At 38.4% G+C, this 124681-nt stretch overlaps 3 protein-coding genes across 9 annotated transcripts; 1 reads left to right on the top strand and 2 right to left on the bottom strand.

Moving 5' to 3' along the window:
* Positions 1-6162: 6162 nt before the first annotated feature.
* Positions 6163-35509, bottom strand: SECISBP2L (SECIS binding protein 2 like). Of its 2 annotated transcripts, none has more exons than XM_074599967.1 (18): positions 35302-35509; positions 24510-24688; positions 22771-23095; positions 22107-22242; positions 21599-21828; positions 21483-21507; positions 20573-20688; positions 18569-18700; positions 18003-18086; positions 16867-17034; positions 16570-16711; positions 14741-14910; positions 13386-13518; positions 12268-12430; positions 11386-11606; positions 10592-10746; positions 9870-10089; positions 6163-8870 (listed from the first exon to the last, which is right to left on the bottom strand). In XM_074599967.1, exons 1-18 carry the CDS (start codon positions 35317-35319, stop codon positions 8197-8199), a joined length of 3291 nt encoding a protein of 1096 aa, XP_074456068.1. In that variant the 5' UTR covers positions 35320-35509; the 3' UTR covers positions 6163-8196. The 2 variants fall into 2 exon arrangements, with proteins under 2 accessions (XP_074456068.1, XP_074456067.1); XM_074599966.1 differs by having other exon boundaries at positions 35223-35339.
* A 7051-nt stretch (positions 35510-42560) lies between these two features.
* Positions 42561-65977, bottom strand: COPS2 (COP9 signalosome subunit 2). 3 transcript variants are annotated; one of them, XM_074601336.1, is made up of 13 exons: positions 65636-65977; positions 55023-55136; positions 53866-53943; positions 53137-53262; positions 51625-51714; positions 51443-51520; positions 50389-50563; positions 49625-49803; positions 49445-49497; positions 47111-47208; positions 45226-45308; positions 44107-44165; positions 42561-43317 (listed from the first exon to the last, which is right to left on the bottom strand). In XM_074601336.1, exons 1-13 carry the CDS (start codon positions 65687-65689, stop codon positions 43173-43175), a joined length of 1332 nt encoding a protein of 443 aa, XP_074457437.1. In that variant the 5' UTR covers positions 65690-65977; the 3' UTR covers positions 42561-43172. The 3 variants fall into 3 exon arrangements, with proteins under 3 accessions (XP_074457437.1, XP_074457440.1, XP_074457438.1); XM_074601339.1 differs by having other exon boundaries at positions 51625-51735; positions 65636-65815; XM_074601337.1 differs by lacking the exon at positions 65636-65977 and adding an exon at positions 60678-60943 and having other exon boundaries at positions 51625-51735.
* On the top strand, positions 65967-115372 carry GALK2 (galactokinase 2). 4 transcript variants are annotated; one of them, XM_074601333.1, is made up of 10 exons: positions 65967-66242; positions 69558-69646; positions 71019-71142; positions 75945-76035; positions 78952-79098; positions 91511-91609; positions 94335-94487; positions 99495-99705; positions 108416-108617; positions 114891-115372. In XM_074601333.1, the coding sequence occupies exons 2-10, from the start codon at positions 69577-69579 to the stop codon at positions 115096-115098; spliced, it is 1305 nt and encodes a 434-aa protein (XP_074457434.1). In that variant the 5' UTR covers positions 65967-66242; positions 69558-69576; the 3' UTR covers positions 115099-115372. The 4 variants fall into 4 exon arrangements, with proteins under 4 accessions (XP_074457434.1, XP_074457436.1, XP_074457433.1 ...); XM_074601332.1 differs by lacking the exon at positions 65967-66242 and adding an exon at positions 67182-67379; XM_074601334.1 differs by lacking the exon at positions 65967-66242 and adding an exon at positions 67810-68176.
* Positions 115373-124681: the final 9309 nt, after the last annotated feature.

The following is a 124681-nucleotide window of genomic DNA, read 5'->3' as shown; positions in this document are numbered from 1 at the left end:
CCCCTGTATAAATAGCAACAGCAGAGTTAATTCATGCTAAGGTGCACCGAGCTGATCCGCTTTCCTTCCTCATTGACACGCCTGGCTGATGCTGGCAGAAATCAGCAAAGTGTTACAGAACGGCAGGAAAACCCCATAACCAGCAACGTGGCGGCAGGTACTTCTGGGAAGCCCTGGAGCATGCTTATTTGCACTAGCAAAAGTCCCGCACAGCCGCTGTATCATTTCAATCGAGAAAAAAATTGTTTTCCCACATATCGAATCCCTCTCACTGTTTTATCTCCTATGGCTACCTTTCCCATGTTCTGAATGAGTTAAAACCAGACATGTTTGGCCACTGCAGCCCACCTCCTGCTTATCAGGAGAGTCAGGGGGGGTTTGCAGGGGCTGAAGACGTGGAGCTGAGAGCTGATGGGTTTAAGGAGGACAGAGGCACAGCTGCTACCACGTCCCTGGATACAAAAGTCAGAGCTGAGCCTGTCACTGCCTTTCTCCTCTTCTAGCTCTGAAGGATCCAACAGCACTAATCCCAGAAAATGCATCCTAGGGTGATTTACAGACAAGTTGCAATTTCACTTCTCGAGCACCACGCTGTGTTTTGCTCAGCCCAGTTTAACCATTCACAGCAACGTTGCTTTGTCCAAAACCGCAGCTAGAAGATGGCAGAACCGCGCTGGGATGAGGCAGCAGAAGGCAGGGCTGCTCCGCCCGGGCGAAGGGCGCATCCTTGCAGCTGAGCATGTGAGTGGAAGGACCCAGCACAGCGCACAACAGGGCTTGGCTGGATGTGCTTTATTCCCTTCCTTTTCACCTCCTCTTTGCCTGGCAACACACCACCACCTCCCCCTTCAAACGCTGCTGGGCTTTGCCTTTTCTGCCAGGGCAGCCTCATAGCACGGGGGAAGAGCAAGGAGCTGGAGACTCCTGTGCAAGGAGCCAAAATTCAGAGCCTGAAGGTTGCTCAGCAGCCTGCACAAAGCCAGTCCTTGCAGCTCAGAGTGAAAGCAGTCAAAGATAAACCCCTTGAGCCCCAGGCTATTGACAGGGCTTGTGAGGTGAAGGCCGAACACTGGAGGAGAGCAGAGCGCAGGGGACCTGTGCCACAGCTGTCCCTTCTGCCGGGGGGATGATGCCAGCCTCTGCAGGCTTGACAAGGACACACCGAACATATCAGAGCTACAGGCAGAGCCACTACAAGCCATCAGAAACCAACATACTGTGCTAACCACTGCTTTCTGAAAGCTCCGTGTCCCAAGAGCCCAAAGATACATTCAGTAGCGCTTGCTGGCCTGCCTCAGCACCGCTTGCAAGGAGCAGCGGCCGTGAGCAAAAACCAGCACCCTCTGATGTCTGTTGTCCCACAAAGCCCTGAAAGCAGGAGTGGATTAAGCATCTAGTGCCTGGGTCTGGCTGCCAGCACAGCCCCACAGCAGGAGGGGTTCAAAGACAAATTTCAGCCTAAAGTAGCCTAAAGCTTCGTCTCTGCAGAATTACCCACCGCATGAAACAAGTTTCAGCAACGGCACCGCAAAACTACAGTCAGTTTGAGAGGAAGGTGGAAGGAGTCACACTTGGGTGGCAGCACAGGGCTTGGTCTCCACGCGGTAGCAGGCAGGGAATATCCTCTCCTGTAATTTAGCTTAAAGCTGTATTTTTGTAGGACAAACCACTAGCACATATTTGAAAAGAATAAACCCTGCAATACGGTTGAACTTCTCCCAGTGGCTCCTCAGCGGTGCAGAGGAGGTCAGAGGAAACACCGAGGGAACGTACCCTCACTCAGCAGCTCCCGCTTCCATCCTTGGATTGTTGCCTTTAACTTGGCTGTAGCAAATCAGAAAAACTGTGACATTAACAAAAATAAAGCCATCAGAGATGTCTTAATTTGCTCTCTTCCTCTACAATCAACATTCCTCCCTAAGGAAGGTTTTGCAAGAGCTTCTTCCAGCAGTTCTTGCTGCCCACAGCTTTTGTTGCCACCCGTCCTCACCTCTGCAGTGCTCACCTACTCCTGAAGGCAGTCGATGGCAGAAGGGGCACTCACCTTCTCAACTCTAGCTGGAAAATCACCAAGAGTTTGAAATCCACCTGCAAATCTGGCCTTCCCTTGCTGGAAATGCATTATGAAGAGTTTAATGCTCTAAGTAACTGATGTTTAGATTTTTTTTTCCTGAAAGATGCCACCCAACAGGAAGACTTGTGCTGCAATTTTTTTGGAAAGCGTACAACACACCCTCCCCCCCCCCAAGTTTTTAGAGTGATGATATTTACTGTTGCTTTTATAGCTCTGCAAGAAATGAGGAACCTACTATATAGGGACAAAGCCTTACAGAAGCACTAAGTTGTTTTAAAGTTTAACGTGGACGCACATTAGCTTTTCCTATGGAGACCGAAGAGCAGCCTCCAGGGGAAGCCGAGCACAACCAGAGCTGCCACACAGATAACTGCAGGAAACGCGGTTTACTCCGTGCCCCCTCTCCCATTTCCCCTTATATATAAGGCGCAAGTCTGTTATCAGTGTTACATGATTACTGAATTCCTCTTTACTCATTAAAGTACTATCCTTGGAAAACAACACTGTGAGAGAGAGCTGGGCGGTTTAGATAGCGTCCAGATGGACACCCACACACATCCGCCCGGCCCCAGCGCGCTCGCCAAGCGGCAGTGGAAAACTGCAATTTAACAGCTAGGAGCGAGCGGACCAGGGGCCTGGGGCTGCTGCCAAAAAGTACGTTCCAGCCTCGGTTTCCCTGCATTTCGTGCCGTTTGCTAACATAAAAGACCCCAAGAGGTAAACAGGTTTTGGCCGCATCATCTCCTTTAGGGTGTGTTGGGGTTTTTTTTTTTGTTTGGTTGTTTTTTTACGCAACATTGAACAAAATTTTTTTGTTTTAATCTACTTAAATAAAAGCCTTGACTTTTACACACAGTGACCCTAAAAGTCTGAAAGCAAATCCAAAGGGTTTTGTTTTTTTTTGTCACCTAAATAGTGCCGTTTGACTGACTGGGATCTTTCCACGCATTAGGGACACGTAGATTCATGAACTCCCAACCCCGTCCGTACAAACCCGGTACCCAAGAGCTGCGGTTGCTCTGGAGGCGCAGGAGGTGCCCGCGCTGCTCGGGGGAACTTCACTGCAGCAACGGCAGCAGCAATTTTTTTTTTTTTTCTTGTGGTGGTTCTTTTGTGTGGGCAGCAATGCAAACCACCAAGTGCTACCTATGGTGTTATTTAAAAAAATCCTCAATAGAGGCAAGAGACTTTCCTCAAGGGAAGTACAAAAGGGTTAGCATCTGTTAAATAGTGAAAAAATGGAGAAGAAAATTCAGTTTTTAAGGGTTTGGGATAATTAATTTTCTTGTCACTTCCATAGCACAAGTCACGCCGTGCCACCTACTTGTTTTGTACTTTCCAAAATTCGTATCAGGTTGAGAAGACACAGGCAAACCCAGATGCGAGGAGTAATTTTGACAGCAAGTCATAGCACCTACAAAGTAAGGTTTATAACAGAAGCGCTTTCAACAGAAGACAACTGCAATAGCGGAACTGAAACATGAAGTTAAGGCACATAAATAGAAGATTCAAAATTACAGGATGAAGCTGTATCCTTTTTGAATTGCTACAAATATTCTCATACGTGGGAGTTGCAAAACCGGCTAATGACACTGTTACTAGAGCCACGGAAGCGTGAGCAGTTACCAGTGAGTCACTGGAGAACAGGGGACAACATGCTGAGAACTTCGTGTTATTTTCCAAAGCTGACTTCATGCGCCAGTATAACAATAAAGGCAGGTGAACTGGAATTCTCATACACTGGAAGCATGCAAGAAATCCTAGTTTTTGGAGGTAGGTGTGGTTATTCTGACTCGCTTGCTCTTAAGTAAATGCTATTTCCAACTCAGTATTCTGGACCTAGTTCAGTCCCATGGTCTCTGAAGAATGGCAGCTTCTTCTATATAATATTTTTCTGGTCATCACTGAGATGATGCATGACAACAGGGACCTGGACTCCATAACGTGAAAAATCCTCAGCTAATTCTGGTTTTCCTCTTCAGCCTCTCTGCCAGTGACCACTCAGCCCAGGTGACCGGAGGGGCTCAGCCCCCTGCCCATCACCCTGGAGCTGAGGCCAGGGTACCACCAGCCAGAACCAGGAGCCACCCCATGGCTTCTCCCCGCCGTGGCCAAGTGCGCTGTGGCACAGACCTTTTCCATCTCCTGTAGTGCCAGGGCGGCATTTGCAAACAAACTCAGGATAAAGTACTTGTGAACAAACGTATCACTGTAATAGAGCCGTAAGTTTCTACAATCATTTTTATTAGTTATGGAAGAACCCCCACTAGTATTTACATAGTGCAAAAAAGCTGTTATTACTCCAAAAAGTACGGTAGACAGAACAATTATCCTTCATACAGCAAAAAACAAATGGAACAAAACCCTTCATGTCGTATTTCATAATGATTTTTCTACTGCTTTAACCTAAATATTACAAGAGTTTTTAAGACATTAAAGATTAAACAGCTTTCCTTATTAGAATCTATTTAAAAGTAAAATATATGAACTATTTATGAACATCTAGAAGGTGGGCTGTGCCAACTGGGTTTCTACTTTCAGTGTGACCATTCATTGGTGTGGAAGTTTCGGGTCAGACATTCCCACGTTTCCTCGCGCGTGGCAGGGTGGGTACAACCCCCACGGTACTTGTTTCTATGGCTTGCTTCTGCTGGTTTTTGTTTCGTTAACAAATCGCCGTGTGGAATTTTTAAATGGCTAACATTGAAATCAACTCAATAGCTTCATTAGTTGGCACAACTTCACAGGAAATACTTAATGACAGTTCCAGCAAACAGCAGCTTTTCAAACAATAATACTTTTTTTTTTTACATATGTATTTAAAGTAACATTATTAAAATTGAAGCTTGTGTTAAAGAACTGGACAGAACCACGTTGTGTAAGCTCCCACCCACCCAAATGAGCATAAAGACACCTCTTATCTTTACCAGAAGAACATTAACAAGTGCATTACTGAACATTTTCTAGAATGAGTTTTAAAAACACAGGTCAATACCCTCTGTCACTGTTTAGCTCCAATCCTACAACTACCTGCACACAGCTTAAGCTGATAAACAGGCCACCAGTTTAAGCCAGTGGAACTAACGCTCTTAAGCGTGTGTTAGCGGGATCAGGTCCTTTACCTTATTCAGACATTTTCACTTGGTCCAACTAAGGACAAAAGTTCTTCAACATTTTTACCTTTTACATATTTGTAATCCATGTTTATTATTATTTTGACAGAGATACTTAAAGTATTTATATAAATAGGTTGTATACATAGCCACCTCTATCAGTTTTAAAGATCCCTACCCCTACCACAGATACATTATTTTTGATTTTACCAGATAAATTAAGTGGTGAAATCATTTCTATAAAGAACGTCTTAAGAAAAGTAGAGTTGTTTTCCGAATAATTATTTTCACAACAAAAATATCTATACACCTATAACTACAGAAACATCTTTTCCTGGGGACAATAACAACCTGTATAACAAACTGCAAACTTTTATACCGAAATAGAAATTCAGCTACTTTTTAAAAAAATCATGGTATTGTAAAACACGTGTATGCTTTCCTTTTAAATTCTGGTGATAATAGAACCAAAGTTACCACAGTGAGATACTATCCTCAAGTGCTCCAAGTGGCAAGGAACTTTCCTAATCGTAGAGGCAAACGGATCACTCCCAAAGGAATTGCAGTTTCATTCTCACAGTTATTGCTCATTCCCAGCTGATCAAAAAGGAAGCACTAAAACCAGTTTCCTTTACTCAGTTTCAGTTCGCTCCTCTAAGGGTGATCTGCCACATTTCAAAAAGAGACTAGTTCCTTATATGCTGGCAAACAGAGATATTAGAAGTGCTATATCACCTTCAAGAGCTCTATTAAACCTGTAGCAAAACTGCAGTTAAATAGTGGGCTGAATATTACAAGACTTCTTTGATATAAATGTCAGAAAGTTTTAAAATGACAGTCCAAGTTCAGAAAAGACATATAAAAAGATGCGCCTTTGATGTTAATACTTCAAGATCAAAAGTCATTTGAATCACTGGCACTGAAAAAGCAAAAGGAAAAGTTACAAACGCCTTTTTTTCTTTTGTTGTTGCTCTGGCGAAGTTTTGCCCTCAGTGTATACACTGGTCTCATCTGGCGTTGAGACATGTGCTTACACATCCAAGGGCAAGTTTTGCTTGTCAGCAGTTCAAACACCTATCATTTCCTAAAGCAAAAACTCTTTCAAAACATACAGACAGTAGAAATCTGCCATACGTACAGTAAAAGGTTTAACATTCAGGAGGCATCATTCCTTAGTCTTTGTTTTCCTATAAAATGCCTGTTCTAACATCTAGGAAGATTACATTAAGGAACTAAGAACGTGACAGAACAGCCAGTTGTCCCAGCAGCTCTCTATACTGCTTATCTACATAGCATTTGCTATGCCTATACCTACATTATTTACATTATACACAGTTCCTATTATTCTCATTAGCATCCAAAAAACCCAGGGGTAGATGATTTCTAAACCCGGAGTCTTATTTTCCCAGTGCAACTTAAAACGCCAGCATCACTAGTACTATAAGCGTTGGTCCCATATTAGTAAGTGTGGACTAAATACCGAACTAAGCTATCCGTTTCTTGTGGTTTTCAGCCTAACCAGAGGACTTTTTTTTTAATGCATTTTGATACAAGTGATCAAGAAAAATGAAGTGGAATTAAAAGAAACATACATTTGCTATAAAAGCGTTGTTTATGTGAGTTACTCTTTAGCTACTCCTGTAGTGAAGCTCCCGCTGCTGGCAGTTTCAGTACATCCCTTGCCAATACAAGACAAAGATGGAAAACAGACTCCTTAGATGCAAGGTTTAGACACATACTCTATCCTCAATCTCAAATGAATTCATCATCAGTTAATAGATTTTGTTTCAATATTCAGAATGGAACAGTTCTCTAGCAACATGCGTGTTTCAGGGAGGGCATATTTTTGTTTCTTTTACCTCTGAACCACTGAAGTACCTCCCCACACTACAGGGCACTTCCCCCTTTCCTGGAATAACTACTTCCTTTTCTGCTCTAGAGGTCAACTCCTAAAGCTGCTACAACTGTGAGAACAGACAAAAAGAGGTCACATTTTGAGTAAGAATTGTTAAGATACATCCTAAACTCAACAGGTGGCTAGGATCAAAGCATGCAAATGAATGTGGAGATATGTTAAGCCACCATATCATTCACACTTGCTGTTAAAGGATTATTCTGGCTTTTTTGCCATGTTTTGTAGATTACAATACACAAACCAGCATTCCTGAGGTAAGTGACAGGAGAAAGAGGAAGTCATCAGTTTACTAAAAGCCCTGGATAGGGATTATGGTTAATGATTCACTTAGTGTGGTTTGGCAGACAGCAACTGTCAAGAGCATGGGGAATTTTTGTTTTCTTTCCTTTTTTTTTAATGCAATATTTTCACCTTGTAAAAAAACCCCAAAACATTAATTATATCCCTCTGGTTTAAAGTTTTTCTGGAATCAAAGTTGTTACAGCTTATTGTAACCATCTCCACTATCAGCAGCTTTTTAACGATGCATTCACCGAGACCAACTAAAAAGCTGCATCTATCTTAGCACAGATTTCTCTACTATTTGCTTTCCATTGGGACAGCAAATGGGGTTTTTCTAGCTTTTCTTTAAAGAGAACCAAAATTTTACTTTTATTTCTAGACAGAACTAGAAAATCACAGCCAAATATAGTGACATGCCTGGCATAACACCAATGTAAAGTGTTGGTAATTTGTCAGTCTTAAAGTAGGTTATCTGTTTGAAAATGACCTAAGTAGTCACATCTTAAAAGAATTTTGCTTAAAACTGGTCAGTTACAAGATGTTTCCTGTTACAAAAGGTCTAATGAATACTTACTGACAAATTCTCCACACAGCTTCTATTCTGGGAAACAGATACTGAGTAAAAGCTAAGCTAGTTTTTAAATCAAAGAAAGTAACAGACAGCTACAAAAATATTGTTGTGAATTAAATACACATATTAAATGTTTAACAGTGCAAAACGTTGAGATGAAGCATATGAAATAATGGCTGCAACCTTTACAACAGTTAGTTTTAATGTAATTTCTAAAAAGTTCCTGAGTTCCTGCTTATTTTTACGGCATATAGATGGAATCTGTGTGTTCTTTATTCAAAGAACTGCAGATGGTGGGTTTATGTTGAGTGTTACTTGCGTGCTTATCATTTGTCCATTCCTCGCCATCAGTGACTGGATCTGCCTGCTCAGAAGTCTCTATTTCCTCCTCTTCGCTTTGTTCCGCATTGTCTTCTTCAGCTCCACTAAGGGTCTTCCCAAGCTGAAGAGTCTCCATAGTTCTCTGGGTTTCTGAAACCCACGATTCAATTCTGCTATTAAGTTGAACCTCTACAGAAATTGGTTCATGGGCATAATCCTCATCATCATCTTCCTCCTCCTCCTCCTCCTCTTCTAGCATTCCTGGTACAAGAGTACTGGTGGTACTGGTCATGGAAGAATTCAAAAGATCTCGGCAGCTGCCATCCAGTGATCCCGTTTCTGTACTCTGCTGTGAGGCCCATTCCAGATTGTCATCTGGTTTCACCTCATCTTTGTCACCTGGTGTGGATTTTCCATGATTTGTTGCTGAGGTAGCGCCAGTTGTAGCCAGAAGGGGTTGTTTATTAAGAGTGGCTTTTTCAATTTGACCATTACCAGCTTTTTCTGGTACTGCAGTCTTACATGAGGATTCTCTCTCATTTTCAGAGGTTTCTAGCCCATCAGATGTTTCCACCATATTTCTCCAGTTTGTTTCTACAAGTTTTAAAAGAAGTTTAAATAGGAAACATTAATCCCTTCCATATAAAAATATGTCTCCTTAACATCCCACAATTACTTAAATAGCAATAGAAGCTAATAATTTGACTATTATTCTATGCTTGCTAGAAAAATTTCAATTAGAAAAAGGAGGAAGAAGGGAAAGGGAGAGACAACAGAAAGAGCTGTGAATGACTTTGTGTTTTTACAGTATCCTAAACCAGCCATTACGAAGTTGAAAGTTTATGCACTTAGTTTCCCATGTAAACTGTGGGAGCACCAAATTTAACAATGAGCGTAGTCAAAGAGGTTACAAAGAGGTTAAAAGCAGAAAACTGGCACAGTATTAAGTCATCAGTTTAAGGATTTTTCAAAACAAAACCAAACACATTTAACAAGTAAATTTGAGATACCACAAGAGAATTAACTAAAAACAAGATGGTATTCTTTTTAATTCACTGTGAGACTCAAAAAGAGAAGTCTGTTGACTTCAAACAAGCACTCTCCCACACTCTCCCTTTTATCCTCCCTGCCATCTGGGCTTAAGCAACGGGATAAATAAATTTGCCTTTTGGTGACACTATAATCATTCATTGCCATCTCAAGTTTCAAAGTTTAGGCTACATGTCCAATCTTCAGAGACCTCAATAATTTAGTTCCTACTATCTATCATTAGTTCTTCCTCAGTCATGTAATCAATTCTGTGTTTGGTACCAGTTTTATACCAGTTCAGTAAAACTGTAGAAGCTATCTCCACTGACATGGTAACTGTAATGCTTTGAGGATTAGGAATTAAATGTATTATTTTCTATATAGTTCAGAGGAAAAAGTGACTTATAAAACTACCTGAAGACCAGCCATTTTTCTCTTACTTCTAAAAATTGTAGAATACCATATAAATGATGAAGAGATACTGTATTTTTAGCTACATTTTGCAATAAGCAGCATTTGGGAAATCCCAGCTTTAGTTACAACAGTAAGTTTTAACACACTTACCATATTCTTTCTCATTCACTTCAGATATGGGTTCAGAAATAACACTACAGAACGAGATAGCACTTGCCGCAGAGGGGTTACGGGAATGACCCATATGATGCGGTGCCTTCTTGACATTCTTCAAGGCTTCTTCTGCCTGTTCCTGTTCCATTGCAGCAACCATATCTCTGTAGGCTTTTCTGGCCTCTTCAGTCAGCGATACCAGCTTATTAAATAGGTCCTAAGTACGAAGGCAGTTTTTATAATCAGTAGTTCCAACTAGTAGCTTTCACTTTAAATTACTCCTTTCAGTCAAACATATAGCACATAGCAAGCCTTAAGCTTATTAACACCAAATACCTTTACTTCAACCAAAAATTAGTTGCTCTGTTAAATAAAAATAAAAACACCGCTCCACGTTTACACAACTTTGAGATGTACTTACTTTAAGATACCATTTTCCTTACAATCTTAATCCTTCCAGAGAATTTCAGATGGCATTTAAGTCTATTTGAAAACTACAGAGATGTTGCAACCAAAGTGTTTCAACAGTCTCTCAGTTCTGTAAATACTGAGTTTCAGGGAAAAACATGGCCCAATATAGATCAAGTTAGGGCCACTATCAAATGCACATCAGTGTGCTCTCCATGCCAAATCAATTCTTAACTGCAAGGATTAACTACAATCAATTCTTAACTACAAGGCTGTTTACTCCAGCCATTTATGTGAATGGAATTACTCACCTCAGCACCCGAGTAGTTGAAGATACCCACTACACTAACAGGAACCAGCTTGTTCACACAACGTCCAAGAGCTTTCCGTCCAAGAGCAAAGACAAAAGGAATTTCTTGTTCCCGTGCCATGGCTATTACATTATACAGAGCCTCATCCAGTCCACCTTGAAGAAAGTGATTTTAAATAGATTATCTAGTCAGTTAAAGTCATAGCATGGCCAGATACAACTCTACCTCATTTTAACTGTAGTCAAACTTCAACACACACAATCATGAGCTACTGTGTTCTACAGGATAACCAGCTACACATTTCAAGTATAGTAAGTGAATACTGATGAAGGCAATATTTTGTATTCTCTATTCTCTGCACACACATTAAACCAAATTTTTCATGACTCTCTTCTTGAGCAGAGCTTTGTTCTTCTCATATCTCACGAAGCCTTTGTTTACATTTCTGGTTGTGGCAAAATGCGTCGGTTGGTTAAGTAAGCCATTCATACTCCTCTTAAGGAATCCTCTTTAAGAACATCCAGAGCTCAGGACTCTAGGCCTATCACAGACCAAATGAAATGACGTCCATTTTATGTATTATAATATCTATTTTTTTTTTTTAAGCTATTCACCCCTCATGAACAAGTTTCTTCCAGAATGGAGCAGAAGAGAATGAATGTGAAGTGGCAATTGCACAATTGATTCTGGAAGTGTTATATCATGCATAATAACTAAAAAATGCTTCTACCCTTGCAAATCAGCACAAGAAAAGGATAAACAGTTAAGTACATCACTTGTTTGATCATTTATACCTTTTGACTGGATTTTTTCGCAGTTGGGAGATATGATTACACACTTGATCTTGTTTAGTTTCATATGCTTAGTAACCTCACGCAACCCCATAACAAGTCTTCTCCTTGCTTTAGCTCTCATGGGATCCTTTTGATAAATCCGTTCCTGGAAGCTGACAAGCTCTTGCAGTAAGAGTGTCACACACTCATCTATTTCTTTGCTTAGAACTTGGTTACAGTACCTGTCAATTCAAAAAACATCAAGTATTAACATAGCACATAATCAATACTATTTCACTGAGTCTTTTCTTTTACCAAATAAAAATAATTTTATGTCCTCAGAACAGTTAAAGTTATTAAAAGGATATAGAAATTAGAACTGTATAAGTTAAAAACACATCCTGAAGACATTTATATTTCCAGTAACATCCCTTACCTCAAAAAGAATATTTAAAAATACAAAGAAATACTCCAATAGGTGCCACAAGCAACTATTGTCTTCCTTAACTTGGTACTCTATAAAGATACATTTAAAAAGTATTAATGTATTAAGAGTGACTATTACAGTATTTTCAGCATTCATAAGTGTTCCTCCTTTCCCAAAGTGTATGTAGCATTCCTAAAAAAAAATAATTTGGAGACTACTCCCACTTAGCTTATTTGTTGCAGCAACCAAAGAAAATCCGAAGTGCACAGGTGTACATGCACAATATATACACACTGTATACACACACAGAGCAATCCATCTATGGCAAAAAAAATACTTGCCGAAACTTCTGTTGATAAAAGGGTAGCTTATGTTCGTTAAGCTCCTCCTAAGTCTACTAAACCTATCCACACTTAAAAGATGAGGCTGACTGAAGTGCAAGCCTTTAATTTATATTAGTAATGCAAAACTCTTACTCTCTGAATCTCTTGCTGTGAATTTTGGTTATTGCAGAAGATGCCATCGGACTGCCTATTCCAGAACTAGCAGGTGAACCTTGTGACACTGGGGTCATGCAGTACGGAGAATTCTGACTTGCTGGCGAAAGTGAAGTATCACTAGGCATGCTTAGTCCAGTTTCTGAAAGACAATTTTTAAACATCATAAAATGCAAAGACGTTTTCACATAAAAGAAACAGCATCACACTTATGTATCTCTCCCTTGCTTTTTCCAAGTTTCATCTGAACAGACTAAACAGTATTCTTCCCTGCAGGGGTAGGAACAAAATAAGCACATACACAGCACTCAGCATGGGTTGGGTAAATAAGCAATATTTGAATATTCATTAAAAAACATTCAAAGCCTAGTTTGGGAAGTAGACAGAACAGAAGAGGAAGCCTGCCTAAACGCTACAACTTCTTCCTGTAATTCTTTACTATTTTTATATATAATACATAACTAACTTAAGATATTTAAGATTTTCACACTTATCTTCAGCCTGGTGGAGTTAGGCAGGTTATCCAGAAGAAAAATTCTGAAGCAGTACATCTGGAATCTTGAGGCACCTCCCCCGCTCCCGTCCCCCCCCAAAACACATCACAGACATTACAAATTCTTTGGAGTTTCCCAGTTGCTCAGAGCTGCCGCTGCAAATTAACAGTGCAGTTTATTGACAAGAGTGTTCGACAAACTGGAAAATTGTTTGCAACTTCTGTATCTGGAAAACTTGTGGTATGCTCTCAAAAGCATTGGAAACAGCACAGCATGGCCGACAACAGGTCACATTTTGTTTGCTTACCAAAAATGTTACCAACTCTGACATACATTGGTAACAACCCCTCAAGAGAAATGAATTAAAACGCTGTATGGAGATTACGTACTTAGAACCCATACTGCACTGAGCCTTCCACAACTGAGGGACAGACAAGACATTTTACAAAGAGAGGGTTCTAATTCCTAGCATTTCGTAATGTTAAAAAAAGTTAAAAGACAATGTCAATAAGTTGTGTTGCATAAAAAGAGAAAGATGAGATATTAAAATAAGCAGATTAGCACAAGGGTGGGGGGGCAAGGGATGACAAGAGAGAGACCAACCTTCTTGAGAGGCCAGCTCCTGAGACTGATCAGCAGTCAAGGTCATATGAACATCTTTCTGTTCTTCAGATCCCAAAAGGCTAAGGTCAGCTGATAAACGGCCTTTCTTCTCTTCTCTCTCTTTCAAAATAATCTAGGAACAAAACCAACAGCTATCAGCATCTGAAAATTATAGGGATACCTGTAAAGAAAAATGTCCATTTGACTGAACACAACACAAAATAAAAGTTAACCAAGTTGTTTTGAACCTTCCTACTCGTGCCAGATAACAAAACCCTGAAGTCATTTCAGTTTCCTCTTTGATTTTAAACAGTATTTCATTCCAGGTTGTTTTTTTTTTTTGTTTGGTTTTTTTTTTTTTTATTTACAGATGGCATACTCAAGACCCTCATACTTCTACATAAATAGTGCTTTCAACAGTTTGTTTTAAGTATGAAGTACTTTCACAGCTTCTTTCTGATACATAACATTCATTAACAATTCCTCATCCCCTACCATGGATAAATAGCCATGGATATGTTGGTATTTTTATGATAAATGATAATAACATAAAAGCCTTAACAGAATTTAGAAAACTATTCTGAACACATAACTGTGAATTTCTCTAACTCAAGTAGATTAGGGATCAGTCTGGGGATAGGAAAAAAAAAAGGTTGCCAGGGAGGAAGAAAAAAAAAAACCAAGGGCAACTTAGCCAGAGACAACTTTTGTACAAACACAGCTTTATCAGATTTAACTGCTTATATCAAAGTGATCTTGACAAGAACTGTGGTGCATGAGTATAGGTGACTTTCACATGACTTTTTTTAAAGGCTTTCGCACTTTCTTTTTTAGGGCTGGGTATTTTGTATTTACCTTCTGATTTCCATACATACTGTACTTTGTGTACATACCTACTTTATGTGTGTATGCATATAGATATATACAACCTAATATTTCTAAATTTACTCAATTAAAATCTGTGTTTTTATTGCAAGTTCTATATCCATCTCTGAAAAAAGAGTAGGAAAATTTAAGGTCAGCATACTACATTGGACTACAAACTAGGATTCAACAACATGGAAAAAACTATGCAAGTCTTACCATAATGTCCTAGTAGTTACAGTTAAAAAAAAAATCCCTGCAATCTGTATTGACATAGCTTTGTATCACCCTGAACTCATTATGGGAGTAGAAAAGCTAATGTTACATGCCTAGATCCATAGGACAGGGCGTCAGTATACTAGGAACTAGAGGCGGAAGCTCCCAAGTCCCTTACCTATGCTCACGGTCACTAGTTCTTGAATAAGAAAACATAAATTTTTATTTTTGAAATATGAGTGTGGATCCAGACCCTCCAGGGTTGACATGTTTACCTTTTTAAGCGCTGTAGGGCGTTTCAGTTTTGCAATCTCTCTTTCTTTTCCTCTTTTCACTTTTGGGGCAGTTGAATCCAAAGGATTAAGGCAACCCATAGATGGCTGTCCCTTTGTTAAGGACTTTCTGCTGGCAGATTCTTTGGTATGAAAGGGAGCAGCGCTGCCAACTAAATACAAGAAAGATATTAGTTTCACCAAAAGACATGTCAGCTTTATTTCAACACTGCTTTCAGAATTTCCACTGATGAATTCTCAAAGTACGTTTTCCTTCCTTGGAAAAAAGCAGTTCATAATGACAGGAAAATTACGTCATCAGATATTGTTGCTTCCAGATGGTTTGAAGCTTTCTTCAACTTAGCCTCATATTTTAGGAAGCCATGGATTCCAGGCAAGGAATTACTTTAATACTGGTAAGGGATCTCTCTCAAGTGACTACATGTAGCTTTATTAGTAAGATGATAATAGTAAGGTAAGTTCCAAGTATTTATCCAAACACTGATTTTTACTTGTTAAAGACTTGATTAGTTGACAGGACAAAACAAATGAGAAAGTGCCACAAGTAGTTAAGTGTATCTTCTGCAAGAAAGAATAAAACAAACGCAGTCTCCAATGGAAATGCCAACTGTTCTTTGCTGAGCTTTATTTGATATAACCTTGCCAACTTGAATTAATGTTTGAACACAGCTGAAACTCAAAGCAGGTAAACAAAGCAACACACAAAAAGGAAAATGGTAACTATGTGCATAACGATGGACCCTAGGCTACATACTACTGCTCAGGAATGAGATTCATGGGTTATAACAGATAACTACAAAAATGTCAATTCTGCATTCAGCAGAAAGCATTAAAAAAGCTAATTTAATGTTAATTGTTGATAAAGAAAGAGAGATCAAAAAAGTGTAATTAAGCCATTGCATACATTCACGATGGAGCTATAACTTAATATTCTGTACATGTCTGATTTTCCTTAATTTCAAAAAGACACAGTAGAACTACAAGAATATACAGAGAAAGCAATATGGATTATCGCAAAAGACATGCTTCCACAACGGAATAACTAAATAGATTAGGACTCTTCAAAAAAGAGATGACAGACCTCTAAGAATCATAGAGGAAGAGAGCTGGGAATGACTGCTTGGTGTTCTTGCACTACAAAGCCTAGGAAAGCTAATGAAGTTATGAGTGGGGCACAAAACCCCCTGACTCCCACCCCAGAAAAACACAGCAGAAGGAAGAGCTTCTCCACATAGCATGTAGTAAGGTTAGAATTCACTGCCATTGGACCTTATGGACAGTAAAAGCATATGATAGAAGTGATGGACACTTTAAGAAACAAATTTGATTTGAGAAAGCCTCAGGTCAGGAGACCCTGAAGTATAATCAGTAGAGGCAGGAAGAATAACCTGGAGAGGTATAACCGCCTATATATCACAGTCACAGGTATCCTCTCTAAGCTGCTCTCAAAGGGAATTCTGTTATATCTGTAGCAGATGTTTGGTTTGACCTAATACATTTCTTTTCACGTATTCATTTCAGCACTGAATTACTCAAGACGTGAACCTTAAGTTTTGAATAGTAGGTATTTTAAGAGAAGTTTGTCCTCAGTTCAACATGGACTTTCACTATTGCATACCGCAGCTCAGAGGAAGATAGCACAGGTGAATTTTTTGAGAAACGCACTAAGACACTCTTTCCACGTTTTTATTTTGTTTATATTGAAAAAACAAAACTTGACAGAAATAAAAGACATATTTAAGATGCACAGAGCAATCACATGTATATTGTCACAAAAAGCATTTAGCAACAGTCAAGCAGATTAGAAATACCTGTGTATGAGAGGGGCCTGGTATTGGTGATCTGACGAGCTTTCATCGCTTGCTGCTGCTTTTCAAGAGCTGCTAACATGTCACCCAAATCTAACTGAACAGGGGTCTTACTCTTCTTTCCAGCTGCTTTTGATAAAGCCTCCTACAACATGAACAACATATGCTGATAAGCACAAAGAAACAGTGACTGCAAAACATTCTTTACAAAGAGATTCTTGCTATTATAGAATAAAGAGGAGCAACAGCTAACTGATACTCCTCTTTACCACCTACTATGGGGGGCAGGAGGCTACACACCTGGAGTTTTTTCTGTTCCATGCTTATCTCTGAATACTCTTGAGCTGTTGCAAGTGCTGCTGCCAAGGCCTTCTTCTTCTGACTTTTTGCACGCTTTGGTACAGAAGTTGTAATGGGAATTGGAGTTTGGACTATATTGATTGGAGAATTCTCTGGTAAGTCATCCAACTGTCATTTTAAACAAAATGCAAAAACACACAATTAAAGACTTATCAAGACCACAGGAAATGCAGCACTCCAAAAAACCAAATGAGCCATTGCTTGGGTCAGCAGTATGACATCCCAACTATTAAGTACAGCTAGATGACGTAGTAAGTTAATAGAACTAGAAACTTATGTATATTTCATTGTTGTATGGAAAAACTATTATATTTTCTCCAATTATGCCTTCAGAAGGTTTTCTAAACTGATTGCTTTCTGAAGCATTTACAGTCCCTATGGTTCTGCAACAATATATTTAAGCATTAAAAGAGCAATTTTCCAACATCTGTTTCCACAGCCTTAAAGCAGATAAAGTTGTAGTTTATTCTGAAATTAAAATAAACTAACTGTAGTTATTTTGAAAAAATCAACACTATTACTACATCTGTAGATTTAACAATTTTAAGAAAAGCTTCATCAAAACATCTGTCTGAATGCAAGCCCTTTGAGTCAGAAAGAATAACAGGGATGTAATTTAGGTATTAACACAGAGAAAGCTCGACAATCCTCAAAACCCCTTTTGCACCTACTGTTCACCCAAAATTTAGCATGTGACTTCAAAAAGCACGAAACTCATAAGAAACCATCAGTGAGATGGAGAAGTTGGGAGTTGGACTCGATGATCCTTATGGGTCTCTTCCAACTCAGGACAGATGCTCAGAATCATAGCATAGCTCACGTATCTTACGGTTTCACTCATTAACAGTCTCATTAGCAGACAAAAATCCAGCAGTCTTTTAAATATGCATTCTCTGCACCACTTATTTTAATTGGCATTTCTTTAGCATCCAAAACTGGTAACACGCATCCCTAAGAACATCACAATTACTGCATTATAAGTATTGTAGCAAAGATTCATTAAAAATTACACAAATTAAATACTCTCAAAACAATTAAAACTTAAAAATGCTTTGCAAAACAAAATAATTACTTACTACTTTGGGTGAAATCTTTTGCTGGATGTTACTACTTTTGCTGCTGCCATTGTCACTATTTAGCTCTGGAAATTCATCTTCATCCTAAACAATACACAAATTAAGAATGAAGAGAATGGAACCAAGTCACATGAAAAGCATGAACTGAAGCGGCTGAAGCTAGATGAACTGAATCATGAAGCCCCACATGAACTGGAAGGGCTTAAAGTGACACAAATAGAAAGCGATGAAAAAATAAACACAGCATTTCTGTATCTGAGTAACCTTTTCAAAAAAAGAATCTATTAGTGTTTTACACTAAAGAAATCCAGTTACAATTAAGGGGGATAAAAACCAGAGAACACAGTAATTTGTCACTCAGGCACATTCTAAATCTTTCCACAACACCCAAATACAAGTCTTTGTACATACACAATGAAAGCATCATGTAAATAATTAAATTAGTGCCCTATATTATGCACCTCTTGGAGTCAAATATTTTGCAACTTCTCCCTGTTGAGAGCATCACTTATTCCACACACAACTTGCATCACTATAATGCAGAAACAGTTTTCATACAACACTACCTCAAAATACAGAGCTTCAGGACTCTGTTCTGTTCTACTTGACTGGCTTGTAGTTATAGGTTTTTCATGTCGTTTCTGCAAATTCTGCCTTCTTTCTGAAGACGTGCTGTGGTCTCTGCATCTGAAACCGGACTGAAAAATGATGAACGTGATTGGCATTTTGCAATTTGGATTTTTCAAGATATGTGTGCGTGCATGTAAGGCATTCTCATCTGCTAATTAGCAGCTAAGAAGATACAGTTTTTACACAATTAGATTTAATAAACTGTGCTTTGGTGGGTTTTTTTGGGTGTGTGTTTTGGGTTTTTTGTTGTTGGGTTTTTTTTCCCCCCAGGGTGGAGGGGTTGTGTTTTTGTTTTTTTACACCTGCACAAACATATTCTACGGACAGTATCAGATTATTCCTCCTCCCTTAAGACAAATACAGTATCTCTATATATTCACCTCCGCATTTCTGATTTAAAAAATAGGGTCCTTTGCCAAAGACAATGAAAACCTGAAGAGTTGCTGGTGACTCTGCAGAACTCAGACATCAATCCTGCAGAACTATCTGCAACCATGATCAAAAGAACTTTCTCCCACTAATTATTCTGTGTGCAATTATTGCCTTTTCGACATGTGTTTTATAACAATGCATAGGCACAGAGTTCTCTAAGGACTGGAGCCCTCGAGTGTAGTGGTATAAACATTCGTCTGTTTATTACATTGGTGGAAACCCATGCACAAGAATGGCTGGCTGAAAGCAGAGCATGATTTCCATCTGAAATACTGGATCTCATACCAGTGTGTTTCTCAAGAAAGTTTCCTACAGACCTGGTACAAATTTAGCTTCAAAGGAAAATAATTTCTAGGACAATTCTGCCTTGAGGTACAGTAAATTTGGCTGGGGAAACCTCATTTAGAACTCTTTGTGCCAGCTTTGTTTTTAAATACGTAAAATAACTGCCAGATTTAGAGTCTATACTGACTGCATGAAAAGAAATCTGGTCCTTCCTACTCTCCCAATGCCATAAACCACAAGTAGTGGCTTCTAAAAGCCTCCGATTTGACTACAGATTATAAAAAGATTCAGAACTGCTATGCTTCCAGATACAAGCATCAAGGAACTTATTTATATAATAAACCCACAGATACCAAATGGGAAAATTCTAGACAAATTAACAATTCCATCTAAAAAAACCCCCAACTCTAAACAGCACAAGCTAGCTCACATATATCTGCACATACAGTTACATCTATGACAAAGCTCCCACTTCAAGCAAAACTTATATTTAAGCAAAGGCAGATGTTTCAGCCCTCTCTCTGTCCCCCTCTGAACCACCCCCCTCAATAAAATTAGACTACCAAAATTAGGAAGAACACTTTCTGCTCACGTATTAATTACAGAAATCCTGTCCCACTTCAAGGAAGTTTCACAGAAACATATTCTTCAGATTTTAGCATAAAACAATTTTAATTCATTTATTAATAAAAATGCTAAATAATATGGTATGTAATTTAAAAAAGAAAGTTTCAAAGACAACAGGAGTGAGAACACATGGTTCTAGTTCACTATCACATCATAATCCTCCTTTAGAAAGTTTGAGACTTTTTTTCCTAAACTGTGAATACATCAACAACTGAACTAAACTTTTCTACACCCACACTGTCTTAATTTCACAAGTTACTTTATAAATGTAACTTTCTTCTTAAGTAGATACATATAAAGAACAGGCTATAGGCAGAAGATTTCCAAGTACGTGAAATTTGTTTTTTTTATATATATATATAAAAATATATATGAATGATATATTGAGAGATATATATGAATGATATAGCGCTAGCTCAAGAAACATACAAGGTAGAAATTTGCAACTGGACTTTTAAGTTGAGTTTCTACACTTTTCATTCACTGTTTTCATTAACTATTCTTCATATGTTAAAATTTATAATCTATTTCAAATTCCTTATTTTCATATATTACAAGAAACAGAATACTTAAATTTAGAACCGTTAACAATATACCTGTGAACTATTTCTTTGCTCAGCTTGTCTTCCACCTCTAGAAAACGTCTGAGTTTTTTCAATCCAAGGTTTTTTTTGAGTTGCCTGGGAATTTACATTAGTCCAACTCATACCAGCTGAAAGAGAAGCGCCATCTATGAAAAAATGAACTGGTATGACAGAATACATCATAGTGATACACATGCCACCAGAGCCAGGAACACAATTTTGATACAAATAAAGTTCTCTGAGAAATTCTAAAGCTCCTCTGACAACATTAACTTCTGTACCTATTTTTGTAAGTTCACAGAATTGCCTTTATGGAAGAGTCAGATGACAGACATTCAAATTGCCAACACCTGATCATCAAGAAGCAGTCAGACAAAGGATATCTCAGGCTCACATCCATAACAATTTTGGTCCAGTCATAAGTAATAGCCACTAGCATTACCCACTACTATCAGACTAACCAAAACATTTGTTTGTGTTTACAGTACTTCATTAAAGCTTCTGAAAAAAGTATGAGTAATTCTCAAAATTGAGAGTGAGACTTCTTTGGCTTTATTACTCCCCAGGTATGAACTGGAGTCCAACAGGGTAAGGAAGCTTGAGGATAAAACACAACAGAAGCACAGCTTTGCCTGAATGCTGTCACTGGAGTCTCTGGCTTTTTTAATCCTTTAAAGAAAGGCAGCTATTAATAAACCATTAGTGATAGCTACTTATACACATGTTCATTCAACAAGTGATGGGGCGGTCTTGGGGGAGGTGGTGGAAATCACAGCAAAGACATATCTTCAGAAGTATCTGATCAGTTAGAGTAGCACGCTGAAAGAATGACGAGAGATGGTTCCTAGCAAAATGTAAAGCAAAAGTACAAACGTGACCCAGCCAAATTTTAAACAGCTCACCAGCTGAAGACAATGCTTACTTGTATTCATTGATGGTTCTACAACCTGAAAAGGAAAAAAAATATTTTTTTAGTAGTTTTTATTATTAGCCTGTAGGATACAAGTATAGGTAAGTTATTCAGTTATGTTTACATACATTCATTGCACAAGAATCCGTATTTCTTGAAGTCATGGCTGCAGCCTGGTTATTGCCATGCTTAGGACTACAATAGCCACTGTCACTGTCAATGTCTGCTTCACTTGCACCCTGTTCACTAGAGGACTCTGCAGCAGGGTGAGAAGCTCTTCTGCGCCTCCCTTTTGATTTCCAAAGCATTGTAGAGGCGCTCTCAGAAAGTGACTTATTAGCTATATCTGAAGGAAAGTCTGCAAGACACAATAAAAATATAATGACTTGTGCAGGAATTGTTAAGAGGCATGAAAAACCTACACGTCATAAAAACAAATGGAAAAAGCCAAAGCCTTTGCACGTGACAACAATTTCCTTTTAATAAAATTAAAACCAGCATTGAATTTCTTTAAAAAATATGTCTAGGTCCAACTATTAATAATAATCAACTCCTTCAAGAAGAGTCTGAAGGACTCTTTTAGGAAAGATGGTAACTAACATGTTTTGTACACCTAGAAGACAAGAAAGAAATTACCTGTTTGCTGTGATGCATCGACCAACAAAACAATCTTTGATCTGTTCTCAGGACCTGATGAACTAGTCTCCTTTTGAGTGGCGACATTTTTCACTGGAGGACGCTTACTTTTTATGTGCGTCTGTAACTGCTGTTGCTGTTTTAAAAGATTAGCCACACATAAACATAAATCATATGATTTGACTTCATAGCTGTGATCAAGTAAAGCAATTAAAAGTTCTAATGCTCTCTACAGAAGCCACATGTTTAAAGACAAAGAGATTAAGGGAAACATTCATGAAAATGTTTGATTTATTAACCTCTTCGCAGTATTTTCTGCATGAACTGTTCGTTATGATGTGGAAGTATCAAAAAAAGGTAAAGAATGTATGGGATATACTTCCTTTGTTCCCCAATGAAGTAATTCTAAGCTGAGACCAAACCAGCAGAGTGGCAGTAGAAGGGAGTTCCCCATGTTCTACTTCCAGACTTTACAAACTCACCAAGTACTTTACCACAGAATGTCTGTGTAAACAGAGTTTTCTTAATATCTGATTTAACACCTTTTCTGCCCACCTTTCCTTCTATTGATACTACCTGTTCTTGCTCAAATGAGATGCATGCTTCCTGTGCAAAGATATTTTCTTTATACAGTTCTACTTATCCTATTAAAAACCAGACTTACTTTTTGTATGACTGGTCCCCTGTTACTGCTTCTGCTCCGCTGACTGGATAATGGAAAGACCTGGCCTGACGGGTTGGGACGCTCAGTGCATTCTGTAGTAACTGTATTTACAGCATTTGCTGTTTGAAAGGGCGCAGAATAGGGAGTAGGGAAAGGATGATAGAAACCCATGACCTGAGCACATGGTGCTGGCATCAGCTGGTAATACGTATATTCTGTAGAAACAGGTGGTTGCGCAGATATTATAGGATAAGCAAGGTATGGTCCTGCAGGATTTGGGTTGGGTTGCTGCCATCTGATGTCATTGTTGTATAATGGAAACTGTCTGTAAAAATCAAAAGGAAACACAACTGCTCAGTAAGATTTTTCCTCTCAGAGAAATTCAGATCTCTACCACCCCCTTAAAAAAAAACCACCCACCAACCAACCAAATAACCACAACTCATTTGTTTCATGAGCTCCTAGCTTTTAATAACTGAACTTAAATTTATTAGGACTTCTTAGAGATGCCAATTAAATGATTCATAAGCTCAAATTACATTCACGCACAAAATCATTATCTCTGTTGATCTTGGCATTTGTATAAATTTATAAAATTTCTATTATTAAACTTAGAAATAAAATGTAGGCATTTCCTTTGACAAGTACTTCAGATCCATTACAATTTCATTGTTTCAGAAAACACGTATAACCTAAGAAGATACCTAAGCTTATACAAGGTAAGCTAGCAGACATGTCAAACACTAGCATTCATTAGCTAATTGGGGACCAAGTGCTTCAGAATGTTAAGTTGCCAACTCACCCTTGTTCAAAATACCTATGTAAATGCAGGCCTGAAGAAGCACACATGAAAACAGGCATTTACAAACTTACTACTGAAACCAAGCATGGAGACTTCTTCCTGTGTTTATTTGTGATACAGCATACTACAAAAAGACTCCCTTGGAAACTATGAACCCAATTCTCTTTCTCTTCAAACCCCCAAGAGACCAGGAGACCGTGTACATGGAAAATGTAGAGGCTCGAATATTAGAGAAAGAGAACAGGAAAAGTAAAGATTCAGGATAATCTTACAGATCTGCAGCAGGCAGTTGCTAAAGGATTATTTTTGTTCTTACCTATTCGAGTGCAGCAGCACTAAAGTGCTGTCCAAATAAACACTGGGTACATTTAAAAAAAAAATCAAACAGCAACAATTATTTATGCCTTCAATACAAAATAATCAACATTGAAGATGTGCATTCACAGTGAATACCACATCTGGGCTAGAATAACGAGTTCCTAAACTCAATGTATTATAACTAGTGATGCAAAGAGAACAGGATACAGCTACACTCAATACAAGTGTCAGCTGCATACTGTTTTGCCATGGCAGGATCCAAGTTGGACACCTGGAGCCTTGCTTCAGCATCAGAGATTCAGACACAGACCTCTTTACTGCCCTGGAAGATGCAAAAGCATAGCAGGTGACTTTGTGAGGGATTTGTACCAGACCTCTGTATCCAAGGAAAGAAAAGCAGCACAGAATATGAATAGAGAAAAGTAGAGAGAAGGAAGTAAAAGAAAAAAAAGATTGGCAACAGAGAAACTTCATCCTCACCCATGAAGGGTCAGAAGATTAAATACGGTAAACAAAATGAATACACAGTCAACAGTCATCAACTCCTCTCAAGTCTGCCAAAAGTTTAAACTAATTCAAAAATATATTATCTTCCATGAAGATCACAACCACTTATTACCTATTGGATTGGTTTTCCTGTACAAATGGATAGCAAGTGATCAGGTAGCTAGGGATGGGAGTTGGTTCCATGCCATTAATTCCTCCACTGTCGTTAGGAAGTGCCATTGGGATCATTAGTGTTTCTGGACCCTTCTTCTGAGGAATAAATGGTTCTACTTCAGCTGACAGCTTGACATTCTTAAAGAGAAAAGAAATGATGTCTTCATTAATACAATCATTAATTGTTTGGGAAAATACAGATTCATAAAGCTGTATGGTAATTACCACAAATAGCAGGAAAATGGATGATAAGACTACAGTATTTCTGCAGTAATCTGAAAGAGGTGGAAAACAGTCAGCAAGTGCTTGTTATATCCTTCCAAACAGCATGGGGTGTAATACAGATCACCAACGTTTAACATTTGTATTAACCTTTACATTTTCAAAGTGCAATAGAAACACTAACGAATTTAAAAGGAACTGAAGTTCAGATCCTGCAGAGGATATACTAGTCTGAGCACAGAAAGAAATCAAATTAGCACTGTAGGTGGAGCACAGTTGTGTAGGCTTTCAGAAGTGAAACCAACATATGGAAGATGTAGTAATGCCTGGCCTACTATACAAAATTGACCACGTTCCTAGGCAATTATAAGAGAGATTTCTCAGCAGTAAACCATAGGTTTACTGCTAAAATAGATGGTGTATCACAGAAGAACCCCCCACACACATTCCATCTGCACAATTTTAACATTTTAAAGCATTAAGAATATGATTAAGTTCTGCCATGAAAAAGGCATTAGAGACTGCTTAGAAATAAGTTTTAAACTATGCTTTCATAGAAAAGTATCTCCTCCAATCCTTAAGGTACCCTCAGCAGTTTGAAAGGTGTTTTTACCCACACTTTTGGTCTTGTATGGAACAGCTGGATCTTATACTTAAACAATGAAAAATGTTCTATTCAATAAGACAATTGCAGATCCAAAAGTACCCTTAAATTCTACATTTCATTGTAAGTTACATTTGGACAAAAAGCATTTTTTTTTTGTACAAAGATATCAGCTTAATGACACTTGTGTCACATTAGTATCTCATAGAATACCAGTTTCTAAGAAGATTCTCTCTAAAGCAGGCGGGGACTCCAGAAAATCTTCCTTGCATTAGTCTAAGAAAGAATTCCAAAGGCAACACATAACCTGTATGAGGACATGCACTTATTTTACAAAAAGGAGAGCCTGAAGGTTTGATGTGCTGTGGGCAGTCTTATATCCTTGCCACTACCTGTACAACATCCACAGGAACAGAAACAGTTAAATAATGGAAACTCTGAAAACATAATGGCAGGTAGTCCCATGTCTACCACACACTTCTCAGTCCATGCCCTTGCTCTGTGTCAAACCCACAATCCAACTAGAGGCTGCTTTACTGTCCAATACCTGAATGTACAAACTTATTACAAAACACCCCCCAAATTTATTTTTTTTAAATAAGATGCCATATTTGTTTAGCAGCATGAGGTGGAGGAGGTGGGAGGGGCAAGCACAAAAATGTTTTGAAAATACAACTGTCCCAGTCAGTGAGAAAGGCTACTTTTACTTGATAAGTAGATACTTCAATGTATCAGACTGAAATAGAAAAAGTAAGGTCAAGACCCACTCACACAGAGTACTGGATCGTTATTTAGTTAGTCTGACACATTTACATACAAGAAAATATAATTACTGAGCAAAAGGTAGAATCATCATCAAGTAAATTACTAAGATGAGGAGTTACGCTGTAATTCACTAAATGAGGTGAAAACCAACTGGTATTTAAGTACTTTGCTGTCATGCACTCCAAGAAAGAGGAGAGGAAAAGAAAACATAGTTGAGACTTTAAAAACTCCCTAACTTTCACATAAGTATTACATTCACTATTATATCATCATAACTACCAGTGGCTGATGCATTATATTTTTACAATATAGAAGTCTTTTCAATACATATTACTTATTGTAATATTAGAATTCCCTGCCAATTTCAAAAATTAAACCAAAATTTTTGCTCAATGCATTCTTTTCAACTCCAAATATGACATTCAAACTAGGTAATTGTGAAGGCAGTCATTCTAAAACAGCTATACGGATGACTTGTACAAGTGGAATCCAACTTTTCTTACAAAAAGTGTTGTTATATATGAAGTGTCTTCCTCTCTTTTTATTTTTACCCGTCCATCATCAAATTTGCTAATTCATACTTCTTTCATGAGATTTTACGCAGTATTAGCTCAAATTTTGCCATCAGCCATTTCCTGTAAATATCAGTTCACCAAATAATTTCTATTTAAACATCACTCACTTTTTCCAAAATACTCTACACCTCACCAAAAGTGAACTTTATAAATACAGGAGGAAGCTTTCTAAGTGAAACATTACTTAGGGTAAAAGACCATTGTCTGCAGGATGTCTGCAAGTATTAACTTGAGATCAAAGTTACATCCTTAACAACTTTGATGGTAAGACATTCCACAAGCCACAGTGACCAAGGCCAAAGCTTGTTTATAAATGAACTGAGGATTCAAAAAAAAAAAAGGTACAAAATGGGTGGGGGAAGCAAAAATTGTGAAGTATAGAGTCCATGATTATTTTTAACCATTTCTCGAGAAGCTTCTCCGTCTTTGGACTTGTCAAAGCGTGCTGGGAAAGCAGAAAATGTCCCTTCCAACAAAATGAGCCTCTGCTTTGATATCTTATTGAGTAAGAACATGAGTCATTTACAGATAAAATTGTAGCATAAGAGACCTGAAGTTTTAGCAGCAATCCAAAAAGGAAAACAAAATATCTGAAAAAAATAAATAAAAGGATAAAAGCGGAATTAAGAGTGGCAGGAGGAAAAAATATGTCTTACCAAGTGACAAGATACACCATCCCTGTCAAAAAAAGTGGTTATAAATGACTGTTCTGAAAATGCTTACGACTATAAGCGCCAATACAGAAGCATCACTACCTGCTGTGCAACAAGGTCTGCATTACAGTGGTATTAATAATATTAATTAAATGCATTTTTTGATTGTTAGGTAGTAAGTGAACATTTCTTCCTTCTACGTTAACTCTTTTTCAACTCCTTCAGTTACATGCAGAGGAAAAACAGCAGTGCAGCAGGAGCAGGGAGCTGGTGCCACAGCCATGGAAGCCCTGCTGGCCCCAGAGCACCCTCCCTGAGGCCAGGCTCAGCCCGCAGCCACCAGGTCACTTGCCCATCCCCTGCAAAACCCCAGGGCATCCTCCTCAACACACAGCACCATGGGCAGAAACACCTTTCCTTAACAAAAAAAAAAAAGTCAAGTGCTTGTGTACTGTGATCACGTAATAAGTGACAGAAATACTGACACTCAAACCCCTCCCTGAAAACTAAGAGGTTTTTTTTTTTCCATGCTATTTCAAGATTGCCAGGCAAAAATATTTGCGTAAGAATAGATTCAGTTGTGGGCTGGCCTACAAAACTAGATGGCATAAACATTAAAGGAACACACCAAGACTGCCTCATCCTTAGAAAATTCAACAGTAAAACTAAGGGTGAGTGCTTTACAGATATGGTATTCTTAATGAAGCACCGAAAGCTTTCAGACAACTATTCCTAATCTGCTGGTCACTATCTCCCAGCAATACGTCAAGAGAACTTTAGCCAAGATACTAATTATAAACCGCTCCAGTACTGGCTCGGAAAATAGTCAAAACGTTTTATTTATGATACAGGTTGGGACAAGATTCCCTATATAAAGGCCCAAGGTCTTTCCTGTCTGGTTGTTTGCTCTTTCCCTACATTATTTTGGGATATTAATGTGGAAATATGAAAGTCATTCCTTAATGGCAAGACAGTTGCAGAACAGTCCCATTACAATGATTTTTGTGATTTGTATTATATCATCATTCATTATTAGTATTATAAGATAACACTCTTTCACATCAAGTACTAAAAAAAAAAAAAAAAGAGATATAACTGATCAAAACAGGAGCCAAGTGGCTCCCATAGCAAAGTATTTCTTGTCATTTGCAAAGATAATCCCTACCTTACTTTTCCATCCAAGTATTTTGTATAGTATTCAATTTATTTAAATCTTTCCAATAAAAATAGGACTATACATCTTTAAGATTTTGGTGTGGGGTTTTTTTTTTTTTGGTAGTATTTTTGCTTTGTAGTTTGTTTTTGGTTTTTTTTTTTTTTTTAATTTATTTTAAAAAAATAACGCACAACACACTGGTATCATGTAATTTCACAAGTTTTGGAAAATTTCATTTGAATTATTCTGCTTGATTTTGCTGGGTTCAGCAACTCAGAGATGCCCAAACTAGAAGGACAACTTTAATGTTTCTTTTCCTGTTGCCCAGTCTCTTACACAGGTAATGATTAACTATTGCTATGACAGAGTAATTGGCTGATACATTTAATTACCGTTTTCTGTACAGCTCATAACATATTTAGCTTGTCTATAATGGTAAAATAAAGATACAGAATATCCTGTAATCATAAACACATATGGGTGTATTTCAAAGTTAATTTCTTTTTTGCCTACAGAACTTTGATAGTGTCTTTTATTTAAAGGAATCAAAATGGCATTTCAGAAATCTTTTACATGCATTACACCTTAAACACTTTTCTCTTATGCAATTTAATCTGTACCTACAGGTTTGTTTGGTTTGTGGAGGTTTTTTTTAATGCTTCTAAGAAGCTTATTTCACCAAAAAGAAAAATTTATAGAGTAAACCTGGTTTTAAATTTTGCATTTTGTTCTGTAGCCACTATATGTATCTATCTATCTCTCTCTTATATATATATATATATATATATATATATATATATATATATATATCAGAATAGGAACTGAAAACTTGAAAACCTTAATATGGGTATTTCAAAATCATTCTGCAAGCATGATACGAGCAACCTCTAGCACAACTGATACATTTCATTAGACAAGGACCCATTTCCCCTTCAAGCTAGAAAACAGAAAGACAGCTCAAGTGTATTGACAACTAAACAAAATTAACTTCAACATATTGCTTCCTTGTAGTATTTTAGCAGTCCCTCTAAAATACTTAAAAGTTCCTTTTTACATAGGATGTGTCTTCAGATAAGAACACAAAACTTTATTAAACTTAAAGCAAAAAGGGGAAGCAAGTGGCCCAAGTCAGGTCAGACTGCTAACCAAACCAGAATATAAACAGAAGTAACTCTCCAATGTGATTATCCAGACATTTCAGTACATTTCACAGATGGCTAGTGGTTTCTACCTGACACATGAGGGAAACAAAATAGCAAGCCTCAGGAATTTGCCCAAAGTTATCTAAGCAGATATTTTAGGACCCCGGTTTTCTCAGCTAGGAGGGAGGGATGGTAAAGACAGACAACGAGGTAACTCCTCTTTTTAATAAATGGCATTTTAAGTCTCCTGGGTCCTAATACATCATCAGAACAACAAAAATATTATTCTCTTAATAGTGTAGGAAGAGAAAGTAAAACAAGCAAGAGAAAAGAATAACCAATTTAGTAATAGCAAAAGTGCTGCTAATTTCTCATTATCTCAAATATCTCAATATCTCAAAATGCCTCCAACTGAGGCTTCTTATTTCTTTTAACAGGTTGTCTCTGTGCTTCTTTGGCCAGATATAGAAATAATGCCAAACAAAACAGTTTGTTACTTTTATTAAATACCGTGTTGACATGCTTGAGACTCAGTGGAAATAGCAACCAATGACCACTGAAATAAAACTCCAGAATAAAAAAGGAGATCCTTTTTTAAATCGCATTTTGTTTCAGACACAAATACTAAGTGCATAAATCAAAGCACGCGCAAATATGTACAAATGTGATTCCTCAAAGTCTTCATCCACCCAGTACAAGTGGAGTGACAAGTGCAGATGAACAGAACTAACAGGACTGATCATGCCACTGGTTTGTAACCACAAGCAAACAAAAAGAATTAGACAAGAAAGATGTGTCAAATGCTAAAGAATTTGGGGAAGGTTCCTACACTTTTGCTAATCCTTACAACAGACAACTTCTGATATTAATTTATGCTGTAATTGCTCTCACAGTATTGAGGTTTATTCTAGTCTGCAACCACCAAAAAATTAGCACTTTGCCACTTACAGCAGTAAATGCAGAGTCAACCCCTAAACAGTTAATATAAAGTAATATATGTTTTTGATCAGGCAATCTAAAGGCAAATATTGCAAATACTGCAAGACCAAACTTAATTTTATTTTGAGTGCATCTTTTTCATGTTTATTCAACCTTCCACATCAAAAAGCTGAACAAAGCTTTATTGAAATTGACCTCTGATAACAAAACTCGATTTTAAATATAAGTTTAAGTCCAGCTGAAACATCAGATTTTCCATCAGTTGCCTATTAGTGTAAGCACACTCCTTCAAAAGAAACCAAGATTTATACAGAAGTCTCTTTTGTAGATATCCCTACTCTCAATTTACAAAATGTTTTGCAGTAGGTCATTACATATTTCAGTGCAACAATTACAACTCTTTCTAGACAGCATATATACTGAAGAGACCCTTTGTTTCCTATATAAAAGCTACTGTAGTCATCAACAGCTGCAAAGACCGAAGATGACACAAGCAGGAACAGACTGGTAAACTTTGTCCTATAGTTATAGCACTGTATGTTTAATCTTAGAAAAGTTGTTGTTCATTGTAGCTTAATGTCATTCAGCATTTTCCATTAAATAGGATCTCTGTCAGCTTGCTCTCTTAGAAGAGAACACTTGGATATCAATCTTACCATTCACAGGGTGAGAAAACAGACACATGGCACATTTCAGAGGGCTATAATAAAATCAGCTGGTTTGCTGTCTCCAAGTCTGGAAACAAGAAGTCTCATCACAAGTGTAAGATAAAAACATAGCTCAAATTAAAAAAAAAAAGTAAGAAAAAACAATCCTGCTTTTGAATTTTGGATTTCATAATTTAAAAGTCATTTCAGTAGTAAGACAGGTCACATTTCATCTATTTTAAGAGAAACTTTACAAATATGGAAGTCATTGTTTCTATAATTAGTTCCTTCTAAGTGGCAGATACTTCAGGAATGGTAAATATGCAGTCCAACTGGAAACACCAGCAGCAGGCCATTTAACAAAGCACAAAATTTAATCCTCCCTATTTAGATTAAACATAGTAATTTCAATGCAACACTTAAAGCAAATACACTATGAAGTCAGTCTTTCCCTTTTCCCTCAGCTCATAATAAGGGAACCATGCATAATCCCCTTCCCTTTCACAGAAGAAAGTACCATGCTCAGAATAAAACAAAGCTCAGTATTAAGGGTTTTTTTTTTTTTCACACATGTAAAAAATAAGCAAGTGGGACAACGCGACAAGTTGGCATGTTTAAACTCAAAACCAGAATATTCTAGAAAAAAGGGGGAAAAATAAAATTTAACAGCTACAAAGCTTGTCCAAAGATGAAAAAAACAAAACCCTACCAACAGGATCCTCTTCACTTATCTAGTTTACAGCATTTAACAGTACATACAAACTTTTAAACTCACACTATCAATGCGAAGTAGAAATATTTGAGTGCTTTGTGGTCTATGTACTGAAAGTATTAATACAAACCATTCATGCAAATCAGCTTCCTCATCTCCACAAACAAGTCAATGATAAATAAATTTGTGATCAAAAAGTCAAGATGTTCGTGTATCATATTAATAACATATAAATTCACCGGAGAACATATTCTCTATAACAAAAAAAAAAAAATCTCTCACAAAACCCATATTCTTCTGCACTTTCAAGGTTGAAGATGAAGTAACATGCACAGTGATCTTTCCCAGTTTGCCTCAGTTTAAAATTCTGCCATCGGTAAGGAACATTGAAGGAAGTCGGATAGGATAAAGAGTACAAAACATTGGTCTAGATCTACTTCTATTGCAAGCATGTTATCAAACCAACTGTTGAACACTCAAGAATAGTAAGGGCAAGCAGAACAGGCTGCCTTTAAGCAATACTAATACAAAACACAGGTCACTGATTTTGCAACTTCACCTGATTTCTCAACTGTGCTAATGGAACCAAATGTCTTAATCACAGGGCAAGACAAGGGTACGACACTGAGAAAAATCAAAGCACAGCAGTACCTTTAAGAGAGGAAGTTGTTTCTCTTTAGTTTTCTACCACAATCAGCTTCAATAGAAAGAGTGGCAGAGGTCACATGCTAAGTTTTATCTCTCATAGGAAAATAACCTACACTTCACTGCTGAAACCCATACACTTTTTAACACAAGCAGTTTTGGTTCTGGCATAGATTGAAGCTTCCACACTCACTACAAAAATCATAACACATCCTATCATAAAACAATTGTTTTTAAGCAGCTTCATTACGATTTCTTCTATGTCAGCTGCCAAAACATCACTGAGCATATTACAACAAGCAAAGTCATACCAGAGTTAAGGTCACAGAAACCTGAAGGGCAATCTAAAAGTGACATCTTTTTGTCATTTAGGTGTCCAAATGTTCTTGGTGCATGACATCTCAATCCCGATTTACTGACCCAACACCACAAAACTCTGTTCAAATACATTCCCCATTAAAAGCATTTGCAATCTCCCTTTGCTCTTGAAATACTATACTTTAACATAGCACAATAGTTCTGCTCCTTCATATTCTAATTCCACAGTAGTTATTCCTGTCAGCATGTACAGTTACCATTACTGTGGCTGAGAGAGCATTCTGAGGGGAAAGGGAGAAGAGGTTAAGCAGTGTTAAAACACATCTACATTCTTTAATATTCATTTATCAGATGCCATGCAATACAGGTGCAGAAAGGAGCCCAAATCAAGGAAATGAGCGAACAGCACCCAAAACTGATGCAACCTTACCGAACACTTACACTAGTAAAAGATTACATTAAATTCTTACAGCACAAAAGGTTCAAACCCAAAGCATTAAGGGATCTCCTAATCAAGATGCTACTGTATGATGAGAAGACAAAAGCAACCAGATAGTTGAATCATTTTAGAAACTCATCAGGTATTAATTATTTGTCTGCCCAGAAGCCTTACTAGTGGATAACAAACCAACAGGACTAGATATACTGCAAACAGTATAAACAAGGAGATGGTTTCTGCTTCAAAGAGCTTATCTGCACCTCCAAGGTGAAATACTGCACTGAATTAAGACAATCACAGAGTTGGAGTCAACACTTTTGTTGTGTTGTTCACAGTGCACAGTGTATTTTCAGCTTTCACAAGCTATTTCCAACAAATAAAAAGAGAATGTTTTGATAGGGGCACGTGTGTGTGAACCTCAGGTAATGAAGAGCTCAAGCAACAAGGAATAAATATTTCACAAGCGTACTGCAGTACTAATTACAGATGAACCAAAGGGGGGGGGACGCACCAACACAACAAACCCCAAGATTTTAAAGCAAAGAGTACAACAGATTAGACTAACACAAGTTTTAGAGTAAGATCAGTTTTTCTACATGAAGGCAAATAAGAAAACATAAAAAAAGTTAATTTAAAATCATTATCACACCAGAAAGCCTAGTAAGAAAGAAACAGTGGGAGCCATACTGTAATAACACAATGTTCACTAACTTCCTTAGACACATGTACAAAATGAAAAGTAACATATCTTTACAGAGTACATTATTACTCAGTATCTACTTTGCTACAGGAGCTAGTGCTATTTTATTGATTAATCCTACTGTTAAAACCCCTGGAGATGCCAAAGCTGAAAGCTACAAAAAAAAAAAAAGGAATAATTTACAAATTTGCAACATATTCTGCTGCAATAGAAGCTTAAAAGTAAGGTCAGGTTGTTATGGATAGTAACATTCATGTCAGATATATGGTTTAGATCTACCTCCTGACGATGAAACATTTCATTGCATATATGTAACAAATCATATGAACTCTTAAATCCCAGTTTAAGCTTCTCCATACCCACAGTTTGAAGGCTCTTAAGAGTAATGCAAACTGATTACCCTGACAAAGCCAAGTTAAATATTGGGGGGGGGGGGAAGCAACTTGTAGAATTAGTGAGCTTTACCCAGCCCTTTCCCACTCAGCTAACCAGCTGAGACCATCGGCTATGTCCTAACACTGAAGACTTCAACCTGAACCTGGTATTTACAGTATTTCAATAAGAGTGACATGCCTCTCACACTGCAAAGTTATCAAGAAGCCCGTAAAAGCCTCATCTAGCGACCAGGCAGGTTTAAATTAAATGTCACTGACTGCAATTATTCCCTAAGCTGGAAACAAAGCCTGAAGGAACAGGAGGGAGAAGGCCAAACCGGAGCTTCCCGTCCCTTTGCCAACACCGAGGGGAGACGCTCAGGGCTTCACCCCAACAGACGGAGCCCGGGCTATGCCGGGGCCGGGCCGGGCCCGACGCCTCCCGGAGGAGGCCAGCGCCCGGCCCCCCGCCCCGGGCGGCACCGACCCGGCACACACACGCCGTGCTCCCGCTTCCAGCCTTGAAAACGCCCCGTCTGAATCCCACTAGGGTCCCTTCTCCAGCGGGGAGGTACGGCAGTCCCTCTTCCCCCACCACCGGTCCCCGTCCCTCCCTCACAGCCACCACCGGCCTCCGCAGGCCGCGGGCCGCACCCTGCCCCTCCGCTCGGCCGCTGCCTGACGGGACGGGCCTGACAGAGCCCGGCCGCCGCCCCGGCGCTTTCCCCCTCCCCTGCTCCCCTCTTCCCGCCCGGCCCGGCCGCTCGCCCCCCTCCCTCACCACGGCGCCGGGGCGTCGCTATCACCCTCCCGCCGCAGCTGTTTACGATCTCCTCCGCGCCGAGCCCGCCCCCCCGCACCTTGTCGGCTTTGTCCATGGCTCCAGCTGGGCTGGGCGGCGGCTCTAATAAGGACGGCGGAGAGTCCGAGCCGCCTCCCCCATGGCGCTCGCTTCCCCCCTCCTCGGGCTCCCGCACACACCCGGAGCGGCGCTGGCCCCGCTCGCAGCTATCACGGAAAGCGAGCCCGGCTACGCCACGGCCGGGGGCGGGGAGCGGAGGGAGGGCGGACGACGGGGCGAGGGCGGCGGGGCGGGATCATCTGGGACGGCAGCCGGGCGGGCCCAAGCCGCGGCGAACGCCTTCGCAACTCCCCCCCCCCCACCGCCGGCCGTGTTCTGTGCACACGAAAACCACGGAGGTTGTGACTTAAACGTTAAAGAAATGGTCAAAAAGGAATGGGGCGCGCGGCCGAGTTATTGTCCCTGCCCGGGGCCGTCGCTTCCATGCGAGGGCGGCAGGTGCGCTGCGGGGCCCGGTCTCCGCCGAGGCAGTGTCGGGGGAAGCTCAGGCCCGCCGTGTCCTTGAAATTAACTAGAACATAGAAGAATTAAAAAAAAAAATAAAAAAATCCGTGATTTATTTTGAGGCAGAAATGTCTGAGAGGCCGGGCTGTGAGGCGGGCATGGGCCTGTCATGTGCCTGGCCCAGCCCCGGCTGCCCAAGGCCATTGGCATGTGTGGACAGTGACCGGGTCCCAACCCGTACAGCAGCAAGAGTTTAAAATATGGGTTTTGGCACGGCTCGTGTGATGTTTCCTTTATTTATTTTGCTGCCCAGGTTTTAATCCGTGTTTAATTTTCATGAGTAATGCCAGCAAAATCCGTGAAACTGGGAAGGATAGGAAACCTGCAGACGAGGCGGCACTGCCCAACAACTCCCGTACGCGTGTTCAGTACATAATGCCTCTACTTCTCATTAAGCTAGTATGTCTGTTGCCTTAGGTTTAATGGAAACCAAGCATGATTTATTTACAACTCAGTTGGTAATGTTTTATCAACGTTCCTAACTCGGGGAAAGGGGGGTGGGGGGTGGGGGAGTAGAACTAGACTAAGTACTTTTGTAAAAGAAAAATGTGAAGGATATTCTTGAGCAGACTCTTGAGCACTTCCAGGTAAATTAAGTTCGTGAAATGTATTAATACAAGAAGCAGGTTTCTGCTAGATAGAGGTTCTTGTGTGAGGAATGGCTAAATTAAGGGAGAAAGTGAGCCTACATCTGAATTTGAGAGATAACGCTACCAAAAACATCTACAGAGCTATCTTGCTAGAGCGTCCTAGATTTAATCTTTATTTTATAAATTATTTAATCTTTCCAGATTTATGTTCATTATGCTATGTAACAATTTGTTCTACTTTATGAAAATGTTATTTCTTGGATTAATCAACGTAATCCCTTTGTATTTTCTTAAGAGTTGCTCTTTGCCATTAAAACTTCATAGCAACATATGGTATTATGAAGATGTCTATTACATTGCACAGTAAGATCTCATCTTGCAAGCAGATGACACAAACAGAGAACTTGCGCAGACTGTCACTGCCTTCTGCGCTATTCCATGCACATCACCAGGATCACCATTGAAGCGTAACTTTTGCCTAGATGTCTGCAACGTTACTTACGTTCTGTGACTTACGTTTTCATGGGCTTGCAGCCAACAAAATCATAGGTCCCATGGATATATGGGAGAGGGTGAAGTTGTAATCCCCATTAAATTTAACTACAGGATTTCTGTTAACTCAGTAAGGACAGTGTTTTACTACAAATAAAGAGAACAGGAGGGCTGCTGCAGCACCCTAATTGATATAGAAACCTCGTCTTAACTGCAGCAGTTATACACTTTATATGCACTTCTGTATCCCAGCACTTTTCTTGATGAGATTACATGGTCAGCAGAACTAACACCCTAGGAAGCCGTTTCAAGGCGGTAACACAGATTAACACTGGTTATGATGTTACGCTCCCAGGGGCTTTTACACAATGACATTTGTTATTTCAACACACAAAGTCATGAAAGTAAAACTGGGGATTAAGCTGGTCATATCAAGAACTTTCAGCTGATGCAATGGAACAGCATTTCATCAGTCATTGATGAATTTAAATACGAGATATGAATCTACAGAGAAATAATTATGAAACATAAAATAAACCACCTAAACCTAATCTCCATAAATCAAACAACAAATCTCTACTGAGTGAAATGTATTTTATTCCCCATAGTTGAATGCGTTAAGCTTATTTGAGCAAAATTAGTTGACTTATTTAAAATCTCGTCACTTTTCATCTCCCAAGTAATGTGGGAGAACTTGCCTGACTGGGCAGAAAACAGTGAAAAAATCCCACTGAAACAACTAAAACAATTGTCTTCTTGTATTAGCACACCAGCATTTTAGTGTGGAATGCAGCTTAATTTGTCCAAATTGGTGCTGACCACGGAATATATATTATGACATTTGCTTAAGATAGTTGCTGTATTTTTTAAAAATAATGACTCATTATGGCAAGGCTGTTCATTATGAAATCCTTCTTTTGTTCCCAAGACACATACCAACAGAAAGGTCACACTCAAAAGGGCTGTTATGCATATTTAAACAACAATAACAAGAAGTTCTAAAATCTAAATCGGGCAGTGATTAAATAGACATCAGATCTACATCAATCTATACAATATACATAATACAGAAAGTCACGCTGGGTGACCTGAGTGGCCACTCGCGTGAAAAGAACTCAAGTCTCCCATAAAATGTAACTCTGTGTTATCACTGAAAAGAAAAACATACCGAAGCACTGGGAACCAGTTATGTTAGATCCTCTATCCAGAGCCACCACAACTGTGCCAGGGTATCTGGTTACATCGTCCTCATCTTGATCCAGTGTTGTGTAAGAGAACTCAACAGTGTTACAGTCCTTAAGGAAGCCAAAATTTTTTTAAAAACCCTCTTCAATTTAAACACACTGGTAATTGCAGTAGCTGGTTTTGAATATTCAGTCCTAAGGGTCCAGTTCTCAGTTCTGGCAGTTTGTAAACAATTATTGCTACTTTTTTTATTGTAACATGCAGTAAATAAGTGAACAGTTTGGAAGCAGAAATGATCCTTGAACCTAGCGGGTGCTGACTGTAATTTTGCTAATAAGCTGTTTGGTTTATTGCTACATCTGCTGGATAGTGGCGATATCCTTCCTGAATACAATGGAGGACACCAACCAAAAGAAGAAGAAAATCTAGGTCGATACAAATATAAAAATCTCTCAGCAGTATGGAAAGGCACTTGGTAACGACTATGTTCAGAATTAAAATCACAGGATTACAAGCAAAGCTAAAAGCATGTATGTGGCTATGCACACTCTCTCCTTACATAGGCTCTATTTACATCTAGTGGGTAGAGAGTCCTACAAAACATGTAAGGATGTGATAAAGGACGACTCACTGAAATCAAAGCAGCTTCTTATACTGAAGGCTGAACATATGTATAAGCTCAATCGCACTGGCATGGAAGTATGAAATAAGGGTTCCTCAGTAACACTCGCCACCCCTGAGGTCTGAGCAGGCGCAGCAGCGCCACAACAGCAGGAATGAAGCTGAGTCCAAAATGACAGTTTTACTGGACTGGGACTAAAATCTTCAGCATAATTCTAGGAAAAGACAAGTACAGAAAGCAAAGTATGCCTTGGCAAATAAACATTTGTATCTGACGTGGGGAGATAGGACATGTAGCATCCTGCACGGGCAGCTAAGGGCAGACGCAACAGGGAACATACTGCAACCCAAGTGGGAAGGTGAGCCGGGAACTAGTCCAGGAATCTGAGAATCACGATTCTGATGGCAACCTGTGATTACTACCTGGCAGCAGCCAGTGAGCCCAGCGCTCCCACCGAGAGCAGCTGCAGAGCCAGCCGGCACAGGTCCTGCCTTGCAACTCTTTGTAATAGAAGGATTAGCCTTTACTCTTGCTGTAATGCTCACAGTTGCTACATCTAAAATTTAGCACTAAATATGCAATTATTACAAGGTAGCTGCAGTTTGCAATCTACCTTTCCACAGATATAGAAGCCTCTGAGGAGGCCGTAATCCCTTCTGTCAATTTCTTTATACTTAACTATGACTAGCTGTCATGTAGTATTTTATCTTGTTCTCTAATCTCGTTCTGAAACATTTTTTAGCATTTTGAAAATAATAAAGTAACAGCTAAACTTGTATTTTTAAAGTCAGTATTAATATCTATATATGGAAATTTAGTTCAAATAACTGCTGTATTTTCGAGAAGGCAAGGGGTACTCTCCAGAGTGATGTCATTTTACTCTTGATCCATACATACACGGTTCCTGCTCGAGTAAATGAATTCACCACCTCTCAAAAAAAAAAAAAAAAGTAAATGTGAAAATACAGTCTTCAAATACAGACATAATGTTTTACAGCTGACAACTTCTGAGTAATTACAAAAATCACAGTGTTTGTTTACAGACTACAATTCAAATACCTTCATTGTATTATTCTGCCAGGTGCATTTCAGCTGCCTTGCCTTTTTTCCTGTTTCCCTTTTTTTTTTTTTCAATATATTTCTAAGCCTATTTAAAATGAAAGGAAAATGAAATCCTCACTATATCATGGTTTCAGATCCAACACATTAGAGAAGGACTTTGAGATGTGGAAGAATGCATTCCTCCAAAGTATGTTTGATAAATAATAATAATAAAAAAAATTCTAAAATGCATGCAGATATAACACCCACATCCTCCCGGATTTCATTTGCGTGATGTTCAGTCTTAATGCATAAGATGCCAGCAACTTAAAAAAGGGTTTTATATATACACAGCTTGATCACTATTGTAGTCTTACATAAGATTGCAACAGCCATTAAAATGTTCATTTGCAAACACTGTTATTGGTACTAGCTAAGCTGCCAGTTTGTCTTGTAGCAACTGCCAGAAAAAGGTGTATAAAACCATCCAAGAAGTTGTGAAAAGCATGACTCTGACAATTAATGACAATTGCAGAAATGTAATGATTGGAACTGAGACTGGAGAATGCAGTGAGGCTACTTAGCGCTTCTTGGATAACCTGCAGTGCAATAATGTTATTTGAAAAAAAAAAAAAAAAAAAAGAAATCCATTCACCCTCTTCCTGCAACTGCTTCTTCACTTTTCCTGAGGAGGTAGAAATGACACTGGAGACAGATCTACCGGGGACTAAAGTGGGCTATAGCAACTATTAGCAGTTTCTGCTGCAGTTGTATTACAACACAGCTCCTCCGTATTTCCCCCCAGACAATTCTCATCTTCCAGGTTAAGAATTACGAGAACTCAGAAAAGGGGTAGAATCCCTTCGGGATTATAGAAATCTTCATTATGTGCCTAGAGCACAGATGCTAAGGCACCGTATGCATGAGTAAGAACGAAAGTATGCCAAAACACACAATTTATTAGAGGTAGACTGACACTTTATCTAAAAACACATTGCTAGCCCTCACTATTCAAATGAATAGTCCTTTGCTAGTTGGACTAGTCCTACTACAATTAGTGCTTCACAAGAAAAAGATAAAACAAGGGGACTAGCTGGATAGGACAAGATTTACTGCTGTATTCCCATTTCCTTCTTGAAAAATCCAAATATGCCTCCCCAAAGGACATAGCTGGCATGGGAAAAGTTACATCAGTTACAACAGACAAAGTCAAGATGACTTTTTTTTTTTAAGTGATACTAAGTTTACACACAGTTCTTTTTTTCCCCTCCTTTAGAAGAGAGTAGTTGTTCCAGCAAGGGTAGCAGGAAGTGGCAGAGAAGGGAAAGATGCTGAAATAGCTGTCACTGTCCCCATGGGAAGGAGAACCTTGCAAGAGTCTCTGGATCTGTAGATCAGGGTCCCAATTACTGTGCAGTATTATTAAGTTCAATTTCACATCTCCAGATCTTAGTGGAATTTTCAAAGTAAAAACTATGTTATACATCACAGCACTACAAGGAAACAAAATATGAACAATGTGCTTTAGTAAATGTTATCTACAGATTTTTATGAAGGAAAGTCTTTGCCTTTGCTTAAAAACTAAGTTCATTTCACAGTCATATTTTATATTATTTTAAGTAAGCGGATAAATTCGAAACACCTATTGGTAAAAATATGCATCAATGAAGGTGAAATGCTCACCCAAGATTCAGCATCACAGTGCTCATGCAAGACATTAAGTTTTACTGTTTAAACAGTAGGAAAAAAAAAATAAGATCACTTGCTTTGACAACTGCGGAACAAAATAATTTTCTAAGGGGCATAACTACCCTTCAGATGAAAGTTAATTTTATCCTATTTAATTATAGACTGTTACCAATTTAAATCCTACCCTAGAACATTGAGTTTACCGTGCTGTCTTGCATGTATGTGATGGACACGTGTCATTTATTAGGCTCTTTCATTATTTTTTGGATGGTGTTAATTGCTCCACATACATATTTTTCCTTCTACTATAACAATGACTGTGTGTGGCATGGCTTTGTGCACCATTACACCATACCCTCAGCTTTAAAACAGAGTACTTGCAGTTATGGAAGAAGCGAACCTACAAAATTCCTTCTACATTCCTGAGACCTGCAAGAGTCTTGCAGCTTTTTCTCTCAGCTCCAAACAAGCTGCTACCGGAAGAAAAATTGCTGTGGTCAACACTGCAGCTCTGTAGTTTAAATGGATCTGATGATCCCAAAATCTTAGGACATCAAAGGCATGTGCCTACTATGTGGCAGGACTTCAGGACTCGAATAGCAGCTCTGAAGGGACTACAATACAATCAAACATTTGGGACAGAACATATTCCATTATTACTGAGGTCACGGTGCTTGGTCCCCACTCTATACATAGTGTCTTTTTATATACACTGAATTTGGTCAAAAAGACCACAGATTAGGCAGAGAGGTAACAAGTAGGGCCTGCATTTCTATTCCCAGGGTACTGCCTGGCAAAACTATTCTTGAAGTACCAAAATGAAAACCGACCATATTCCTGAGAAGTGCCAAATACCCACCAACATCAACAATACAGGACTGATAATAGTTTGGTATCTTGCAAGATAAAAGTCAGTTAGCAAGACTGCTAAATGTCAGCTTTTAAACTCTTTAGTATTTACGTTTAACAATTTCCAGGGGAAAAAGAAAAAAGAAAAATCAACAGCACACATACCAAGGTTTAGACTTAAAATCTCCATGTTGTCCTTCATAAGTGAGGTGAGGATGAAGTAATGCCTATTTTCTTTTAAAAGTAAAAATCAAGTATAATGAAAGCACATCAAGAAACAAACTGTACAATTTCTGAACTGCACTGTTTATTTTGCTGCTTGAAACCTAAGTGACAGTATGCCACTATAATTATGGGGTTTCTTCTAAACCTTTACTACACTGCAGGTACAGAAATATACGGACACATTTTTGGAGAACTGACATTTTGCAAAATGCAGCAAACATTTCAATTTATACATGAGAAAAGGAAGTGTTCAAAAGGGTATGCATTTCAAGTTATTGCAGGTTATTTCTGTGAGAGAATTTCTGCAGGTAAAACATGTTTAAATTTAACCAACAGTAACGTGTCAGTGTATTTAAAATCATGACAAAAATCTTCTCTCTGGTCATTAATTGCCCTTTGACAAATTACTAGGATGTTGTATGTTTAGGGCAAGATGTCAATACAGCATAAATCCCGTGGTATTTTGGTTTTCTTCTGGAGATTAAAGCTGTTTTTTTTCTTGGGATTAATGCAGCAGCAAAACACAAACCAGCTGATCAAAAAAGCACTTCTGCCATAACTCCAATAATTTCAGGGCACACCAACCGACAGTAGTTTTGCCATTCCCAGTTCTTTAAAGGTTTACATCACTGCACTCTTGCCTTAAGTACGTTTGTAAAAGCTTGTTTTCTGTTAGGCCAGCTTGCTGACTACAGCCTGGTTGAGAGAATTTAGTTGGTTGGTCCATTTATCTAACGCAGTATACCGTGCACCACCTCTCTTCTGATGATCCAGTTCTAGGAGCTGGTTGACTTGATCAATTCGGCCATGTATAGTGCTAGAAGCAAATAAATAAATAACTATAAATTGATAATGCACATGGAAAGAGGAGCTAACAATAAATCAGAGGTAAAATAAGATGATGTCTTATACAAGAGAGACACAAAGTCCATTTCAGAATTCAGCACTTATTGTAATATATTGTCCTGGGTAGTACTGCTTATTTAGTTGTCATCATGATTGGAAATCAAATGAACTAATTCATTGGGCAATACATATATTATCTCCTTCGCTATGACCCACATATAAAGTCTGAAGCAGTATGAGGTAAACAGTTCTTGAAAGGCAAGGAATCATGAAATATGGAGATTTATGTAAAAAGAAATTAAAATATAAACCCATGTATGGATTACATTTTCCTAGGAGATGCAAGAAGTTACTCTCCCAAAAAAATCTTACGAATTGTAGTTAAGTTTTTACAGTCGAGAGCAGACTAATAATTTGTAAACTTGAAAATGTACTCAAAAATATACATGGGTATAAGCAGCAATTACTACTAATAATAGTTTTCATAATTTAATAATAATTCAAGTAATTTATTACATAATTCAAAATTCAAGTGAAAACATCCCACTTAATCTCTCTCTATAATTTTCTTGCCTCATGTCTTAGAGGTATACTTTACTGCTCGTAAGTGAAGCAAATCTAAAGTCAGCATCATTACCTCTCAGTTCCAAAAATCAACCAGTATTGTCACAACGCACAAAAATATTGGGTTTGTTGCTTCTTGTATACTTCCATTATTTTAAAGTAATTAAAGGCCAGTAATCAAGAATAAAGTACATACTTATCCAATATGCACTGCACAAGCAAGCTTTCCACATCAGCTACATCTATGTTTAACTCCTAAAAGAAAAAGAAAAACTCATTATGCTGCTACTCTGTTTTGCAACATTAGATCCTTCCAATCTTTATTTTCATTCACAGAATTTGGTTTCATTTCTGTTTCTTACTGTTAAAAAGTATCAATTCAATAATGATCTATACATCAAAAGAACTCCACCCAAAGTATATATGTCTAATGATGAAGAGATCAGTAACCTCAGAAAAGGCTGAAGAGGCTAAAGCAAAATTTTTGGAAGCTCCAGAAGAGGAATTCCTTTGCTGACTGACTGAACAAAAACCCCAACCAACGAAAAAAGAAACCGAACCCACAAAAGAACCCAGGAAATAAAATAAGACAATAATTATCAGAAAAGAATGGGTCTGTACTCAAAACCGTTTAGAAGGCTAATTGCATCTTCTGGCTCAAGCAAGTTCTACAAATGTTAAGGCTAGCTTAAAAAAAAGGCATACAGAGTTCTGAAGACAATTTAAGCAAAAAAATAGGCATTTCTAATACTTCATCATATATTTTGGAATGCTGTGAATTTTTGCAAGAAAAATCACAGACAGCAGATGGAAATAGTCACTATTGTCACTGCGTTTTGATTTTGCTCTTTCTAGATTAGGGAATGAAACCAGTGATTCTAGTTTTATAGTTGGTTTGTTCTATTACCACAGTTCTGTAACTCTTACAACACAGACAATTTGAAGATCTCTCTTGAACAAAAGGAATTAAAATTTGGATTTTTATCTTCATAAAATTTACATTCATAATTACATTTTGAATTATACGAATTTCACTTCTTCTATTTCTCTTCAGAAAAGTGCTTTTCTACACCAAGTAGAATATGGTAATTGAGTATTTTAGAAGTATATCGTAGCACATATTATAAAAAGCGTTTGGACAACACTTGAAATTTACATTTTAGCACTGTAAAGCTGCTAACAGTGCATCGGCACTGCTTTATGGTTTAGATTATATTTTAGATGTTCTATTTCTGGAAGCGCTGTATTTATTTGAGACCTTCTATTCACAATTAATCATTTACTTAAGCAAATGCAAGACTCCACTGACACATACCTTAGAAATAAAAGGAATATGTATTCTTGTGTAAGGCTTAATTAATTTTATAAGCACTTGTGTTCTGATGTTTCGCAAAAGCTCTGTAAGAGAAGAAAAAACAAATACTGTAAAAACAACAGTACTGAAATGAAGATGCAATACAGCTCCATATAGAAAGATATCCTAACTACCACGAACTTTTACGGTAGTAATTCAGTGAGGTGAGGAAGCACAGCAAAATAAAGGAACCCTCCTTTTCCAAGGATCCAAGCAATATGTAACTCTGAAGATGGACAGATAGAGTTGAAAACTGTTTAAAGATGGAGCAAAACGTATTCCCTGGTAAAAATTTATATTATTCAAACTAACTGGATAAATCACACAGATTATTGCCAAGTACGTCTGCCCCTCTAATATATGGTTAGAATACTTGTCTTGTACAAAAATGAAAAGAGTTATTCTTAAGGCTCTGAAACTTAAGTCTGCATGCATTTAAAATGTGACTATTCCCCATGAAGTTAAGTTAAAACATCAGGGCCTAGTAGTATAATTATAAGGAACCGAAGAAGTAGTATAAAACAGAATCTGCATGAAGTAGCTGATTTTTCTTAGATACGATAGTGCAGCCATTATTTCAGAAATTTTTACATTACTAAAGAAAATTTGGATAAAATGAAAGCATAGATTACAAATTTAAATTTAACAGGGAAAGAGCTAGAACCATTTTTACCTAACTAGTTACTCAAGGACTGTTTACATAATGAAAAATAATATTGAAGACCAAATTACATATCTCAATAAAACTAAGGAGATTAAAACAATGAGGCAAGGTATGTAAACATTATACCAACAAACACACATTCTGTATCACTACAGAGTGAATAAGATGGGACTGTCTTTTTCATCCCTGGATATCACTAGAAGACTGCTATCATGTAAGGGGTGAAACTCAAATTCTCTTCAATCCCTTGATTCAACTGTCCTCCTCCTCCTGCTTTACAGTTCTGTCATACTTTCTTCCTTAAGCACCCATCTCTCTCATCTTAGAGTCTCTCCCTACAAGACTTTGAAGCTCACCAGCAGTCGACATGTAACAGCAGCAGAGGCGTTATATTTAGTTTCCCCTGCTGTTTGCCATGTTCTCTTTTACAAACAATACGCATAATAAAACCAGGTCTCTGGATTTAACTCTTTTCTTTCATGTAACTATCCAGCTAAATTATCTTGCAATGCCACAGTAAGCCCTACTCTTGATGAAAACAGTAGTTATCTGAAAAACTGAACACTATATTCAAGTGAAGAGACTTTTAAATTCTCAGATACATCACAAATGCCAGGGGTAACTTTATTTTGTCATGTTAATGGAATGCATCGGCATGTGTTAGTGTGTTCCCCTGCTTTATTAAGTACAGGTACTATAAATCCAAATGTTGTTTTCAATATATATATATTAGAATTATGTATCTTATTACATATTTTATTACTACATATTTATTAATGCAACCTTCACTACATTATCTACCTATTTTGTCTCTAATCTGAAGCAGAAAATTAACCTTATAAACTAGCAAACATCTAACTTGGAGACTGACACAAACCTTTACAAGTAAGGGTTGCCTTCATTTAATCCTTCCAAAGGAAAAAACAGTCAGCGCCTAACACCACTGTAGATATTGTCTTAGAATAAACTTTCATCATTCCTGCAATTCTTCACAGTCATTCTACACGCCTAGATGCATGTTGGCTTTGACCAACCTCTTAAAGAAACTGGAAACAGTAAGGGAATTGCCCAGAAGTAATTACAAAAGAACTCTCATTCTGCCAAGAAGAAAAATAAACCATGGGGAAAAAAAAAGCTTACCAAGTAGTGAAAAAAAAGGATTAAAATAGCCTGCAAAAATACCTTCAATGTGCTCCCTTATGAAGGGATCGTCCATGATGTTGCTGTGATTTGTTTTCAGAATCTTCTCAAATTCAGTGATGTCGTTATTCTGATAGGCACTTCAGAAAAAACAGGAGACTGAATTATTATTTTTTAAAAAACAGACTCATGAGACTTTGTGCTACAACTTATAAAAAAAACCCCCCTGTATTAAGTGTTGGTGGCAAATAATTATATTCAGAATCTTTATAAGTCAAGATGAGATGCAAAAGGAATGACCTTTCTTCTATTTCAATTTTAGTAGCATTTACAAAATTTTAGTACGAATATTCAGTTATTTCGCAAGTACGCTCTTGTTTCAAAACTTTTTGTACTTGAAGCATTTATTCTTTAAAAAAGCCTAGACCCTAAAAATAGCCAATTTTGAAAAGAATCGTTACTTAAATTTTGGCTTCATGAAGCCATACTTTATGGAACAAATAAGAGCCAAAAAGAACACAGACGGCTGTTGCTCTTTCTATAATGTCCATTTTAAGCTGAATCCTAAAAATACTGGCAGATGGAAGAAATCCCAACTTCCAGGATTAACCATAAGTAATTTTGGCACAATATTACCTTTTAGATTTTTATTTATAGCTTGTTTTTAGTACATATATTGTTTAACTAGTCAATCTCGTTATCTGAGAAAGCATTACAAGAAGAAGGTGGGTTTAGGCACCTATTGTTCAGCAGTGGCACCACAAAGTCAGTTAAAGGTAAGAGCTGTAACCACTGAAACAAGATCTTTTTCTTGAAATATAATGGTTTTACAACTCGACTTATCTTTTCTTACAGGAACAGTCAGCTGTAATAGGGACTATCCACTAACCAATCAAACTTACTCAGTAATTTTGTTATATTAAGCTACAGACTATCAATATTTAACCTGGAAGTTCGATACATGCTTTCAATTTCTGTTTCATACTAACCATGAAACATTTTAAAAACACTGTCTATTTTCCCTTCACAGTCTCTGTATGTTTTCAAACTGGTTTTAAAATGGTCAAAAAAAAGTCATCCTTTGATATCATAAAAATGCACAGGAAAAAGACGAGTTAAATTTAAAGTGGAACTTGATGAGTTTATAAATGCAGTTATATGAATGGAATTGACACTTTGTACTGTATGTAATGTCTCTTTACCATATGTAAAACATTCAAATTCCCAATGTAGAGTAAAAGAAGAATTTAAAACATAACTGTAATCTTTGGAATTGATTTTATCTTCTGCATATTTCTTATCTACACTGCTTTAATTGCATTATTAATTTTAAAGAAGCAGTTATACTCAAATGTCAAGATAAAAGATATAAATTAGGAAAATGAATAAAATCAGATTGGGTGAGGCCATCTGGAGTTCCTTCTGCCTCAAATTCACATGAAACTATGACAGTGAAATAGAAAAGACATGTCTGAAGTGGAATTAATGGAAATTGTCACTTCATAAACTGCCAAGTCATTTATTCATCATTATGTCAATAACAAACATCCTCACTTTCAGAAACAATTTGTATGCAATACAATGGTGCAGGACCAAAGCAGCATCAGAGCAAGGTTTGTTCCAACATGAGATGAACTGTGTATTTCAAAATGTGAGCAGACATTACTTCTTACGTAATGAAAAGGTGGGACAAGTTCTCCTACACATTGTTCTTTTTTTTTTTTTTCCACTTGATAAAGCAAAGGCAGGATAGAGTCGATGGAACAGGTTAGCTTCACTGCACAATACACAAAAACTGCCTCAGTTCAATTTATTTTGCCTGATGATATTAATACCCTAAAAGTTGTAACATCACAGTTGCCTCTAAGAGGTAACGAAGCATTCAATTTTCACGTGAAGGACAGGGGAGATCACTTGGGAGCTCAGTTTTGTATTCCTGAATTGTGAAACTCCTTTAGTAATCATGACATATCCATGCATCCAATTATTCTGTTGGCTTTGGTATTTGGTGTCAATCATCTCAGTTTCTCACATATAATCAGCCAAACCCTAAAGCCTGGTTGCAGTACAAGGTAGGACAACTTTATTTAAGGGAAGAAATGAGGTTTTTGCCACTGCATAAGAAATTCACCATAGCAGAAGACAACAGCGTTTTTCTGTACCCCTACCTGGTAGAGAATAAATACTTTTGGTATGTCATAGTAAATAGAAGTTTCTTAAGAAAAACAAATGATTGACAAATATTTGCTCAATATTTATGAAATAACTGTGTTAGCTGTGCAGAGAAAAGCCACCTCTAAAAACATTTCACTTCTGGTTTGGACACTGTATCTTTTTTATTTTTTATTCTCTTCTCCAGAAAAATTAAAATCTTACCTTACTAAATTTGTCATTGCTAGGATCTCTGGATCGTTTTTGTATGGTTTAGCCTACACAGAAAAGAAAGCACAATACATATGTTTAGATTTTAAATATTTTTTTCCATTTGCACCTTTTGGGTAATTTCCCTATGAATTCAGAAAAGGGGGGGAAAAAGGAAAAAGAAAGAAAAAATACCTCCTGAGAGTCAAACGGATTTATTCCAGATTTCATGAGCATGTTTGCTAAGACCAAGTATTTTAAGCAAGTGGTTCTTCTGGGGCTCCCTGATTCATCGTAATTCTTGAATGCTTCAAAAAAATCAGTATGTGCCTTTTCAAACTCTCCTTCTCTTAAGTGCATTTTGCCTCCACATTCTGAAAAGAAAACACAGATGAAGAGAAAAGGAACACTGCGTGCTTGTTGCTGACTACAATAATTGTACTCAGAAGTTCCACGCTATTTCTAAATAGATTATTGAAATATTTTCAGGAGTCTTTGCATTCTCTGAAATCATTAGGGAAAAAAAAAGCATTAGGGACTTCACATACAGCATTGCCATTTTAATGAACCCATTCCAAAGAAGAAAAAACAAAACCAACCCACACCATAAATCTAAAAGAACACTAATCTTCACAGCCAATGATTATTTAACCTTATGTTAAAATACTGTAAAAACTATAATGGAATTTAGCTCCATTTCAAAGGCAACGAACTTCCTATATTTATGGAATTTTCCCAATCTGCTGAGCAGAACCACACAGAAAAATTGAGAAATACTCTATATCTCCTTTTATTTCTGAACTACCCACTGGTACTTTATTCATATACAGTTTGTCTGCCTCTGAATCTACAGGATCCTCTGTCTTTATAGTTGGAACTGGAAAAAACATTCATTATCAGATTTTCATAAAACTAATCTATGCAACAGAAGTTAAATGAAAAAGTCAAGATTAACTTGCCTCTGATAACGCCCATGATCAGTGGATGAGGAATGGCTGACTTGATGTGCAATGACTGTTCATATAGTGCTTTAAGTTTTTTGTTATTTTTCTGTGCTGTATACATTTGAATTTCCAAAGCATAGATTTCCAATAGTTGAGTACCTTTTTTTAGATCATCTTCCCCATCATCAGTCTAGGATAGATTAAGTAATAAATACTGTGAAATTTTAAGAGAACAGTGATTTCAGTTTTATACTAGTAAAAAACTGATTAACAAATACTCTCAGTAATTTCCTGTCAGAAATAAGGATATTCCTAAAACTTTACAATTCAACTATTAACACAAAACATAATACTCAAAGAACTTATCACAGGCCAAGCTCTGAAGGCCTTGTTTAATAAAGACAGGTTTTTTATTTAATTAAATGTTTTCCTTATAACAACTCTCAGAACTTTGCCCTTTATTCTTTTCCACTTCCCTTAAACCGCACTCTCAGTATATGAATGCAATGACTCACCCACATACATACAGATAATACATACGACTCTTCTGCTGCCTATAACAGAACCATTTCCCAGATATCTGTAACCCATTTTCCATGCTGGAGGAAGAAAAGGGGACACAAACAAGTGCAGCAGGCTGCATGGCTAATTTGTTTTTTCCCCTTCCAAGGGGGAAAGTAGCAACTGTACTTTCAGTTTTGAGTAAAGCTCACTGGGAATCTTCACTATATTTTAAAATAAATGTCTATGCATTATAGATTATTCATATGTGTTTCTCATCCTTTGTTGTGGTTTGGGCCAGACTGGCCACGGAAATGATTAAAAGGAAACTTAATCAGCAGTTGTGAATACTTTTTTAAAAACTCATCTTTAAGCAGGGAATAAAACACTTTTTAAAAACTCATTTTTTGTTCATGTTATTAAACAGTTAACAAATTAAAGCAGGCACACTATTTCTTCTCTCTGTACTAAAGCTCAACAACATGCCTCAAAGGCCAACAACAGATGTAAAAAAAAATAAAAATCAATGTTGTGTACTAAGCTACAGTGATTTAGAACGCAAAGGTACCTGGCATGACTGATGCAGCTGACGCAAAATCTTTTGTAACTTTCCATATTCTTCTCGTTCTAAATATAATTTGCCAAGCTGTAATGAAAAAAAAATTGAAGTACTAAGGTCTATTAAGATTTCACAATCTGAAAAGGTGGTGTCACAAACAAAAGCAAAGAACAGTAAGTTATATATTTTACCTTTGTGTTTGTCTTAAACCACAATCTATCATTCTTAGCATCTTTCAGAGCTTCGAGTGTTGTTTCATAGAATTCCTGAAGCAAATCCATCTGACATAAAAAATCAGAATTCTATAATTGTAAACAGCAAATTTGTACCTGTTAATAAAGTAAATCTGAACAAACTAAAAGTGCATGCTTGAACTTCAAAATAAGAAAGATATCAGCATCTTATTGAATGTCTGCTTTTAAATTGTAAAGAGTTTCTAAAGTAACAAAAATAAGTACACTTGCTTTTCTTACATGAAATAGATAGAACAAGAAAGTATTCACAGTTTAAGATTTGCAACCATCTATCGTGTTAGCGAAAAATGAAAGCCACCTTATACAAGCTCATCTTATATAACCAAGTAATAAAATTCTTATGTTGTGTAACAAAAGACAAACACTAACAGGCAACCTTGCTCCTACTTAAAATAAGAAAAACAAAAATAATTTACATATCAAAAAGAAAATATGATTTAGAAAGAGAGAGAAATGGTCAAAGAAAAAGATGTTCTATACTATCAGTGCTGTGCGGAAGAAGCTCTTGAGCACATCAAACCGATTCTTTGCATAAACCCCAAAAATGCAACATCCAAATGGTAATCAAAGTGCTGAGCGAGACCTTTAAAAAAGGTTCTACAGAGAATGCATTAGTATTATTTAAGGCCATTTTTCTTTTGGGGATAACAGATCTGGGGCAATACATCAAGTTAAGATTTCCAGCTTGTCTCTCCAGGTCTGGCTCCAACTGCATTGAGACCAAACACACTGATCTCTACCAACAAGTTACAGTCTAAGACAATAAGAGTAAACCTTAAGAGTAAACTCTTTAGACCTTAAGAGTAAACCACCATTCAACTATTAAACTTCCATTTCCTATGAGTGGCAGGACATGTAGGATTGTGATAATGACAGAAGAGCCATCATTAAAGACCGCTGATCATCCATATGCAGGTGCTACTTCCAGCTAGTCAGGGGAGCTTCCTACTCTCTGTAAAGCTTCTACAACACCACAAATGAAAGGGAGCTGGGCTGTGTATCTATGAAGATGTACCTAGCTTGCACAGTACACTCAAAGACAGGCAGTATTTAACACCAACAGTTAATTGCAATGTTTTTCAAAGATTCCCCTCTCCTCACAAAGTAAAAAAAAAGAAAAAAAGTATTGTTTAATTAGAAATTATATTTGAGAAAGTACTTATAATGTGTAGCTACTACGCTAAAAAAGAAAGAAAAAAAGTATTTACTTATTAGCATAGAAATCACAGGTAAATATTGCCAAAAAAAGACAAATTTATGAGAAGCTATGTGTGTTGACCGAATCCATTAAATGCAGGAAATATATTTTAACAATATGACAACAAATTAATACTGCAAATGTTCTCTATTAAGATAAAAAAAACCCAAACAAATCAACAGACTACCATACACAGAAAAGTCCACAGTTAAAAAGGAAAACCATGAAGATGAAAGAACTAATGATCTAACCTGCTTGGAAGTAGAGATATAATCAAGAATAGAATTGATGGATTTTTCAGAGTAATTCCTTGTAACTGCACTCCGTATGTAGGTCAATAGCTGTTTATATCTGTTCATCATTTCAGGAAAGTTAGTCTAAAAGAAAAATAAAATTACATTATAATTTTTATTTTAATGCTTAAAAACTGAGTTATATCTTGCAAATACACATACAGAAAAGAAAGCGTAACAGAAAGACTATGCAGTAGTTGTTGCTATTAGGAATTTTACATCACCACTTTATTCATAAGCAGCAGAATCAGGAATCGCTTCAGCAAGAGTGCATGGAATAGACATTTAAAATACTTAGCTCAACAAAGAAAACGGAGTTGGCTGTACAACTATTTGGAATGGTTGCATATGTAGCGTATGAATTTTTCACTGATTTGTTACGGTGAAGTAAATGTATATAGAAACATTACTGGTTTCAATGGTATGACACCTCAGGATAGCAAGGACTGAGTCTCAAACTCTCAAGAGTATCAGCTGACTACAGCAGCTATTTTGCATCCATTTTGCCTTTGACTTGCAACCACCATATAATTTCCCTGCCATGCCTGTATTAGCCATTAAAGGCTGCAAAAGACAAGTTCTGGCAGATTTAGTTGTCACAGCCATAAATTAGAATAACAACTTAAGATCTCTGGATCAAATACATATTTATGTCATTTAGTGTCAAGCGATAGCTGTAATTCCTACCAATTTAAAGTTTATTTTAATCATCTGTTTGAGAGCTTTGAATCCCCATTCTCCTTTTTCACCTTCGAGCTCCAAAACCTGAAATAGAAGAATTTTTTAAACAATATTTATAAAAGCTTTATTCAAACTTAAATGGATTTGCATCTTGCTTAAAATGTACATATCCCATACATGCCTTTTTCCCCCACTTTGTTCCTTATGAAGTCACGTTTCACTCTTCCCTGTTCTTCAATTTTACTCTTCCCTGATATTATTGAGAAAGCCAGCGTGGGGTATGCATCTTATTAGATTTCACAACTTTGCTGATGTAGGGAGGGTGAATTGTTATTTATAGATTTTTGTTGTTGTCTAAGACCAAACACTAAACTTTAATGCCACTCCATAAACACACATACACAAAAAAGTTCTAACACCCCCTGCAAAACTGACTCAATGCCCCTTGACTAAATTAGTAAAAAATGTATACTTCCGAATTACTATAGTTTCTTCACATATCAGAAAGGCTTCTACGCTTTAATGTAACACGGTCAAGGGAACGTTTTGTAAGTAAAAATTTTGGAAAGTTTTTTGGTTTTGTTTTTAAAGTCATGCATATAATATTGTTACACACTATAAATAAGCCAAGAGATGCAAAAAATCTGTTTTTTCTTTTAAAAGTTACATCTAACATATTGCTTTCTGGTGGCAGCATACAAACATTAAAAATTTAAAACTGCCATGAAGGAAAGAAACTCTGTGTCACTTAGTATTTATACATTTAAAGCTTTGGGATTGGATAGCAAACCAAATATAATACATTACATAAGACACTGGGGAAAACGCCATTTCATTTTAAAAAAAACCTAATGGATCTGGCTTCTGTAGCTGACACATGAAAAAATGCTTAGGACTGTTTAATTAACTTAGTAAATCCTGAAGATTAAAAACTCAGTTTTGCAATAAAATAGGACTATTCCATGTCCTATTTATGCCCCCTAAGAACGATCCTGAAAGGCAGTCAGACAGGAGTCTAAATCGTCCAATGATAAACTTAGCACATCAGTAAGTTAAAATATAAACATTACTCTTAAAATTCCTGAAACTAACTCAAATGCTAAGCAAATATTTTAAAATGTGAATTAATGTAAAATAAGAGATAAAATATAACGACAGAAAACCTTCTGAAAACTGCTTAATGCTGCTTTGGGATCATCTTCCTTCAAAGCTTTAGAATTGTAGTATTGATTTTCCAGATCCACATTTGGTTCAGAATTGCTGTCCTCAGAATATTCCTACATTTTAAGGAAAAAAAGAAGAAACAAATAAAAATCAGAGAAAAAAAAGAAAGGTTCAGAACATCTAATATTCTGCTAAAAATAGATAAAATATAGTAAGACATATTGCTAAAACTGACACAGAAAATACTTATACACTAATGGAAAAATCTTCAGGTTTAGAGCATGTAACAGGTATGGACTCGTGATTTCATCATTCTCCCACTGCTAGGCCAGCCTCACCATCCACCAACACTTGCCTGTCAACAGGTTTCTTCTGGACTAATGAACTCATAGCTCTACCAACTTCGCCTTTATGACAAGTACAGACTGTATTATTAAAATTCTGCCAATTCTGGTGTTTAAGGAGAGACGCCTAATAGCATATGTCATTTCTGTATGGGGGAGAGAACATGCTGGTCTCTAGTCTTCTAAAAGGCACTCTATTATATATGACCTTTGCTACCTACAGAAAAGACTGGGGCTGAGTTGCCACACAAGTAATGATTCAGCAATGAGGGATATAAAATGCTTCCATGAATCTCCCCTTAATCTGCCTTTTTATGCCGTAACGATTCATACTTGTCTAAGGAAATTAAAAGAATAACGCTGATAACACCAGCTGCTTCTGTGCTGAGAAGCAGGAGATGATTGAGAAAATGCTAAGGATACTGCCAAAGAGGGTGGGGTGGGGGCATATGCACAATAATTTAATCAAATAATTACCTATCATGTGCACGAGCACAAAACAAATCGAAGAATTTACTTCTACCAATTATTACTTCATTAAAAAAAAAAAAAGGTACCGTGAGGCTTTTTCTGATGAAAAAAACTAGGTATTTTATCTTCTTTTGCTGAAGGACAATGTTGCATGTCTGAATTACGGAACACTAACAAAACTCAAATAATATTTTCATCTGAGGTTTACACAAGTTAAAAATATTTCACACTTCTGCGTTTTCAAGCCAGCTTCTTTCAACAGTACTTAGCTATCAGGAGACAAAACGTTTAACACAATTTATTTAAATCTCAATGTTACTGTTATCAGAGTGACCTTCCCTTGTAACAATATAAACAATGCATAGTCAGGTACGCTTTTTTTAAGTTGGCATTTCTTCTTTTACTGTAATTCTTCATCAGGCACATTTATTCTTTTGTTCATTCATATATTGCTAATATTAATGGGCTCCTTTCAAAACCATGGGAAGGAATGAAAAAAAGATAAGGCAAAAAAGAAGTTTTAAATTAGCTCTCTCCTCCCTACAGCACAAGCAAATCTTTCAAAGTTTAAGTTTTCTGAAGTTCTAATGGAAAAATGAATTATGGAAGCCCACAGTTAGACCAAATTTTATTAAACATGGTCCCTGAGACATTTATTCTTCAACCTGCTAATGTTTCTATTTGTTGCGTGTAGGCAAATTGCTCACATACGTACTTATTTATACTCACACCAACTATTAGTATTTTAGTAAGAATCAGTGGACTTAAATGCCTAATGAATTCCACAAACCTGTTTTCTGAATTCATAGAGAACTATAGAACTTAATACTGAAAACAGCAAACAAAATAGGAAGCAAGTGTCTTATTTCACCGGGCAGACTTTCATTTTGGTTAGCTTGTTTTTGGAAATTCTTTACCCTATTGATCCAACATCAATGGAGCAGCTACAAGAAATGCACATGGTGTCAGCAGCTGTAAGTGTATCAGGCACCTTATGAAGGTATTGGCTGCCAAAGCTTAAACAGCATAGCATTTAAGATACATGTAATCATCTGATGTCTTGTTTATACTAAATTTGAACAATGAGCAATGAGTATGTATTACAAATAGATACTACTTTTGGCAGAAGTATCTATTTGTAAAGATAAAAAGAAAGCAAACTAAATTCATTCATTTTAGGAAGCAATGTGCTCCGTTAGCTTAAAGCCAGAAACATCTGATTTTCCATCTTAGCTCTGGCAGTGATGCTGGATGCGGACTTGCGCAGGAAGCCTTTTTTCAGATAATTTTTCACAATGCTGCTTAAATATCCCATAAAGCTCTTTTCATAATAATATTAATACATAATAAAGAATAACTGTGAAGTCCAGGGATCATTTTTTCCTAATGGAATCACTTTGAAATGCATCAAAGGTAGTGCTTTATGTTCTCACAGCTATATTTTTCTAGATTTAGATTAGATACTAGGAAGAAATTCTTTACTGTGAGGATGGTGAGGCAGTAGAACAGGTTGCCCAGAGGAGCTGTGGATGCCCCCTCCCTGGAGGTGTTCAAGGCCAGGCTGGATGGGGCTTTGAGCAGCCGGGTCTAGTGGGAGGTGTCCCTGCCCAGGGCAGGAGAATGGAACTAGATGATCTTTAAGGTCCCTTCCAACTTTAATCATTCTATGATTTTTCCTTCATTTGATGTCTATTTGCCTCACATCAAATTTAGGATGCTGATATGGAGTTAAAAGCTCTAAGGGTGATAGGGCTTTCCTACTTCCGGATAATGTAACTTAAGGTGCTTACTTTAAAAGACACATTTAGACTTAATGGCTGTGAAGGAAGCTTTAAAACCATGAACTAAGTATGGGATGATGCCGTGAATCTGTAGGCAATCCAAAAAAAAAAAAAAAAAAAAAAAAAATCAGCCATGTAGATACTGCATCTTAATTTAAGCATCAATGCTAATTATGCCAGTGCTGATCAATTCAGAAGGACCAGCACTCTATCTTCTTTTGATGCAGAGATGACTTAGTGCAGTATGATATCAATGTGGGAACATTCAGCTTTTGCCAAAAGCAAAAGGAAAGGAGGAGGAAAGGAAAAGTGTGAAGCTGTCTCCTCAAAGTTCAAACTAAGAAAAAGAAGCATTTCCTTCCCAGTACTGAAAACAGAAAAGATCTTTTAACAGTACAGTAAATTCAGATATCAAATGCCTAACCTTTCCTCACCCTCATTTTTAACAGCTCTCCTTCCTGCCTGAACAACTTCCCCAACTCAACCCTTTTAGACAGAAAGTTTGTTGCATCGAACAATGCAGTACCAAAATAGAAGTGCACAAAACTTAAGCAGAATATCAGAATACAAAAAGGATTTCTACATAACTCTCAAAATCTCTACTATACAATCTAGACCTAATATTCTGCATAGTGAAGAACACCTTTAATTATAACTTGAAGATATAAAAGCACCTGTGTGCAACACTTTAGCTCCAGCTGACATTAAAAAAAGTAACAGGCATAAGAATTTTCTTTATTAAGATCTTGGTGATATTTTTTAAATTAATATCAACACTATCAGTACAAATGAAAACAACAGAAGTCTGAGCATGCAGAACTGATCTTTGAAACCCATTTATTTCTCCCTTCCTGAGAGAATCAAAACAGTTAAGTGGAGGGGGGTTTATTCTTACTCATGAAATTAGAAAGCCCTGGTACACCTTTAAAAAAAAAAAAACGTTGTTAAAAAAAGTTAAGACATTATTTAAGCATTGCTCCCCTGAAAATCTGCATGTTCTAAATGTAGTCAGTTATAAATAATATAATCCCCTCACATCACTTTTTGGGGGAAGAAAAATTACCACACTAGCTCAACTGTTATGGAGATAAAACCTCTGATGTAGCTTACTCTGCCTGGGACATAGTTCTTTCAAATAATTTTAATAGAAGTTAAATTAGTACCAAGGAACCAAATTAATTTACAAGTCTTTATTACATTAAGTTTTCACAAAATTCATTTCATCTAGTAAACAGCTTTAAAAGATTAAGTCTCAGCTTCTAAAATGAACACACACAGGAGGACTATTCCCCCCACTCAGCTTCAATCATCTTTTCTACAGCATGGATCCATTTGCAGCTTCTCCAGCAGCAAAGGCAGGTTAAGAGCATCCAGCACTCCCCAACTCTCCCTGTTCTTTTCTGGTCCTAGCATCACCTTCATTGCAGCAAGTCAACATTTTACACTGTACGAGTCCTTGATGATGGCTGGTCCTGCTTGGTTTGAAAGAACCGGCCCACCAATGCTTACACAGACACAGTCCTGAGGCTGGTGAGCTACGGCAGAGGAGCAGGTGACCAGGGAGGGGAAGAAAACCAGCTGTGGTTTCAGAAAACTGTAGCAGGAATCTTAATCAACGTAGTCGTGAGAGATTATATAGAGCTCTTGAAGCATGGCACCTCCCCTCGCAGACAGAATAAGGTACATGAACTTGGGAGAACGTAACACTATATCAGCGAGTGACATTTAACGGTAGGTTTGTGGTATCGTAGCAGATTAGAGTGGCACATTAACCTGGTTAAACAGGTACAAAACCAAAGATACAAATATTTTGTGAAAACTGCCCTTGTTTGGTAATAAATTTTCTTGTCTCCTCTCTTGCCTAAAGCGCTTCCCTAACCTCTGCATCAGAAGTGGAGTGATAATCTAAACTTTTGCTTCTCTGTGTGTCATTCACTAACTGTACAGGAACCAAACTCCTACTTAGCAACCCTTTTTCCAAAAAACAGCGAAAGTAGCTGTACAGAGGATAACTTTCCAGACAAAAGACACAATACAAAGAGTTCTATTTCTGTAGAAATTTATCCTTCAAAGACACTGTTAACAATACTTATTACTGTCAATTTTCAATTGCTGGTAATTTTACCAAATTTCAACCATTGGGCTGACTCAAACCATTTTTTTTTTTTTTAAATGAAGTGCAATTGTTTCTGAGAATAAGTCTGGTACAAATTTGATTTTACTTTAGCTAAATTTGTTTCATAACCATGGCATTTAGGAGGTCTGCTAACTCTAGGATTTGGAGTGAAGACCTGATATTTTGCAAGAGCACTAGTGATGTGGGTTTGGGGGGGAGGTGGGGGGGGCAGGGGGCACAGCTTGTTTGTTGTTCAGTTGCCTAAATGGGGCCAATTTAAAAAAAAAAAAAAGAAAGAAAATAACTTCTCAATATATTAATATATTAGCTTGTCAGCTAAATTTCTTGAACATTTCGTCTACAATGAACATGCACTGTTTTCACTTAGCTTATAGACACTGGCTGAAAAAGTGACCAACCGAACACCATCCCAGCGCTAAGTACAACTTTCTTTGCATTTGCTCTTAGAATCATAGAATTGTTACGGTTGGAAAAGACTTTTAAGATCATCAAGTCCACCATTTAACAAAGTCCCCAAGTGCCAAATCTACATGTCCTTTAAATACTTCCAGGGATGGTGACACAATCGCTTCCCTGGGCAGCCTGTTCCAAGCTTGACAACCCTTTCAGTGAAGAAATTTTCCCTAATATCCAATCTAAACCTCCCCTGGTGTGTTTCCTCTTGTCCCATTGCTTGTTACTTGGGAGAAGAGACTGACACCCACTGAGATACAACCTCCTTTCAGGACCACTAGCCCCCAGGCACCAGGACAAAAAGCAAATAACAGTTTCTATGTGCATTTGCCACTGGTATCCAGGCACATGAATATAAAGAAAGCAATCAGACTGGAATGTCAAAGAGTAAAGAGCAAAAGAACAGGGGCAAACCGTGAGACTGAAAGCAAGAGTGTGATTTGTGCAAGAAGTCTGCAACCACTCAACCGTGCATTGGGAGTCCCGGTTTTCTTTCCACATTCCAGGTCTCTGCTCTTCTGCTCCTACTCGCTAGCTCTGCAAGTCATCTAGCGCCTGCTGGCTCACACCGGGGCCCACACCAGGAATAAGAAGTCGGTGACACCAGCGATTTGCAATGGGGTCAGTAGAGTTCCAAGGAAAGACAGTGCTCTGCTTGTTTGGTTGTTTTTTTTTTTTTTTTTTTTTTTTTTTTTTAAGCTGAAGTTGGAAGATGCACAGAATGAGACAGCAGACTGCAGAAGGAAAAAAATGGTATTATGACACGTAAAGAGTATCAAAAAGAAGTGCCGTTTCTCCCTCTGTCACACAGCTCTCCTATAGTTAGAGGCATCCTTTTCTAAGAGTCCAGGTTTTAGCATAACTTAGATCTAACTTACTTCTGGTTAACACCCAACTGCGTATCAGATCCCGGGGAGCTCTGTTCTGAACAGAGTGCTAAATAACTCTCTCTCAAAAAAACCCAAACACAAAACCCCAGAACTTTTAACACTTGTCAATGTTCAGACAGAAAGAATTTACTGGCTAATTTTTCTCATGCTTTTTGCCTCAGTACTTCCTTCTGAGACATTATGGTAATGAGTGAAATAAGTCCCAAATATATTAGTTCTATGTTTAAAGATGAGCCTGAAGAAAATGCCTAAAACAAAATATCAGGACACACACTAAATCCATATAAAATATGAAAGAGTAATTAATTTAGAGAACAGTATATCCCATGTCCTTTGTGAAGCTCACTGTTGTTGTTTGGTTTTTTATATGTTTGGTTTTTTTGTTTGTATTTTTTTAAATCACATACTAATGTAATCAAACATAACAAAGAAACAGAAGAGTGTAAAGTGGATCTGCTTGACATAGTATTTCCCTAGTTCTAAATGCTTATTTTTGCAGCAGCATCACTTTCTTGTTTGCAATATATACATGTATTTTTTAAAATGAGTACTGAAACATAAAGAGTTGGGAAGAGGTGACAATACCTGCATGGAATGTCAACTTTATCTATTAAAAATGCATCAATACAAGGTAGGAAAATTTCCCTGTCTACTGATGAGATTGCTTATCAAGTTTGGTTACCTATAGAAATTCCTTCTGAAATGGAGTATATTTCTTCCTGTTGGAAAGATAGAGCAAACCAATTCACGTTTACTAAGCTGCCTTTCTGATAGCTTGAAATAAGAAGTAAGACTGCCTATTTCCTAATATCAACACAGCCTGAAAAGGGTAACCCTCAGTAATCTGAAGGTACACTCCCCATGTTTGAGCCATGCCAATCCTCGTGAACCTGTAGCCACCTCACTGGGTTGCAAACTGCTGGCTGTTCATTGGAATTGTATACAGCTCTTCTTCACTGAAACGATACAACTCCATAACATAAAAAGACAAGTTTCTCAGCAAACAGATTTGTCTATCCTACCCCAGATTAATTTTAAAGTTGAATTTCATTAAGACCACCGCAGACAAATTCCTTATTTATTTAGAAAAAAAACAAACAAAAAAAAATAATCAAGAAGATGTATTACAACAACTGTCAATGTGTTGTCATTGTGCCTGGAAGAATCAACTCCTGAAGAAAGGCTGAATTTAGTATCAAAGTCAATTCTAAACATAGCTGTTTGTCTGAGACTGAAAACAGAAATGGAATTTACAATGGTCTTTCCCTCTTCCTCCTTATCCACCCTCAAGCTGAAACTAGTGAAAAGAATCTGGACTGAAATCATATAAGGCACCTAACAGCACCAAACTAGAAATGAAAATTGAGTGGTTTTCATAATGACCAGTAAACATTACTCTGTTCATTGAAGCATAAAGAGGAATAATCCATGTTATAATCAAGACTGTCAATGTACATTACTAGCAAATCGTGAATCTAGGTCCATCCACCCACAAATATAAATCAATTTTTTTCCTAATGTCAAGACTTCCAACAGATAAAGTTAACTTCTCTAGGAACAACTGAGGTCATTTACACGCAAAACCTTGACTTTCAACTCAATGAAAAACTAAGCAGAAACAGATAATTATGATCTGTAAAGTGGGTGGTCTTCAGTTGTTTAACAGTGTAGTAATTACTCGAAGTATACAAAAATCCATGATGAAGCTGGGAAAGAGAGTATCTGTTCACATTTCAGTTCAAGTGCAAAACATTTGCCTACTGAAGGAAATGTAACTAGTCCTACATAATCAGCAGGTCAAGTGCACTTTTAAAGTGGAACAGCCATAATTACTTCTAATAAAAGCTGACAAAATGAAAACTTTTTTGGGAGTCTTCTTTTAACTACTATTTTTATGCTAGTAGCTACCCTCAGAGGCCTGAATCTAGTTTCACCATACTGTATTTTAACAAAATAGCTATTTCTTCTTTCATTAACTGTTACTGTAATTTCTGCCTCTCCTCCTATTCCTTAAAAAAAAATAAATTCACCAACACTCAAACGTGCTCTTTTATTTTTAATTATGTCTTGTACACATTTTTTTTTTATTTCAAACTCTTCTACAGCAGCTTTTACACCGAACTTGAGAATCATGCATCCCCTGATAGTCTTCTCTTAATTTAACTAGATTTGTATCAACATAAAAGGAAGAATCAGGCCTTGTCTTCAGGGCCCTGAACTATTTTCCAAAACAATTTTGTGGAACACTGCAATTACAGTCTCAAGCACATTTGAAAACAACATCCAATCATGGTTTGTTAGTCCAAGAATGCTGAAACTAGTCTAGCTGGAATACCTTTATTCTTAAATTCTGGGTTGGGTTTTTTTTCCCATCAGTTATAAATCCACATTAAATTTAAAAAACTGTTTCATTTAAAGATGTAGCTTTAGTATTATTTGATGCTTTACATGGGAGTTACATACTGAAAAGAAAAAATTAACATGCTTCTAGTTATTATGAACGGTATTTTTAAATTGTGGAAAGGTCTCGGCTAGTGGTAAATAACGATAATGAAAACGCTCCAGGAAAAGTTACTACAGCCAGGGGCTGAAATTTGCTGCAAGCAAGAAGTTTCAGGAAGGTTTTTCCCATGACGAAGAAAGTACTTCAGGAAAAAGAAACACAGGAAAACCAAAAAGCATTGGACCAGACATTATTCTTGGTGAAAACTGACATAACGCATTGTGAGCTTAGACCTGCACTCTTACTCAAATTTATATGTAGACAGCTGCATTTAAAGATTGAAAAATGTAATTCCAATGACTCCTCTCCATGTCTCCATGTCCAGTTCTCATGTTACGGATATTCAACATGAATTCTGCTATGTTTCATATTCCCTTGATTGTATCACATGGAAAAATAAACAGTATTTTAAATCAGGACATGGATTTCAGTGTTAATGAAAATGAATGGAAATCTGATTTTGGAACAAACTGGATCAACAAACTATTTTAATAGTCTCACTGTATTTCCTTCAGAAAGCTTGTTTTTAACAAGTTTGTGAATTCATTCATGGACTTAAGTGGAAGACTAGCAGTTCTTGGAATACTAATACAAGCAGCTCATAAGGTTAAGATCACAATGCATGTCAAACAAGCACTTTTAGGTGAATTTAAAAAACTCAAAACCAAACCCAGATGCTTTTATTCTATATCCAACGTCATCCAACCATTCAGAGCAGCTCACAACAAAAATTGCCCGGCAACTATTTCAAATAAAATCAGACAAGTATTTTAAGTGAATTCATAAGTAGAAATGATTATCAAATAATTTGCTAGAAAGCAAGTCTTCCAGAAGTGAGCATCTGGGGTTTTTCAGTGAAATTGCGATACTGTAAAAACAGGTTTAGCTGAAATGAATGACATACCGACTCTCAAGCCTCAACCATACACAGCTTTTTTAAAACGCCTCCGTTCTAAAAATATATGCAAAGTTCAGAAAAGCCAAAAAACAGCCAACCAATCCTCAAGCTGAAATATAATGGCAACAGAACTAATCAGACAGCACAGAAAACATATTTTGTCTCTAATATGACAGCTATTATAGTTTACTAACCTCCCCCAGATGCTTTTTACTCTGTAAAAAACCCTCAGTTTTAATAATTTAAAGGAGATTCGTTACATCAAAACTATCCATTATATTACTAATTTCCCCCCGCTAAATTGGTCTGTTGCTAACTGCAAGCAGCACTTTTTTAACCATAAAAGCTTAAAAAATGACCTGATCACAAAATGTAACTGGATATAGCACGAAAAATCCTAAACCTTGCAATTTAAAAAAAGAGACACCCCCCCCAAAAAAAAACAACAAAAAAACAAAAAACGCAAGAGCCTCAATAAGACTAGAAGGGCAAAAAGTTAAAAATGAGTATCCCCTTGGCGCGTTCCATCAGAAATCGGCCGTGTGGCCATTTCTCCTCATTCCTCTTTCTCTTCCCCCCACTTTTCCCTCAGTTTGACGCTCTCTCAAGCCCACGAGTGACACCCACCCCCGCGGACCTCTCGCAGCCCGGGGCGGGCAGGAGGACAGGAAACTTTATGACTTTCCTTCGTGCCCGACTTTTCGGCCAGGGGCAGAAGGCAGGGAGGGCGGCAGGGCGCCGGGGCCCTCCCCTCACCCTGACCCCTGCGGAAGACAAACGGGGGCCCAGCCTGGTTGGGCCCGCGGGGGCCAGCCCGGGGCCTAGCTAACTTCACGGGGCCCGAGCTGGCCTGTTTGTTTGTTTTGTTTTTTTTTTTCCGCGCAGAGGTGGCGGGGCCTGCTCCCAACAGCAGCACCCGCCCCTCGCAGCCGCTGCCACCACCCCTCCTCCCCGGGTGGGAAACTCATCCTGTCAGTGCTCCCTCACGGGGCAGCACCCGGCGGGGCTGCTGCTGCTGCTGCTGCTGCGGCGGCCGGCGGAGGCGCCGCGCCGGCACCGGCCGAGGCGGCACCGCTCCCGCCAGGCCCCCTGGCCGCCCCACCGACCCCCCTTCCCGCGCCTTCCCGCGCCCTACCAGGTCGTAGTCCTCTTCATCATCGCACATGAAATCATCCTCCATGTCAGACATCTTGGCCGGAGGACGGGCGGGGGGAGGGGAAGGGGGCCGGCAGAGGGAGGAGGCAGCGGGGAACGGCCCCTTCTCCCACAACCCCGCGCGGCGCTGCCCAATGTGGCTCCGCTCCGCCCGGAACCCGCTGCTGCTCGCTCCCCTCCCGCCTCCGGACCGGGGCGCACGGAGCCCAATCGGCGCTGCACCACTACCACCGCCGGTTTCCTCTCTCTGACAGCAACCGGTCCCTAGCAACGGCGGCCCGCCCCCCGCTGCGCCACCACCTCGCCCCCTCACGCCGGAGGCGCCTCCCCGGCCAGGCGACGGGCCGCGGCTCTGCCGCCCGCCCGCCCCGGTGGCCGCGTATCCGAGCGTGAGCCGCTGCGATCCCGGCGCCCGCACCGGGGATGTAAGCCTTTGTGGCTGTGCGCCCCGGGAGGGGAAATTCAAAAAGGCCGGCCGCTCGCTGGGGTATGGCGGCGGTGGCGCCCCGTCCTGCCCTCCCTTTGCCTCACGCTGCGTTTACCATCGGCAATTAACGCTGTAGCAGCAGTTTCAAAAGGCCTAAATGGTAAGAAGCACGGGCCTTGAAGGACTGGCTTTCTAAATACTGTTACACACTAATTTCTGCCTTCAGCTGCGTGAGGCAGAACCCCTGGACAGACAAGCTTTGCCTTGCCACAACCTCCACCAGGTCCGGGGTTCTCACGGGCTCCTGGAATTGGCAGTATTTACTGGGTCTCCAGATTTTTCTGTTGCTGGTTTACGTCGTTACAGTTTCTGACAGTATTTATTGTTTTTCTACAGCTACTTCTAAGTCTTTTAAAAAAAAGTGTTTCTATGCTGCCAACCAACTAACCAGGAGAAAGTTTTACCTCGGGAAGACACATTAATCCACGATGAAATTTCCATCTTAGTATGTTTCTCTCAGTCCAAGCACTTAAAAGCTTCACGAGTTGAATATTAGGAACTTTTAAGATACATGCCAAAATAGACAATTAACAATGAGCGCGGGAGCTTGTAAATGCATTTGAAAAGCTCAGTTCCTCAAAGTAAGGGCAGCCACTAATCTTGGGGGGTAAACGGGAGCTGTGAGGCTGCGTGTTTGAGGGAAGCTGGCAGAACCACACGAACGGGGGGGGGGGGGGGAATAACGCCATAGGGGATCGCACTGCCAATTTATTGTGCATTTTGCTGGAGAACTGGCACTGGCCCAACGCACGGTGCTGGGGGTGACTCCAACCCCGCTGGGCCGGAGGCAGTATTTGCAAGTTTCTCTGTTGCTAGCTCAATTCTGACAGGAACGAAGGAAAAAAAAAAAAAAAACCCACAAAACATTTCCCTCACACGTCGCAGCGGCTTTCCTGTCACGTCTGGACTGTGGTGGGCGAGGAGCCGAGGGCAGCGCGGCCCCACTGCCCGCCAGACTGCGGGGTGGCCACCAGACGGGCCCGGGGGCTGCGCGCCGCCGCCTCAGCGGTGCCCTGCGGCCGGGGCCGGGCCGGGCCCGGGGCGGGGAGGAGGGCGGGCTGCCAGCCCCGCCGCCCGGAAGGACGGACGGACGGTGTGTGCCTGTCCCGTGACCGTGGTCCAGCCGGAGCCGCCGCACCGCGCCGCTGCCCGCCTGCACCCAGGGGTCGTCGGGGGGAGCCGCCATGGCGGCCGACGCCCCCGGCACCCTGCCGGTTCAGCTGGTGGAGCAGCCCAGGTGGGTGGGTCGCTCCCCTCGGCCCCGGCCCCGCATCCGGGACGCGGGAGCCCGCTGCCGTTCATCCGTTCATTCAGGGGCGGGCGGGCGGAGAGGCGGGAAGGTGTGTCCCCATGCCCCCGGTCCGAGGGGGCGAGAGGGTTTTGGCTTGCGGTGTTTCGATTCGTCTCAACACCAACGGCGCGACACTTGGATGCTGGGTGGCTCCGGGAGCACCCTGGCGGCGGCCACATCGGCCTGGGCGTAGTTGCGTTCCCCGCCGGCAGGCGGGCCTGGGCTCACAGAGGGGACGCTGGCCGGTCACCGGGCCCTTCTGCCCCCGCCCCGCCAAACCCAGCCTCCGCCAGAGCGGGTCTCTCCCACGGTGCCGCGGTGGCCGGAGGGGGAACAACCCGCTCATCTTTCCTCCTAACACATGTTCTTTTCCCAGAATTTTAGGTATGCTGCCTATCCTCTCGTCCTTCTGGCTATAAAAGAAATGCCCGCGCGGTCCCCCGGGGCGGTGTAGGCCTGGCTCTGCCTTGGTTTGGTTGCGGCCTGTGCCAAGCGTGCTCTTTCCCCACGGGGTTGCACTCGGTGTGTGGAAAGTATAACGCACAAACAGTTGAAACAAACCTTTTTGCCTGTGTTAGCACCGGAGAAGGCTCGTTTTTTAAAACTTTTGTTACTTGCGTATGGTTGCACTGCGTTTCAGCGTAAAGCCGTGTGGAAAGGACAAGTCCCCAGCATTTCTGGACTGGGACGTGTGAAGTTGTGAGGGACGCCTTTGCTTAACACTTCTGACAGTCATCTTTGATGTAGGTGCTTAAAATGCAGCATGCATGTTGCAACATCAAGGCCAAAGCCTGTAAATAGCCTTTCATCAGGCCTGCTTGTAAAACCCACATTAAAAAAAGAGATCAATCAGCACTTAGATAAACATGCCCCCATGAGTGCTCTGTTTGCTCTTAGTCTCTTGGTACCAACACCACTCTAAAAATATCTGTGAAACAAAGCAGCATTCTAAATACTGACACAAAAAGGAATAAAGTTAACACCTAGAATTCTGCCAACAGAGTCCCCCATGGACTATAATATTATTAATGTGATCTAGAGAAGGGATTGTACAATGAAATGGCAGAAGTTGCTCCTGCTAATTGGAAGAGTGATAAACTAGTAAATACTAAGGGAGATTATAAGAAGGGGAAATTATACAGGGGCCTAATACAGCATTGTTACTGGGCACCAAGATGGAAAAGTACTGAAAGATCTGTTAAAAAAAAATCACAACAAATAATATTTTGTAGCTTTCCATCTAACGAAATCTTACAAAACATTTGAATATATGTAGTTGGACAATAACACAGCTTTTACAAAGAAGTACAAACTAAATAATTGACTGAAATTTTGTAACATCTGTTTCTCATTGTTGTCTTCTTACTTACGCTTTGCATTAACTAGGCTTTCAGTTCTAGTTTTAGACTAAATGTAGAACTGCACGGCATTCCTGTTACTGGGTTTTTGTTAGTAGACTGAAAACCAAAAAAATAAATTTAATTGGCTACATGCTTTAAAGCAAACAGGGTATGCGGGTGAAATATTGTAAGTCCCATTTTAAAGATTATTTTTCTTGTAGTCTTCCTGCTTTTTCATCATTTTAGTCTGTTGTTTACATTAATGAAAGTTAATGGGATACTGTGCAAGCTGAATAGCTTCAAGATAGTTTTGAAGTGAATCACTATCAAATTTTTTATGCCTCACTAAGATAATGGCTTAATCTCTTCTCAGTCTTTGTTTGCCCACTGTTCCTGCATGACACGCTAAAGCATTCAACTTTGTAAACACAGGGCAGGAGCTAGATACTTTTACTGTCTTAGGATATAATGCAATATGCCACATTTTTCATTGTGTCGGAACTTTCAGTAGCACATCTAGCACCTGCAAATCGAAAGCGTGAGGAACTTTCTCTGTTGCTGTAAACCTGTAGAGTAAATACTGTCTAAATAAGTTGCAGGTAGTGTGGAATTTGAAAAAGTGTGTGTGTGTGTGTGCGCGCGCGCACACACATGCATGTGTGTGCGCGCATGCGTGTGTGTGACAAATCCTGGTCAAATTTACGTCAAGAAACATTTCAGACCATAGACTTCCTGCTTCTTATGCAAATATAGGCCTTGTAAATGTTTCTAACCTGTCTTTCAGATTGCAGAAGCTGAAGGAGATGTTTATGTCAAAATTTGGATCAGCTCCCAAGTTTTATGTTCGTGCACCAGGGCGAGTCAACTTAATAGGTGAAAGAAAAAACCTAATCTTCTGTTATTTTATCTGCCATCACAGAAGCCTAGTAGTTTAACACATAGAATCAAAGTAATGTTGGTCTTAATTTAATTTTTTTAGAGAAGTTGCTTGTGATAAATGGAAAAGAGACTATAATACTTTACTAGCTTTTGCTACACCTCATTATAAACAACTGCACACTCAAATATCAATTTCGGAAAAAGACAGTAGTGATGGTTTTGAAAATTGGAGTAACTTACCAGTTTATGGTTGGATACCATTCTTCTGAAAGGCTTTGGAAATCTAATCTAAAGTAGTTGATGAGCAGTGCATCCACAAATTAAATTAGTGTATTTTTTTCTCTTCCATTATAACTTAAGTTACCATATATAACCAGCCACGCAGCAATGCGTATGATAAAGCGTGAAATGTTTCTACCATCATCTCCTCTTCTTTACTCTTCCATAGAGATGTGTCCACAGATCTTAGAACAGCTGGTTATGATTCACCGGCAGACTGGAGTGACACAATTATTTTGTATTTAGGATTTATTCGTATTTCTGTGGCAGCCTTATTTTTGAGATTTCTCTATCCGTGTTAGGATTGTGCTTTCTGTAGAGCTCAATTTCTTGTATAATCATAAAGTAACCTTACGCATTTTAGTAAAAGGATCCTGCAAAACAGAGCTTTAAAAACTAATTAGTCCATTGTGCAAATAATGATAATTTTGATCTCAGTGTTGTGTGAACATATCGTATAGATTAAATAGACAGCATATGCTAACCGGGAATTATTCCCAAGACAGAGGATGTTTACTATGTACATTTTCTACTTGAATGTTACTTTCTGTGTTGTATATAACTGTATTAATGATTATTTAAATATCATTATTATCTTCTTGGAAAAAGGTCCAGAAACTTTATGAAAAAAAAAAAATAATTTCCACCATAAGCCTTATCTAGTGGCTAATAAATCACCCACATGAGCAGAGGAAACCACATAATGAGAACTCATGTGCTGCCTTTATCTCTTCCAGTCATCAGTTAAATGTGATTAATTTAACTTATTTTTTGTACTGTCACAACAGGGTACAAATAATGTGGCCGTTCTCATTGCTGGACAATAATCTACATAGTGTTTTTTTAATTTTTATAAACCAATGTTAAACTATGAAGATTCATAAACAGATACAAGAGAGAAAATCACTAAAGAAAGAACAAAATTTGTGTGCAGTGATATGAAATGGAGGAAATGCGCCCCAAATAAGATTTGAGACTATACTCACAATTTGTCTTATAAACAACACTGAGCCCCTCTAGAAGCCCTGTTACTGCTATTCTAGAAAAAGTTATTCCAAAACATTTTAATTGTCTGTTTATTTGATAGGAGAACATATAGACTACTGTGGTTATGCTGTGCTCCCTATGGCTATAGAGCAAGATATACTGATTGCAGTAGAACCTGTAAAAACTCAAGTGGTGCAACTGGCAAATACCAATTCTTTGTACTTGTAAGTAATTACTTCATATATACACTCATTTTTATAAACCTTTGTATGCAATTGCAATAGAGGTTAACTTTTCAGAGATCTGACACACTTCCATGGCAATATAGAATTCAGTTGTCTAAAATGAATGATACAAGCAGATGGAATCCCATTGACCTATGCTGTGCGGATTAATTTAGAGTAATAGGTTCGCTGCTTCTGTCTCCCCCACGTTGGTTCAGATTTTTCTTTTGAGGCCTCTGATTTTTCAATCTTTCTAAAAGTGCAATCCTGTCTTCGCTTCTTTTAGCGCATCTTTCTTGATGTAATCCCCACAACGGGCAGCAGTTCAGTTTCTCCTGGAGAAGGGAATGAAATGTTTTGTAATCAATTACTGCATACGTAAGCTAACACTCCCCTGCTCTGGAGAACCTGGGGCTGTATTTTCACAACACAACAGCTTTAGCAACAATCCTAGCTCAAAGAATGTGTATTCCCTCTCTTCCACTTCCTCCACAGCTGCTTGTTCACAGAATCATAGACTTATTTAGGTTGGAAGGGACTTTTAGAGATCCCTTGTAACCATCATGATGGCCTTCTGCTAGACTTCCTGCAGTTTACCCATGTCTTTCTTGTATTGGAAGACCCCAAAACTAGATGCAGTATTCCAGCTATGGTCTCACAAGTGCTGAACATGGGGAAATAATCCTTTAAGTACAGTGTATGGCAGGACAGGGACAGGAACATATTGCCAAAGGTGGGAACTTTGTAAGCACATATTCCTGCTTAAAGCTCGGTTTGTTATAAAAACATGTTCTGAGCTGCTGCCTGCAACTAAGGCAGCTGAAAGGAGTTTTTACTTCCATGTGAGTATAAATACTCAAATATTCTTCACTCACTTTGTGGAGTATGTTTTCACATTGTAGCTGGGCTGAATTTAAGAGTTTGCCACTGCCAAAGGGCGATGGCTGGCTTCTTTTACCCCTAGTCTCCCCGTCCCTGCTTCTAACATCGATTCACCCTCTGCCTTTTACCAGGTAAAGTAATTGTCTGATCTGAAGGTATAGTGCAGTATGCCTGTTTTTTGCCTGGCTAATTTTCTGTCATTTTAATGAATTGAATTGCCATGCACTCAGCATTAAAACTAATTTGGGGTAAACAGTGGGAACATGCAGTGGTGAGCACAGGGAAAGGAAATGGAAGACATGAGTGGGACCTTTCCCTTTCTTTAATAGCAACCTCCAACAGGGATTAAGCTGTGTTGCAAAACCATTCTGCAGGAGGCGATAGTTCCAGAATTATATTAGCCTAAAGAAAGCAGTAACCAAAAGGTAAACATTTTTACTTGGTCTTTGAGCTTTGGCATATTACATCACAATTGAAATGGCGTTCTTCTAAGGTACATACAGTTCTTACCAAATCTAGAATTAAAGCCTTTGAATTCAAATTGCACACACAGTGACTACATTTTTATATCTACGTTGGTTTCAGTTTGAAATCACACGTCTTAAGCCAGCAACCAAGAAGAGGTCTCAGAATACAACATTAAACATCTCTGTTTTGTTGAGACACTGTTGCTTAAAAACAAAGCTAAAACATGCCCATAATTTCATAACAAAGAAGTACTTTTCAACACTTTGAATGTTACACCACATAACAAAACTGTTGACAGTATATCTTTTTTTCCCAGCCTGTTATACTGGTAGATTTATGCCTGTGGTAAACACATATATATATAGGCCTTTGGTGAACAAGAACTAACCATAAGCCTCTGTAGAATCTCTATTTCCTATTTCATTCTTGTTTTGTGAACTCGTAAAACGTGTAACACTTCTGTAGCCCTCTTCCACCCTGGTAGTTCATGTTAACTTTTAGGAAAAACAGGACAGAGAACAGGTTGCAAGAAAAAACACCTGTGTGTTTTTCATCATAAATCATCCCAACTGATCGGATGCCTTTTATGTTGTTTGGGCTAAAATGGTATTCAAAAGTTATGGTCTTTTGAAGTTCCTTTCCTCCCCTTTACGTAACATCTTTGTAATTGAGAAGTGTATGTACAGAGAATATCTGACATGATACTTCTCAAAATGCCTCCAGAAATACCAGGGGATGATAATTATCAATTGCTTTCCATCTCGTGGTGAAACCTGAGAATCTTTTTTTTTAAAAAGTCAGATTTTTTGTTTTTTGTTTTTACAGAGGACTCGAATAGATAAACTAACAGATTGACAAGACTATGACATTCTGTGAGAAAGAGCCAAATTTGTCTCCCAAAAGAAAGAATTACTATTCAAGCAGTAAAACCACCTCAGCCATATGTTTTTTTCACGCTACTCAAAAAACTCACCTCCTCTAATTATACAAAAGAATTTGAATGCTTATATCTAGCCTTGGAGGAGGGGCAAGCTTTCCCAAGAGTCCTTTAAAGCAGGCTGGAACAGGCAATATCAGTGTTTTTACTTTATGGCTGTTTTTCCCATTTTTTTTTTTATTTTATTTTATTATAAAGTTCTTATCTTAAACTGCCTACTTTCCAGTAAGAGGATCAAAGACAAGACCGAAGATATACTGATTTAAGATAAAGCTTGGGCATTTAGGAATTGGTTTTTATGACAAATTGAATGTGATAACAAAAAGATAGACTTAAGGATTCTGGGGATCTTGACAGTCCCGTGTTCTGTGTTTGTGTGAATTATGTCCCTATGAAACCTTCCAAATTTTTCTTTCATTTTCTATGCAAGAAGATTGCAGAAATGAGCAAAATGCATTTTAAGAAGTCATTATTTTAATTTATCTTGAGAATTAGCAAATATAAATACAGTATACGCCTTCTTGTTCATTGAAGTTTTACTTTGATTATATAAAAAGACTTACAAAGATAAAATATTTTAGAACTCTTTTTTTGAGGGAAAGAGGACTTCAAATTTGCTTTCTAGTAATCACTTTTATGCATTGATTTCCATCAACCTTGCTTTTTTACAATAAAAATTTAGGATTATTGTAGAAAACAAGCATAAGCAAACACAGGATTTTTTTTAAATCTTCATGACTTTTGACAAGTATTTTCTGTTTTACAAGTACTTCTGGGTTTTTTATTGTATCCAAAAGCCATAAGCAAAATTATGTTGTTTTATTCTCTGGGAGATTTTTCTAAATACACACGAATCTCAAATTGGAAGAATTTACAGCTATTTGCAAACTTTACTTATATTGTAATCTCAATACTCCCTTTCATATCTTTTGTGTTACTCCACAAACCCCAGTAATTTCTGACACTAACTTTGTACAAATCTTTGATGCTGCGTTGTTGATAAAGTCCTGTAAGTGGCACTATTTTGAAAAGTTCAGATTGAAAGACAGCACCTTATATGTTAAACTATGCGCTCTGATATTTCTGCACTGTATTGAATGTTGAAATTGACTGTATAACTGACAAAATGGTAATTCTCAGTTGATACTTAGTCATGTAACATTGAGCTAGGCATCAGTTGTAGGCTGGCAGTACAAGTGGAGTAGCTCACTACAGCATAGCTAGCATTAGGCCATATGAAAAGGAGGCAGGATTGTGGGTCCATTTTTACATTGGTTGTTGGGTTTGGGGGTTGCATAACACAAAATTTGCAGCCTTTAATTGCACCAGAATAAAATTAAGTTTTCAGCCTTCATTTGAAGACAATTATATCACTGTAAAGATGCTTTATATTAGTATAAGTGTTTCTCCATAGGTAACAGAATACTTTACCTTCTGGTGAATACCTTCACACTGCTATTCATTTCCGGTATTAAGTAGCGATATTATTTTGGGTAAAAATAAAACCAGCACATCACTAACCTACATAGTTTACAGATACAGACTGGGACTAGTGTACAACAAAAAATTCCATCCTCTTAGGAACTGCAGACTGCCCATTGCTGTATAGCTTTTTGAAAGTGTTTTTATTCCCATTAAACCTAAATATTTCCAGGGAGTTCAGCTGCCACAGACCTTGCCTAGTAAAACACAGCTTAGCCTGCAACTTTTGAGTAATTTTTGTTACCCTTTCTTGATAATCTCAGTACCTTTCCTCTTTCTGTGTTGGGCAGCTGCTGTAACGACATCAGGTAGATGTAGTTATTGGGCGTTCAACAGTATAGACTTCTAAACGAGCATGCTCCTCTCAGGCCTCTGCACATCACTCCACGCCCATTTTGACAACACCTATCTGTAGCATTAGTTTCTTTAAGGACATTCAGGCTTACCGTTTTTATTATTTTTAAATGAAGATGGAGTAGGAAAAACATTATCTGAATTATCCTGGAGGAAATAGATAAACTATTTTAAACTAAATTATTTTAATAATATTTTTTAAAAGATATAATATAATTTTGCAGCATTAGGCCTGTTTTAGTGAAGTGCCATTCGGAGCAAAGGTAATGAAGATGAATTCCTGAGCAGGGATTACTAGAGAGCCTGAAGCGTATTTATCTCTATTCCAGGTTTGACAGATACAATTATTTAGATTTTTGCTTCTCTAAGATAATCAAGAGAACATACACACATGTGATGGAAGGCATACTGCCTTAATTAGGGATGCCAAAGGCAGTTTAATTTCTGAATTTATTTAATAAGTTGTATAACTTAAGCAGAAATTCTTATGCTTCCATCTAAAATATCCTTATAGAATTGATGAATAAAGATCGGTACAAAAAAACCCTGAAAAACATTGCACTGAAAAAAATTAACATCGAAACGTTTTTGTTCATCAGCAGGTGGCACTAATAAGCCATGGTTTTTCAAACTAAATTTACTGACAAGTTACAGCCTCAAGGTTTTTCTGTTTTTGCAGGGATTTCAGTACTAGTGTTAATAACATTCAGATTAACAAAACCAAACCTCAGTGGCATAACTACTTCCTGTGTGGACTGAAGGGTATTCAGGTAAGCCAAATCCATTTAATTTACGAAATTAATGTAGAAGTAAAATACGACAAGAGTATCTGTTCACCCTCAAAATACTTCCCTGCATTCTATAGCTTTTCTTGACATACAGTTAAGTATTTTGATGTTAAAATTTCAAGAGGAGATACGAGTGTGTTTGTTTTCAAATATTTGCAGAGCACTGTTTTCATTTTTTTAACATAAATTAAAATAGCAAATAATTACTTCTTTAGTAAAGTCATGATCAAACGCATCAAGATGACATTTCTGTATTTTGAAGTTAAAAAGAATGCTTTCCAATGGAATCATGTAATTAAAATTTGCTTTTAAAAAGGTTTGTAGGCTTGTCTGTCAGGACACAAAGATAATAATTTAATCCTTTTCTTCCTATGGAAACATTTTAAAAAACATTAATTACCATTAATGTTGGAAACATGCAACTTGTGCACAAGAACTGAGTGAAGCTGACTTACGCAGTAGGCAAAAGAAAACATAAAAAGTAAGTGAACAGCGTACAGAAGAAATATTCCAGTGAGAACCAGTACTTATCCAGATTTCAGTGTGTGGAATTAGAATGGGATTTTCAAAATTTCCTGAGTTAAGAGCACAGCTATGCAGGAAACGGCACACTTACGGTAAAGGCAGGAACACTGAACAGACAGACATTTTCCCGTCTGCTCATGTGAGCTTTATCTTCTCCTTTGTGAGCTAGCCTGTCTCCAGACTGACTTGAAGACCGAACTGCTTGTGAAACCAAGTGCTGCTGATCGTCAGTATTGTCCTGGGAGGCAGCCTGAACTCACAATTGAGGCTTCCTATAAATCTCACCTGCTTGTTTGCAGGTGATTCATAGCCCTTTGAGGGAAAAACATGGTGACTTCTCAGCTCGATGTCAATCCAGTGATATTTCTGGAAGGGCAGATGGGATGAACAGTGATGGCTAGGTCAGAAACAGGTCACCACAGCCAGGCCAAATCACGGGTAAATGTACTTTTTAAAGCACGTGAAGCTTGCCTCAGGATAGGCCACCTAGGTCACCCCAGAGGACGATCCAATAGATAAGGACTGCAGACAGCCAACAAAGCCTGCCTCAAACCTGCCACCAGAGTCTTCAAAATACAGTATTTGGAACAATCAGTGCCACAAATCACTTTATTACAATCCACAGTTCCTAAACAGACCCTTGCCCCTATGTTTAGACCCCAATAAATTACTTATGTTTGCAGTAACATGAGTATTTTCAATTTTGTATTGCCTAGTAATGCAGGCGTTTAAATTGCATTGACTGTAGAGATATAGATTAGGTTTCTTTACAATATATCCTTTCTTATATTAAGGCTAGCATGACCAATTGACTTTATTTATTTTGCAGTCTGCTACTGAGATTTGTTTCCTAAGGATAAGCTTTTATACTTGGAGGTTAATTTGCAAAGCAGGTTTGCAGACTCTAGCCCTGGCAGCAAATAAGCATAAATGTTACAGACTTAAGAAAGGCTGAAATACAAGTACTCAGAGGGTCCAGCGGGATAATCTGTTTATATTAAGTTGAACATGCTATCCTTTTGGGACAGAACTATTGCAGAACTTGGCAAAGTCCATTTTCATTTTTGAAACTGAAATACGTTTTCTATTTAAACATCGCGTGATAAGTTTGCAAGTCTGATTCGCATTCAAGACAATCCAGAAACTGTGGATCAGTTTCTGGTTACTCAAGCGTTTTCTGTTTTTGAACAAGCCTGTCTAGTGTTCTTCATGAAGGGGCATGTGCAGCAATAGTATTTCAGGTATGAATTGCCTTATATTTGTAGAAAGGGAAATTTAAAATAATTTGAAGTGATGGTAGAAGTCATTAAAGGAGGCTCTTTGTGTTTGCTGATCTCTACCATTGGTATTTATGGTTGAAGTCGTGTCAGGAGAAGTAGTAGAAATCTTTTGAAGGTGGGCATTTCTTTATGGAAACGCTGTCATTTTTTCTGATTATTGACATTGTAACATAGTTTATTGACATATAAATCTGTATCAGAATGTAGCTATTCATATATCCCCCGTATACATTCAATGATTTTTTAATAAGTACTGCATGTTTATTTCAAACTAACAACAGAGAGAAATTTATATTAAAGTGATTATAAATAAAAAGACAATGCAACTGAAGAGTATAATTATAAGATTATGTACACGAGGATTTATGACTTCTGGATTGAATGTATTATCTGTGATATCTATCATGTATATAAAAATATTTTAAACCTTATTCTAAAAATAGTGCGACAGAGACCATCACCGCTGGTAGGTATGTCTTTGTGCCTCGTGAAGCATAGTGTCCTTCAAGTACCATTGTGGTTTTCTCAGAGTCAGTCCTGCGGGTGCTTCGGGAGATAGGAGTGTCTGGCTTTGAATACAGCTGCATGGCTACTAGTTCCCCTTCAGCATGATGTGGCTTCCTAATACCATGTCCCAGTATTAGAAGTGAAACATAAAGTGGACCTTAAGCTCTTCAGGATGCCTTAAGTGAGAAGCTGTGGAGAAAAGAACAAAAGTAGGGTATAAAATGACTGGTAACCTCTGTTACTGTCACCACAGCAGCTCAGAGCAGAGCCAGTTGCTGCAGAACCCACCCACGAAGCTTGGTAAATTCTTGGGCGTTTAGCCCGTACTGAATTCTGCATGGGGTACAGTTCTGTCAGCTCATATATGTTTGTGTACAGGAATTGCAGACATACCTTTGGCTGAAGCCCTACCATTGGCTTTGTTCTTCAGGAATAGAATGAAAATTTTGCTTTATTTTGGAGATACCAGAAGCAGGTCCTTGGTTCCAGCAACTCAGCAGAAAGATTCTCTTTCTAAGTATCAGATAATTGCAAGCCTGAGCCTGTCTGTACTTGAAACTGAGATTGTTTATTTTTTCATTGTTAGGAACATTTTGGTCTTAATAATCCAACTGGAATGAATTGTCTGCTAGATGGAACCATCCCTCCAAGTTCTGGTCTCTCTAGCTCCAGTGCTTTGGTGTGCTGTGCAGGACTCGTGACACTGAGAGCTAATGGAAAAACCCTCTCTAAGGTAATTTACTGTAAAACACGAGAGTGTCAGCAGTAAAATTCTACTTAAAATTAAATATTGTTAATGCCTGTAAACATTAAAAACACGATACAATTGTTTTTGCAAAGAGTTGTTGGATATAAACTTAAGATATTGCACAATTGAGCAAACATCTTTGGCCAGATTTTGGCAGGATTTGAATTTGGCAAGAAAACAGGCTTACATTAAAGCTGAAAAAAGGAGCATTATTGTAAGCCTGTCTTTTGGCCAACCATCAGGTCCATGCCTGGACCAGATGTGCTATCTGCAGGCCAGGGCTGAGGATGTATGTGCTGAAGCATGTGGACCACACCCCCGAGGCCTTTACCCTCTCCCTGAATGACTTTTCATGGCTTTAACAGCAGAGCATCTGTTGGAGGTCTGTGGAACAATTTCTTGATAAATTATATAATCAGCACAAAGTAGAGGTAAAATTCTTCCATCTGACTCTCCTTATTCTCTTCACAGTTCCTTTGGAATGAACATATTTACAATCCAAAATGTATTCCTCACTTTTTTAAACAAACATTAGTCTAAAACCAAACCCCAAGTATGTGACCTGTTAGCAGTACAACTGTTAGCACAATTTGGCTCATGTAGTACAAATTTCTGGAGGAGTCATGGTCCTTGAAGGTGCCACATGGGAATGAAGTGTTCTCCAGTAAAAATGTCTGGTTCAGTGAAACTAGGATCTTAAATTAGAACATTGTCAGGAAGAGGAAAGAGCAGATCTAAATGTGACTGTTATGCATATTTGTGCCTATTGTCTAAAGCAGACATTCCCAAATTGTGGTACAAAGCCAACTTAAAGTGGTACGTGATGATGGCAGCTGTTAACTGTGCCTGTATACAAGCACTTATCTGAGCCATGAGGTAAACAGATCCACACAGAAGGTTCTTGCTGATCAGTTGTGACTTGTTTCTCTGCGTAGCTGCAGCGATCCGCTCAGCCATAAGTGCTCCATCCCACATTGCACAGCTCACAGTGCTTGCTTCAGGAAGGTGTCGAGTGGGGTTAAGGCAGCAAGAAGGACTGGTGGGGAAGGGTGGCTTTTTTATGTAGGAGGATGTGGCTACAGTCACTGTCACCCTGCTTTGCGTAGGTGCAATGTGTGGTCAAAAGGTAAGTAAGGGATTGAACTCTTAACAGAGGTTCTAGTTTGTGAGGTGAGACATGTAGTACAATGGCGGATGAAAACATGGAATTGAAGATCCCACTTTGATGAATGAGACTTTGCAGGAAGAGGGTTGGAGGTGACAGCCATGCTTTTTTATACATGTGTACCTGGCCTGTCAAGAAGCTTCTGGTTTTGCATAGATGGTCTTATCATAGGTCAGCACCATCTCTGATGGTGGTAACCAAATGAGCTAAGCTTGGGAACTACGGATCAAAATCACTGGAGTGCATATGCTCAGAAATTGGGTATCTACAAAATCCATAAAACTGAGAGAGGTCAGAAAGCCCAAATTTTACTAGGTAGCAGAAATCTGTATCTGGAAAACCAGAAGCCAGGTTTTCTTTATTCCAAGAAATACTGAACAGTTTTCTTCAGAGAATAAATGATACAGCGTGTATCTTGAGCTGAATTTACACATGGCTTGGGAGTACTAGCCGGCATTATGCCAGACCTGTTCTAAAGAAAGGTGCAAAACTCCTTTTGGCATTTTCATAGAAACTTGTAGAGGAACAAAAGAAAGAGAGAGACTCCGCTCAATGTCTTTCCTTCTCCTCATGTGTCCTGTTCAATCAGCCCAAAATCTCTTCTCCTTGCTCGTTGGAAAATGTGCTGAAAGTTAATCTTGTGTCTCAAATATAGTTGGGCAAACTCAAGAGACACAATTGCACATTTTTGTCAGGAAATCCTGCTGTCTGCAGCCAAATATTTTGCACTTGTGATGAAAATGAGCAATTAATGTACAGATGAGAATTCCCAATAGGCAACAAAGAGCACAGTTAAGAATGCATCCAGGGTTTTGTGTGCTTGCACAGACCAAGACACCTGATTGTGGTGGTTAAGACAGAGGATGACAGCTCTGAAGACCGATTACCTTTGTCCAGGCTCTAAGTTTCCCCAAATCTTACCGGACAGTAAAAACAAGTTCAGTGTTCTTGACTAATTTATGATTTAGCATTAGAAACCTCTTCTATCTAGCTAAATCCAGATCCTCTGTTGCACTGAATTTATGCTTAGCCTCACAGAACTGCCTTGTATAAGGCAGAGCTAGTCTGAGTATAAATTAGAGCAATCTAGGCATGTGAACCCTCAGAAGTAGAAAACGTGCTCTGGGCACTTCATTCCAGCTCCTAATGCATCCTGTGCTGGTGTCAAATGGTATCTGTGCAGGATCCAGTAATGCTGGCTGTGTATCAGCTGGGAGCTCCCCCATAGTAGGGGAATTCTTAGCTGACCAGAAATAGGGGCTTTCCAGATCCTTTCTACTAGAAAGCAAACCAGGACCTTGCATTTTTAGGGCTCTGGATATTTATGTGTTTGTTTATTTTTTCAAGGAAGAAATATCGCTTTACCTCTCCCCTCCATCTTTTTCTTTTTTTTTTTTTCAAATGCTTAAGAATTGTGAAAGTTGTAAATGGTAGTATTTATAAGTAACAATATTTGGTCGTGGTGGTAATTTTACGAGAAAATATTGACTTTTTGCCCCTCATTAGTCTGATGGACTTTGCAAAATCTTAATAACGATGGTCTGCAGCAGCAGGACATAGAAACTTTGGTTTTGGAATCAAATTTGGCTGAATAGTAGGGTTTCTGTAGCCAAAGTTATGAAAAATTGACCTTTTACTGAATGGAACATGTATCTGTTTTGTTTCTGTGAAACTATTTTTATGAGAATATTTGAGTTATATGCTCTTTTTCCTGATAAATGTGAGTTAAAAATAGTAGCTGTAGAGTAAAAGTCGTTGAAATTTAGAGCTTTTATGAGATAACACTTCCAGTGTGAAGCTTGGGCCTATGAGAGTAAGAGCCAAAAAAAACCAAAATGAAAAATACTGTAAAAGCATGGCTAGAATTTCATGGTGGCTTACTTTAAAAATAGCACTTTTTTGACGTTGAAAACAAAATCAGAAAAAAAATATGCTCTCACTAATTATTGTGTGTAGCACTCTGCAATAGGGCATTGTTTCAGTGTGCATACAATATTTTTTTAAAAAAACCCATCACACACATACACAATAGTTTAGGGAAAATACCAGTCCAAGACAATTCAGCCAGATGTGCAGTGCTAACCAGTTGCAGCAGTGCAATAGCATTCAAATAACAAGATGGAAAATTTAGAAGGCGATCTTAAAAAGAATCCATTTTTCTCCTCCAAACAGGATAGCAGTCTAAGACTGTGCTGGCATCACTCAAAGAATAGCAATGCTCAGTATTAGCTTTTGATTTTAAAGTGATTTTTATTTTACTGTTACAAAATCAATCTTTTGTACAACTTTTCATCAGGAGAAGATACTTTTTGTAAAGGAAATAGAATAATGCTCTAAATTGTCTCAGCTTTGTGTTTCATGGTAGGAATTAATGAGTACAGAAAATCACTTAGTACTTTTGAATAACTAGATTTACTTGAAAGATGTGATGATAGTGTTGCTGTCCAAAATGTTAAATCTTGTCGTACTAAGTTCTGTTCAGCCACCCTAACTTTTTTTCTGTTGCTCAAGACCAGGCAGCTGTGCACGTACTTATTGGGAAAAATAGATCAAAAGCGAATAGGGTTTATTTAATTTAATGTGAAATGTTGAGCACAGGAAGTTGAATTATATTTGGCTCTATCTAGACTGAGAAAAATCTAAGTCAGACAGAATGATAAATAAAGGACCTAAATCTAATCTGTAATGGTACAGTGTCAATTGGCTTCAGTTTTCTCAAACTATGGCTCAGATGAATTTGAGTGTGGGATTTTCAAAGCATTCAGCGTTGTCCTGTGTTTAAACAGTTACAATACCTGGTAATATCATCGATTTCAGTGGGAGGATAGGCCAACTGGAATTCTTTCTACTTTGTTTCTGAAGCCTCCATATAATAAGGAAAGGGCTTTAATTGAATACTTTGCCACTTCCTAATAATTTTTCTGATATGCAATAGGGCTTTCATACCTAGCTATCTGGCAAAAATAATCTGTGAGTATTCATATTGATAGTGCGACTTTGAGTTGCCTTATGTGTAGTTACTCTAGATGGAGAGATTTCTTGTAATAAGAAAATTAATAACGTGTGCTGATAGTACTGATTAGGATTATTTATAATACTTCTGCATCAAAAATGTTTGATAGATAGGTTATTTATATGAGAAACTAAATTGCTTACACAAAGAACAGTACATAGATATTGTATTTTAAAGTACTGTTAAAATTGAGAAATGTTAATTAAAGTTCCTTTCTCCCTGTGGAATTAAAACCCAGGGTTCTTTAACTTGTTAAGTTTAACTATGTGTGTTTGTAATCAAGGGGAAACAGAGAGAGTACTTTGGAGCAGTGGTAATCAAAGGCCATAATCTCTCATCAACCAAATTGATAACCTTCTATTTGAGCATGTTAGAGGGCAGACGAAGTCAAGCTAAGATTGCTGTGCTTATGAGGACATCCAGATACTATCTGACAAATATTTTCCCATTTCGGAAAAAAGTAAGCATAATTACCTTGCAAAACATATATGAAGTTTAACTAATTGGGATTTTGTGTGCAAACTGGAAGCAGATGGTAACTTTCAGCAATCTATTCCCAGTCAAGAGCAGCTATTAAAAATAAGGACATTCCTGGTGGTAAAAATAACCTCAAATTGGGGCATCATTTTATACCTTAATAAATGAAACATAGTGACTTATATTCCAGAAGTTATTTTCGTACATATATACATAGGTATAAAACATGCACAGATTGAAAAAAAAAAATCACCATCTAACTAGGCTTTAAATATGCCTTAAGTGATGGAGAATGTTTTCTTCTTACTGTAAAATACTCATCTTTATCTATAAATGTTTCTTCTCCATTTTCAGTCCTACATGCTGTAAACTAAACCCTCTAGAATTTCACAGAAAATCCACACTAAATTTGCCATAAAATGACCATTATTTTTTGTAAAGGGAAGCAGCAGACTGAGTCTGACTTTTCAGATTAAACTGGCCAAAATGTTAATGAATGTGCATTGGGGAACCATTAAGGTCTTGCCGTAGAGAGAGTAAGTGTACGCACAGGACTTTTGGCCCAACAGATATTTGAATACTCCAGTTACTTAAATTTGCATGCTGAAGAGATTTTTGGCGCACTGAAAATGACAGTCTAACAATAACTCATATTAATGAATGTATTTTCTTCATGGAGCTTCCCTTTACGAACAATAAAATTAAAAACAGGAAGAAAATTGTTTTTTGATTTTCAAGATTAGCTATCGCTACTCCTGCATTGTTATATAGAGAAAATCTAGCACGTTTAACTTTGGCTGAAGTGAACTTATATAAAACCATGGAGGCAGCTGTAATTTAATACTATCATTTTATAGAGAAGGTTGCTTTATTTTGGCTGCTGTCATTCTGGATTTGTATATATCAAGTTTCTGGGTAATGTAGGGTGAGCTGTTCCAAAAAAATACTAAGCAACACTAATTCTGTTTTACTAACAAATATTTCCCTGTCTCCTACTCACTATTTGTCTTACTCTTTTAAGGGGTTTAATCTTACACAAGTTTACTTCTTTAAAGGTCTATGGGAGATTGAAAGGGATTGATCAGTGGTATGGAACCTATTGACAGTGACAGTTATATAGGGACAAATTCTGTCACAGTTTACATACTGTCCAGACCCGTTGCATGAGTGAGAATCAGAGCAGTTGGCCCTTGGCCTCTCTGTGAGCAAGGGGACTATTAAAGGTGAAACTTCCTTATCTGTGCTCACTCAGATAATTCTTTAGGTTTCTATTTTTAGGAGATTTTTTATAAGTGGTCATCTGTTGACTTTCATTATTCCTCAGATACCTAAATGCCTTTGTACGTTTAGGCCTTCGTGTTCATTATCAATAACATGAAACTGAGAGAAACCAAAATAAATGACGAAGCAACAGAGAATCAAATGAGCTGTATTGGGTGGTTCATAATCTATTGTGCTGTTAAGTATCAGGGTATGGATGGCCAAATATAATACAATGTTGGATTGTGCCTGGAAACAGTCAGAAAAATATTCTTTTATCAGTTCTTCAACATTTTTGAAAGACTAAAAATACTCAGTTGAAAATCAAGCCCTGAGTTTTAGGCGTTTCATATTGAAAAGTAAACAAGCAGAGAAAAATACACGCTAGTGAAAAGTATCGTTTTACTGAAAACCCACTTTTTCCATTAAAAATCCCAAACAAGGTAATATGATGCAGAGCTATTGATGAATTCCTGTTACAAGAAATCTCTCCATCTAGAGTAACTGCATATAAGGCAACTAATAATAAAAAATCACAACCCTTCTTTGTCAGACTAAATTATATCTCCACTAATATGATTTCCCAGATTAGACTTTCTGCAAACTGGATAGGAAATCTTGTGGCTCAAAGATAAAAGAGTTTTAAGTGGTAGTAATTTCTTTCTTTGTAACCCAAGATTGACTTGCTCCTTATCAGGGAGAACCTTAAATTGTTTCAAACAAAAAGCAGAGGTAGTTAGTTGAGCTCTTAGATCAAAGGCTAGCCTAGGTCTGCACATGGGGGCCAGTTGCCTGGTAGACAAACTGGTAAGCGCTGCCTACTGCAATAGGATGCATTCTGAGCAGACTTTAGAATTCAGCATCTGAAAAGGAACAGCCTCAAAAAAAATACGTTTTGCGCATTGTTTGGTTTAGATTTTTCCAAATGCTCCAACTAAAGTTGTCTAAAACCTGAGTTCAGTTTTGAAATCCTTGAGAGACAGCAGCTTCCTTAAATAGATTATTACTTCACATAAACTTCTTCATGCGTAATTGCTTATTACGCGAGTGAATTGTATGAACTGAGATTCTACTCCTAAAGATGTTGCTTTATATTGCTTTAGTTATGGATATTCTCATTTAATATGTTGTATCTTTTTTTGTTGAATAAACAACAAAAATGTTAAACTTACTTAATATATCACATAACTCACTGATACTAAACATCTCCCATGGAAGCAGAGCCAACCTGGCATGTGTACTTGCCAACACATGTAAAAGCACTGCTTGCGTTTGTATTATCGTATTGGGTCTGGCATTCAAAAGTTGCAATATTTAGTTTTTCTTGACAGATCACCAGCAAGACTTCAGGGTTTAACTCACCTACCAGCTACTACTACTGTCACGTTATGCTCATCCATCTCCCGCCTTCAGAGGCTGAACAGACCAATTGTACAAAATAGCTCAGGGTATTGCTAGACTTACTTTAGATATTTAAGTTTCCATCCCAGCTTCCCTGATTACTGTCACTCATCTTTACAGACCTCACTACAGCCAGCAGAAGGGAACAGTTTGCTTCAGCCGTGCCACTGCCAAGCAGGTTTAAACAAAGGGGCTTTGCAGAGGAGTGGCTGATGTGGTCACATAATCTCTCCTGTTGACTATGGTGTCAGGATGGTAACCTCAGTGAAAAAGGTGGAATAATAGTGCTGAACTGGTTGAGGTTGCATTACCATATGGCTACATCAACACTATTTAACACGCATTTTATGTGGCTCATTTGCTACATGAAAATAGCAAAAGATACAGTGAAGTTTTCTCTAAGGTAGTCTAAGAAAAGCGGTAAGTCTGCCTCTCTCCTTTCTTACCAACCAAGATAGTTACATTGAAAAAAGATTCAAGGAAGAGCCACATGGATGATCAAAGGTACAGAATGACCTCCATAAAAGTAAGCTAGGACTCTTTGGAAAAAGGCACTTGAAGGAGGAGGTGATAGAGGTCCATAAAATGATGAATGTAATTGATGGAGTGGATAGGGATCAATTGTTCATTGCACCTCACGTTATAAGAGCCAGTAGGTATTAAATGAAGCTAGTCAGGTGCATGTTAATAATCATCAAAAGGAGATGGTTCTTCACCTGACAAGTTGCAGAAGTCCTTGTTACTGGATGTTCTACATGGTAAAATTTTGAATGAGTTAAAAGGGAAGTTCATATGTAAGAAAGCCATTGTTGGTTACTAAGTGTGCAGGGTTCACATTCAGCTCAGGAAACTCTTTATCAAAAAATAGTGTTCTGAGGGAATATCATCTATACTTGGCCTTTGGTCCCTAGTAAGAGCACACTTTCAGGTACAAGATACAGAACTAGAAGTAGCATTGGTTTGACCCACAAAGGCTGCTTTTATGCTTATTCTAACCCAAGTCTTTTAATGAATTTTAGCTAGCTGACAACCCCTTACTTACTTATGGACATTATATGCACTTCCCTTCTTGGCTAGGGTTTTGGGGTTGTTTTTTTTTCAGAGGGCAGTAGCACATGTGGATCACAGAACAGTTGCGAGAAGAAAATTTTTGATTCATCTGATTAGTTTTTTTTTCTAGAGTCATAATGCTACTGTTCAGACCCATTTTTACTTTGATTTTAGTATCATTTTGTTCTAATTTTCATTACCATCATCTTAAAAAGACTTAAAACCCACCCTGCAAAGGTTTCCCTGAGATCATGTTATTTAGAGAAATAAGCCACCATACAGGAAAATAGGGAGGTTTTTGAATTCTCATTTCAGCTTTGTGACTGATTCACATGACTTTGAACAAATCATGTAAATATCTGTGCTGTCTCTAAATTGAAGATAACAGCAGCCTTATAGGAATGCTTTTAAAGTAAAGTATGTAAAATTCTATGAAGACTTAAATTATGATTTATTAGTGTTTTGGAAATGCTTCTTTAGGGATGGAAAAAACATGCTAATGAGTCTGGGATTGTACTTTGAGCCCTGCCGAGGAGTGTCTGGCCCCCTCTGACCTACCTGTGTGGCAGGTGATGCTGTGGCATAGCCTGGCGTGCGGTTCCCCTAAATGTGGCTATGAGAATCCTCCAAGTTACTTCTCTGCAGGAACTGCAGTGCAGCCACGAGGAAGAAGGTGTTGTTCAGACATACATTTGAGATGTTGCCAAATTGTGCGGTGAAATCTGGGATCTGAGAAGCTCTGTATTTTTACAGGTGAGGTATACGCTGCTGAGAGATACAGATGAGCTTCTGAGTGTTCCAAGTTGCATGGAAACAAGGCATTGCTCTGAGATAGGCAAAAGTTATTTCCTTTTATTACATGGTTCTATTACATGGTATTTAATGGTTTTCCTTAGAGATATTTTCTGTGGAAGCCTAAAGTCAGAGAACTTGTGTAGCAAAATGTGTTTTTTTCAATTTCTAGTAATGAAGTCACACATATTTATAGCATTATCATCTGAGAATCCCAAGTAGCAATTACTCATTACAAAGAGGGAGAAGATACTCCTCATTTTATTGAGGAAATGGAGCCACGATGAATTAAAGGGACTTTCCCTGAATCACAAGAAACTTTATGTGGAGCTAGAAATTGAGCCCAGACCTCCCGACGTTCAGTTCACTGTTTCAGCCATATGACCATCCTTTTCCAAGTATCAAATACACTCTCCAGTTTAGTCTTCACATTAGTTTCCAATGCTCCAATTCAGTTCCTCTGAACTTTGCCCTTTCAGTCGTTTTAGCGAAAAGGCAAACATTTGCCCATTTGTCTCAATAGTAAGTAGAAACTGCTTTCTATACAGATGACGATTTCCTCTCCATTCACATGCTTCTCATCCTACTATTAGAAGGCTAGCTTGTGTCAGCAAGGGCCTGTTTAAATTAGAAACCAAATAATGTTTCAGGGATGCCTTGGGCTGTCTTGTGGAAAGGGTTCTTCTCAACCCCTGCCAGTTACTACTTGGTGGTCCTGCCAATCCTTGCTGAGTTTCAAAACAAAAGTTGCTCAAGCTCGAAGAGCGCTGTTAGCCCAGCATACGCAGCTGGACAGCTGGTGAGCTGGGACGAAGCAAGGCCCAATGCTTAACCAGGCACAATTCACCAGACCATGTAAAGGGACAGGGGAGTGGCACTGTCCTAATTGTTAACATTCCTCCTCTGCAAGACTTCTCCTGATATTTATTTAATAAGCCCAGTCTCATAAAGTCTAAACGATTTAAGCAATCAAGTGGTAGCTGATGTGTGTATGGAGATGACATGCAGCCAGACTAAGCGAAGGGTGAAATGCTTAATTTTGGACTTTGCAAAACTTTTTCTGGCAATTGCAGATGAAATACTACCTCAGGCAGCTGTGCCCAAGGGTGGAATATACATTGTGAGTACTTCAGGAGCTGTACTTCAGGCCAGGTTTGCACAGCCACAGCGCCTAGTTAAGTGTGCATGACCAGTGTGCTGGCGCGCTCTTTTCCGCCAGTGTAGAGAAGTTTCTGCTGCTGCCAGTGAGTAATATTCATGAACTCTGGTCTGATGTTTCCTGCCAGTGGCTACAAAAATTTAGGGATGTGGTGTTCTCTGTTCTCAGAGGGGTGAAAGGCAGGTTCAGCAGAACTGGCTGAAACATGCTGGCATTTCCACATCCCAGCAACAGATGTTTGTAAATAGGCGTGCTTTCACATGTAGAAAGGAGTGAGCATCTAGAGACTACTGCCTGTGGAGGTTTGTTCTTTCTTTTCTGTGGAGCTGTTGCTGAGTATTTTATCATTAAATGGGAAAAAAAAAGCATCATTACATTAATCAGCATTTCATTCAGAATTATTTCCAACTTGTAGTGGAGCAGGGACTGGATGTTAAACTCCCATTGACAGGATGAAGAGGTCTAAGATTCAAACGGGAAACGGGACTGCTTGGAGTGGATGTGGGACAAGGGAGGAAAACCGAATTTTGATGAACTGGATCTTCAGCAAAAGTCAAACACAGGGAGATGGCTTTTGTTAAAAAGAAATAACACCAAAATGTGTGATGTTCCTATACTTTCTCAAGAAAAAGAAAAGAAGCATTATCTCTGTTTCAGCTTATTGAAACTCACAAAGGAAAGGCAGTGCAGAAAAGGGGAGTATTTTTGCTGATAGTACTTTCTATGTTCTCTCATTAATGGTCGTTTTCTTGTGAGTGGTCATTTACCATGTTTGACTCAAAGAGATGCAGTCTGCATAGTTTTAGAGTAACTTTGTTAATGTTCTTTTGATAACTTCTGCTTATCAGCCTAAGGCTTATTGGCCATAACTGCATTGGGAGCTGAGTAAATTGGTTGTTAGTGCATTTGCAAACAGTTCAGCCTGATTACATTGATCTAAGCACCAATTTTACAACTTGTCTGTTGTGCCATTACAGAAGTTGAGCGAGCAAGCAGGCAGGCACCCTGCACATACCTCTCTCTCAGGATGGTGATTTACTACCTCTGTCTGCTGCCTTTTACAGCTGTGGGCTGGCTAATGTCCCTGCCTTGCTGGAGAGCTTGTTTCAATCCTGTGATGCTACATCCTTAGTGAGGAATCCAAATCTGACTCTGCCACCAGACTGAAAAATGGACTGTGGCTTTTCTAAAGTTCTTTTCTCATCTTCCCTGTGGTTACCTTGTGCTTAGAAAAGCAAACTGGTAGGGGTGATAGTTGGTGGACGTGGATGCTTTCCTTTTGACCTGCTTCTTTTTGACTAGTCTTTGTTCTTCGACCATTCTCCAAGGCTTTTCTTGTGTTTTCTTTTGACTTGGCCTGATGGATGAAAGCTTTACTGTAAATTATTATTTTTGACAGTTATGATAGTGATATTCCACCCTCCCATAATATCCTCTGATCTGCAGGTATCAGAACGCACAAAGATATGCCTAAAATGTCACAAAAGAATGTAAATCACGTATAGTTAGAAATTAATTCAGATAGACAATGTAAGCAGAGTACAGTATCTCAAGGAGAAATGACAAGCACCACAGATAAGAGTGCCTACAGTGAGAAGGGGTTTCTGAGTTAGGTTCAATACATAATTTCTGATTATGGAGTCAGTGCATTAAAATAGTATAAAGTAACAACTTGACATTTTTCTGTAATGTGTAAGCTAGACATGCATTCTGTAAGATGCATATATAGGTGGATTCAACTAATAAATCAGCAAAATATTGGCTATTGGGATGGAGGGGTGTGTGGTAAATGAGGAAGATGGGAGGAGGACAGCTACAAGAGTTGAGCGTCTAAACAAGGATACTCTGAAAAGCATCTGGCTGCGGTGGGTCCAGTGGAGCCTAAGTAGTTGATTCTTTTTTGCTTCAGAACAAAAGGAAAAAGGGGCCACTTGGCATCCTGGTTGATACCAGATTGCACTACTTGGTGTGTGAGAGAATTATCATCATCTCCTTTGTTTTGTCAGTAGTTCATATGTAAGCAGTATAAAATATCATATTTAACCTTGGCTGAAGATTCGCGTGTTAATGTTTTTTTCAGGTGGAACTTGCAGAAATTTGCACAAAGAGCGAACGTTATATTGGCACAGAAGGTGGAGGAATGGACCAGTCGATCTCTTTTCTGGCAGAAGAAGGAACTGTATGTGTTTCTTTGTAATCTAAACTAACAATGTAATATTCATTTATGTAAACAAAAAATATCTTCATAGGAACCTAGCAGACAGACAAGAAACTGGAATACCTTAGTAAGCAGTATAAGCACCATTGATATGCAAATAAAACAGGAATTATATGTGTAAACTTGTGTACAGGAGTATGACAAGTTTGAAGGAATAAGATCATGAAAATGAGAAATGGCAAAAAGGAGCAAAGAAAAGATGTGGGGAAAGACGTACCCTAGAAGAGCACCAGGTTCCACACTATTTGGCTAATTCATTGCTGAACTTAGAATGTTTCCCATATAATGAAATCTGAATGGTCGGTATGCCTTGTATTCAGTGCAAATGAGATAATTATTAGAAAAATGCTTTCTTGAAACTTCTTATAACCAAACAGTTCTAGGAAGTTTTGCCAGGTCCAGTTACAAAGACAATGGAGATTATTTTTTTTCCCAGTTTTGCTAATTCCAGACAATTCTGTGGCTGGATTCTGATGTAGAAGGCATTTAGCTGTCCTAAACATGGTGACAGAAGGTGGACTAGCAATGATAAACAGGACCTGCCAAGTTATGCATGAGTCCTTGCAGTGGAATTTACAGTGGAGTTCACCCACTGTCCCAGAAGGTGCACAGGACTGCGAATGTTCAAACCTAAAACCTATCAAAATACTTTTATTGAAATGAATGTAGTGTTTCATAACAACCTTTACTTTGCTTATAATTGTAATGTTATATCTCTACAGCTTTTGTTCCTTAATGCCGTATCTTGGATGAGCTTATACAGAAAATAAGCTATTTCCTAGAATTACACCAAACATTTAATTTCATCATGAGACATGTATTTTCAATTTCACATCACCTGTACCTACTCTACACCTCTCCTTCACACTTTATACTGTTAGTAGTAAACAAACAGGTACATGAATGCTGAAGCAGCATATTTTCCTGGCTTTTCTGACATGTAGGGGTGGTGATCAAAAAGGCAAAGAAAATGTTAGAAAAGATGAGAAATTGTGAACAAACCAGAAAATATCCTTGTATCCCTGTACTTGCAGCTGAATGCAGTATCTGGCCTCCCATCTCAAAAAAAAAATAGTACTAGAATGAGAAAAGTACAGTAAAGGACACTGAGGTTGATCAAAGCTATTTTTTTATATGCGCATGGACTGAATAATTTAAAACTTCTCAGCTTGGAGAAAACAAGTATCTTTGAGGGTGATATTTTGAAGTTCTGTAAACCCCTGAATGGGTAAGAGAAGGTAAATTGAGAATTCAATGTTTTTCATAACTGAAGAACTAATAGAAACACAATGACATTAGCAAGCAGCTTGTTAAAAACAAACAAGGAAGTTTGGTTTGTTTTTTTTTCCAAAACATTCATTGTTAAATTGAGAAATACCGTACATTGTGGAAGGCAAAAGTTTAAAAAGGGTTCAAAAAAGACCTTCTTGGATACACTGATCAAGTATTAGCCTATTTGTAGCTATTAAACATAATAGTCTGGTGTGTCTTCCAGTGTAAGTATAACCACTGTAATCTTTGCTTATGGGAAGCTGGAAAAATACACCTGAAAAAAAGATTGCTGTCTATATGTCCTATTTTTATATTCCCTCTAAATATCCATTTATGGCTACTGTCAGAAATAGGACACTGGACCAGCTTAGTTGTACATTCTGGTCTAATGTAGCAGTTCTTAAAGGGTATATTTAAATGTAAGCAAGACTATCAAGACTTGTCTGTCTTGATAGTAATTTTGTGACGTGGTCCAGAATCTCAATGGCAGGGAGTAACACACATGCTGTACATAATGTACAAGCAGATTTGTCATTGTTTATTTAGCACTCTAGCTGCTCAAGGAACTCTCTGGGGGTGAACAATGCCAAAACCAGTAAGACGTCCCTGCTTGCAGAGTTACAGTCTATTCTAAGAAGCCGAAGCAGGGCACATGATTTACAACTTATCCCAATGAAAAACCAGATGTGAATTTAATCTCTTGATTACATTACATCCTGAATTATTTAATTAATGGATGCCTAGCTTATTCCGTGAAAAGGTCACAAAATGTTGGGAACATCTTATGCAGCCCGTGTAAGGCATCTGTGAGGCAAGGCAGCCCCTTCTGTCAGAAGGAAGGAGACAGTAACTACATTTTTATTTTATATATTTAGTTTTATTTCATTTCTCTGTTTGATTGTCCATATGTTACATGACCGCTGTCTCCGGTCAGCCCTAAGATTTTGCTACTATTCTGTACCTCAGTGAACTAATCTTGATTTAGTGGAAAATCAGAAAACTAAGGGGGAGATGGACATTGGTGGGGGGGGAGGGAATGTGAAGCCCCTTGTTTCTAGTGGCACGCACATTAGCTTCAGCCAGGCCTGGTACTTTTCTGTAGATCAAAGAAAAACTGTTGTCTTAAACAGGCAAGAAAAATAGGTTGGGTGGGGTTCTGTGAAATGCTGAAAAAACCCAAAGACTTAATGGAAACATTTTAAAATCCAGCTACACGGGAAAGGTTTGAAATGTATGTGTAACTTGGCCAATGAGGTTAAACCTCTTTTCTCACTGTTTCATGTCAGTTTTCTTTCCTTAACTGTCCCTGGATTTTCAAGAGAAAAAACATGCAAATTTGCATTTGATTTATAGAACTAAGTGCACTGTTAGCTAGTAGTAAATTAAAACTAACCATTCATTTTTCTTTCAATAGGCCAAGTTGATAGAGTTCAGTCCTCTGAGGGCAACTGATGTTAGACTTCCAAGTGGAGCAGCGTTTGTTATTGCTAACAGTTGTGTTGAAATGAATAAAGCAGCAACTTCTCATTACAATATTAGGGTAATGGAGTGTCGTCTGGCTACAAAGGTAACGTATGGCTTATGTCAGACTCTAATGAAACCTTCATCTAAATATGTGCTTTTTTCCACTTCTGACCGATCGTGTCTTTAACACCTGGCTAGGTGCTACTTTAAGTAGCATTTTTCTTTCCAGAACCAGACACCTCCATCTCTGCAGAAACGGAACTCCTGCTGAGTTTAATAGAATTGCAAGGACTGTGCCCTTATATAGAAGATTATGTGATTTAGTTCTATTCAATTTATTTTGTATTCTATTTCAATAAAGGAAATAAGTCTATTTTTCAGCAAAAAAATTTCTCAGTTTATAAGATAGACTGTTTCTAATTAAAGCTGAATAATGACAAATAATGGAAAGCAACCAGTGTGGTCACATGTTTAGATGTATATATGGCACTAGATGTGTATTTTGTAGGATTTAGAGGACATCAAAGCTACTAGTTGGAGGCCTGGAAGTAATAATTGGAAATGCCGAATAGCAGCATGTATGTCAATGTAAAGTTTAAAAACAGACTTGAATCGAAACACAACATTTACGTTGTGCTGCCAGTTTACAGCTTACATCTATCTCTAAAATTCTCTGGAACTTGAACATGAAAAATCCAAGTTCCACTTTAACTCTGGATTTTGTAGATCATATGTTTAGGAATATGTAGATGTAGGGTTTGATTTGAGTTTCTTATAGGAATACAGTGCGTTTTTCGTTGATTAGATTAAGTGAGGAGTGGCATAAAGATTCACTGCAGTTACACCCAACATAGTGTGCTGTGTGAAAGAACAGAATTTGGGTCACAAAGTTTAGATAAAAGTTTTCAAAACAGCAGTGTGGAACCCCTTGCCACAAAACATTTGGCTAAAATCTGAGCAAAACTCAAAAGTACTTTGAGCATCTGTTAGCATCATAAGTCTATGAAAAATTGCCATAGTTAATGCTTAAAAAAAAAAAAAAGTTAGATGATCAAATACTGACAAAATGTAATATAAAATACTGCGTTGAGATATTTTTTGAGGAGGGAAGCTAAACTTCAGATGACTTTTAAAATTTGCTTTAAACTCAAGTATAAAGAACAGCTGCGTTTTAGGTGTATATATGATACGGTAAAAATAATAGCACCAATGACCATAGTTAAAGCTGTTGTCACTGAAGTTAATAAAAAGATTCTTATGCCATTAAGAAAATCAAGATAAGGACCTGTCTGTGTGTTGGTTCTGGTATAACTGATAAACCTCTAATTTAGAATAGTTAATTGACTAAGTGTGTATTTTAGGAAGAGCTTCTTTTGGGTTATTTTTTTGTGTGTAAGAAACAGAGAGCCTTCACAGATGAGCTATACTAAAAGGCAAACTACGAGTGTGTTAAGCGGTAAGACCTTTTGAAGTATTGTTCCATATACCAGATTTTGTGAATTGAATCAGTTTTCTAAATTGCTTTAAATTACGGATCCTGTGCAGTAAACTGAAAAGGTGGTAAGGAAAGATGACATTTTTTTACATTCCTGTTAGCTATGATGCAATCCCTAAAAAGGTACCTTTAGCAGATGCTTGATTTTAAGGAGACTAACAACATACACCTGTCTATTTTTAAACATACGCTACCCAGATGGAAAGTTGCACACACTATAAAAATATGCTGAGCCAGGAAAAGACTGTCTTTAGGAACAGGTCACAGTGGGGTGAAGGAGGGCAGATATGTAAGTGGAAGCAGGGAAGTCTTTTAAGCACCATTAAGCTAATGGAACTATGAAATAACATGCTGGGCCTCACAATAATGCTTTAAAAGAAATTCTCATTGGTAAGTGCCTTAGGATAGGCTTTTTTTTTCCTTTTCTGCTTTAGGTTATTCTAGAATTTCATACTGTTTGCAGAAAGCTCCATGTAAGTAAAGATGCCAACACAACATATCCCTGCTGGCATTAGGGTAGAACATTTTGTTGTCAGTCTGTCCTGCAGCAAGCAAGATCTTGATCATCCTCACAAAATTATCTTTCTCAGGTTCTTTCCCTTCCCTTCTGGACAGTCATTCTTGTGTTTTTTTTTTTTTTTCTCTATTCTTGTTCTAGCCTCAGAGTGCTTTCCTGTTCTCCATTAAACAATATGTTTAAAGATGCTTACATTCTGCAGAACACTTGCAATTCCAAAGGAAATTAACTTGTACTTTATGCTTCAGAAAACTCACACAGTAGGTGCTGCAGGATGAATGTGAGCATTAGTGAATGCCGTGCTCTCCCCTGCTTCACCGCGTGTGGTTCACTTCACTGTCAGCTAGAGAGTGGTGCCAAGAATGTCTGCAACTGGAAGGCCGTATAGTTAATCAACTAATGTTTGTTAAATGTGCAAAGATGCTCAGATGACGTTATAGAAATGTGAAGTGTAAGAACATGATGTTGCTATATAAGGACTAAGTACTCCTAGTCAGACTTTCTTTTATTTATATTTGTCCCTTCATTTACTAAAGTAGGCTTTCCTCTCAGTGACTTACAGTTCTCTCCAGTGTGCCTGTGTTGAACAATGAAGGACAATAAAGCCTACAGATGCTATATCCTGGCAGTTAAGAGCCAGCTGGAGGATGTCCACGTCTTTCATCCATCTAGTGAGACATCATCAAGAAAATATCCAACTGTGGGATCAGTATTGGGATTACTTTTGTACATTAAATAGATGGGATTTTTTCCCATTTCTGTTCTGTGTCCATTACAATTTAAGCTGCTGCAGTTAGATTATTTTCAAAAACCATTTCTGTTTGCCCATAACATTTTTCCCAGCGCTGTCAGAATTGAAACTTTGCTATAGGCAGTACAGACAAAGCCCTGCCCACTGGCCTGATGGGGTCCGTTTCCATTTGGAACATTTGATCTGTAAAACCCCAGCATAGGTAGCTCATCTGAAATACAGCATCGCCTTTGAAGCATAGAAATGGGAACAGATGTGACAATACACATGACATATTTCTACAGGGGATTATTTATTAAAAAAGCAAGTAGAAATAGAACATTACATTTTTTAAATTCTTAGTTCTGTTTAACTGCTAGTAATAAATTCTAGGGGATGCTGAACGTTAGGATTAAAGTATGAGGAAAAAAATTTCCATTCATTTAGTACCTTGAAGCAGATTTAAGAACATGTCACAAACATGCACCAACGTAAGAGATACTGAGTATTTAAGTAAAACAAATGAAGCAATAATTGTTATTCTAACCTATCAATAAGTAAGCTAAAATGCAATAATGTAAAGGCTGTAGAGTTCTAGGTACTCAGAGCCTTTGAAAAACAGGCCAGAAGTGACTTAATCAGTCTTTTACAAGATTTTCTCACCCTGATTTCTGCATTAGCCACTAGACAGTGCTGCTTCTTTCTCTACCACTGAACATACAAAACTGTGGTTTAGATGGCGACAGAGTCATATGATTAGGATTTTGATTGGATTTTGTTTGTTCTGCTCTACTAAGCCTCACATAAATCTTAGCAAGTCACTAGATGGCACCAAAAGTAGTTAATTTTTATATACTGTAATAAAGCAAAACTGGAAAAGCCCTTGCACAGGCACTGTTGGAGGAGAGCGGGAGGGTAAGAATCTATAGCAGATAGCTGGGCAGCAGATCTTCTGCTTAAACAACCAGTTTCATGATTTAATTTTGCACAAAGCAAAGCAAATACTTTTCAGATATATGTGTGAATCCCATTAATTTTTTAACCCAGGAAGTTAAATGGCTTTGCTGAATCGAGATGTAGATGATTCCAAACCAATCGCACTCCAAACCAGTGTTTATTGAAAGAATAACAAAACACACCGAGGAAAATCTTGGCCCTGTTGATAAGAGGTTTTAATGCTGATTTGAATAGGAAAAGGGTTCATTCCCTGGTCCTGCTGCACTGGTTTAAATTCTTTGCAAACATACAGCCTGAACTGGCATGCTGGAAGCTTTAATCTCAATTTAAATGGTGCAGAATTGGAGATGTGTCAGGTACTTATGAATACAGTAAAACAACATCGGTATGTACCTGCTAATCTGTGCCTTACTCTGTAGTAATCCGTTGAAATTAAAGGTGGTATGTCAGTAGGATCCCACAATGGCCACTTAATATTTTTCTGTAGTTCAAAACATTAAAAATATTCCTCATGAAAACATGAGGAAAGCTGCTTTACTCAACCATTTTCATTAGGCACATAAGAGCATCAACACATGTAGCAACCTTCCCGAGAAAAGCCTCTTTGACATATTTCCTTTTAGGATTCTAGTGTGTTGAAACAACTACTGTCAATTGCCAAAACATCACAAAGATACACAAAGTGTGACATCATTGTCTGGAGTGGGAAAACCAGATACGGCTATAACTAATTGGCATCATAGCAATCATGTAGGAACGGAACAGATTCTGACTAACACATCATAATCTTCCTGTAAGGCTCAAAACTTCCTTTAAATCAGATGTTAAAAGAATGTACTTAAAATCTACTTTAAACTCGTAGAGATTGAGAAAGGTTATGGTTAATTCTCCCACACAAGTCTTATGCCCACTTTCATATTTTTAAGGCTATCATGAGAAAGTGTTTTAATGACAAGCTCAAACGTTCATCAGAAAACTCCCAGAGCATATTGGAAAGGTCAAAAAGTTTTAAATGTTAGATCAAATTCTAACAGTACAGAAACAGACTTCTTAGGGACTTTCTGTGTTACAATATCATAGCATTTGTATAAGCAATTGTCTGAATGTGATTGTAAAAGGTTAATAACTGCCTGAAGTAACAACATCCATGGAAGAGGATAAATCACTGATTTGGTATCACACGAGTAACGCCAATCAGACAATATCTGATTTGAGGGAAGAATATCTGTCATTCACAGAGCCTTTATAAAGAAATGTAACGATTATCTGCTGTGTACTGACAGAAAGTAACTTCTGATGGTTCCCAATTAAGAAGTGAAAAGAGCAAATGGGTCTTAAAGGTGTTTATGGACAATTAAAAGTTTTAAACAGGAAGGCACATTATTTTCTGTTTTATTTTTTTTAATTTTAGCTTCTCTCAAAGTCAAAAGGCTTGGACTGGAAAAAGATGTTGAGACTCCATGATGTGCAAAGCAAGCTAGGAGTTAGCCTAGAGGAAATGCTGACCATTGTAGAGGAGGTATTACATCCTGAGCCTTACAGCACAGAGGAAATTTGTAAATGCCTGGGAATTAGCCTGGAGGAGCTCCGCTCTCAGATCCTTAGTCAAAACACGCAAGATGGTAAGCATATATGAAATGGTGGGGTTTAGTGTACAGTGTTTGTATTATATAAAACGTTTATGTATATTAATAAGTAGTGCAAGTGGAAGTGTTGCCGGAATACTTCCCCGGAATCTTGGGTGGCAAGTGAGAGAATTGATACCACTATTTTCATTCTAACTTTTACCTTAAAATACAGCTGAACTGTTTCTAGAATGGTAGAAGTAGCAGATCACTTACTCTTTTAGATTAGCCTGTGCTGTTTGAGAGTCATCTCTAAATAACCAGGTTTTATTCTAGGGAAAAGTCTAAACTAGGCTTCCTTTTTAGGCAATAGCTCTAACAAACCCAAACATTTTGGATGGTTACAGCATCATTAAAATGAATCCTGTTTGCTCTCCTTAACTGGTTTTAAAGGCCGGCATAGATGGCGCTTGCGTTTCTGGTTTTGAATTGATAAATACATGATCACTTCATAAAACATGCACTGGGCAGCAAGCCTTCCAGGTCTTTCCTGAGAAAAAAAGTTCTGTCACTATCAATATATTTTTTTTTCTTTTAGGAAAATGTTGATGGAGGTGAACAATTTACTATTTAAAGTATTTCCCATGTATTATAGCTTATGATTATACCATGCAGTCATGAGAATTGGCACACATGGAATGGATCCTGGATGCACATAGTAGGGTTGCTAATAATACTGCATAATAGACCATTTATGAAATAAATAATTTGCATTCGTAACAGGTTTCCAATTGAGATCAGAATCTTTCTTTAAGAACTTAAAATAATCCATACTTCCTTGTTTCCATTCTGTAGCCTTAATACCTCTACTGTTTTGTAGCTGAATTATATCCTTACCAGTCCCTCCCAAGACTGCTTTCAGGGACGTATATAATTGATGTATATAAATCAGTAACATACCTATGTATACTGATGCTTATAGTTAAATAATCTGTATATCTGGAACGATGGTAAACCACATCAACCAAGGACCAGGTCCTGAATCTATAACCTGTTTTGCACCTCAGTGGTATCAGAGAGTACACATCTTCCTGTCTAATTACACTGCCAGAGGGAACCAGGATGGACTATGATATCTTAATCTGGCTCTTTATCTTCACAGAGAGTTATGATAACTCTGTGCTGTAGTACATGAGGAATATACTGAACCGCAGACCTGCACTCTGCAACATTTTCATGGGAAACTACATGCTGTAAATCTTTTACGCTGTCCCCTTACTCTCCCCTTCATGAAGCTGTACAAGGCTATTAACTTACAGATGTTTATACTCCTTGTACCTGGTTTACAAAACAAAATTCTACAGTTCTGTAGAATTGTATTGTTTATACAGGTTATTTTGATTTTTTTCGAAAACTAAAGTCTGGATAAAAAATTTAAACATAAAAGCTATAGAAGAAACTCAAAGGAAATGTTATACTGTGCCTCTGAATAGCATTTGCAGATGTTTGCTGAACAGAATCTCTTAAATTTACATGACCATGATTTCATTTGATAAGGCCAATTAAAATGGGTTATGCTGAAAGCCTCTTTGCATGTACAATATAAAATTAAATAACAGATTTCTGTAAAACTATATGCAAAGAAGAAACAAGACAGACACAGAAAGAAGGAATCTAAATCCACTGTTTGTTTTTGTTACACGCTAAACAAATTACATTTTATGTTGGCTTTGGAAAACCAGAGGCTGTTTGACAAAAATATTTTTCTTATTTCCCCTCTACTTTCCCACTGTATTTTAATGACAATGCGCGGCTTCTTCATGTGAGAGAAAACATACCGACAAATAAGTAATCTCTGCAGAGAATTTCAGAATGTTGTTGAACTTCTTTGTTCAACATGGAGAACGAACCATACCATTTAGGGTATCTTTCTTCCTCGGTACACATTTTATCAATTTTCTGATAAAATATTATAAAGCAAGGTTAAATTATTTGCATGAGAATTACTATTTAGATCATTTGCTGGATTCTGAGTTCTCTCTGTGGCTGAATACGAATTGTCAGTAGTTTTATTTTTTTGTATTATTCAAAGCCCAGTGATAGTTACAAATAATGTTTTTTACTGGCACTGTATCTCACATTTAAGGATCTGAAAGTGCTATGTAAATATTATTTTGGCTTTAATTTTAGCTCCCCCCCTCTACTCCTCCAGTGATGGTACTGTATACTTACATAGAGTTTTATGTGTATAAGGCTGACCAGATAAAAACTCCACATCCTAAAGGAAAATGGTATGGACAGGCTTTGGGCGAGTCCCAGGGCAGATCTGGAAGCACACAGCAGCTTTGCATCCCTTTTATAAGCAGGTACTCAAGGATTACTGCAGTTCCCCACTGTACAGCCCACTTGTTCCCCAGGTTTGGAGAAGTACAGATGGTACATAAAGCCTCTCTAAACTTCTTGCAGTTGTTCCTTGGCCAACTCAAATCCTGAGTTTAAATCTCCCTTGCAAATGTTTACACATGGATTGCACTTGTGGCTTCTGAACATCTCTAGAAAAAATAATATTTATTACTTTCTGAGGTGCACTATGCCATAATTTTGGCTTGGACTTGAGTGCTTCACAGAACATTTAGTGTGTGGTGATTGTGGGACATTAAGTATTTATAAGCTTCACCACAAAAGGATGTTCTCCTGTAAAACAGGATATTCCTTTAACCATGAAATTTTTTTTTGCCTTCTTAAATGAGGTATTTTTAAACCCATTTTTCCTTTTCACATGTAAAATTGTAACCTAATTTTGACATTTAAACCTGGGAATGAAATCACCAAGGGAGGAGCAGGCATCCATTTGCTGTGTAGATTTGGCTGTTTAACTGCCCTCCTAATTCTAAATATGTGCTGTAGCTTCAATGAGTAGTGCTTGAGTAGCCTTTCATTCCCACTGCCAAGTAATTTGTATTAATGGTGATCTCAGTGCAAGAACAGTTTCAGCTTTATTTGCAGAGGCAGGCATAGGTGAAGGTGGACTCTCAGACGTTCTGTCACAAAGCTTTGCCACGTGCATTAGTAGAGTGCCCTTGTCTTACAAGAACAGAAGTCACCTCCAAACTGGTCGACCTAAGAGCACTTCACAGCTTGAGGGTCCAGATGCCTACTCCAGCCTCAGCCTTATCCACATCATAGAGAAATTTGGGCACCTTCCCCTTCCACAAAAACATCATTTACTTGGGATGAGCCCCAGAGCAGTGGTCGCTGCAGGCCAGCTGCCTGGAGGATGCAGGCCTTTGGGATGTGCCACAGGTTAGGCACAGGCACTGCGTGGTCTAGGTTAGTTGCAAAAGCCTTGTTAAAGCTAGCATTCCTCTGGAGTAAAAATCACTTTAAACCAGTAGTTACCGCAATCTCGAAGCAGGTGTCTGCTAAATGGGTCACTGAATCCAGTGATGCCTCGTCCCCTGGTTTATTTTCAGAAAGCCAGATTGCAAACAGTTACTTGAGCAGTCCCAGTAGAGTAACTGTTCCCCACTTCGAGTAGGGGGTTCACAATCTGGCTCAAATTAAAGCCATCTGGCAGCATTTTCTTATATACGTTATAAGCCAGAAACCTTCACCCTCATCATGTTCAATCAGCGGGATGCCTAACAGAGAAGGGTACTATTCCACATGAGTAATGGTGGTAGAAACTGTCCCCTACATGATTTTGCATCGGTGAGTTTTTCCTGTTGTAAATTTCTAACAGTCCCATCAGCCATATGTAGCTCATTAATCTACAGTGAAACGTATCTTAAGAAGCTGCCAAAGCAACTAGAAAAAAAAATATATAGCCTGAAGAGGTTGGTCTTTAGCTAAAGGTCAGATAGAATTGTACAGGAAGCCTCTAAGAAAGGAATCTGCTGAAGTTGAAGTTGTAACAAATATGAGTTGCTGAGAAGCCACAACATTTAATTATAAAGAAAAAAAATCCCTGTAAATGGAGTGGACAGGTTTGCACAATTTTTGTAAAACTGAAATAAAAAATATGAACATACAGTTGAAAACCCACAGTAAACTTCTCTGTTATATTTAATTAACTCACAGTTTTATGGGACTAATAGCCCAGGATTTTTGTTTGGTTTTAAGAGATTTTATATGGATTTTGGACAAACTTTCATTAATGTTAGTCTGCTGTGTCTTAACAACTTGGAAGGTTCTTGTTGCAGTGAGAGCTATTAGTGCACTGGAAAAAGTCCCCATTTCTTTCACGGGCATTTGATGGTTTGTAAGTGAATTGAATCTACCTGTTCATGGACGTCATTACAGAGGAGCAAAGCAAGGGTGCAGAGAATCCACCAAGAGGCAGCAAGAGTCGCTGACATTGTCTGAAAAATAGATAAGGACTGATAATACAAAGCCGTTAACAGTGGAGGAGATTCCTTATAGAAGACTCACTGTGTCCTCTTTGAAACTTCAGAAACACAGTTAGTGAGGCTGTGACCTGGGAGGTGGATTAACTGCTCGAATGGCAGGTTGAACACAGGTGAACTGTGTTAAGAATTTAGTGACAAAATGTCACTAAGAGCAGACTCGGATATAGGTTTCCTCATCCTCCTTAAAGTTTTCTTTGGTCTCATTTTGACTTTTCAGCTTTACTTTAATTTCTTCTGAGCTGTGTTTCAGTCCATAAAAGGTATCGTTCACCTTCACTTGAGTCCCCAAGAAACAACTTCTGCATGCAGCTGATATCATACAAAATAAATCACAATCTCCATACCGTCTTTTCAGAAAGGGACAAAAGAGACCCCGAGATTCTGATTGTGCGACTATGTCTAGGTCTAAAAATCAAAGAGTTCGCTCTTGCATGGCAGTGAGCTACGCAGAATGGGGCAGACAGGAAATGCGTAGTGGTTTTCAAAGAACAGATTTTGATTCTGGTCAGAGACAAATCAGCCCGAATGACACTACGTCATTTCAGACAAGCAGAGCACCTGAACTGGATATTGCACAGATCCTCTCATGGAAGAAACATTACAGTAGACGTGCCCTAGACAATTGCCCTTACGTCAGCGTGGCAGCCAGCTAGTTCCATTGCACCAGAAGTTTTATGTTCCCTCTGGTCACCGGAGAAGTGGGTACCAGAGGGCAATCCAGGTCTTGGGTGGGATAAATGGATTCTTAACCTGCCCTTTTCACTGACACAAGATGGAGCTGAGGGTACCTGGACCCCTAATTTGAAAATAAATTTAAGTGGGAGAAACCAGCTCTTTACTGGATTAGGAAAGTATACTTACATTTTCAGTTTGATTAAGTACCTAATTTCCACATGCTATAATAGATTTAAGGATCCACATGCTTTTAAGAGCCTGTCAATAGTTCCCTGCTTTTTTGCTCTCCTTTGAGCACCAGAAAGGGTGAGACCATGTTACCCAGTCCTCTGCAACACTGGAAGGTTTACTGTGGGGGCTTCAGCTTTTCCTCTTTCAGAGCACTCCAGCCCTAGCTCAGACATCGACTAATCAGTCATGTGCGCTTTGGTCTTGTTTCTTTTAACCGCGACAGGGTATGGCTTAGAAAATCAGTCCTTTTTAATTGTAAAAAATGTGGCTGCATGAAGCACGCAGATTCTGATCAGTTCCTGCGCTCCTCTAAAATTGCAGCCTCCATAGCTCTTCGGCATTTCCTATTAATTCAGATTTAATTTATGTGGAGCTAATATACAGGCTGTGATATAGCAAGAAGATTCCAATATAGATGTAATTTTTGGAAATATGTGCGCTCTGCTATCTTTTATTATACGGAGATGGTTAGTTGGACTACCCATCCAAACAGAAGAGATACAAGATGGTTTCTCTATTACCAGAAGCATTTGGTGTTGAAAGCTGAAAATATGTGAATCATTTCATTATTTTAGAATAGGACTTAGAGAGTACAGAGGTGTTTGCTGTCCTGAAGATAACTTTACCTAAGCAGTACACTGCCAGAGAGGAAAAGCAGACTATAAAAGAAATATTTTTTTATACACAAACATAATCTTCTGAAATAAAATGCTGCCCACAACGAGCCAATAGCTGATGTAAAGATACCAGCCTTTAACCAGTACTAATGTGGTAAATGTGCACAAAGGAGTCTGAAAAGAAGGTAGAGCCACTCTTTCTAGCTCAGGAACTGCCTGAAGGGATTGCTTTCACATCGAGAGAAAGCCAGTGTCAAGGTAGCAAATTCTCCCCTACACGGCGACTCTCCTGGCAGTGAATGCTGTCAAGGACACAGCTCAGACCTTTTGGCTGGCGGCCAGTAGCCAGAGCGCCCATTCCAGTTGCCAATTCATAACGCGATGAGCACAACACAACCCCAGAGATTTTTAAGGTAATCTGGCCAGTAGAGCATTGCTCTACCAAAGGGTGGTCTCCGAATCAATCACAGCCTTTGGCAAGTCTGTTGCCTTACAATTGAAACCAGACATGTTTTCAGTTCATTCTTCGGGTTACTACTGTTCAATGGTGATTTACAAGAGAGTGTGAGCTATGGCAATCTCTCACGCAACTTTAGATACTCCCTAAACGAATGCACATTTAGAAATCTCCTTGCTCTAAAACAATGGCTTATAAGAAAAGAATATTTAAAGAGAAACAATCCTTAAAAATAGGCTAAGCTGCCTTTCTTCAACATTCAAAAATACTGAGGCATTGCTCTGCAAAACACAGTGCAAGTAACTCCAGCAGCAGCAAAGTCCAGTGGGGTAAAACACATCTCTAAATGGGAAACCAAAATATGCTCTTCTTGATACTCTCAAGGAGATGTTTCAGGGGGGCACTCAAATTTCTCATTTCTGTCCTAGTTTGAAATGCATTCAGAAGGCCTTTCAAAAGACAGCAACACAGGGTTTCTCAGTAGCAGGCTGTATTGAATTACAAAATAAATACCACCAGAAGCAATATCACCGGTAGCAGAACACTGCTATGGTCAGTGTTTCTCTATCATTTTAGACTACTCGCGTCTCTCTCAGCACAGTATTTTCAGCATTTACAGTTGTGATTTACACTTACTCTGGAAAAATAAAAAGGGAGTATACAAATGCTGATGAAGTTTTAGTCTGTAAGGGTTGCAATCTGGAATATACACATGAGAGACTTAACACTGGATGCAGTTTTATTTCCCAGTCTTTCAAGGAAGATTTCTACATACGCTTGCAAATGTAGGTTGCTGAAATCATAAGAAGTGGTTCCAGAACTTGGCTGTCTCCACAGAACGCCAAGGGGGAGCTCCATGTGTCTGGGTCAGATAGTGAGTTCTGTTTTAAATACAGGGCTTGTCTCTCTTCTCCTTTTACCTCTATTTGCGCATTTCATCAGCCATTTTAGAAAGCAAGAGAGATCAGAAGCTGAAATGAGGAGAGACACCTTGCTCTGAAGGAGAACTCACACATAGAAAGAAAAGGAGGGATGTTTGGAAGGGCTCTAACAAGAGTGTGCTTGAGTTGTGAAGAAATAAAGAAACATACTGCAGTAGGTGCTCCACATAGGGAATAAAGTCCATTTGTCTAATATTTACCACCCAAACAGCTCAAGCAAACCAATTTAATCATAAATTAAATGATGTCATGCATGCTTCTGGTGAACAATACTTCCTCAGTAGCAGCGATGATACTAAAGCAAACAGAACTATATTGGGAGAGAAAAACAATGAACTACAACATGAGCTTGGGAAAGGCAGATAAATTCTTGGATATTAGTTGCAAACCAAACCCTCCTGTAAATAGGAGTAGCTTGAGGAGCCTTTAACCACAGCTGTCCCCTTCCTTTTTATGTCCCAGACTCAGCAGAGGTCTCTACCCCAAGAGCCACGCAGGCTTGGGCACCTCCTGTCCCCCCTTCCCGGAGGAACTGCTTTCTCAGGGCGCAATAGAAACATTTTAGCCAAAATCCTTGCACTCTCCTGTCATCTCAGTAGGTCAGTGCTAAGCAGTACCTGTCTGGGCTTGACATCCCTTCACAGCCACGCAGGTGGCACTGACACTCTGGCTGGTAACACTCCCCAAAAATAAACTCTGAAAACCAAACTGAAAGCACCTGTGCTCGTCACTGTATCTTCAATCTGGTATTTACAGTCAGGGTGAACCTGCATCATTGTGAAAACACTTGAGAGGGCTTCCTTACCTGTGCACCAGGAAATACGGATAATAGCATTTTTGTAATTCTGAATTTAAAAAAAAAAAAAAAAGTGGTTGCTGTTTTGTGTGGTTTGGTGGTTTGTTTTTTTTTTCAAGAGAAGGTCTGTTGGCGCAGTCAGGTGATTAGTGCAGATTTGGCCGGGAGCACTCACACACAGCACCCTGGGCCAGCAGGTGCTGGCTGGTGGCTGCCTGTAGGGCGCTGGGTACCTTTCTGCTGTACTCATGGCTCAGTTTTGCTGGTATTTGAACACCTGAAAGCTTTAGATTAATGCCCTAATGCACATTGCTGCTAACTCTGGAACTTGCGGCTTGCCTCTGCAAAGTAAAAGGAGAGACGGGGTCTGTTCAGTGGCATGGCAAAGAACCAGAGCACGTGCATGAAGTTATCAACACCAAAAAATGTGTACATTGTATTTTGATGAACTCTAAATACTGTTTTATCAGGGCTTTTAAAGAAGATGTAGGTGAGCTTTTGCAGAAGACTTTTAGCCTAGGGAGTTCTAATATAAAATATAAATTACTAAAAATATATAATGTTACTATGTTTTTGTATGTTTCCTTCTGTAGTGAATGTTAATGGATAACTGCAGTACTTAATATTCTCATTTTGTTTAGTTTCCACCTTTAAGTTATACCAGCGTGCAAAGCATGTGTATAGCGAAGCTGCCAGAGTGTTGGAATTTAAGAAGATCTGCAACGAAGCACCTGCCAATGCGATCCAGCTGCTGGGAGAATTAATGAACCAGAGCTATATCAGCTGCAGGGAAATGTATGAATGCAGCTGTCCTGAACTGGATCGGCTGGTAGACATCTGCCTGTAAGTTTTGACCACAAGGAAGAGTAATCGCCTGTTGAGAATATTGTTTGAATTGATGAGAAAATATGACATCGTTGGCTATTGCAATTTTAAAATGAAAGTATTCTTGTCTCTTATTACAAAATTAATCTCCTGCAGGGACATTACATGGTCAATTGTTTCCCTACTGACATCTGTGTAATACTTTCAGATGAAAGCTGCAGTTTATGGCTTTATTACAGACTTTGCTTTTGGACTGACTCATCGTCACAAGTGTTACGTTAGACTGTTGGCTATTCTTTTTTTAAGCTGTAGAAGAAGTTATAACTGGTTTTCTTAAAACATCCTGTTCCTTGTTCTCTCTGAATTCTGTTACTTTTTGTGTATTTCTTAACCATTTCAGAACTGCCGCCATGGGAATTTCAGGGCATAAGCAAGCTGTTCTACATTCTTAGGTTGCCCTGGAATCATAACGGTATATTGTGAAATACCACTGCATTTTTTTCAGTTCAAAAAATATGCTGTCTAGGCTATCAGATAGGTTGGGCAGCATTTCACCGTTTGAAAGATGAGTGTGTTAACTGTTAGAATGGCTAACGCTCTGCTTCTCTCTGCGTTGTGTGGCTGAGCTTTCCTCACATTATTCAGTCTCCTTCGCTGCCCCCGCTGGATTCCCTAGCTCAGTTTGGCCATGATAAAACAAGCCCTCTCAACAGATGACCCAAGAGTCGTTTTGTCCCTTCTTTTCTCCCTCTGTTCCTCCCCAGTTTCATATCCTCTAGCCAGAGTAAACTGAGTGAGAAATGGCATGAAGTGAGCTGGAAATCAGGGGCTGTTATAACTCTGTTATGCTGGATGATGAGATCTGGTATAACCACGTGTTAATACAGAAAGTAAAACTGAATAGTTAGGACTCACATTCTACATAGTATTCCATCATAGCACAGGACCAGCATGAAAGGATGCACACATTTCAGTCCATCTTAATTTCCATTTTTCTGGTACATTTAATCATGGGACAGACATCTTATGCTACCTTTGATCTAAATTCAGTGCCTATAGAAGGAATTCAGTGGTTGGTGATCCATCTTAACAGCGGCTCGAGGGAATAAACAGCTGCCCCCCTGAGCTTTCCCACCACTATTCCATCCCTGCCTCTGCCCCAGCCACCTTCTCCCAGCTGCTTTCCTCATTCGCTTCATCATGGCTCCTGCTGATGCCACCTTCATACTTCTGCTCACCTGCTATGGTTCCTACTTCTCCTTGGAGAAGGGTGTGCTTAGTTGGGGAAACTCTGCCCTAAGACAAAGCGTTACTGCCCTGCCAGAAAGGAAATATCGGGTGCCATAAGTGTTTGCAGGCCTGAGGTCAAGAAATGTTGTTTCACTGTCTTTTAGGAGTAAATATTCTATAAAAGTATCCCATCTTCTCTATATATCTTTAAGTCTTGAAGAAAACAAAAACTGTTTCAGTTTGAAGCTAAAAAAAATGAATGCGTTGCCACCTAAAAAGGAAAGCTACAGAAAGATTTCTTTACCAGCAACTGGCTTTTTTTTTTTTTTTTAAATTAAGAAATTACTCTGGCTTATAATGAAAATATGAATTTTCCAAACATGCAATTTGCCATATGCTTTCTTACTTCTGTACTCACGCGGATTTTGTAAGTTGTAATACCCATTTACCAGGTTTGTAAATTGATAGAGTATGATACAGATGATTATTTAGGTTAGTCTTGATTTCTTTTGCAGACAAGATGGAATGGCCTCTGAGCTAGAAAACTACAAACTTAAAAACTGAACAGAAGACTTTTGGACATTCACAGATTATTTTGCATATGGGATACACATGCTATTTTGTGATAAAGCACAGAGAAGTCCTGATCGCCATTGGACAATCTGATAGTGATTTAGCAATACAATTTTTGTTCCTTCTCTTGGGAGCCAATCCAGTACGTAACTCACAGGCTGTGTTCAGTTTATTGTATCACGTAATGATCACAGAATAGAATAAGCTACAAGAGTTACTCAGCGGGGCAATTCCACCATGGTTATCCCAGCTACTCAAAGGGAACTGCTGATCTGTGTGCGAGAAGGCAGAACTGTCTCCAGAGTCAGCTGAAGACAGAAACTATGCTCTACTGAATTATCAAAAATCTTGGGCTACAAAGTCTTGATCCAGTGCAAGGTATCAGCACTGCCTGTTCTGTGACACCGTTGACAGAGGAAAAGCCTTAAAACTTAACATCTGCATTATTTATAGATAGGGTAACTAGCCAGCGTGGATGCCTCAGTCAGTAGCATCTGATGACTGAACTTTGCAAGAGGGACGAGCCATTTTAAGTGTCTTCACTTCGGGTATCCAGCTGGAATCATACTGATAGGGCCTGTCCCAAGAAACACTGGGAGAAAGCCACCCTGTTTCAAGTAGGGGAAAACAAGTAGGTACAAACTGGTAAGACCTGCAACTACAGCATGGAGTTACCTGTGCTACATTTACTAAGCCGGCATGGGTGCTAGCAACGGTCTGTTGCAGCATGGAGCTCAGCACGGGGATGGAAATTCTCTGTTTCTCATTTATGCTGCTCTGTGCTTTCACAGCTAGGCAGCTGCCGCTCTCGGAGCCGGCTGCGGTATCCTGACACTAACTTGCAGGCAGCAGCATAGACACAGCCACAGAACCCAAAGGGAAGGAGTACGCAGTTAGGATTTTACTAAATTAAATTAAAATTAATCAGAGCATTTCAGTTCCAGGGACCAAAGTATAAGTAGTGAAGGAAAAGAGTGATGTGTGTGCCCATGTTACGTCTGATTTCTAATTTACCAGCAGAAGAGCCCACAGCGAGTCTGATGAGTGTAGCTGAGCACCAAAGTGCAGTGTCATTCGTGTGAAATGATTTCTAATTGGTATATTAAAATTATTTAATCTGGGGAGGGGGGGGATATGTTCATTGCACAGAAACAAGTAAATTATTTGTTCATTATTCTTTACAGTCTTGTCCCATCAAGAGTATTTCCTAAGAAGTGTATCTTTCTTCTTTCGAAGTTTGATATTCTTTAATGTTTTTCGGGTTCTGTGATGAGTTTGCTAGAAGTGTATAGCTATTCTAGATGAATGCAGCTTAACCCAGCATCTAATTTTTGGAAACTATTGGAAAAAAAAGTCTTAAATTTTCTCAAGTTGTACATTAAAAAACTAAGGGACATAAAATTGCTAGTCACTCTAGGAAAACTTGGCTGATGTGATTATAGAAATGGCCGGGAACTACATAAATTACATTCTTTACTTACAATGATATACAGCTGCCCTGTAACTTTAAAAAGCCTTTCCAAAAATACATTCCACAGAATTGCCCGAGTCTGGTGCTGCTCTCTCCTTACAAGGTTTAAACTGTGAAGAATAATCTGCATATCCAGATGTTTTCTGTTTTGCCTAGATCTTTATGTTTTACTGTACAACCTCTGCCAAGAAAGAAAGGGATCCATACTTGCTGTGGTTTGTAGTGCTGAAAACTGTAACCACTAGTTGGTCAGTTGTTTTTTCTTTTCTTTTCGCGAAGACAGAAGACTTGTACTTTCTCTAACCTATCTCCTGCTGTTAATAGCTGGTTTACCTGTTAGTCTTTTAAAGTAGGTAACACAGAGTATTTACTAAACAAGGAAGAAAAAATTGGATTTGAGCTCTTGAATTTGTTAGGTACTTTTGAAAATCTCTCAGAATCCTCGAGTGTTGCAAATAACTTTCTTCCCTTACTCACCATCTTCTGGTGGTATAAATCCTGATAATTTTTGTGTTACCAGCCATGCCCCTTACAGTTGAAGTCAGCTGAATCCTCTCTGATCACTCTTAAAAGACATGTTTTTTAGAGTACACGCAGGTGCGTTACAGTAGCTGGGACAACTCTGCATTTTAGCGAGACTGTGATCACTGGTGATTTTCTTAGAGCTGCAAAGCCTGGACTCACAGCACAATTTGAAAATTCAACAAAGCAAACAAAAACACACCCAAACAAAAAGAAGTTTGCAGCTCTTTCAGAGTCAAAAAGGCATAAAGATGTTATTCAAATGCACACTAAGCTACAAAACAGAATAAGTGTAACTTCCCCCCCATTGCGTGCTCATACTCTTCTTCGTAAATGCATGATTTGGATGCCAGCGCACAAGAAAAGAGTGTGTGGCTCTGAGTCCCCCTGTACCAGAGGACAGGTAAAGTTTCGGCTTAGGACTGGACTGATTAAGACTTGAAAAAGGCAGTTTCAGACCTGTTCCAAAGTTAACTTTCTCCTGTTTGACCCAGATCCCTCCCACGCATCTCATCTCCAGCAGAGGCAGAATTAGGTGCTCACTCCTGAGTTCTTGTAGTATCAGGTACCTAGTTTTCAGGTGTTGCAGCACTGCCGTCAAAACACCGAGTTCCTCAGCATTAAGCCCAAAGTGTCTAACCATATCACCGCATTGGAAACTGTTAGCCACAGTATTTTGAAACACAGTGACTTCAGCTCTCAAACAAGCATCTTTTCTGTCTACATTATGCTTTATTTCAACTAAGTATTTTAAAATGACTCAGTAAAAACGAGGCATGAGCATGACCACAGAGGATTATGAAATCAGTAAAAGGTTCAGAACAATTCTGAAGGGATTTCAGTTGCCTACCAAAATAAAAGCCAGACACCATCTGACATCCGAAGTTCTGACCGAGGTAACAGACCAAATGAGTACAGACAGTTGATTTAGCAGACTTTGAAAAGTGGATTGGGCCTTATGAAGTCGATGGGAATTTCCCTATTGATTGCAATTGAGCCTGGATTGGATCCTCCTCATTTTAGGAGGTTGCTCCACGGACCAGAAACGAGAAAAATTGCATCAGAGAATGAGTGGTTTACAGGAATAATAATAATAAGTAAAATAAAACACCAACAGGAAATAAAGAATGAACATAAAATCGAGTCAATATGAAGGGTGGCACCACACAGACACAGTGAAGAAAGTGTTTCTGTTCCAGAAGATATGTAAGCATGTTTAGAATCAAACACATATGTAAGTACTTGCTTGAAATATGACCTAAACCTCCGCTAACCCAGCAGTATACCAGATTCATTTAACAGAAAATGCACATATGAAAAATTACCACAGCCTCCTCAGAGTGAGCTGTCATTTTCCAATATGTTATTCACACGATGCCTTCTCTCCCTCAGACACATTCTAGGACTGGTAAATCTCTGCTCGCATGGGTATTGGAAACATATCAAAAGTATTTGTTTGCAAATCAGATTAGATCTCTCACGAGAATAAGATCTCAAACGAGTTTTCTAAATCATCCTGTTCTGACTAGGTTAGAAAAGGAAATTTATTACGTGGTATGTTCTTACTTTTTCTGAATCTAAGTAAAGATCAGGAACACAGGTACGCAGACGAATGAAAATAATTCTGCTGAGCTCTAATGAGATGGCATCTGAATCTTCAGAGTAATGGCATGGCATTTGCTGTAGGACATTTCTAGCAGGCCAGTATCTTGGGGCTGGGAATGGTTTATATTTTGGATGTCATTTATTTGTCATTGTTCTTTCTATTCACCCTCCTCATTAAGAGCTTTTTTTTTTCTTTTGGAATTAAATTCTCATTTTACCTCTACGGCTGTAAATCTGTGAAGTTCATGAGGTTCCTGTAAAGAGAGATACCCAGCTCTGTCCATTCAGCATAAACAGATGATGGAGCGCAGTGACTCGGTAGGACTTCTGCAGGGTTTCCGAACTCTCCTTTTCTTGACTGGCACGCTCAGCAGTCCTGCAGAAGCCTGTGAATCTTCAGCATGTTTTAGATCTGTCCTGGAAGAATAGAGCTATTTGTCTTTGCCACATTAGAAAATGGCTTGCATGCCTACATCCTGTGCAATTAGTTTATGAACCCTCTTTTGTTATTTTTGTCATGTATTTCTGTTTTCACTTCTGATGTCTTATGAATGTTGCTAACACAATTCCTTTCTTCTCCCGCTTTCTTCGTCTCAGCTGTGCCGTGATCCTGAAAACAGCTGATGCTGAAGCATTAGAAAAGAGGGTGACTTTTGGAATTGACAGAAGTGACTATATTGCAGTTTAAAGTGTCGGCATTTTTTTTTTTTTAGTCCAAAATGGTAACTGCAAATTGCTGTAGCATCGCATACAACCAAGTGAACTTCAGAAAAATCAAATGACGTAGATGTGTTCTGAGTATTCACTAGTTTTCTATAGGAATTTTATATATGACAGATTACCCCTTTTTGGTTTATTTTATGGGATTTTTTTCTTTTATTTTGTTTTAGGCAATTTGGGGCCATCGGGTCACGTCTGACTGGAGCTGGATGGGGTGGCTGCACTGTGTCAATGGTGCCTACTGACAAGCTGAATACTTTCCTAAAAAATGTAAAAAAAGCTTATTACCAAACGGATGTCCAAAGGTTACCATTGGAGAATAACAGTCTGTTTGCTACCAAACCTGGAAGAGGAGCTTTGGTTTTTGTTGAGGCCTAAAGAACGTAAAAATTTTAAAGAAACTATGTAGGGCATTTAGAACTGGCAGTACTTCCCGTGCCGCAGTAAATGAATGCCTTGTCTGGTTTTTATTGTAACGAGCAGTTGCTATTATCAAAATACATTTCTGAAGAAGCAATTAAAAGAAAACTCTTTGATTATGAAGTCGGGGTTTTTTTCATATTAAAAATATCTTTCAGTGTAAACTTTGATTTACAAAACCTATTGACCAGGAAAACCGAAACTGAAATAAAGATGATACTTTGTTACAGGGGATCTCTCTTCTTTTCTGTTTACTGTCCTAAAAGCAAGGCCCGGCGGAGCAACGAGCTGTTGCACTGCAGGGCAGGAGCCTGGCAATGTTTGCGGGGCTGCTCCGCGCTTCTTCTCTTTGGGGGCTGGATATTCCTTTTTTAGTGTCTTGTGCAAATGGAAGATTAAACTGAAGCATTCAAAATATTGGAAGGAACTTGCTAAACATGAGAAGTTTTATACTCGCTTCAAATAGGATTATTACTGTTGTAATCAATGATAATATTGGAGGAGCACCTGCAGGCCAAGGAAAACATTAGGAATACGTTATGTTAGGCAGGAAAAATTTCCTTCTAGCAGTGTTTCTTATGTATCCTTGTGCAAGGGTGACCTGTTATGTCAACAAAAACAAATGCTGTCTGTGAGCTGTACGCTATGACAACATACTCCCCTAAGTGAATGAACAAACGATGAAGCAAAGTTTGGGTTTGAGTTATCCAAACACCACATTCTAATTGTTGAATCCTAGCTGTGCTGCTACAAGGTAGAGCATTTGCATTTTTATGCAAAACGATTACAAAGGATTAAATATAATCCACTGACCGTGTAGAAAAGCAATTAAAATCTATAAGGAATAATTAGGGAGATCATTCACTCAGTTGTACTAAGCAAAAGCAAATGGGTATGACCAAGAGTAAATGCCACTGACATCTTATTGACAAACTCCTCTCTCGCTCCCACTTTCCACTCCTGACAATCCCAAGGTGTAACCACAGCGCAGCGGACGTCCAGCATCCGCCATTCATAACCTCCGCATGATTGTGATTGCAGGAAGAGGTGACTGTACATCAAGATACCCCAAAGACGTCCTAATCCCGCTTCCTAGTGGAAAGTGGGGTTCCTGTGCCCTCTCTCTCCCAGCACACAAACTTACACTTCTCCAGTACCTACAGGGAAAACTCAAGAGAAGTTTTACTAGCGTCATAACCCCTCCAGCCATAAAAGACGTAGCAAGATCTGTCCCTGTGCACGTTTTTGTGATGCTAAGCACATGTTAACGTCCCGAGGTCTGCGTCAGATTAGAGATCTCCCAGAAGAGATCCTCTGTACATTACCCAGGCTAAATCAGGCCAAAACCAAGTTCTTCGAGGCTACTAATTCTGCGAGAGGACTCTGCCAAATTTGAACACAGCAGATGAACAACAGCCAACGCAAACTGCCAGATCTTTTCAGGAACCTCAGAGGGGACGTATAATGGGAATATTATCACTAGAGAAGATTTCTGTTTTCTGACAACCAGGAAAAGTGGAACAGTGAGTGCTCTAGATCAAGCAAATCAAGTACTGGAGAGGAAAAGGATGGGGTCTGGGTACAATGAGGAGAGATGAAAAGACAGGATTTGGAGGGAGGACAGTTAAAAGGATGTATTTGAGAAGGAAAAAGCAAGGGATGAGGGAGACAGCTAAGAACAAGAGTCAGGCTTACAGGAAGGTTTAATCTCAAAACATTCCCTATTACGATCGATGGAAATTGAATATCTGGTCACCCCATCTGTAGCGTACAGCAGATATGCTGTACATTCAACTAAATCTGTAAACATAAGACTCCAAAAATCAAACAACAGGTAAACATCTTCAAGAATCTCCAAGATAACCTTAGAGATTTAAAGAAAATAATGCCACAGCTTTGTTACCATCTGCCTTATTAAATATCATCCTCAATTTAGTTCAGTGAGTTCCTGTTAATTACCCTCGTAAAAATGGAGTAGAACACAGTACATACCAATCCTTTCATTAATATATTTGCATTGAACTTTAGTTCAGCTGGATTTGTGGAAGCACTAATCAGGGTATGAACAGAATAAAGAGATATTATGGTTTGGGGTTTTTTTTATTCTTCTTCTTTTGAAGTTGAGCATAACACACAAAGTCATGGAATCTTCCCAAAAGCATGCAGGCAAGGTTTTGGGCTGCAGTACATTTCAAAATTTTTCTGTCAATGAATCTTATAAATGATACTCTCATAAACAAAGAAAAGGATAACAGAAAACAGCCCAGTATAAAAGAATAAAACCGAATATTCTAAACTTCTGATTAATTTATTTCCTTTTTTATTGCTTCCGTGCCTTTCCCATACTTTTGCTGAAATCTTTCATTGAAAGATCTACGGTATTCAAACTATATGCATAAAAAATGGCACTTGAGCATTTTTATTTACTGACTACCAATGGGACGTAAGTTTCTTTTTACAGAAAAAAAGAGAATGAATCTGTGTTTTGGTTTTTTTTGTTTGCTTTTTAAACCTTTGAAGACATTTTTCTACATTGTGATACAAAACCCCGATAATCAGAGCATGAGAATGATACACCAACAATGTGTAAGGTAAGCGGCAAGGATATTAGTAGTATTTCTAACAATAAAGCAAGAAGATTTTGGTTTGGATAAAGATTTCTGTATATAAAGCAGCAAACTCCTAGCATATTTCTTAAGTGAGTCTTTCCAGATCTGTATTTTTAATAGCTTTTTCTGACCATGTTTTCAGAATCTCTTCTGTAGCTAAAATAATGCTAAGCAGTACACGCACACACACACATATATTGGAAACTTTGGAAAACTAACAAAATTGTCAGAATATACGCAGAGGTGACGCATCCTGTTAGCACGAGCTATGATGATCAGCGGAGTGAGATTTTACCGTATTATAATGTCTGTCTGTAATTCATTCAATCACGATTTTAATCTTACTGTGCAGTAAATGAGTTCTAAACCTTTTCCAAAAAGGATTTGGAATGGAGACGCTGTTAGACATCCAAGTGCAGCAAGGTTGCCTGGTGCCATATTAATACTCTGCATTATCTTAATCCCACTGGCACGTACCTCTTCATCACTGCGTTTGCTGACTGCGCATCTTGTCTGTGGAACACGCTCATGCTCGGAAACAGAGTGAGAGTAATTTTACCATTCACTTGATGGGAGAGGATCACGACTGTATATTTGACATTTGCGCTCCTGGACACAGCACACACACGCGTACGTATGGCAACCTAATACGTAGTAATTACTTATGTAACATCTTCGGGAATATTGGTTTCTAGTTAATAGGATCTGAATGCCAACTTTTATTTTAGCAACCACTGTGTCCTTACTCAGTATAATCCTTTTGAAATTCCTCTCCGAGTCCACGTGTCTCTAACAACATCTTGATGTGTTGGAGCAACTGCTGCGCTACAGTTTCAGTCAAGGGAAAGATTTGTATTTTCAGCTAACTACAAAGTTTATTTCTGTGCTAAATCCCAGTCAGATACAATTAAACAAAGATACACCCAGAACAACATTGGCAAGCGCAATCTTATTCTTAAAGATGATACTTTGCAAATCGTAGCTGTTACGGGCAGGGCTGAAGTAGTCGCTTTCCGATTCTTGTCGTTGAATGCCTCATCAAGAAAAATGAACTCTGCAGAAGGGCTTATACTGTGAAGTAACGATAGCATGAAAAACCGGACTGGTAAGACTTAATGTCACGCAACCTGTGAATCATGCAGCACATTAACTTGTATTTTAAATGCTAATTTTGAGATGGAAGGCTAGGGATTGGTAAGAGCCTAGTTCACAGTACAGAGAGAAGCACAATGGGGAACACAGAACTGTAACTGAAAATTGCTGCCTGTGATACAACCTCGTGTGACAGATTTTCCACACACACACACACGGACTGGCAGAGGAAGCGCTGCCAGGCAACATTGCTGTCACATCTGCCCTACCTCTGCTCTTCCAGCTTAGCCGGCTTTTTCACCGAATGCTTTTCTGAGATTCCATATCCCATAAAAGTAAAGACAAAAGATTAATTCTGTTCCGAATCTTCTCTCTTATACTCTGCCCTCTGCTTTTGGACTTGTGTCAAAAGTAATTAACCACGAGATTCTGCAAGATCCCACATCACAGCCTCCGATAACAGGACCACGTTCACTGGGAGAGAGAACCTGCCGATGGTGGACAGGAGCTGACCTCCCCTCTTTCTCTCATACCGCGGTGGGACTGCACTGTCAGTCTAACCCAGGTAGTACAACCAAGCTGTAATTGATACATTGGGAACTGTTATTTCCTGGACAGATATTTTTTTCCCTGCCCTGAGGTCAGTTACGATTGTTTTACCACTAAAACCTGTAGATGAACATTTTCTGGAGCCCCTGCAGTCTCTGCAGATTTGGTGACAGAGTTCAGCAGAACCTGGGTTTGCCCCAGCCCGCGCCCCCCAGCAAGGACAGCATGGAGGGAGAGTTTGCACACAAAACTGCCGTGCCCAAAATCTCACATGTAATTAAGGCACTTATGCCAAATTCATCCTATCTGTAAGACTTGGTAATGGAAAATCTGCAGAAGAGTAAAAAATGTTGAAGCTAATCAGATGAGAAGACACTAAGGAGTTTCAGAATTAATTGACCAATAAAACATTTGAGATATTTCCAATAGCAGTGCTTCCTGCAGAAGCAACAAACTGGATGAGGGTTTATACAAAAGCATTTGGTATATTTATTGGATTTTAAGTCTAATGCATTTTGAGAATTGCTATTGTTTCCTAAGTACTACTTTGCTGGCCAAAATTACACATTAATATTAAAAGGGAAAAAAAAATAATCCTGTCCCCACAAAAGCATGCCTTTCTGCACTTGGCACACGAGGCTCAAATAACTCAATAAAGATTAGATGTACTTCAAACCGAAACACCCTGGTGCCCAAGCAGCTGTCTTCTTTCCAGCCAAGCTGTGTGTGATTTGGGGTGGGAATAAAAATATGTTCTATTAGCCAATGATCAAGCCAGATGTGTGGGGTTTGGTTTTTTTAAAAATCCAGATTAATTTTTCAAGGGACACTGAAGCAGGTTTGTACGAAACTCTTACAGCAGTTCCTGACGATTATTATTAAAAGCCTTATTTTTTGCCAAATTTCATATAATGGAGGGGTTTATTCATGTTCTACATTTTCTAGTTTCTTATCCGTCCCTCACGTGACAAATATGTATGTTTATTTTTGTTGGCTAATCTGTTCTGACGTTGAGTGGGATTTTTAGTTCTGTTTCTATTGATCAATTATCAACAGAATTAAATTGTTCTGATTAAATGCTGGAGAGTTTTCTACTGGCTTTCTCCCAGTGAACATCCTCTCTCGTAACCGTCTCCTTCCTGTCCGGGCTTCTGTCTATAGAAGAATTAAGACAAGACGACCTGGTCCTTGAGGAAGAATTCAGTGAACCACTTTTAAGCAGCAAGAGCAGTTGCATGAATAATAATGTTTTTATGAAGGTCTGAACCTAATTTGATGTTTGAAACACACACCTCTAACTTTCATAGCCGAATTTAAAAGTCTAACAGAAAACAGGAGCTAAAATCACAACCAAGAGAGTCTAGGAAGGATTTACAGAACTTCTGTCAGGTTGAATCATAAACTTGATCAGAGCAAAATACTAACTACGAATAGAAAGATTTGGGGACAGAGGGTGAAAGATCAAGGAAAAAATACCTATTGTGCTGTTTTTAAAGTTAGCTGTGGCCAGGCCTTGACCCGAAGAATATATCCAGTCAAATTCCTGCGCAATTCTTTCTGCAGCCAATCCAAGTATATCAGCAGCAGAACCGATGATGAGCTTTCAAAAGCCTCGATTACTTTCTTTCTTTCTTTCTTTCCCTTTGAGAAGACCACGTGAGAGAGTGAGAGAAGGCCTGGGCAGCTTTTGTTTCTGAAGATCTATAACCTGATGATGGCCGATGGGGAGAGAGGGGGGCACTGTTGCAAATGATTTTCAGTGCTTCCTCTAGAGGGAATAGGATGGCTAGTGCGAGCTGCTGCAAGAGACGGACTCACAGGCCTCTCGCTATTGTTGTTGAAAAACTCCAAAATTTATTGTCTTGTCTGAAATTCATAAAATATTTAACTTCCTTGATGATGAGATTTCAGAGTTTTGCTTTCACAAAGCTGACTTTTGGTAAAACAAATTAAATGGTTAAACGAATAAGATTTTATTGTCAGGAAAAAATGTAACGATTTGGGGGATTTCTTAGTATTATACTAACGTAGCAGCCTCTTGCACAAAACCTGCTCTTCTTTCTCCCTGTCTTGGCCGTGCTCATTCAGCAAGAAAAACGCAGTCGGCTCCCGTGAAGGGAGGGCACAACCATGCCAAGAAGTGCCCAGCAACCGCGGCGCACACTCGGGCTTGTTGGTGCACAGTTTATGCTGCTCTTCCACCCCTGAGAAAATGGCAGTGGCTTTGTAAGCTCTTTCAAGCGAGCCTAAGGGGTTGGGTTAACAGAGTCTGAATCTCAACTATCCGTTTTAGCTCCACTAATGAGATTTATTTTATTTCTATGTAGGTGGTCTCTTATTTCTTAAATGCAATTAGCATACAGTTGTTGCCTGATGGTTTTATTTATTTTTGAAAGTGCCGACTACTGGACTTGCTTTCATAGTTCTAGAGTTTCCAGAATTGACTTTTGTGCTCCGCAAGCCTATTTTCAGGAAATATTTTGTAAGAGGGATGATATTTTGAACTTTACTTTTATGGCTGCAAAAGCTTCTCCTTTTTTACTTCCTTTGTCTGTTCATTAGGGGCCATCTTTAATTCCTAGACGTGTTTTTTGAAGATAAGTTCCTTTCCTTTAAAATACATACTGTTAAAACAAAACAATAACAATACTTTAAGTCTTTAGACAACGTCATGTGTTTATTTTATGAGATTCTATGCTGTGCAATGTTCTGAACAGTCCACTGAAATTTACATATTTGTCCATTTTTAAGTTTTCTCTAGACATTTCCTGACGTGTTCGTTAGCTGCCTTTTGCTCATTACATACAGGCATGAAAAAACATCCGTCTTGCTCTGTTTTAGCTGTAAAATGAACAGAAGGTTTTAGGCTTTTAATCAAACTATAAAAAATTTCAACATCCTGTTTTTTTGAGGATGACATAGATGAGTGCTATGTAGTGTTTCCAACTTCTAAGTTTTATTACAGTCTTGCTTTCTATGACTGATGAATTTATAATTCATACTCTCAAAAAAGAAAATGGAACATTTTTGAAAATCAACATCATGCATATTGCAAATTACAATAAACATGTCAGCAAAAGTGGATATACTAACAGTTTATGGTGGCTAATTTGCTAATTTATTCTTTTTATATAAATGGACAAATTACAACTGCCCATTGTGGTCACATTAAAGGGAGAATGGTGTGGAAATTTCTGTTCTCAATAAACCCATAAAGAAGTGGACACAACTTATTTTTAGACAGAATTCTGCTCATAATGTGAACAGTCACCTAAAATCTGCTGAGAAAAACATAATCGATTTCACAAGACATCTAAAATTTTCTTTTTATCCCATTAGTCAGCCTAATAACAAGTTTTACAAATTTTCCTTGTAAAGTTCATAAAAACAATATGACAAATATAAAAATACCACATTGAAATTTGGGGGGGGGAGAGAGGGGGAAGGAGTTTTCCACTCTTCTATATGATGTTGCAAAATTTGCTGAAGCCAGTGAAGTTAATTTAAACTACTGTAACACAGAATCTGACGCCTAAATACACTGAACGTGAGTTGCCCTGTTGTACCAAAAGCTGCTGGGATTTGACGGTATTCTTCACAAGCACGCTGGGACTTCCCTATGCGGAATTCTCTGCACTGAGAAGCTGCGGCAAACTAGTTTTTCTGTAACGTGTTGTGTGCAACCAATTCAATAGAGAGAAGATCAAAACTGTAAGAATTCACATCAGAAAACGTTTCAGAGGAACTCAAGTAGGTTTTCTTTAAATCCTCCAAAACCAATCTAGAATGATTTTCTATGCATCAGGAAAAGAACAGAATTAATTAGGTAATCTTTGCTTCTGAAACCCCTCTGTCTAAGATATAAACACAAAGGGCTCTGAATATCTGGGCTACACAGCAGATAAATCCTCTCTATATTCAGAAGCACACATGCCAGACAGAAATATCTCTAAATTCAGAAAACACTCTAAACTTCTTCAAGATTTATAGATGTTTGGATCCAAAGAGTATACTTCAGCGCCATAGTAGAACCAAGTATATATACAAAGATAGAATCCAGATATGACAGGAGTTTTATTGCGTTTTGTGAGGTTTGATTTACATTTCTCAATTCAGCCTTATTCCCTCAAAATCTAATAGAAATAAAATTAAGTAACCAAGCCGAAGCGCAGTCTTACTTAAGACATTTTCAATCATATGTTAGGTTAAAGGATAACAAGCTGAAGGACCAATCAAGCCTTTTTTCTGTATTTCTAAGTTTCTCTCTTTTAGGCAAACCGCTTGCTGAGATTGTCTGCATTACTGTGGTCTGTCTCAGTCTAGAAAAGAGAAAACTGTCCCAGCTATTGTGGATCATAGCAGAAAAAGGAAACAAAATAAATGGGTGAGACTTCAGCAATGCATTCTTCTCCTCCCCGCCCCAGCTGGCTTAAACCCTCTTGGCAAGAAGTTTCGAAGAAAGGTTTTTAAACACATTACAGGTTGGGAGTCCAAAAGGGTCCAGTTGTTTGTAAACTTCAGTTCAACCAGTCCTGCAAGTCAAGGAATACGACACAGCATTATCTATGTCATGTGTCTTAAGACAGTAGGAGACCAAAGGACTTTGGCCACCAACGCCTGAAGAGCAGATGCTTGCATTCTGGATCTGAACCAACACAAGAGGACTGTAAAAATGGGAGAAGCGTCAATAAAGGATATTATCAAACTAACTGGCTCAAAATAAGAACAGAAGAGACCATGAACTTTTACATACATATTAAAAAAATATTTGTGCTGAGCTTTTTGTAACTAAGATTTTTTTTTTCCCAACAAAACAAAAGCCTGTACTAGATAAAGGTGATATCAGTATAAGAAGGGATCAGAATTTCTGCCAAAGACTGATGGCAATGATCTAATATTATGGGAGACTGTTCTCCACTTCTAGTGGGAAAACTGCAGACTACAATAGGCATAAAATCAAGTCCTTGGCATGGAATATAAACACCTGCAAGTAAGCTTGAGTTATTTTAAAATCAATGCAGTAATTTATGCACACTAATTTAAAAAAAATACAAAAAATCAAGGCGTGTGATAAATTAAAATTTTATGAAGAAAGAATCTAGTGAGTTCATTTTAATCTGCAGTTTACTACAGTCCCACTCTTACCTTAATCTGACTAATTAATTCTTATCTAAGGCTAAGGAACTTTCCTTTTGTGTACACTGAAAGCATTAAAATATGGTAGAAAGGAGAGTTGAAAAAAAATAAATCACATAAAGCATGTAAAAACAACCCAGCACAAATACAGGTTA

Source organism: Larus michahellis, chromosome 9, assembly GCF_964199755.1.
Source record: "Larus michahellis chromosome 9, bLarMic1.1, whole genome shotgun sequence".
NCBI lineage: Eukaryota > Metazoa > Chordata > Aves > Charadriiformes > Laridae > Larus > Larus michahellis.
The sequence above is the reverse complement of the archived record's forward strand: the minus strand, read 5'-3'. Positions and strand labels throughout refer to the sequence as shown.

Coding starts and splice junctions, on each gene's coding strand:
- SECISBP2L (XM_074599967.1), bottom strand. Junction 22,243..22,770: donor GGGGACCAGTCATACAAAAA/GTAAGTCTGGTT, acceptor CTTTTAAAACAG/CAACAGCAGTTACAGACGCA. Junction 11,607..12,267: donor CACAGCAAGAGATTCAGAGA/GTAAGAGTTTTG, acceptor TTGAATTGACAG/GTACTGTAACCAAGTTCTAA.
- COPS2 (XM_074601339.1), bottom strand. CDS start 65,689: ATGTCTGACATGGAGGATGATTTCATGTGCGATGATGAAGAGGACTAC. Junction 53,263..53,865: donor TTAAAATAAACTTTAAATTG/GTAGGAATTACA, acceptor TTTTTCTTTTAG/ACTAACTTTCCTGAAATGAT. Junction 50,564..51,442: donor AGCTGCATCAGTCATGCCAG/GTACCTTTGCGT, acceptor AATCTATCCTAG/ACTGATGATGGGGAAGATGA.
- GALK2 (XM_074601332.1), top strand. CDS start 67,327: ATGGCGGCCGACGCCCCCGGCACCCTGCCGGTTCAGCTGGTGGAGCAG. Junction 76,036..78,951: donor GTGGACTGAAGGGTATTCAG/GTAAGCCAAATC, acceptor TTTCATTGTTAG/GAACATTTTGGTCTTAATAA. Junction 91,610..94,334: donor TTCTGGCAGAAGAAGGAACT/GTATGTGTTTCT, acceptor TTCTTTCAATAG/GCCAAGTTGATAGAGTTCAG.